This window comes from Prunus persica, chromosome G4 (assembly GCF_000346465.2).
Source record: "Prunus persica cultivar Lovell chromosome G4, Prunus_persica_NCBIv2, whole genome shotgun sequence".
In the NCBI taxonomy this organism is placed as follows: domain Eukaryota; kingdom Viridiplantae; phylum Streptophyta; class Magnoliopsida; order Rosales; family Rosaceae; genus Prunus; species Prunus persica.
In genome coordinates, this window is record NC_034012.1 from 4,147,894 (window position 1) to 4,250,905 (window position 103,012).

General features: G+C 36.8%; 13 protein-coding genes across 17 annotated transcripts; 8 read left to right on the forward strand and 5 right to left on the reverse strand.

Annotated features, from left to right (window-relative positions):
- LOC18779908 (DEAD-box ATP-dependent RNA helicase 1) lies at positions 12,237–16,757 on the reverse strand. Its single transcript, XM_007213868.2, has 9 exons — positions 16,498–16,757; positions 16,130–16,364; positions 15,774–16,028; positions 15,406–15,557; positions 15,029–15,206; positions 14,441–14,628; positions 13,638–13,842; positions 12,886–12,991; positions 12,237–12,623 (listed from the first exon to the last, which is right to left on the reverse strand). Exons 1-9 carry the CDS (start codon positions 16,614–16,616, stop codon positions 12,532–12,534), a joined length of 1,530 nt encoding a protein of 509 aa, XP_007213930.1. The 5' UTR covers positions 16,617–16,757; the 3' UTR covers positions 12,237–12,531.
- Positions 17,877–30,486, forward strand: LOC18780664. The gene is made up of 23 exons (XM_007213849.2): positions 17,877–18,851; positions 19,850–19,912; positions 20,296–20,367; positions 20,466–20,573; positions 20,694–20,774; positions 20,989–21,042; positions 21,112–21,237; positions 21,356–21,445; positions 21,560–21,679; positions 21,765–21,890; positions 22,049–22,165; positions 22,309–22,365; positions 22,449–22,523; positions 23,150–23,228; positions 23,342–23,353; positions 24,257–24,527; positions 24,933–25,200; positions 25,671–25,794; positions 26,430–26,776; positions 26,879–28,655; positions 28,981–29,234; positions 29,438–29,523; positions 30,139–30,486. Exons 1-22 carry the CDS (start codon positions 18,672–18,674, stop codon positions 29,507–29,509), a joined length of 4,473 nt encoding a protein of 1,490 aa, XP_007213911.2. The 5' UTR covers positions 17,877–18,671; the 3' UTR covers positions 29,510–29,523; positions 30,139–30,486.
- Positions 30,737–32,276, forward strand: LOC18780427 (transcription termination factor MTEF1, chloroplastic). Its single transcript, XM_007211598.2, has one exon. The coding sequence runs from the start codon at positions 31,011–31,013 to the stop codon at positions 31,944–31,946; it is 936 nt and encodes a 311-aa protein (XP_007211660.1). The 5' UTR covers positions 30,737–31,010; the 3' UTR covers positions 31,947–32,276.
- LOC18778449 (solanesyl diphosphate synthase 3, chloroplastic/mitochondrial) lies at positions 32,597–39,955 on the forward strand. The gene is made up of 12 exons (XM_007211674.2): positions 32,597–33,069; positions 33,151–33,246; positions 33,606–33,686; positions 33,828–33,899; positions 35,406–35,534; positions 35,941–36,027; positions 36,658–36,729; positions 37,283–37,368; positions 38,186–38,318; positions 38,616–38,705; positions 39,171–39,269; positions 39,449–39,955. The coding sequence occupies exons 1-12, from the start codon at positions 32,926–32,928 to the stop codon at positions 39,626–39,628; spliced, it is 1,269 nt and encodes a 422-aa protein (XP_007211736.1). The 5' UTR covers positions 32,597–32,925; the 3' UTR covers positions 39,629–39,955.
- LOC18778521 (J domain-containing protein required for chloroplast accumulation response 1) lies at positions 40,014–43,355 on the reverse strand. 2 transcript variants are annotated; one of them, XM_020562553.1, is made up of 7 exons: positions 42,492–43,355; positions 41,329–41,873; positions 41,168–41,244; positions 40,996–41,064; positions 40,713–40,802; positions 40,418–40,594; positions 40,014–40,304 (listed from the first exon to the last, which is right to left on the reverse strand). In XM_020562553.1, the coding sequence occupies exons 1-7, from the start codon at positions 42,968–42,970 to the stop codon at positions 40,260–40,262; spliced, it is 1,482 nt and encodes a 493-aa protein (XP_020418142.1). In that variant the 5' UTR covers positions 42,971–43,355; the 3' UTR covers positions 40,014–40,259. The 2 variants fall into 2 exon arrangements, with proteins under 2 accessions (XP_020418142.1, XP_020418141.1); XM_020562552.1 differs by having other exon boundaries at positions 41,329–41,894; positions 42,492–43,353.
- LOC18778857 (pentatricopeptide repeat-containing protein At1g09900) lies at positions 46,555–50,802 on the reverse strand. 3 transcript variants are annotated; one of them, XM_020562548.1, is made up of 3 exons: positions 47,976–50,802; positions 47,764–47,831; positions 46,555–47,127 (listed from the first exon to the last, which is right to left on the reverse strand). In XM_020562548.1, exon 1 carries the CDS (start codon positions 50,540–50,542, stop codon positions 48,071–48,073), a length of 2,472 nt encoding a protein of 823 aa, XP_020418137.1. In that variant the 5' UTR covers positions 50,543–50,802; the 3' UTR covers positions 46,555–47,127; positions 47,764–47,831; positions 47,976–48,070. The 3 variants fall into 3 exon arrangements, with proteins under 3 accessions (XP_020418137.1, XP_007214696.2, XP_020418138.1); XM_020562549.1 differs by lacking the exon at positions 46,555–47,127 and adding an exon at positions 47,136–47,318; XM_007214634.2 differs by lacking the exon at positions 47,764–47,831.
- LOC18781423 (putative hydrolase C777.06c) lies at positions 51,248–55,660 on the forward strand. Its single transcript, XM_007211590.2, has 10 exons — positions 51,248–51,547; positions 51,637–51,772; positions 52,001–52,128; positions 52,552–52,699; positions 52,789–52,894; positions 53,545–53,603; positions 54,235–54,270; positions 54,347–54,456; positions 54,647–54,708; positions 55,219–55,660. Exons 1-9 carry the CDS (start codon positions 51,384–51,386, stop codon positions 54,702–54,704), a joined length of 945 nt encoding a protein of 314 aa, XP_007211652.1. The 5' UTR covers positions 51,248–51,383; the 3' UTR covers positions 54,705–54,708; positions 55,219–55,660.
- LOC18778441 lies at positions 56,416–58,296 on the forward strand. The gene is made up of 3 exons (XM_020562554.1): positions 56,416–56,910; positions 56,995–57,060; positions 57,616–58,296. Exons 1-3 carry the CDS (start codon positions 56,737–56,739, stop codon positions 58,135–58,137), a joined length of 762 nt encoding a protein of 253 aa, XP_020418143.1. The 5' UTR covers positions 56,416–56,736; the 3' UTR covers positions 58,138–58,296.
- On the forward strand, positions 62,757–66,416 carry LOC18781515. Its single transcript, XM_020562551.1, has 6 exons — positions 62,757–63,012; positions 63,747–63,915; positions 64,060–64,746; positions 64,926–65,361; positions 65,520–65,601; positions 65,869–66,416. The coding sequence occupies exons 1-6, from the start codon at positions 62,983–62,985 to the stop codon at positions 66,073–66,075; spliced, it is 1,611 nt and encodes a 536-aa protein (XP_020418140.1). The 5' UTR covers positions 62,757–62,982; the 3' UTR covers positions 66,076–66,416.
- On the reverse strand, positions 69,367–76,229 carry LOC18780684 (auxin response factor 6). Its single transcript, XM_020562547.1, has 14 exons — positions 75,057–76,229; positions 74,379–74,491; positions 74,100–74,198; positions 73,959–74,015; positions 73,721–73,876; positions 73,473–73,557; positions 73,126–73,216; positions 72,682–72,846; positions 72,479–72,601; positions 72,251–72,323; positions 71,949–72,096; positions 70,690–71,819; positions 70,344–70,534; positions 69,367–69,865 (listed from the first exon to the last, which is right to left on the reverse strand). Exons 1-14 carry the CDS (start codon positions 75,097–75,099, stop codon positions 69,670–69,672), a joined length of 2,670 nt encoding a protein of 889 aa, XP_020418136.1. The 5' UTR covers positions 75,100–76,229; the 3' UTR covers positions 69,367–69,669.
- On the reverse strand, positions 86,161–91,971 carry LOC18779552 (protein PLASTID TRANSCRIPTIONALLY ACTIVE 12). Of its 2 annotated transcripts, none has more exons than XM_020562550.1 (11): positions 91,767–91,961; positions 91,477–91,544; positions 91,303–91,394; positions 89,936–90,613; positions 89,370–89,482; positions 88,631–88,890; positions 87,808–87,929; positions 87,492–87,560; positions 86,953–87,003; positions 86,704–86,805; positions 86,161–86,423 (listed from the first exon to the last, which is right to left on the reverse strand). In XM_020562550.1, exons 2-11 carry the CDS (start codon positions 91,508–91,510, stop codon positions 86,328–86,330), a joined length of 1,617 nt encoding a protein of 538 aa, XP_020418139.1. In that variant the 5' UTR covers positions 91,511–91,544; positions 91,767–91,961; the 3' UTR covers positions 86,161–86,327. The 2 variants fall into 2 exon arrangements, with proteins under 2 accessions (XP_020418139.1, XP_007211548.1); XM_007211486.2 differs by having other exon boundaries at positions 86,189–86,423; positions 91,303–91,373; positions 91,767–91,971.
- LOC18778347 (hydroxyproline O-galactosyltransferase GALT2) lies at positions 92,579–98,405 on the forward strand. The gene is made up of 7 exons (XM_007213546.2): positions 92,579–94,228; positions 94,814–95,052; positions 95,571–95,861; positions 96,623–96,751; positions 96,978–97,151; positions 97,591–97,698; positions 97,902–98,405. The coding sequence occupies exons 1-7, from the start codon at positions 93,325–93,327 to the stop codon at positions 98,109–98,111; spliced, it is 2,055 nt and encodes a 684-aa protein (XP_007213608.1). The 5' UTR covers positions 92,579–93,324; the 3' UTR covers positions 98,112–98,405.
- Positions 98,746–100,138, forward strand: LOC18780355 ((S)-scoulerine 9-O-methyltransferase). Its single transcript, XM_007212415.2, has 3 exons — positions 98,746–99,454; positions 99,630–99,694; positions 99,833–100,138. The coding sequence occupies exons 1-3, from the start codon at positions 98,746–98,748 to the stop codon at positions 100,136–100,138; spliced, it is 1,080 nt and encodes a 359-aa protein (XP_007212477.2).

The window sequence follows — 103,012 nt, forward strand, 5'->3', positions numbered from 1 at the left end:
ATCCAAATTGAAATATATTATTCCAGGGATCATATCAGCAATACTTCTACTGGTTTCTGTATCAATGTTCATACTGCGCAGGAAAAGGAAAGTGGAAGTTGCAACAGAGACTGCCTTATTACCTCGACTTCTTTGGAGAAGAGTTTCACACCTTGAACTTCTGAGGGCGACGAATGGATTTGATGAAAGCAACTTACTTGGCACTGGTGGTTTTGGCTCAGTATATAAAGTTACAATTTCAGGTGTACTGCCCAGGGAGCTAGGGAACTTGTCAAATTTAGAATCACTTCTATTGTTTCGGAATTCCTTTGTTGGGAACATTCTGTAGGAAATAATAGTGCTAAATTGCTATAAAATAAACAAATAAACAATACAAACAAAACAAATTTTTACAACAGTAGTATGTAATTAAAAGAACCTTAATTGAGTCGAGGCAAGTGTTGGACACTCTGACCTTAAGACGAATTACGCCCCACACTGGTGCTTATGGTTCACTAGCGTTCGCCTCCCAGGATACAACGACTCCCCTCCTTATGAAAGAAGCACTGCAATTCACAAGGAACTTTGAACCAAAATTATGCAGGAAACTCTCTTTATGCAAACTCTAATGCTCTCTATATATGAAAGTATGTATCTAGAGAATTGATTGAATTAATAAAACTGCAGGAGGATTGCTCTATTTATAGATGATGAAATACCCTTTCCAAAAAGGTATCCCAATCAGAAAAGGCAAACAGTGCATCTTTTGGTCTTGAAGAGTTGTCACCCCAAACAATGTATCCCTTAGTTTGAAGAGTTGTCACCCCCCAATTGAAGATGTCTTTACCCAAGGGTCATGTCTTTAACCCAATGGATTTTATTAATTTCCATTCAAATAGAAAATTAATATTAAATATAATATTAAATTTCTCACAATCCCCCACATGAATGGAAATTAGTTTCAACAATATGCAAATGATAATGCAGACTTAGAGAGAGTTCCTATTAGAAGAATATGGCATCTGGATAGGTAGCTTTTGGCTTTGAACCTTCCATAGTGAAGTACTATCGGATTTACTTGGCTAATCAGTGAACGTGATGTCTTGAACTGTTCAGCCGTTTGTGTAAACCCAGACAATAATACTCACACAATACCCTTCTAGACATATCTGGTTCGATCGGTTGTGCCGTTTTGGCCCTGAGCAACTCCTGGCATTCATAAGTGCTTTAGAGAATTTAGCCCTAAAAATTCTCATGGAAACGGCCCTATTTCACACTTATATAGGTGATTTCCTATTGGTAATATCTTCTCATATCTTACTCGGATAATCAAGGTATAGGAATCATTAAAAGCATAGCTTAACCTAAACACATTTCATACAACACTGTATCATCATAGGATATGGGTAGGAGATGTAATCTCAGCAGTGCTACTACTTAGTCATCCATAATTTGGTTGTCCCTTTTGAACCTAGATCTTGGGATCTCCAGTCAGCTAGGTTGGGTATCCACTATGGAGACTTTAAATATTTAGGCTTATACTCCCATTCCCCTCGATGATCAACTAACTCTCTAGTCTGACCTTTAAATATTGGATCCACTAGGTTGACTATGAACTGATGGTGTGCACATTCCATCTTATGAAATTATATTCATTCGAGAGTAGTTGTTTTCAAAAATTCCTCCATGTGTTTTGTTGGGAATTACTAAGTAATTTGCCAACTCTTCGGTGGACTTCCCCCACATTTAAGGTATTTGTAGGGTCTTCAACCTTTTTATACCTTAAAATAAACATTATTCTTCTCTTTTAAAGAGCAAAGTACTTTTCATTCTTACACAAATATGAGATTACAAAGATAGTTAAGCCACCCTCACAATTCTCTTACAATTGTGGTTGCTATTAAACTACCAATGAAATTTCATACCTTAACTTTGCATATTACGTCTAGTGCAATTTTGCAATAGACCCCCACATTTTCGGATTCTCAACATTTGTGTAATTTTGTTACACATATGAATATCCTTTAGGAAATTTCGAAGCCACTTTACTCATCATTTCCTTTTAATGGAAATTTTCCCTTTCATACAGACCATTGTAGTTTGAAGCCTCGTAATTAGAAACTTAATTCTACAAAATAGGGCTTTATCCCCACATTTCAGTTGTTGTCTTTGTAAGACGGAGAAATACATGTTTCTGGTCATTTCAACACTACTTCTCTTCTTGGAAGTATTCGTCAATTGTGTTTGTCAAATATGGATAATACACTGACATGTTTTCCCTCTTTAGAAAATTTGCAAAAACTAAATATTTGCAATCTTTCTATATGCAATCCAATATATCAATTGCGTATCTTGATGTCAACCCAATGGTTCATAAACATACGGTTATATAAGTAACTAGAAACAAGCACTATATGCTTCTAAATGTATTTGATCTGCATAATCCATGCATCATTTATGAATGCAAAATTTATATGAACAGTCAGAAGCCCAACAAATGGATTTAACAGCCTATAACCGTTAGAAACTGAAAATCAAATTTCTAGTTGGATCACGTCCAGACACAATGGCTTCATTTTATATAGACAGGAAATGGTCCAACATGCATACATAATTTTAGATTGTAAAAAAAAATTTACAACCCACTTGATTCAAGTTTATTCTTCACATGTTGACCATGAATTTACCAACTAGTGAAATAGATGCAACGGTTAACAAAACAAACAATTAAAATATAGCAACTACACCATAATAATTCGTCTTAAGATTGTAGGAAATAATAGTGCTAAATTGCTATAAAATAAACAAATAAACAATACAAACAAAACAAATTTTTACAACAGTAGTATGTAATTAAAAGAACCTTAATTGAGTCGAGGCAAGTGTTGGACACTCTGACCTTAAGACGAATTACGCCCCACACTGGTGCTTATGGTTCACTAGCGTTCGCCTCCCAGGATACAACGACTCCCCTCCTTATGAAAGAAGCACTGCAATTCACAAGGAACTTTGAACCAAAATTATGCAGGAAACTCTCTTTATGCAAACTCTAATGCTCTCTATATATGAAAGTATGTATCTAGAGAATTGATTGAATTAATAAAACTGCAGGAGGATTGCTCTATTTATAGATGATGAAATACCCTTTCCAAAAAGGTATCCCAATCAGAAAAGGCAAACAGTGCATCTTTTGGTCTTGAAGAGTTGTCACCCCAAACAATGTATCCCTTAGTTTGAAGAGTTGTCACCCCCCAATTGAAGATGTCTTTACCCAAGGGTCATGTCTTTAACCCAATGAATTTTATTAATTTCCATTCAAATAGAAAATTAATATTAAATATAATATTAAATTTCTCACACATTCCTCATGAACTAGGTCGTTGTAAGAAGCTTGTTAACCTTGAACTTTATGTCAATCCGTTCACCCGAGGCATTCCTTCGGAGTTTGGAAATTTGGTGCACTTAGAAAAATTGAGATTGTACAAGAACAGGCTAAATTCCACAATCCCACTTTCCATTTTTCAGCTGAAGTCGTTAACCCATTTTGGAGTTTCAGAAAATGAGTTAACCGGGACTATACCATCTGAGCTTGGATCCTTAAGATCATTACAAGTATTGACCATGCATTCCAATAAGTTTACTGGAGAGATCCCTTCATTCCTTACGAACTTGACAAATCAAACATATTTGTCAATGAGCATCAATTTCTTAACAGGGGAACTTCCATCGAATATAGGGATGCTTTATAATCTGAAAAACCTGACCATGAACCGTAACCTTCTTCAGGGATCCATTCCATCTAGTGTTGCAAATTGTAGCCATCTTCTAGTTAAAATAAAGAGAATAAGGCGGCGGTACTATTTATAATAGTATAGCTTGACACGTGTTGAACCTTGCACGAGGCACCAGGCAGGCAGTGGTCATTTTTTATTATAAATCATATAGCCGGGCGGCTATACTAGTTTTAACACATGGCGAGGCTGGTCGTCGGTTTGTTTTATAATAAAAATAGTATAGCCGAGCGGCTATACTATTTTTACACGTGCCACGCTAAGCGCCAGCGGGTCTTTTTTTAATATAGTACAGCCGCTTGGCCATACTACGGTTTTTATTATAAAAAATAATATATCTGACCGGCTATACACCTATTTAAAACGGGTATAGCCGCACGGCTATACTGTTTAACACGTGGCGACACGGGCTCTAGGCGTTAGCAAGCGGGTGGTCGTTATTTTATTATAAATCGTATAGCCGCCCGGCTATACTAAAAATGAAAAAGTATAGCCGAGCGGGTGGTCGTTATTTTATTATAAATCGTATAGCCGCCCGGCTATACTAAAAATGAAAAAGTATAGCCGTTCGGCTATACTAGTTTTGACACGTTCCGAAATGGCCCTAGGCGCCAGGCCCCAGGCCCCAGGCGGGTCCTCATTTTATATATATATAAATAGTATAGCCGCCCGGCTAGACTAGGTGTGTTTTGAATAAAAAAGAAAAAGAAAAAAAAGATTATAACTTCAAAAAAGAGCGCATATATATATAGCAGTTCAAAATTCGAAGTTCTCAATTTTACTTAATGAAAACAAACACAATTAGGTTCTCAACAAAAAGAAGAAAAAAAAAGAAAAAAAAAGGGCTTTCAGGACATTTTTTTCTTCGATTTTAGCATTTTCTCTTTATCGTTTGAAAAATAAGCCCAAACAGAATAGAAAGGAAACTCGGAAAAGCACTGAAATTATTATATAGGTGAGTCAATTAGCTAACTGGATGTACCAGGCAACCAAAAGGTTTTCACATTTTTAAGCTTACAATTTGGAAGAAAATAAATTATTAAAACAAGAGTCGTATAACTCAAGTGTTTAAAAGTATTTATATTCACAGACAGGAGGTCTTGATTTTAATCATGTATCTTGATCATAATAATCTTAGATCATTTTCTCTAATTCAATCCGAGCTATGCTTGGCCCTTTTGAAATTAAAACACATCAAATTCATGGAATAACTCTCAATCACAGCCGGCAAGAATTGAGCAAGAGAGATATGAAAATTTTCCGAAATAATGAAATAATGGTTTATAATGTGCAAAATGTACCATTGTATTTGTAGAGGAGAAAACATCTCAACTCTAGTCTACTAAATACAATCTACTCGACATACAATTTTGCCTCTTTTTCATGATCATCTACATGAGATCAACGTCCCATGAACAAATCCCATGAACAAATCAAACAATCTGCCTATACAACATGAAGTAATAAGTCAAAAAAGAAAGAAACACTGGAAAGAGAAACACCACTCCGTTTGGCATAATCTCAAAGCTCTCGGATCCTTCTTCGGCAATGGTCTCCAATTTCGAAATATTATTGGAGGGCTTCTCGTGAGGTATAACAAGTGCTGGGGCCACCTCGCCCCAGTTATGCATGTACCTCAATTCCTTTGCCATCAAACCCATAATGAATATCTCACTAAATCAAATCTCAATGTGGAAAAATAAAATCAGAGGTGGATGTGCTTGATCAACACGTAATATTGCTATATGAATGGTATTGGGTTGAAGAGAAGGGTTTGTGATGCATTGTATATATAGATGAAGTGAGTGAAGGTTTGAGATGGAACTAGAGGTGCAAAAATAGGGTAGTGGGCTGGCCTTGCTATAGCTAATCAGCGGTGGAGATGAGGCCACGTCATGGGATGAGCAACGTTTGGAGAGAATGTAGGGATGGATAGATTTGAATTTTTACAGTTTTACGCGGAGTGAAACCCAAAATGGCAAAAGCACGTTACAACGCACAACAACTAAGCGTGTAATTACCAAATTGGTAAAACAGCGTAACACAAAACCGCGTGTTTAGGTTTTGCGATCACAAGTGGCTGGTGCATGATATCCCTAGATTTTGGTTCAAGGAGTTTCTAGATTTAAAATATTCTTTAGGAAATATTACAAATTATAAATTGTCACCCGTTTGATAATCATTTCAATTTCAATTTTTAATTTTTACTTTTTATGCTATAGTATAGAAGAGTGAGGACGAGATTGAGAGAGAGGATTAGAGGGGGAGGATGCGAGGGAGGAGTAACAAAAGTGAAAACAATTTCAAATTGATTTCAATTTTTAGTTTTTGTTTTCACTTAAAATTACTCCTTCCTCCCATCCCCTCTCTCATTTTCCCTCTCAATCTCATCTTCACTCTCATTCTCACTTTCATGCTCCCTCTTTTTTCTCTATATTCAAAAAATGAAAAATGAAAAATGAAAACTAAAAACTAAAATTGAAATGGTTATCAAACGGGCTCTTAATTTTTAATTTATACACGATACAACTAGAATTACCAGTTTACAATGAAAAAAAGGCTTCCAGCGAGGTACCAAAATGATAAACATGGAAAGCATACACTTTGGCTTCCATGCATAAACATGGAAAGCATATATATGATTAACAAACCTAATTAAAGACTTCATAAAAAGGAAGCATTAATTAGCTAATTATGGGTCTATATTGATTTCTTCCCTAAGCACAGTACTGCCCATGGCATGCAATTGAACTAGTGTGATTGTACGACGACAGAGGTTTGTTCATCACTTGCAGGAAGCATGTCGACGGCGACGACAAGAGCGATGATGCCGGTGAAGAAGCCTGAGGGAGAGAATAGTTTATCTCAGGATTATTCTCAACAATAATATTAATATCGTCCGCTGGTTCTTCCTCATGGATTGTGTCCAGAGGCATATGAACTTGCACCCTAGAATGTTTAAGTAGTGGAAGAAAGTGAGAGGGTGCAACTGCAGACAATGGGGTCAGTCGGGAGGTTTCAGCCTTGGAAGCTTGGCTGATGATTGGAAGCCGTGGGAGGCCTTCCAAAGCTGTTTCTGTAGAGTTGGCCATTTTGGCTGATGAGAGGAAAGGCAGCTATATGTAAGGAATTTGGTATGCTGTGCTCGATTTATATAGAGGGTCTGGGACTTATGAAAAATATGAATGAATGTAGCAAAATATCAGGAAATATGAGTTGCGTAAGTGAACTTTTTAGATAAAGGTCGTGCTGGTAGGGACCTATATATCATTATCTTTCAGCCGCCCCATATGACTGAGGGCAGCTTCAACTACAACTTTCTTTGAAGAAATAATTTTCTAATTACAGAATAATTAAATTAATTAATTCTGTAGGCATATATGCATGCGTGCATGTTCCTGTATGTTTCTTTTATTTTCTTTCTCTGTCTTGTCAAGATATCATTTTGGGAATTTTCCATGTAAATGATGGAAAAACAGAGGCATTGCTGCCAAGTTGTAAGAACCTTGTTGTCAAGGAGATGAACATGTGAATACTACTTACTTTATGAATTAAATGCAAATCTTGGAGCTACTCAATTGGGGCTCTTTTTTATCCAAATATTTGCGGTCTCATTTGACAATCTGGGTAAGGTGGGCCATGACAGATTGTTGCCCTTTTCTTTCTGGCGTTTTGGAACTTGGGTCTCAAACAGACTTAACTATAGACCAACTTGTGCATTACAAAACTCATTGTCACTGGAAAATAAAATTTTCTTTAACTTACTATAGCTTTTTGCATTTATTGGTGCCCTACTTCATACGGCAGAAACGTACGTGAGGAGCAATTGCATTCTTGGTCTTGGATGATGGCTAGCCATGTGTGTGACGTAGCAATATAGTCATTTTGCGATGTGAAATTGGCATTGATACGACAAACTGGCATCGATACTACAAACTGGCATCGATCCCAAGTGCAAAGAAGCTCTTCTCTATTGCAGAATGATACAAAATAGTTAATTTAGATGCTTGGATCACATTTTTATAACATTATATGATAGATAAGATATCGATCTATCAACTTATTACAACCATTATTATGATAATCAGTTTGTAGTTAACACATAACGTATCAGATAATGTGGTTTGCTAAGCTACTCCATTTCATATAAACTGGATGCTAACAAGATCCGTTATCATAATTAACAAATCAATGATGGCTTCTCAAAGTTGATCCATATTAAGGCAGATTTGAACAATAATAATCCTCTTCTTCTTCTTTTTTCCTCTAATTCTTTCTGTATTTTACGATGTAATTCATGTATTCTTAGGTCATGAATTCTTTGTTTTATCATGATCTCTTTGGCAAGTGCCAAGTCTGGAGAAAATAGGTGGAAGGAACCAGAAAAGGCCTCTGAATATGGGAATGTCTGATGTAGACGAAAAAGAAAAGAGCGTGGAAATTAGGGTGAATTTGGACCATTAACACTTTTCTCCAAGCGTGACTGTTCATGGATCGGATAAGAAGCAATTAATTCACCCAGGAAGAAAGCGAAAGTAGACAAATGTAGGTATGTTGACTAAGACAAAACCAATCTATATATATATATATATATATATATATATAGGTTATATGAGACTTTTGTTCACTCTAATTTGGCACTTCAACTATTTTTCACCCTATAGTTTCAATTTCATGAATTTTGATCTTGTAGTTTTGTATTTGTAGCAATTTAAGAACAAGTTAGTATTCCTGTCAATTTCTTTGACAGTGCAAGGGGCAATTTCTTCAACCCAAAATTCTTGAGCATAAAAACTCGTCTGAAACTCTCCTAATTTCATATTAGGGCTTGAAATTAGTCATCTGGGTTTAGGGTTATTCAAGAATTGGGATTAGTGGTTGAATTTCGAGCCCTAATAGGAAATGGGGAGAATTTCAGACAATCTTTTACTCTCAGGAGTCGTTTGGTACACAAGTTTGGCTTGGACTGGGAGAATTTCATACATATATACACGTATATACATGTATATTATTATTATTATTATAACATACCCATATATATATATTATATATTATAATATACATACATATATATAAATATATGTATATGTATTATACCCATGTATATTATAATATACATATATACACCTATATACACTTATATATATATGTATGTACGTTTATATTATTTAAAATATATAATATTATTATAATATACTTATATACATGTATATACATATATATATATATATGTATATATATATGTATATATATTATATGTAGGTATATATACATATATATTATATGTAGGTATATATACATATATATTATATATATTATAAAATACATATATACATATATATAGATATTTTTAAAAAAATAAAAAAATTCTAGTCCTAGTCCAAGTATACACCAAATGCAGGATAAGTGTTATTCAACTTAGACCAAGCCAAGCCAGTCTCTAAGCATAGTCCATGCCAAGACAGTCATGTGTACTAAACGAGCCCTCAAGGGTTTTGGGTTCACTAAATTGTCCCTTGCATCATTAAAGAGATTGACGAGAATACTAACATGTCCTTGAATTGCTACAAATACAAAACTACAATGGCAAAATTGATGGAATTGAAACTATATGGTCAAAAATGGTTGAAGTGCCAAACCAGCTAAATGAAGATGATGATGATGGGGCCAAATGTTTTGGCATCCATATCCTTTGAAATTTCAATTTCTTCCTAATTACACTTTCTAGCATGTGATTTGTAGGACCATACATAAATTGATCTGTATGACTCTCTTTTATTTTGCAACTCACTTTAGGATAATTGGGATAGGTTAGCATTTAATTTTGGATCATGGGCTAGCTGGGAAGTCTAGCCAAGGTGATAATCAAGCTTCTATTCATTACATGCCCAATGATATATAGCCCATCCGAAATGTTCACTTGCAATAAAAGTAATCGGGAGTTTTGATATGGTGAATCGCTCACTCTTTGAACAAAAATTCGAGATGCAGACTCACATTGGCGATTTCTGATATAAGCCTCATACTTTACCAATAGTTTGAAATCACTCAAGTGCTAGCAAACAAATTAGGTCATTTTGTCGAGCAGTCTTGAATAAGACTACCGAATATTGTACCGTTATCTTGAACGTGAGACTCATATGTAAGAGCTCACATATGGGTCCCATATTTTGATAATAAGCAGTGTACAAGAATTTCTACATTCTTTTGCCAATGCTTCACTCGAAACAAACATAAGTTCAAAGCGGATTATTTAACCAATAATCCATCTAGATGTTGCCTCACCAACAAACAAAGCCGATTAATTACAAATGTACCTCTAATAGCCGGGTTCAAACTTTTAACACAACTATAGACTAATTAATCGTTAAGCTTAATTGCAATCACATAATTTGATGGGCTAACTAAACTGATTATCAAAGTCATTGTCAGCCTAAAAAACACGGTACGTACATGCGTACTAGTAAAACAATGATTAGGATATTTTCCTAACATTTCACCCTAATTTAATTTGAGCCAACCAAATGGAGGACCATATTTTCTCGGATCAAAGAAAGGTCCTCAAGAAAGTTTTTGTCAGCATCAATCTGCCGATAAGTAGCTTCATATGAACTAACACGTAGCAAGGCCAATGGCTACTCCCAGTTCAGCCGGGAAAAGTGCAATTTTGGAAGCCATCGTCCCCAACACAAAGCATATCTGCAGGAGATATCTGATCTCCATCCAAGCATTGACACCTACCATTGCGTGGGTCCCACGGCAGGCCATCCCAATTAATGTCAAAAGCAAGAGGCGGCACTAGATATTAAAACCTGATTTAACATTGTTGGACTGTGACTAGTGGCTGAGTGTAAGCCTAATAAATTTAGGTTATGAATTTTTATCTATAAATAAGTTGTGTTCATACGTTCAAATTTGACAAGCAACCCGTTTTCTACAAGCTCATTTCTCTCTTGGGTTTTCTTCTCTTAGCTACTTTTTCACTTCTAAAGTTCTAAATTTAATTAGTTTTTCCTTTGGAAAAATGGCAAATTCACGGCTAGCAAGGTTCATTACAGAGGTGGCACCACCACAATTTGTGAGTGTCATGAGGCACAGAACCTCAAAGGTGTTGGATACAATCAAGGAGGAGGAGAGAGAATATGCTAATACCTCAAATGATTCTCTCATCAGTTCATCATCATCCAAGGGCTGTGCTTGTTCCACACCATCACCACCTAGCTTTGCTTCTGCTGCTTCTGCTGCTGCAGCTGCTGGTACTGAGTCTAAGTACTTTCTCAAGGAGGTTCATCGGGCTTTTTCGATGTTCGGTCACTGAAACTGAGCCTTGAAGATGATCAACAAATAAAAGCTGAAAGCTTGCTCTAGCCTTGAAGGCGTTATTGTGTGACATATATATTTGAGCTGCAGCCGTCTTTTTGAGGCCCTGTTTATATTCTGTCATTTTCTTGTTTTGGTTCAACTAACATGGCCATGAAGAATTAGTGAGATGACCAAACCAGCTGAGCTGATGAGATATGGAATATGAGACATGCATTATGTAACTTTATGCTGTACAAAGTCACACAAAAAATTATATAGTTCATATTAGTATGCTCCTCTTACTTACTTCTGGAATTGAGGATCAATATATATATGCTTTGGCAAATCTTAATTATTATCCAACATCTATTTGGGTTAAGGGATGATTAATGATTAACACGGAATTATTATTATTATTATTATTATTATTATTTAATATTTTGATAAGAACCCGGGAAGTTTTCTGAGAAGAAAGTAAATCATCTTTGAGTGGCAAACTAACCTAAAATGAGACGAACGATATCCTGTCAATTACCTACGCCTATAAGTCCAATAATTAGTTGTGCAATATTATTCATATCACTTTTACATGATAAGTTGGTCATAATAAAAGTGATCGTCAATAAGTCTGTCATAATAAACTTATTTTTAAAATTTTATATTTTAGTGTATGAATAATTTAGATATATATTCAAGATATTATATTGGAGAATCGCGGATATGAAGTCGTCTGAAAAAAAAAAAAACACTATCTAGGTAAAGAAATATTGCGTTTATACAAAGTGATTCAATATTTATTAGATATGTTTTTAAGATATTGGAGAAAACTAAAAGAAAGATGCAATATTTAGATACTGGGATTTGTAATATATGTTTGCAGATGGTCAATGTTATTCTCTCCTTTTCCTCCATGTTTCATGTTTGGACAAATATTGAGGAACGTTTGTTTAACCAAGAAAGGTACTAACACGAGGCAACAACATCACTTCACCAAACGTGCAAGTCCAAGAACCAATAACTCCTTGATTGGAATTCAGAAAGTGAAGAGTCTTTCTTTAGGGAAGGTAGGATGGTAATTCTGTTAACTAGTCGCAATGAGAAGTGATTCCATGGAGGAAAAGTTTTCAATTTTGTCTTTAGGCAATTTTATGCAATCAGTCCCCAGAAAAAATACGAGGACAAATTTCCAAGAAATTATTATTATTTGGAAAAATAAGAAAGGGAAGAGAGGAGTACTGAATATACAAAAGGTGGATGTAAAATTCTGTGTATATTGGATATACTAAAGTTTACAAAGCATCCCTCATCTTATATTCCAGGACTTCCTTCAGTTTGCACCAACTCACGTCATTACTTTTAGCCACTAGAACTTGCTTTGCATTAACCACAAATTTGAACTCTCAGGCAGTGCCCACAAAACTTGCTTCACTAATCATTTTCTTTTGGAGGCTGCTGTGTTTCATTTCCTTTCGCCACTCAAAGAAGACTTGAAGCCAGTTTTTCTCTTCCTGGAGGTTTCCATTTCAACTGTCTCCTTCAATTTCTCCAGGGCTGTCACATTGAGGGAAAAAAAATATAAAAACGGGAAAGAAAGAAAAAAAACAGAGCCATGCTACTGAAGCATCTAAAGTCATTCCAATTGGTCTAGCTGACGGGGCTCAAACAATGGGTAAATTTAACGGGGGCAAACATTTACAAATCAAGGATCAAACTGTAAATTCACCAAAATCAGTGTTTTTTTTTTTAATTTATACCAAAAATCACAAAGTGTAATTAACCTATAATTAGACATATAAATAAGCCAAGCAATTACCAGATTCATAGACAGAGTGGAGCGGTTCAATGTAACTGGAAGGAAGGGAGTACTTAGAGCAAGAGTTATTCTCAGCTTTGCGTAACAGCTTGTTAAATCGCTTAACCTGGCATAAAACAGAAAATTACAAGGAATCCCAATAATTTATGAGTGAGAGTTCAAATTAATGGCATTTAAGCTTAATCTGAACAGAGCACATTCTTTTTTCTTCAATCTTTTCTTCCTTTTTTTTTTTTACTTTTTCCAATTCTTAACCATGATTAACACCTAATGACTTTGTTCTGGCAAGGAAAAAAAAACACCTAATGACTTTCACTTCAACATCTAAATGACTTTCATTCCAATTCTTAATGATGATTAACACCTAAATTTCATTTGTCCTTTGAGCTCAAACCGGCATCAAATTGATAGGTAAAATATATTTGTACATCCGAAAATTGACAATTATGTGGGACAAATCAAGTAAATACAATTCCAGTTTATGAATAGAACTCAGCTGAAGTAGGATGAGATAAAGTTGTCCCAAACTCAAACCAAACGTCTACTTTATATGACAAGCTCACAGCCAATTGACACTGACCATGTGACCCATCCAAGTTGCACCCTTGGACATAGAAAAATTGAAGGAAATACTAAATTAAGAGAAAAAAAAAAAAACAAAGATACACATGGGTATATGGTAACAACTATTTTTTATCACACATAACCTTCACCTAGAATGTGCGTTGGTCTGCTAACAAGACAACACATACCTCGTCTTCACGCAACAATGTGAAGCAACAACCAGTTTGGCCTGCTCTTGCTGTCCGACCTGCTCGATGTATATATGTCTTTATGTATGCAGGCATATCATAATTTACGACATTCCTCACTCCTTCAACATCCATTCCACGAGTCATTGCATCAGATGAAACAAGTACTTGAATATCTCCTTTCCGGAATGCCTTCAGTGTCTTGCTGCCGTGAGAAATATCATTGTCATAATCTTGTCAACAGTTTATAAATAACCTAATAACCATATGCTGTGACAAGTTACAGCCATCTATTGGGAATGAGAATATCGAAGCTAGGACATGTTTCTTAGATGCAGATAAGAAGTGTTTATATGGATAGCAATACTTGGAAATGAGAACTAATCTTAGGCTCTTGGCCTATGAGAGTCGGCATGAAAAAGAGTAGTCTCCTCCTTTGAGGCTCAAGTAAATTTCATCATGGAAGGTGATTTGACATTCAGGACAGTAGCTTGTGCCACACAAACCATGGATTGAACTGACCCTAAAGTTTGTTTCTATCACAGTCTAAATCAACACACTGTTAAAAATATAGTAATATCATGTTTGTATAAACAAACACAGACACTACACCCAAACAGATTCCAGAATGCCGTTTATCAGATTTATCCCAACTTTAGATGTGTGTCCACATCTTTGTGTTATTTGTAGAGAACACAACCTAACTACATCAGGACACTCCTAATTTGTAAAGAGACAGAGACTGTTGTTTATCGTATCCCTTAAATTTACATACATAAAAGAAGTGAAAGCCCAGAAATTACCTTCGTACAGATTGCCGTTGAAGGCCTGAATACTCCTTGATCTTGAAAGGCAAATTATCAAAAGAGTTCAATAAGGTGCATAGACGATGAGTCGACTCCACAGATGACGTGAAAACGATGCACTTCTCTTCTCCTAAGCTTTGTAAGAGCGCAACCAAATACAGTGGTTTGTATTTTGATTCGCAAAACTGTAGATAAGAAATGGAATATAAAATTAGGAGAGGGCACTGAGTTCTCTTTAGACACGTATTTTAGAATTTATAAAAATATAATGCCTAGATTTTCTATTTTAGTTATGCTACCGAAAGAGACTAAATCAATCTAGTGTAAAATCAGAACTCAACTACCATACAGAAAGATATTCTTACCCTTGCCATCATCCCACACTTGCAAGGAAAACACGACTAGGGTTTGCAAAAGGTATCATTTTAGATAGAGGCTTAGACATTTGTCATCCCATCAAATAGGTCACTAATCTATTTATCCTAAATACTAAATAGGTAAAAAGCATTATTACTTCCGTGCATAACTGAAACAGTGCCATTCTCCCAAGGACTCGTGTTTGCCAATAGAGTGATGATGAAATACCAGTTTATAGGATTGTAGTTTTTCTGGAAGCTGATAACGCTTTTGACCAGTTGTCAAGAATAAAGGATGATGCAGATCAAGCTGAGCAAGCTTGCTTGGATCCTGGGTTAGCGTGGCAGAAAGAACCATTTTCACAAGCCTGGGGTAAGGTTTACCCTTAAAACCCCTCTCAAGACCACTGCAACAAATTTGAGATAATATTAAAAAACATGGCAAATGTCATAACTATAGTTTCATTTATGAAAGAGCAGTACCATTGCTCAATTGTGTGTCAGTACTGTCAGTATGAAACCATGCTTGTCACAAGCCACATGACAAAGATGCAGATCTGTAACATAAAAATTTCCAAGGGAAGAGAAAATGCACATAGAACTCACGATCTCCTTATGGTTTTCAAGGAAAATGGGGACGGTAGAAAAGTTTGCGCACAAGGAAGGAAACTTTCATCATTAGCGCGAGTGATTTGAAGCACAGTGGGTAGCCAAGACTGGTATGCCTCCCTGAGCAATCGATCTGTTTCATCAACAACCTATAAACCATCATATGCTTTGCCTTATAAGAGATTATGAAAAAGTTGTTTCAACTCACGTCAAACATATACATATTCTGAAACCATTTTTAAAATATAACAGGCCCCATCAAAGGTTTCAGTTTGGAAAAAGATATACTGTAGCATAAGAAATATCTGTAATTCCAGTGTCACAACATATGAATGAAAATTGCAGTACCATAATCTCCTACTTACAAGATAACAGAGATGCTCAAGCGTAAATCCTTTAGTGTTATTGATATGGTCCATTAGCCTTCCCGGGGTAGCCACCAATATATCCACCGAGCTTTGTAACTCAGGCAAAAAATCTTCTGGGTCAAAAGAGACACCCAACTGAAGCTTAGGTCTATTGATAAGTTCTGAAATTTCATCAGCTATAGAAGATTGACCAACTGCAAGACCAACAGATAATCCTACAGCAGGTGCAATTGCAGAAAAAACCTCTTTAACCTAATCCAATAACACATGAAAATCATTGATTTAGTTTATATCACACCCAAAGGCCCATACAAAGCTTTCATAACATTAGTTTTTATGGGAAGTCATGAAACCTGCAGGGCTAAATCACGAGTAGGCAACACCACCAGAGCGCGTAGACATTTAACAGAGCGAGTTGACAACATTTGTACAATGGGCAAAGCATAAGCTAAAGTCTTCCCACTTCCAGTTGGAGAATTAATACATAAATCACGCTCAAAAGATCCAGGGCCAATAGTCTCTTGCCAAACTGCAAGCTGAACTGGGAAAAGTGAAGAGATTTCCATGTTCTCCAAAGCCACCTTCAGCCTAATCCACAGTAAAATGAAGTGAGTATTTCTATAACACAAAGTAGAATATGAAATGGAACATTTTGCCAATTGGGTAATTTTCACAAAGCTAATTAGAAGCTAATTTTGGCCAACTGGATTGGTATGGTTACCTGGGGTCAAGGCAAGGAAGGAGAGTAAGAGGGCATTCGTCAAAGGAACTGACATCAATTGGGCTTCGCATCCATGGCAGAACTGGTATGCTCTTTTGTTTATCTTCTTCTGCACCCATTTTTAACAATTATCTTTTGATGCTTGCTTCAAATTTTTAAGAACCAGCTTCAGGGTTTTTGTTTTCTTTGCCTGAACTAAAACCCTTTCAGCAATGGCTCACACTAGGGTTTTAGAAACAAGTTTCAGAGACAGGGACTAGCTGGCCAACAAAAATTGAGGTAGGGACTAGAATGGGAATTTTCACGAAGCCCAATGCATTAGAGGCCTGGACCAGAAACGCACTCTTAAAAGTTTGGGTTCGACCAAAAACAAAAGGTTTGCAGTTGTAGTGTTTCAGGCTTTCAGGCAGCCCAAAATTCATAACCCAATTGGTTTCTTGTCTTCATCAACGGGAAGGATTCGATCTCTTTCAATATTGGAAGTAAAATTATCATTACATTAAGAACTAGTTGATAACAAGAGAGAGAACAAAATAGAAGTAAGGGTCTAAAGGGAAACTCAATGCCGAAAAGGAAGTCCAAAAACAAACATTGTCGCGTAACGCATAATAGGTTGTTAGTAAAGGTCTAAAAGGAAACTCAATGCCGAAAAGAAAGCCCAAAAACGAACATTGTCGCGTAACGTATAATAGGTTGTTTCTAGTTCGGTATTATTTCGTGTTGTGTTGTGACTTGTTTGTTCCATGCTTGTGTCATGATGCATTAAATATAATGATCAATCCATAATTCACATAAAAATAACGCTTGTGTCATGATGAATAAAAAATAATGATCAATCGATAATTCACATAAAAGTAATATTAAAAATATTGATATAATTACTTATTCATTGAAACAACAATTAACAAATAACACAATAAAAAAAGAAGTGGATAAGAAGAAAGATGAGGGAAAAAAATAAAATTTAATTGCTACCTCAATTAATGTTTATATATAATTGAACAAATTGAATTAAAATAGTGAGATTGGCACACATGATTGAACAAACTAATTTAAAATTTTGAGACCACACATGATTGGTCCTTTATGGCTATGTGTGGAGCCGGTGGAATCCTTCCTATTTGGATTAACTTTTCATGATTACTGCATTATGTATTTGTAGTGGCTTTCGTTGTTTTGTGGTTGAATTATAAATTAATTTTTCTTGATTACTACGTTATGTATTTGTAATGACTTTTGTGGTTGACGGACTTTATGCTGGAATTATAAAATAACTTTTCGTGATTACTGCATTATGTATTTGTAATGGCTTTTGTGACTGACGGACTTTGTGCTTGAATTATAAATGCAATCTATTGTCTTTATTTATTATAAATTAAAAATAAAAAAAAGAGTGACACCACACAAGCTATATGGCACATCACAGCCGATACTTCATAAGACCAAAAAGAGATGAAGTAGAGAACATGTGGGCTGCAAAGCAGGGAATTCCAACTTCTCAGCCTCCCAAACCTCCAAAAAAGTAAATTATAAAATCTCCTCAGATAGAGCCTTCCTCGTATAGACACGAAGAAACCAATACAAAGTCCAAAGCCCATCACCTCTCCATCCCCCCAATCGTCGCCCAAAATATTTGATACATTCAATTTGAAGCCTGCCATTGTTCCCCATTTCTTACCAAAAACAGCAAACACAGAGATCAGAGATCAGATCGACGGCCCTGATTCAATCTCCCCATCGGGTCGCTGCCCAATCAACCTATTTCTGATTTTTGCTCCAAAACAAAGTTTTCAGTTTTGTGCATGCATCACCGCCATCATCATCAGCATCCGTTTGATTCATAATTAGGGAACCGAATTGATGGGGTTCTTCTCGGATCGAACGGCCAGCGATTCTTCAACCTCGTGCTTCGGTGTTGGCTTAAAGGCTTCTTCTTTCCCAGTTTGAACCTCGATTTGAGGATTGATTGGCTCAGAGAATTAGGGCTTTGTTTTTTGTTTTTGGATCAAAGCATAAAAAGGAAGAATGAGAGTGACGAAGTCTCAGGTTTGGCAGCCTTGCAAGAAGAAGAGGTAGAGGGAACGCTGTATTAAAATTTGGAAAGGAAAGTTTGAGAGGAACGATTTGGAAGATTCTAGAGATAGAGGGGGGAGAAAGAGTGAAAGAGATTGGAGATGTCGTCGAGGTCGGCGGCTGGCAGCAGGACCCGGGTCGGGAAGTACGAGTTGGGTCGGACCCTTGGGGAGGGCAATTTCGCCAAGGTCAAGTTCGCTCGCAACGTCGAGACTAGTGAGAACTTCGCCATTAAAATACTCGACAAGGAAAAGGTCCTCAAGCACAAGATGATCGGCCAGGTTAAATTTTTTTTAATTTATCATTTTTACTAATTTCCCTTTGTGTTTCCTGTTAATTTAATGATGTTCTGGAGATTGTAATGTTGGATAATCCGCTGTTTGGTTGGTGAAAAAATGGAGGAAGAATCAAGGGAAAATTAATTTTTTATTTTTAGTTTTATTTGCTAAGTTAATAACAAGGAGAGGAAGTGAGGGGGGGAAAAAAAGTCAACTTCGGAAAGATTGACACGCACGACTGATTGAGTTTGTCGTTTTCTGACCCGAATCATTTTACTGTTTGATTATAACTGTTTTATTGACTCTTTGACTTTGGAGAAATTTGTGTATTTATAAGAAATTTATTGACTTTCTTGACACTGAAGAATTTTGTATAGTTTTAAAAAAGTTCTCTATTTTTAATTTCCAAGTTAACTTATGAGAAACGAAGAGAGATTTAAAGATTCACAATCAAAGTTGAATTAGGGAGATTATGACTTTTCTTAAACATATTTAAGTTCCACAATTTACGTAATATATCCTCTGCTGCTGTTGTTTTATATTAGATATTTCGTAAAGCATATACTTGTGGAAAAATAAAGGAAGAAGAAATGGAATGTGAGCATTTCATTGCAACTATCATGTGAGTTGCCTTTGGAGGTTCTTTGTTTGTGGGATGTTGGAAAACCCAGCTAAACTTGACTAACATCTGAAATTGAATTGTCGTCAGTTTGCTATCAGCATACCCTGTTAGTAGATGTACCAACTCCAATGATTTTTGGAATAAAGGTTTAGTTGAGATTAATTCCAACCAATAAGAAACAAGCCAATCACATGGTCTGACTTGACAGATATGCTTTTGTTACCCTCACCTTGCCTTTTTGATATCTTTAACATCTATACTTATAAAGCTAATTTAAGAAACAAAAGTAATAATTTTGTTTTCGTGGTCATTTTTGTTCTCATATTGATTTATAAAATTGAATGAGTATTAATTGTTGTTATGTCCTCTCCTTTTGCAGATCAAGCGAGAAATATCAACGATGAAATTAATAAGACATCCGAATGTCATCCGTATGTATGAGGTTAGACAAAGCAATATCCGTATTTTGATTTATAAAATTGAATGAGTATTAATTGTTGTTATGTCATCTCCTTTTGGATTCCTAATGTTTTCTATGTGTATTCTTAGAAAATAGTTTATAAGTTTGTTGTTTTCTTAATCACTATCTGGGATAAAATACATGTTTGGCATATACTTGTACATGTTTTTAATCATTATCAAAACAAACACGTACGAGAAGGTGGTGCAGTTTTTCCATTGTGGAGTTTTAAAACTGTGATTTATTTTAAACCATTATATTTATATTCTAGTGTTTCTTTATTGTCCCATTTATCTCTCTCTCTCTCTCTCTCTTCTGTTTTCTTTGGTACTTGGAAGTGACTTCCTGCTCTGTTTATGGTATAGGTGATGGCTAGCAAGACAAAAATATACATCGTTTTGGAATTTGTGACCGGTGGAGAACTGTTTGACAAAATTGTAAGACAGTGCTTATTTCAATTCTTTCTGGACTTTCTATTTAGGTATGATTATATATTATATATAATCAGAATCTTTGCGCTATTTTCAATTGCCAGGCAAGTAAAGGAAGATTGAAAGAAGATGAAGCAAGAAATTATTTTCAGCAGCTTATAAATGCTGTGGATTACTGTCATAGCAGAGGTGTTTTTCATAGAGACCTAAAGGTGGGAATTATGATTTCCCCCTTTGATATATATATATGTGTGTGTGTGTGTGTGTGTGTGTGTGTGTGTGATGAGCTGTTCTACCATGTAAGACTAAACTGTTGTGGTTGTAAATTACAGCCAGAGAACTTGCTGCTGGATGTTAATGGGATTCTGAAAGTTTCAGATTTTGGACTGAGTGCACTACCTCAGCAAGTTCGAGTGAGTCTTATGACTTAATGCCTTAAGCAAAAGTAAACCCATTAAATCCATTCAAAATTTAATAGTGAGGACTGGATGGCTTCCTGAATCTTATTTTGTTTTGACAATACCTATCTCACACTTATAGTCATAATATACCATGGTGAATAATTAGGCAGTTTCACATTTATTTGTTACAGAATATGTGGGTGATTATCTTATCCCTTTTATTTAGGAAGATGGATTGCTTCACACAACATGTGGGACACCAAATTACGTTGCCCCTGAGGTATGTTAGCTTAATCAGTTATTTCTTTCTCTTATTACCATGTTCCACTTAATGACACTCTTTTTCTAGGTGATAAACAACAAAGGGTATGATGGAGCAAAAGCGGATTTATGGTCTTGTGGTGTGATTCTTTTCGTCTTAATGGCTGGCTATTTGCCTTTTGAAGATTCCAACCTCATGGCATTATACAAAAAGGTGAATCTCTCTCTTTCCCTCCCACCTATTAATTCTTCCTCTTTAAATTTACTTTGCTTTGTCATCCTATGGCACTGTTATCCTTGTTTTACATCTATGGTTTTTATGTGACCACCAGATATTCAAGGCCGACTTCACATGTCCTCCATGGTTCTCCTCAAGTGCAAAGAAGCTAATTAAGAGAATATTGGATCCTAACCCCTTTGCAGTATGTCTTTTTCCCTTATAATATAGAATTTTCCCTTTTCCAGGTGTTTCAATTTGTTTTTTGTACTATTATTTATATGTTGCATTTACTATACAAGCTAATTTCATGAAACAGAGAATTACAATTGCTGAGGTCATTGAGAATGAGTGGTTTAAGAAAGGATATAAGCCACCTAGTTTTGAACAAGTTGATGTCAGTCTTGATGACGTGGATTCTATATTCAATGAATCAGGGGTAAGAGTGAGACATTACGTATTATGATTTACTTTGGTTTATGATGCCAGGGCTTGACTATCTACTTTATTCTTCCCAAGCACAGGAATCTCAAAACCTTGTAGTGGAGAGGCGAGAAGTACGAAATGTGGCGCCTGTCACGATGAATGCCTTTGAGCTTATCTCTACATCCCAGGGCCTGAATCTCAATAGTCTTTTTGAGAAAAAAATGGTATGGTCAAATTTTTTTTATAAAAAAAGTAAAATTGTAATTGTTATATTTCACATTGTAGTTTCTCTGTTTGCATTATTAGCAAGTCTTATCTTTTCCTCTTTGGTTCTGCTTGCGTAAAGTTTAAGAAGACAGCTGACATTTCCTTAACTAACCAGGAACTTGTTAAAAGAGAAACAAGATTCACATCCAAAAGTCCTGCTAATGAGATAATTTCGAAAATTGAGGAAGCTGCAGGACCTTTGGGTTTTGGTGTAAAGAAAAATAACTTCAAGGTACAATGACTGCTCTCTCTCTCTCTCTCTCTCTGTGCATGATGTGATATGAGTTTCCGTTTCTCTTTCCCTGGTAACATAATTTAAAGCTGAGGAAATGCATCTATATGTAACACAACCTCATTTCATTTTATCCATCTCAGCTGAAGCTTCAAGGTGAAAAAACTGGACGTAAAGGTCATTTATCTGTTGCAACAGAGGTATGCCTCTTTCACTTTCTTTTTTTCCTGTTGAGTTGACGCCCCTTTTGACAAATGGGATACAAACTAACTTTCTTTTCCAGATTTTTGAGGTGGCCCCGTCACTCTACATGGTTGAGCTCCGCAAGTCTGGGGGAGACACTCTGGAATTTCACAATGTATGTTATTGCAATGTTGATGCAATCATGGCATCTAATAAGTATTGTATATTCATCTAATTAAGAGCAATTAGGGGCTCTTCACAAATAATAGCCTCTGGGCTTCACCTGTTGCTTGCAAAATTTAATTGCTAGCAGTTGGTGGGCTAAAGCTGGGTCGGCACCCCGCTTGCTTTATTACATAGCAAGCAGCAAATGGCAAGGGAATTTTATGCTGATTTAAATAAGAGGATTTATCCTCATATGGCCACATGATGTGGGCTGGATATAGAAGTGAGAATTATTTTCAGTCTGAGTTTGGTATACCCATCGGCCTAGAAAGTCAGCACCAGATTGAGTTTTACCAGGTTGAGCCAGACAGACCAGACTGATCACGTTTGGCCATGCATGTTTTTACTTTTCTTTGATTTTTCAAGTAAAAGTAAGAAGATGTAGAGCGCCGCTCAAGGATCGGACATGTATTATTAGTCCCCTACGACGTTAGGTTTATTGCCCATCTAGCTGCTGCTTGCACAACGTTTAAAACTCCCGTTACAACAGAGCATGCACAAATCCTTTTTATTCTTGTTTTGTGTTGTGAATTTTTTTCATTTGCATGTTTTCACTTGACTCTCTTAAATTTACAGTTCTACAAGAACCTGTCGACGGGGCTGAAAGATATTGTTTGGAAATCAGGAGATGAATCAAGGAAGGAAGCGGAAGATGGTAAGTCTCAATTCCTAATCTGTAGAAACTCAAAGGATTAATCAGAGTGTCCTGCTCTCCTTTCCTAATAATCACTTTGAAAGCAAGACCCTAAGACACCTTTTCTCCTGCAGGTGCCAGTGCCGGTGCTCTGCCATCTTGATGATTGGCTTCCTTGACAGAACATACTGACGGGTTTCTTTGCTATTTTCTGTTTCTTTATTCAAAAAATTTGAGTGAACCTCATCAGATGTCAGTTGTTGAATGAATACAGACAGTATGGCTTGCAGAATTATCTATAAAAAGTACTTGGGGTATTTGCTTTGAGTGAACCTGTCATTCAGAAGTCATTTGTTAGATACTTGGTGCAGTTTGGGTTGGGAATTAAATGTATTATACTTGTTAGTTGTTGTTGTATCCTTTGAGAGAGAACAAAATAAAACGTGAAATCTAATTTCTCTCTACAAATACAAACACATTCCACAGGGAAAATATGTAATCAAACAGTTGTTCATCCTCTCTCTGTCCCCCTCTTTCTATGTTTATTACATCTGTGTAATGATACATGCAAGTTGTATTTACTTTTGGATTCAACTTGGGGTGCAAAATAAAGAGTATTCAAGGTATGTTTTCGTAATATCTTGTGATCCATAAAGGAGTATGGAGCTGTTATTGGCACTTCAAAATAGTTATCTTACAAAGTGAAATATAAACACATCAACACCAAAATACAAAGAAAAAATTATATATTAAACACATCACTTGAGATTTAAAATTTTCAGAATAGTTTTGGTGATTTCAACGTTTTTTTGTCCAGTAATTTGGGAAGACAGTCGGATGATTTGCTTTGTTGGTAAATTCCAAATTCAACCGTTGAATGCAACGCAAACATATTTTTTTTTTTTGAAAAAATAACTCTTGTATAAAAAATATCAATAAAAATCATATTGTCAAGTTTTAGGTAAGATATTAATAAATAAATATAAAAGTTTTTATATAAAATAATTGTCCAAGACCAACCAGGCTCGTCTAGTCCCATTGTCCGGTAGTGAGGTCCAACCAACGAAATTTCAAACCGAACCCGCCCCGCCCAACATACATATCAGTCGGACCCGTAAAACCCAACCCAGATTTGGCCAGAGAAAAAAAAAATAGTGAGTATCATTTACGCGCCACGCATTCGCTACTCGCTATAAAACGAGCTGCCAGTACGCATTCTCCCATTCTCTGCTTTCGAAAAAATTTGTGGGGAAAATCAACGACCATGAGAGAGGAGGTCATCAGCTCCGGAGGGACCATTGATCCTACTCCTGCTGCCAGGTACCCTATCCCTCCCCTTGCTCTCTTCTCTCTCTATCTCCCTGTTCACATGGCTTTTCGGTCTTCGTTTTCCTTCAATTTCTCTTGCTGATCTAATTAGGGTTTTGCATTTGCTTGCTATTGGTTCGAGCTGTGAGTGTAGTATACCAATTTGCGTTGTCAGTATTAGGGTTTTGGTTATTTCTGTGGTGAATTGGTCAATTCACGCTTCTGTTTGGTTACTGTGAAAGTGGAGTGCACGAATTTCAGCTAAATTACCAAGTGTTGCATGTTTTTTCAGCTTAATTTAGATTAAGCTTTTGTTCTTTTCTAGGTGAAAGAATTACACTATACTCAGTTACAATTTATTACATGTATTATTGTTAATTCGATTTTCCTTATATATGTTTCATTTCTGCGTTTTAGTTCGGCGGGTGCATCTTCACCAACTGTTCCGGCAAATGTGGGGAGTGTAGATGGGTCTATTCATGGACAAGGCTCCAAAGGAGCATCTATATCTTGTGTTGGTTCACAACCCCCAATGACGTCTTTGAGCACGAGTGCTGCTGGTGGTGGTGGTGGGGGTAGTTCTGTTTTTGGATCATCAAGACTGTCATGTAGACCTTGGGAAAGAGGAGACTTACTGCGTCGCTTAGCTACCTTTAAGCCTTCAAATTGGTTTGCAAAGCCCAAGGTTTTCACTTTAGCTATTATTTCCATAAACAAAAATTTTAAATCTGAAGTCTTTCTGTACTTATTTGAGTTGTAACGGTAAACTTTGCAACACTGATACTTCCATTATAAAGTCATTTAGATGCATAAATGTGTGCATGTATACATACACATAAACTATACCTATTATATGAATATATATATATATATATATAATGACTGTACTTTTTTTTATATTTTAGTTTTATGTTATCGAAATGAAATACCTTTTCTTTTGTTGTTGTTGTTTTTTTTGTTTTTGGCTATAGAATTGTCATATCAAGGGATTTATATAGAAAGATGAAATCTATGGTGATATTTTTAAATATTCAACTGGTTATTGTGATTTGTAGCTCAAATTATGAGTTTCTTTTATAATGTTACTCAAATGAAGCTTTTTGACATTTTATATGTTTCAGAGCATCTAACTGTTGCTTTTGTCATTGCCTGCAGGTCATCAGTTCATTGGCATGTGCTCGGAGAGGTTGGGTGAATGTTGATGTTGATAAGATTGCATGTGAATCATGCAGTGCATCCCTGGGTTTTTCTTTATTGCCATCTTGGACCCCTGATGAAGGTTAGCTACTGCTGTCTTAGGGGCTTTCTCGTTATTTGATTTTAAAGCATTGTCGTTTAAAGTTTATGTTTATAGACCTACATGCTCTGCATTTATTGTAAGAAAAAATTGAAACATTCCGCTAAGAATGTGACTTCTTATATTGTTAATGCATTATGTAATTTTGGTTTCAAGTGGTTGTTTAGTCTACGATATCTATATTTGATGGTTGCAAAATTACCATCTAACTGGAAGTTGCTGAGTCCAAACTGTGGGACAGAGTTGAATTCCTTGCTTCAAGTTAGGCTTCCCTGTGACCTTGTCTAAGCGTTTAAAGGATGTCCCCTGTGGTTTGATCCAATGTATGCTGTTTGGGGCTAAGTGTTGTTTGGATTAGTGTGGTCTTGTCTATTTTTAGTTGGGTTTTCCTTTTGGACTTCTTGCCCACCATGCTATGTACTTCTCTTTTTACTTGTTAATAGAATTATTGTTTCTTATAAAATATAGTATAATAATGCAAATCTTCAGTTTTAGAATAAGTTATTTGCCTTCCTATTTTCCTTCTGATAAAAAAAATTAGTTAAGAATACAATAACTTTGTCTGTTCCTGTTTTTTAATCCTTTTTTTGTTCTTTCCTTTTCATTTCAATGTGAAGTTCAAAATGCAGCAGAAGTCTTTGTCAAGCAGCTGGATTCTGGTCACAAAGTTGCTTGTCCTTGGAGAGGAAACAGCTGCCCAGAAAGCCTGGTGCAATTCCCTCCTACCCCTCAGTCTGCCTTAATTGGGGGATATAAGGATAGATGTGATGGACTTTTGCAATTCCACTCTCTACCTAAAGTAGCTGCATCTGCAGTTGAGCAAATGTGGGTTTCTCGGGGTCCACAGGTTGACCGCTTTCTGTCCCAGTCGCAGAATCTTATGGGAGGGGAAGTAGATTTTAAATCAGAAAGTATACCAGAACTGGAAAGCTCCCGAGATGGAGCAATCTTTTTATATTCTCGTGTAAGATTTATTTATGAACTTCCTGCTTGTGATTTGTTGACTTGGTCAATTACGTACTACTCAATTACATGTTCTTCTAACCCAGTTCCTTTCCTTTATCAGGCTCAGAGGCTTATAAGTCTTTGTGGATGGGAACCGAGATGGCTTTTGAATATTCAGGACTGTGAAGAACATTCAGCCCAATCAGCTAGAAATGGATATTCTATTGGGCCTACGTATGCCCAGATCCATCTTTCACAGGAACCTGGATCAAGCAGGAAAGCAGTTTCTGCTTCTGCTAGAAAGGATGCTGGAAAGAATAAAGTGTTAGTTAAGGAATCTAGAGGTGATCTCAGGTCACCTTTACTAGATTGCAGCTTATGTGGTGCTACAGTTAGAATTTTGGATTTCTTAACCATTCCTCGCCCTGCACGATTTACTCCCAACAACATTGATATTCCTGACACAAGCAAGAAAATGGGATTGACACGTGGGGCAAGTGCAGCCAGCGGGATTAGTGGTTGGGTTGCTGCTGATGATGCAGAGAAAGAACAGACTGAAGACCGTGATGAGGTAGCAACAACAACTGGGGGGAGTTTGGTTCCAAAATCAGATGTTGATTTGAATCTCACAATGGGAGGTGGTTTCACTTTTAACCAATTCGGCAGAACAGAAATGTCCGGAAACATTCACGATGTAGATATGGGAAGGGATCTGATGATTGGGCAACCTGCAGGCAGTGAGGTTGGTGATCGTGCAGCTTCATATGAATCAAGGGGTCCCAGCTCTCGTAAACGGAGTTTGGAAAAAGGTGGCAGCTCTGTTGATAGGCCACATTTAAGGACGCAGCAGGCTGATAGTGTTGAAGGAACTGTCATTGATCGTGATGGTGATGAAGTTACTGATGGTGGACAATATTCAGCTGGGCCTTCAAAACGTGCTCGTGATTCAGATATTTTCGATACGCATTGTTCGTCTGGTGCTGGTCCGAGTCATTCAATGGGTCTTGAAATTTATGCTGATGGTAATAGAGTTGCTTCGTTTCAGCAAGGTAGTGATCAATTTGCAGGAATCCATTCGAATAGGGATTCGGCACGTGCGTCGTCAGTTATTGCAATGGATACAATCTGTCACGGTACGGATGATGACTCTATGGAAAGTGTTGAAAATTACCCGGGAGATGTTGATGATGTTCATTATGATACTCATTTCCCCACTTCTAGTACATATGGAAATCTGGACATGAATGATACATCAGAATTGAATAATAGTAATCAAGCTCAGCAGAGCATTGGTTTCCAACCTGTTGCTGATGTGATTCCTGGGGAAATGGGTGTTAGTAGTACAAATGATGGGGAAGAAATTTTCAACACAGAAACCGTGACTGCTCAGGCGCGGGATGGGTTTAGTTTCGGGATTAGTGGAGGAAGTGTTGGAATGTGTGCTAGTCATGAAGCTGAGATTCACGGGGCTGATGTATCTGTGCATAGAGCAGATAGTGTAGTTGGTGATGTGGAGCCCAGAACTGAAGATGCTGAAAATCAGGGCCAGACAGGCGAATCTGCCCCAGATCCTGGACTGATGGATGAAATTGTTCCTGATGAAATAAATAGGGAAGATCCACACGGTGATAGCCAGGAGATGCTATCTCGATCTGTAGGGAGGGCTGATAGTGGCTCAAAGGTTGATGGGTCTACTAAGGCTGAATCTGTGGAAAGTGGTGAAAAGATTAGTCGAAGCTGCAAGTTAGAGAACAATGCCCGCCCTTCTCTTTCATGCAATGCTAATGTTTACTCAAATTATAGAACAACCAAAAAGGAGGTCAAAAATGCTGGCAAATCTTCATTTACGAACAATTGTGTGTACCAAGAATCAGAATATGCAGTTGCGAATGGGATAGGTAAAAATCTATATTTTGGGCAGTTATGTTCCTGTATCATATCTCACCTCCCAATTCTTCTAAAGAAACTTTGTACGAATATGAAGACAGTTTCTTCTATTCTTTCTTATGTTTACTTTTAGGGATGGTGAATGATTAAGATTTTTAGAGCAATACCTTTTCTTCGTTGACTTTTGTTATTGAAGTTGAAAAGTGATGCTTACTGTTTAAGATATTTGTGACTGACAGTTTAACATCTTAAATATATGTTAAAAAGGATTTAGTCATTTATATATATTTTTATGCTTTTTGATTGGTGTTATGTTAACTCTATTTGGTTATTCAGGACCTCCAAAAGGTGAGAGCAATTATGAAGAACCTATGGAATTTGATCCAATTGGCCATCACAACCAGTTCTGCCCCTGGGTCAATGGGAATGTTGCTGCTGCTGGCAGTAGTGGCCGTGGCCCTGGTACCAGTGCTGATGTTGTTGCACTTTGTGGCTGGCAGCTGACCTTAGATGCGCTTGATGCTTTGCGTTCCCTGGGGCAGGCTGCAATTCAGACGGGACAGTCCGAGTCAGCAGCATCTTTATACAAGGTTTATTTCTTTTATATTTATACTTTGGTGTTGTAGATCCCACATTTATAATTTGGTTTGGTGTTATAGATCCAACATTTATACTCAAGTGTGTGCATCCTCTGATCCAACATTTATAGTTTAACCAGCTTCTCTTTTCCCCTTACCATTTGAACAATATCTTCTTGTTGCACCATATGCATTGATTGCATTTCTACTTACAGGATGAACACCAAAACCCTGGCCAGAAGCTCCTTCGACACCACTCTATGAGTCGAAGCCAGGGGCAACATTGAGATGAGCAGTGAAGGTACTTCCAATTACATGCAAGTGTTTCACTAGAATGAAACACCTGGTTTTATCTTCTGTCAAGAAGTTACAGTTCGATCAAATAATTAAGACTACCACCCACCCACGCACATACTATGCACATGCACCCACAAGAAGCTCTAGATTGTTTATGCTGCGTGTGAATACGATGGGTAGGAAACTCAACTTCTATTGTTGCTAATTGCTAAGTATGATCATTTTGCAATTTTCAGTCTAGGTAGTTGCATGATTGGATATACATTGGTAGTAGGACATTATTTTCTCTCTTTGAAATTAAATGTATTTCAGTTATCAATAACATGTCCATTGGGTACAGGAAGACTAACTAAACTTATTTGGGCCACGTTGTCTTTCTCTTGTTTGAAACCAAGCCATTTGATGTCATGATTTTAGCAGTTGGGTTTCAGCTTCTATAATATAAAGCAATTACAGTTAAATGAGCATCAGCCACGCCTTGTCTGACTTTTGCTGATGCATTACAGAGTCCCAGTTGAACTGTCTGTTGTGCACCTTGTATATATCTTCATGGGAAGCAAACAATCTTTTTCGACGGCGCTTTTTATTTTAATGATACTCATTTATGCATTCTTCGTAGGATCAGAAACCTCGCTCAAAGTCGTAAGGAACTTGAAGAGCAAGTTTCACTGGAGCCGCACCCCCTTTGCCCCTCCTTATGGTGGTGTAATTTATATAAAAGCAGGAATCGTAGATGCATTTTTTGGTATGTAACTTTAGACGCATTTTCATGCAGAGTTAACTTCCTTGTCTGTATTTTTGTTCAAGATAATTTTTTTTTTTTTTGGGTTTACTATTACTTAGAAAATTAGTGATGTGATGGACCAATTGGATCTGGACATGTTTGAACAATTGTAATCCCCCGCAACTTGCTTTAATGTTATATCATCTTAGACTGCAAATATGGGTTTCTGCTTGACAGACTAAATATTTGTTCCCCCTTTGTCCTAATGTGTTCATTTAAGTTCAAAAAATTATTATTATTTTGCAAATCTTGTACTTTTAATAGCCATTCTCTCTACGGGGAATTAGATTTATGTACGTATGTCATCACAAATTTAACATATATTTTTCTGTTTAAAACTAGCGGTAATTAAAAAATTTGTTGCTATACAAGCTTCATATTAGCTCCTTCCTACTAGAAAAGATGACTTCTAAAAAGAAGCAAGGGGAAGGAAGAACATTATCTGCAATGAATCCAAGGCTCTCAGTCCTGTTTCCAATGATATTGTGACTTGTGAGAGGGAAAGGCAAATTTGTAAGTTTACTGGATGCAGCATAAATTGCTTTGGTCTGGATTTAATCCCAAACAATCTATGAAATCCAAACTCAACCAATCATATTCAAGCAAACTGCCAGGTGTGCCTCACTGTCCCATACCATTAAAACCACTCAGACGATATTTCCAAAAGAAGGCCATCTCTTCCCTTCTCTCTCTCCCCTCGAAAAACCATGCCATTAACAGCAGCAGCAGCTTTGCAGTCATCTCTGTGCTTCTCTTCTCATAATCCTCCACCATCATCATCTACTGCCTCCAATTCCCAGGCATTAAACACAAGCACAAACACCCAATTGGCTGCAAAACCCAAAAGCCTCCTCCAAAAGCACCCTCTCTACACACCCACCCACACCAAACTCTCCCTCCAATTCAAAGAGAAAATCCTATGCCTTGAAATCATGGGAGTTGATGCAGGCAAGGCACTCTCCCAAAACCCTTCTCTCCACACAGCCTCTCTTCACTCCATCCACTCCATAATCTCCTTCCTCCAATCCAAAGGCATCCACCAAAAGGACCTGCCCAAGATCTTTGGCATGTGCCCCAACATTCTCACCTCCAGCATCAAAAGTGACCTCAACCCAGTTTTCATCTTCCTCTCAGAAGACCTCAAAGTCCCAGAACACAGCTTCAGAAAGGTCATCAACAAGTGCCCCAGATTGCTTGCTTGCAGTGTAATAGACCAGCTCAAGCCAGCTCTGTTTTATCTTCAGAGACTTGGGTTCAAGGACCTGGATGCCCTGGCTTACCATGACTCTGTGCTGCTGGTTTCAAGTGTGGAGAAAACCCTAATCCCCAAACTGGAGTTTTTGCAGAGCTTAGGATTCCCAAGAGATGAGGCTGTGGGGATGGTGCTGAGGTGTCCTGGACTGCTAACTTTCAGCATTGAGAATAACTTCACGCCAAAGTTTGAGTACTTTTCTGTGGACATGGGGAAGAAGTTGGAGGAGCTGAAGCAATTTCCTCAGTACTTTGCTTTCAGCCTGGAGAAGAGGATAAAGCCAAGGCACAAGGAGGTTGTGCAGAGGGGAGTGGAAGTGCCTCTGCCATTGATGCTAAAGAGCACTGATGATGAGTTCAGGGAGTTGCTGAGGGAATTTCGGGGTGGATGAGATGAGCCAGCTCTGCCAATTTGTCCTCTCTTTTTTCTCTCCTTGCAAATCTTCAAGACTGTCTACTTTGTTTATTTTGTTTTACAAGGTCATCTTAGATTGTGTATTTGCACAGTTTGGATCATTTTTAAAGCTGTTTGTGAATAATTTTGTGGGTTAATCATTTTATTAGTCGCTGAATTTTAAACCCGATTTGCATTTGAGTCCCTCAATTTTCAAGTGGCTACTTCACTTTGCTAGTTTAGCGGAGCTTTTTTGTGTCTTTTAAACCTTTGTTACTGAGAAGGGCGATAATATAGTAAACTCATACACACAACATGAGTTTGAATCCAGGACTTTGCTTGTGGAGTAATTACTTGAAATCACTACATTAGTGGGTCATCTGCGCTAATTATACATAAAATAATAGTCTATCAAAATATAAATAATTAAAAAACAAAAAAAGAATAAAAGTCAAATCCAACAATAAATTCTATATAAAAATATATATAAAAATATTGACAGGGCCAAAAAACTGTCTAAATTAAAGTTCCAAAGTTCAAAGGAAAATGTCTTAACTATTTGTTTCTTATATGGATATGAAACCTAAACAACCCTTTAAAAAGAATTTGCAAGTTTCCCTGAATTAGCAGCTAAACCTTCAGAAAACTCGATGATTGAAATAAATAAATAAATAAAAATGGGGAGAGTCGAATTAGCAAATCTAAACTAACCCTTAATAGAAATTAGAAAGTGAAAGTGCGCGTTTTATTACATGGCTCTGTTTGGCCGTTGTCCCATGGTTGTGGCGCTTACACATAAACTCAAAGTCGATTATGTTCTTCCACTTTGACCGACCTCTCCCCAAAACCCCTCACACACACACACACACACACACACACACACACACACACACACGCTGTAACTCTCTCTCTTGCTCTCTCGCTATCGGCAACTCGTCCTTTTGAATCGTTTATAATTTCATTGGGGAAGCAAAAAAATGTTATTTTCTCGGGGATTTTCTCGGATTGGAAGAAATAGCTTCAATGGATTGTGTCGGTGTTTGCGCTTTCGTCGTATGGACGCACATCAATTATTTGTCTCCAGCATTTATTCTCAGTCTCTAAGTGAATCGACCCAGAAGGTAATTTGGGTCCATAAAGCTTTAGATTTATTGTTTAAGTGCTATATATATTTCACTGCTTTAATTAGTGTATGTTAGTAGATTTTGGGTTGCAGAGATTTCTTTTCTTGGGGATTGCCGCCTGTTTTCCATGGCTATAGGCACCAAATTCACCATCAAAGCAGCTCCATAGTTGAGGTGAGGTGTTGGGTTTTAATATTTTTACTTTTCTTTTGGTTGCTACATACCCATTTTGTTCGTTGAATGCCAAGTGTGAAAGCTTTGAGTTCCCAAGTGTTCAAAAGACACATTTTTTTCCTTGATTCCTGGTTGATTATGCAAAAGTTTCAGTAGTTAGGGTATGTGATCAGCCTCTGGATGGAATGTATGAATGATGTATTGTCGTTTGTGGTACAATTACAAAGAAGATTAATTTTAACTTTTCGATGCTAAATTGGCTTATGCCCCTTTCTCTTAGAGTTTTGTTTTTTTGTTTTTTTGTTTGTAAAAGATACTTGTTTTGTATTTTATTAAGATGCTTAGATACTGCCTTACAGGAACCACTTGACCCATTCTCCCTTGTTTCCGATGAGCTGTCACTTATTGCTGACAGGTTGCGGGACATGGTAGTTGCTGAGGTATATGTAATTTCTTTCTCCTTTGGCTTGAATTAATATTACTCTATGGATGTATATGTTTGAAAGGGAAAGTTGATATTAATGGTTTCATAAGATTCAAATGTAATATCATAGATCATAACTGATCTTCTTTCTTTTCAGGTCCCTAAGCTTGCCTCTGCTGCTGAGTACTTCTTTAAAATAGGGGTGGAGGGAAAGAGGTTTCGTCCCACGGTAATAGCAATAGTACTAATCAATTGTTTGACTTTCTCTGTTTCACTGAATATCAAGATGTTCTATACCTGGATAGCAATTTATCTTCTGTCTCTAAGTTCATGTCACCTATTGTTAGGAAAATCTGGTTGAATAGATATATGGCTTGTTTTTATATTCAATGTCCTTGGTTTTATATGTAATACTATGACAAATCTTTTAAAACTCTTGAGTTCATTGCTCTATCTAGCCGTAAGTGACTTGAGGCTCACACCTCAAGTTGAAAGGTTATCTCTTACTTACCTTACACACCCCTTGTGGCTAGACCTATATACATGGTTACCCTCTAGTTTTTCTTTTGTTATGCTTGTATTCCCTGTAGTTTAATAAAGGGGGAAAAGTGAAGCCGATTTTCAGCCACTCCCTTGCTTTTCCCACCCCTCACAACAGTTTGAGGAATTTTTTTTATTCATCCTACTTCACCAATGTTACTAAAGTACCCTTAATCCTAATGCTCTGTCTCGTCGTTTGCTAGCTTTTGATGGCAGCAACCATGCAGCCATGGTTGCTGTTGTCCATGGCAGCACCCCTACATGCAGGCAGAGGATGTTGCACTGATGGCAGCTGCTATGGGGCACAATCATTATTGTTCTTATTTAGAATCTCAAACATGTCCTTTTAGGTAATTTGCAGGAGGATAAAATTGTAATTAAAATTTATCTTAAAAGGTGGGTAGGGTGAGTAGTTTGAGGGTGGCAATAGCGCCATTCAAGAGGAAAACAATGGAATCTGTTTGATGGTACAGGTACAGTTTCAATCATGACCTTGTATGAGATGTGTTTGCTCACATTAGTTCAAAATTTTGAAGAAGGATTAGGAGAGGGAAGTTGTCTTTTGCTCAAAATTAGGTAAAAATTTTGAAGAATGATTAGGATACATAAAGTATTTTGATCCAACGTTGTTTTTTATTTATTTATTTTTTTGGCTGAGTAAAATCTTATATTCTAAGGAGAAGGGGCAAATTTTCAGTGTGCAAGTAATGGTTTTCCTTAAAATTAACATGTTAAATATGAAGCAAACCACAAGGTGTGTGTAAGTATTAACAAAAGAAAAATAAAAAAACCACTTGGGGTTCAATATAATTAGGTCTGGCCACTGGGGTGTTTCTAAACTTTACCCTGAAACACGTCCAAACCATAAACCTTTAACCCAAAATCTTATTTACATTTATATATTATTGTTGTAACTTTGACTGCAAGTCAAGGAATCAACATGTGCGAACGGTCTATCTAATACTTAAACATTAGGCTAAAGCTTTATGCACTTAAATACTACTAATCTCTGTTCAGTTATTTTTTAAAATTTTAAAGTTACTTTACTTAACATGCAAACACTTCATACCCTATACACTTAGTTACTACTATCTCTGTGTCTAACATGCAAACACTTCATCCCTACCTTAGGTTTTCCAGAATAATGATTGCCATAAATTCTGAAAGTTACTCAACAATTTTATGCTACATGCAGGTCCTATTGCTAATGTCAACAGCTCTGAATGTCACAGTACCTGAACCTCCTACACAGTTGAGAGAGGCTTTGTCAACGGAACTGCGTGCAAGACAGCAATGTATTGCAGAAGTCACAGAGATGATTCATGTTAGTATTATCTTTGCTGATGATCCTATTACTGTTGCTTTTATTTCGATATATGCTACATAAAACTGGAATAATATCTCTGCAATGTACTAATAAGAGGCCAATTCATTTGTGTTCTTCCAAAACTGTTTTCTAATGGCTTGTTCTAAGCCCCGCAGAGGTGGACGTGCACGAATAACAAGACTTTTTCCCCCAAAGCTAGTGCTCTAAGTATAAATTTATCATCTTACCTTTTCGTCCCTCCAACTTATCTACAATACTATAACTTAACTCCTATATCTATGAAGTTTCTAGTTACCTTATTAGGAATGCAGTCTGTATTATAATGTGCACATCGAGGATATGATAGTGCTCTTAAGACTTCAAGCCTAAAAAAGCTTCTAATGTAATTAGTTTCATTTGTCAGGTGGCAAGTCTTCTACATGATGATGTATTGGATGATGCAGATACAAGACGAGGTGTTGGTTCATTAAATTGTGTAATGGGAAATAAGGTGTACTTTTGGTTCACTAAAATTGATCAAGTTTCCTGTTTTTCACTTATAAGAACATAATTTATTGTAATGCCTCTATTCTTCTCTCTTCAAAAGTTTGATTATAAGTATAGGGATGGAGGTGTTTACTGGAGTATTGGAGAGTTTATATTGTTATAATTATATATACATGTAAGAGCGTCCGCATGCATAACATTAAGTATTTACATAGGGAAAGTATCATGTTTCTTATTAATGGTTAGATTTTAGTCCAACGACTTAGACCATGATATGCACCTTCCTCAGTTTGATAAATACTTGACCTTGCCAGAAGTGTGTAATCCATGGGACTCTTACCATGCCCTTGTCTTTTACACTGCTAGTCAACTGATATCTCTGTTTCTATTAGAGTTTAGTTTGCGGCCTGTATATGGCTGCTGCTGATCCCCTTTCCTGCTAAATGACATCTGGTATTAATTCTTGCGAAGTATTGGACATTGTAATATTCCATATGCTGAGTGCTACAATATATCATGATATCTCTTTCTTTTTATTTCCCTTCTTATTAATGATTCTGTGCTGGGAATTACACAGTTATGGAAAGGTTTTGCCTGATATGATAGTTGCTCTTCTTTCCATCATTGAATGCAGTTAGCTGTTTTAGCAGGGGATTTCCTGCTTTCCCGAGCTTGTGTCGCACTTGCCTCTCTAAGGAACACAGAGGTAAGCATGTATTATTATGTACTAATGCACTGAAATGAGCAATAACACACGGGGCTATGTTAGATGGACTCTGGCTCATCTTGTTTCTTGTATAGGGGACTCTGCCACAAATGGTCAAAAAATTCGATACGCTGTGCTGGCACTCCATTCTTAGAGTAGTTGTATTTCATCCCCATGTCGTAAAGAATGTCAATTAACTTTAAGCCAGGATCTTGATGCTTATTAACCTACAGCTACAAAGTTTTTCCGGTGGGTGGGGTGGGGCCGTGGGGGGAAGTTTGTAAGTACCTATATGACAGAGATATGGAGCTCACAGTCAAATGGTAGATTGCCAGGGTCCATAATGTCCCTGGTCCACCTCAGAGCCTATCTTATTACTTTTCATAAAAATTAGTCTGGCAATTCAAAGATGAGGATGCCTATCCATTATTATATTGAGTTGTATTGAGATGGGTATGGACCAAAGTGCCTAGTCCAAGCAACACAGATACAGGGATGTGTGTTCACATTAGTTTTTTAAAAGATTATCTGCATATTTTTTGTGCATTTGCAGGTTGTATCATTACTTTCAACAGTTGTAGAGCATCTTGTGACAGGTGAAACCATGCAAATGACTACTACATCCGATCAACGTTGTAGGTACACTGCTCTGCTGCTTCTATCATATAAATACATTTTGTTTGCTTTTCGCTATTTGCTCGGTAGGTGATGTGAGTAGATGTTTAGACCAAGTAGTGATTATGATGCATTGACTTTTTGATCTTTGTTCCGTTTTTTCCATTGTCAGTTACAATCCTATTCCGCTCATAATTTGCTTTTGAGTTATTAAACTACTGGGTCATAAAAGTATATCTGTAGGCATTCATAAGGTTTGGAGTTGGCTTGCTATGTCTTGTAGACTGCTTCTTTAGACCTTTTTTTTAACGTAAAGAAATTTGTATGGGGCACTCTAATTTTGTGTGCCCCCTTTTTTCTTTTTCAATTAGTACTTAATTCTTAAGGAAAAAGAAAGGAGAGGGGGGTTGGTATGATAAGTTCATGTTGTTTGAATTTTCATGCAACAACTTTAATTTAGGGACTTTCAGCCTGTCCTGGAGGACCATTTGACGATGTAGGGGTGTTGGTAGTATGTGGGGTTTTATGATTTTCATTGGGTAAGAAAAGGGTAGACAATTGGGGTTATGAAGAGAAGAAAAGAAAGTTGGGGGGGTTATTACGACGAAGTGTGCTGTGTAGGGAGAGCAGAAGAGTGAGAAACAATTTTCCATTACCAAAGTACTCAATGTTCCATTATCTATGAGTGCAAGCAATTAAGCTTACATGTAGTTTCAATTTATCCTTGTTCATGTTATATATATAAATTTTTATTTTTATTTTTTCTGATGATGTTTCTTGATTTATGTTTCATTAAGATTTAGACGTTGCTAATAATGATAAAATTTGATATTGACTGCAGCATGGAATATTATATACAAAAGACGTATTTCAAGACTGCATCATTGATTTCAAACAGTTGCAAGGCAATCGCCATTCTTGCTGGGCATACAGCAGAAGTTGCAATGTTGGCTTTTGAGTACGGAAAAAATCTGGTTTGTGAACCCTTGAAACTCCTTTCCCGATTTATTTTCTTGAGGAGCAAGCTGAGTTCTAAGATCTTTTATGAGTTTGCGCGTATATGGAGAAATACTAAAAATAATCAAAACTAGATCAAAGTTTCCTTCTAGAGCTCAAATCATGGATATTTTCTGATGGTGCATGCATGGGCATAATAACCATCAGAAAATATGTATGTATGGATGGATGTGTCGATTTGTGTTTGTTTGCTTATGTATATCAAGCTGATATATATATATATATATATATATATATATATTTTTGCCCCTCAGGGATTGGCATTTCAATTGATTGATGATGTTCTTGATTTCACGGGTACATCAACTTCTCTTGGAAAGGGCTCTTTATCTGACATCCGCCATGTAAGTATTTGATTGGTTGTGTGAGATTTCCTTGTCTGAACAAATGAGATTTGTCTATCTATCTCGCTTTCTTACTCGTTACTGAGCTACTAGGTGCCTCTAATGGCTAAGTTTGCTAGCTTAGTTTGAAATTGTTGCTGTGTCTGTCAGCCTTATGAATGGTTTGAGTTGTGCTAATTAGTGAAAACAGTATTGGTTTTCATTCTTTTTCTTTTCAATTTTGGAATGCTCAACAAGCTTGCTTTTTTCTGTCAGAATGTATGGTATGCTTGACCTTAAGAAAATTTATATTTCAGGGCTAGCATTTTTTCGTTTAGCTTGTTGAAGCAAACTTTCACTTTTTGATTCATAGCAAAATGAGAGAAGTTGTCAACTATCATTTTCCATGCTGCTTTGTTTTGAGCTTTCATGTTTCAGATACCTGGTTTTGTCATAATTATGTGAAACTATATAATGATTTTGTAGGGCATCATAACCGCTCCAATATTGTTTGCCATGGAAGAGTTTCCTCAGCTGCGTGCAGTCGTCGAACAGGGCTTTGACAACCCTGCTAATGTTGAACTCGTAAGTTTGTATAATCTACTGGCAAGTCCTGAAAGTCTGGCTTTTCTTTTAAATAATCTTTCCTTCTGCCAATGTCCTACTACCTTATATTTGAAATTCCCAAGTTGTACACGTACGCCTTAATTTTATTAAATTCAATTCTTATTGTTGACTTCATGATATATTTCTGGGAAACACAGGCTCTTGACTACCTTGGTAGGAGCCATGGGATACATAGGACAAGGGAGCTAGCCACAAAACATGCAAACCTTGCCGCATCAGCAATCGAATCTCTGCCCGAGAGTGAAGACGAAGATGTCAGAAGATCAAGGAGGGCGCTCCTAGATCTCACCCACATAGTCATTACAAGAACCAAGTGATGGAGAAGATATGCACCATAATGACATAATAATGCGTTGAAGCTCAATTAATTGGTCATTGTCCCTATTAAGGATGAGGGACAATTTTCCGTTGTTTTCATCATATTCTTTCAATTCTTCCCCTATTTTTGTTTTTCAAAATTTTTTTAGAGGACTACATTTTGCTTTTCTTTTTTCTGTAAAATTTTCCTTTATCCCTCGTTATGTAAATTAAACTCTGTGGAGAGTAAGGATATCACATAATTCTCTCAGATTCTGATAAAATGATGCACCTGGGATCGCATTTACTCTGCTTTAAGAATGAAGCTAGCAGTAAATTTCATCTCTGAAAGGCTGTGTTGGGATGCTTTCTCGAGTCTTATTTGAGCTTTCTTGTATTAACAAATAAATACCAAAAATTTTGTTTAAACACTCCCAACAAAAATATACAGATAAAATACCAAGCGCAGTTAATCGAAAAATGTACATTCTTCATGAAGACAAGCACTAATTTACAGTTCACCTATATCCATGGTGCAGAGATTCTTCATGAATATTGCAAAGTTTGAACATTTTGCATACTTAAACTTGCTGGTTCTTCAATTGCAACCTTCAAGCCAAAACTGAGTTCCAAGGGAGTTCAGATGATCCGCTAAATAATGAACACATCTTGGGAGATGAACAGAGCCCATGCATCCTACAACCACATAGCATCGCTTCATTACTCATCATCATAATTTCTTGGGAGTTATTTTTGTTTTAATTCTTTAAGTTCTTTTAAAGGTTAAATATATATGTATATATATTTACCTGGAGGATGGAGAAGGCCTTTTCAGCAAGGTGCTTTTGAGAAAGTGTTGCTCCTCTTTGTTGCAGTTTGTCTGGGTGGAGACAGAGCCTTGCTTTCTGGTAGGCTTTCTTGACCTGTGAACTTTCTATTAGGCTTGTCAAAGGAATTGCATACCATCCACTATCAGCCCAAAGAATCTGATTAAGTCAACACCAAACAAACACACCACCATATAATTAACATTAATTTGACTTTGGGGATTTGAAAATAGTATTGAAAGAGGAAAAACTACTTAAATTCCAAGATCTTAATTACATGGTGTAGTGTTGAAAGCAGCAGACGAATGTTGGATTCTCTGCCAGCTGACCATAGCCTTATGTCTTCATCCAAAAGCTCCATTTGAATCTGGCATTTTAGACACAGCATATTGATCAAATTTTTGTTCCTCAATCCGCATCTTACGAAGAAGGGAAGAATTCATTTGCTCATATCGTAGCTCAATATTTCAGAGAAGTACAAAGTTTATGTTGATTAATTAAACTGATGTACTTGAACTAATATGACACGGTTATGCAGAATCAATCGTAAAAAGACTCACCTCTTTTTCTGAATGTTGGTTTTCATCTTCAGCAACCCATGTTCTTTCTTCTTCTTCTTCTTCTTCTTCCTGCAAAACATGTAGATTGGAAGTGAGATGTCATTGAACCCTTGGCCTTGTTAGTACTTAATGTTGCTACATGCCCCTTCAAAATAAACCACTAATACTTTACCTCTGGAGATTGAGTCATTTCATGAAGTTCATCTCTCTGCTGATGATCTGAGTATTCATCCGCATTATTAGGCCTACCTGAATCATATCAAACACACAAATTACATCTACTCTTATGTTTATCTTCATGAAGTTTCAGTTTAAAAAGCAACAAATGATCACCTTCTTGATCCATTCCAACAGACTGCTCATTCTCCTGTTGGGTCAAGCTCCCTTCTTTCTCAGAATTACTGTGTGTTTGAAACTTCTCTTTGGCCCAAGCAATTGCTTCTTCAATACCACCTGCTTCACATGTACCCTCCCTATGCTCAGAATTGATCTCAATCACATAAGAGCTCATCGCTTCATCGTCTTCTTCTCGTTCTACTGCTCGCATTACTTCTTTTTCATAATCAAAAACACGATCCCGAATCCCAAATTTGACCTCATGTTCTTGACAGAGTGAAGAGACTGCTGAGGATGGGGAATTGAGCTCTAGATCATCCACAGATAGCTTGACGCTTCGATATGAATTGGGTTCGAGACTAATGGTTTCTGGGGACAAGACCTTTCTTGTAAATCCAAAATAGGAGTTTCTAAAACTTTCATCATGTGCATTTCCCATAACTTGGTTTTCAGTGAAAGACATGCGATTGCAATGCAGAGATGCTGTGCCTTGTTTCTTCGAATTTTCTTGTTTGGTAGGCAGCATAGTCGATGAGTTCCATCTACATGGTACATTTAGTGGTCTGTAGCAATCAAGAATGTGTTGACTTGAGGAACTCATAATAGTTGGGTTTGCTAAATTTTTCAAACCAAGTGGATAAAGTTTTGGCCTTTTGGTTAGATCTAGGCTGTCAACTCCAAATAAATAAGAACCCGACTCATCTTCATTTCAACACATGTTAAGAACATAATTTAACTTATACGTTGGAAGAGATTTCGAGTTCAAATACTAACTAATTAATTTTAAAAAACAAGACTATATTCGCACGGATTTATCTGATCAAATTATTTTTGTGTCAACCCAATAAATCCAAAGCATAAAAGAACTCAATAAATCCGTTTTTCAAAAAATTAGAATGAAATCTATGGGGAAAAAAACAGAAAAATAGGAAAGAATCAAACGATTTTTTTAAAGTTCCCGCTATACCCCTATCACGGACAAGAACGAAAACAGACACCCGCCATCATTATTTAGTTTTCCCTCACTATACCCAGAACTTCAGCAAATCCAAGGCAGAATAGAAGCAAATATAAAGCAACAGAAAGGGTAAAATCGTCAAGAAAAATAACCGCTGTGAAAAAACGGTTGGGCATACCGCGAAATGATCAAGTCACACTACCTGAGCTTTGAAGCGAAGGAGGACAATGCCACGTCATCTCCGATGATCGGCCGGAGAGGGCTGAGCTCCTCCGAGCTCAGCACCGACGACGAGTTGGATTTCGCCTTCGAGTTCGGCCTCGATCGCTCTCTCGACCTCCGCTGGCCGCCGTCGTCGTCCGATCCAAAGATATCGCTATAGAACCCCTCGCTCCTCCCCGGAATCCTGAAAGCCGGCAAGCTCCGGCCGCTCTTATCCGCCGTTAAACCAAACTCCGGGGGCCGGAAAATCTCCTCGTAGAAGGAAGTTGTGCGGCCGGAGAATTCGCGCGGGAGGACGCTACGCGGCGGTCCCCCAAAAACGTCAGCAAAATCGTCCGGATCGAGCGTCTGGCAGTCATCCGCAGCGGCAAACACCGAACGCGTGGAGACGTGCTCGGCAGAGCGGCGCCGCGGGAGGGTCGGCATTAATCCCATGCGCATGCGCCACGACTCATCCATATTTGCAGCCAATCAACCGGAGAATTTTAATTACACAGTGTAAGAAACTAAGAGAGTGTAGTTTAATGTGTTGTTTAATTATATATAGAAGAAGAAGGGATCATATGAACAAAAGGAACTTTGACAGAAAGCTATCAACTTTTTTTCTCTCTTCCTTTTCTTTGTAATGGGGGTTGGCTTGGCCCCTCCGAACTTCTTTATTGCTTATTGGGGTTTTAGGATGATTGAAATGTTGATGATGGATGGAATGTAATGTGTGAAAGGTGAAGCCTTTGTTACCTGGAAAAGATGGGGTTTTGTTTCATTGCTTTGTCCCCACAAATATCATGCTAGATCATCTTTCACTGCTTGCACACCAACCTTTTGGATTTGGATGAGTTTGTGTTTGTTGGATCACTATTGTTGTTCTTTCTCTGCCCCTCTAATTGGTATAAAATTAATTATCTTTGCTCAAATCATGTAATAGAAATTTATTTACATAATAGAAAAAAGGGCTAGCTTCCCCAAGACGGGGAGATTCTCCGATAAGTATAATCTTGGCTGTTGAATTGCGTTCATTAAATATGTTGGTAGTCTCTTAGATACAATCCAACGCCCGAAATTAGAAGTATGTAACCAATCATTAACTTAAATACTTATCAGAGAATCACCTCCCGAATACAATATATATTTACTTTTGAGTCAAAAGCACAAACTTGAAAATAAACATGCCATATTGTAGATCATGCGCCAAAGTCCCAAAAGTACATTTTGAAAGTCTCAATTCGGTGTGAGAAGACTGAACAAATCCAATCATATCAGATTTTATCAGCCAAAAAAGAACCCTAAAGACTATTGTTTTCCTAGAAAAAAAAGTTGATGCTATTTACCACTCAGTAGAGGGAGGGAAGGAGAAATGTATTCAAACAGAAAATTAAAGCAGAAAGTGTGGGTGACTAATGTATTTGTTCAACATCTAGGATTTGTTGTCTTGGATAAAGCTGATTGAATTTATATTGTTAATGAAATTTGTTCAACATCAAAGATTTGGTGTCATGTATGATTAAAAAAAAATATCAGTCACAGTGGAAGGGAATAATTGAGGGAAAGCAAATCATGAAAAGCACTTTCATGTTTCTTTTACCTCTTTCTCCTTTTTGCATAGCACTTCAAATTAATATATCTTTGGTTCGTTTGATTGATGGTGTACATTTCCTGCGAAATTGATTTCATTAGCTTGAGAATCTTTCTGATATGAGACTTTTGGCCTCATACATGAATTTTGCTTGGTAAATTTGAAAAGAATTAAAACAGTTAATATATATCATTGAAAGTGAGGGGTTTTTTTATATGTTAAGCGTGTTCTACAGTAAGAAAAGTGCACACTTCCTCTTTAAAATTATTTAACAATATATTTCAATGATCAGAATCGCTTATAATTTAAGTTATTCTTCATAATTTCCGTGTAAAAAATCATTTAGATCTGAAGTTGTTTGGTGCCGTTTCATTTGCCCCTTTGTTCTCTCTTGGAATATTGTACTCCAAGATTTATCAGATACATCCCACATTCATTTTAGCAGTGCTCTCTGGTTTACCGTTTCAAATAATATTGTAAGTTTATCTGTTTTACATGTTGTGTTGGAGGAAGTAGAGGCATATTAGTTACCTGAAATACTATATAATTAAGAACAGATTAACTATATGTAGTAACCTATCTTTTAATTACTTTATTAAGATAATCATAACCAAGAAAACCAGACAGCCAAATATTGTATAATATCTGAGGAAAAGTCAGCTATCAAAAATAAATTGGGGAAAAGCTTTTGTCTCCAACCATTTCTGACAAGCTTATAAAATGTCTGTCTGAGCTTTTCATATTCAATTTTTTTCTCTTAAATTTCTTATTAAAGGTTTCCTAAGCAAAGGTAAGGGATGTTTTGAACCGTGCATTATATTTCAATGATTTAAATTATATAGTTTTTATTCCTTCAAAGATTATTTCTGCAAAAAATCATTTGAATTCAAAATTATTAACCACTCAATTCAATACTTGAATTCGAAACTATTTAACTACTCAATTAGATGATTAATATATATATATATATATCATGATTGCTTCTGTTCTGTATATGGTACTATTTAGACGGTATGGTGGAACAGTAATTGAACAATTTACTGACAAAGTGTTAGGAAGGTAGGTGAGGGAAAGGATGGCTGATACCTCAAAAGGGGACAATGCTTGGCACAAGTTGATTGATAAGAAAAAGCTTTATGCCTACACCTCTCTACTTTACAACACTTGTGCTGCTAATAATCATCATTCTTTCAAGCAAAGCTAAACCTCAGTGCAGAGAGAGAGAGAGAGAGAGAGAGGCATAATTGATGCCACAAGAAAGCATAACCTGGCGGTGCCAATAAAGAGAGCAAAGCCCATATTGCTAGTGGCAGCTTGAGACTTTTCAATAATAATAAACATAATCAAATATATTTCCTCACAGACTTTGTCTGCTGTTTTTGCGATGTGGTCCAAAAACATAACCCAGAGACGAGTGTAAATGGAGCTTCAATATGTATCAGCTTGATCACATATGCTGGTCTTGCTGTTCGGTGTCTCAAGTTCTGCATGCATCACTTCTTTGGGCTATATTTATTTTAGCATTAAAGCAGCTTTTTGGTTTGACCACATTGTCTGCCCAAGGCAGCTTCAATCTAAGTTCAGGCTGTGAATTAAGCCAACCCAGTTATATGATTAACGTTGCCTCAGCAAAGATTGAAAAGAATAAATGCTACACTGATACTAATACTATTTCAACCCTTTTTGTGCATGTAATATATGGCCTTTTCATGAATCAAATTCAAGTTCTTGCATTTGTGAAAGATCCAAAAGACGAGATCGAGGATATGCTTCCAACAAGAAAGGGCTCTGTCTCTCAGACATCTTACATGACAGGACACAACGTGGGCAGGAACTAAATGCAGAGCTGGTGTTTTAGTTCCACACAAGATTCATCAGGTGCTTCAAACGCTAATTTAACTTGGGTAAACAAAGATTAGTCACAAGTCATTATGAATGATGATATTAAGCTAAGATTAGTGACAGATTAATATGAACGACGATATTAAGCAGCAAATATGTATGCAACAATGGATTTTTTTTTTTTTTTTTGCAATGTGATATTCTAAACTACTCTAATGTAGAACATGGGGATTAAATTCGGGTGCAAAAGGGCGGACATACTACATTGGCCAATTGACCCAACCCCCACAACAGTAGAATATTTGGCAGTGGGATAGGTTGGCCATGAAGCAGACATGCTAGGAAGTTCCATGTGTGGTGTGGCTCTCAACATAAAGACGCCCTTTTTATCTCCTCAATGCAAAAGTAGAGCCCCCAACAGCATATATATTCCTACACGAAGATTGCTTCCACCTTTTCATCTTTCCAACTTGTGGTGAATGTGGATATTCAATTATGAGATGGCCTCGATGAGAAACACTAAACAACAAACCCTATTTTTGGTTCCATGATAAACTCTCTGATAAATATTTTAAAGTACTATACATTTGGTTTGCATATGAGATATGATCAATAATGGAGGAGACAATATTAAAAGTTGTCAAGTGGATCACGTGTAAAGGGGACCTTGAACAATTTCCAGAAAAACCATGCTTTCTGTCTTTCTTTTTGTACAATTGATGATAATTCCACTAAGCAACAAATGAGCAGAAACGAAATTGGGAAGGCCACTCAACATTTTGGCTGATAATTATTTGTTTCCTTTTACATATTGAAGAAAGAGTGGTGGGGGTTAGGATTATCATGTACACATTGGAAAGACTACGACCAAAACTGTCAACCTTCCAATTGCTATCTAACTAGGTGCTGGAATCTGTTACGAACGTACGAGTTAATGAAACAGTCTCCTGAAACCATGAACTGAAAGCTCAAAAAAGCGGATCTTTGAAAGCAAGCCTCTGAGATAACCAGAAAGTGATTCCTCTATATGATGGCACAGCTGCTGTTGTCAAACGTGCGCTCCCGAACATGTGCGTAATGATTTAATTGCAGTACCGAGTCTCTTATTCCACTGTCGGGTTCCATGTGCATAATGATGTAACTGCAGTACCAGGTCTCTTATTCCACTGTCGGGTTCCATTACAAAGTACATGGGCATTGCCTGCGAAAAAAAAAAAAAAAAGCAATTGCATACTTGATGTTAATAGAACTAAAGAGTTATGAAGCGAAGGAAAATATCGGATTGCTGTTCTCTGCATTTCATATGACTTAAGGAATTAACCACAGATTGGAAACTCTGGACTGTAACCCGACCCTCTGTGACTCCTTGCAGCTGAAAACACCCTCTCAACCCTGCATTCATGTCGGTCTTCTCAATTCTAAATGCAGAAAGGGAATCAATATGCTTTCAACGTACTTACAAGGGACAAATTTGAGGGTTCAGTTTCCTTACTGGAAACAAACACCTCTCCTGACTACCTCACCCTTGGCGTGGAAGTTAACACAGTAGGGGTCAAGTACATGATTCCCTATCTGAGCCCTTAGTCTCTATCACATGTTCTTTAACATCACTCTTTTTTCCGGTTTTTCTTTTCTGTTGTTTTCTGTAAAGAAATAATTTACATTTTCCTTTTGGGTCAAATGGCTGGACTACACACAACACAGGGTAGAGAAGAACTATCATGTCCTTAAACCCCTAATCCACCTTTGCCTGGATTTGAACCACTTTCTACCATATGCTTACAAAATGAAATTTCTTTATTTAAAGGAAACTTTATAGAAACTGAAGAAATCTTACTAGGTAAACATCCCGTCTAAACAAAATACTCAGATGAAGATCCAACGTTGTAAATGTTCCCTCCTCATCTGTAGCCAAATACCAACTCTATCAGATGCATTTTCTGAATCTACAACTAACAGATAAATACATTCTCCGAATAGAGCAGAGAGCTAGGAAAACACAAAGAAAAAATACAAATGGGAAATCAATAAAGAAGAATAAGGCCTTACCATATTAAAGCCCTCAAAGACAGAATCTCAACAGCAGAGAATGCTGAGTGGAGAAAAATTATCCTCTTTGCAGTCTGAGCTCAGAACAGTTCTTGTTAGCTTTGCAAATGTTCCTGATGTTGGTGTGATAGGCATCCACGCTCAACAAACCGTAACATAAGGTTGTCTGCCTCTTTGGAGTTTCCTTCTGACATCAGTCTCTTGGTCACCTTCTCACATAACTTCAAATCAGGAATCAGATTCCGATTGAACATTCGACAAGCCACTTTGTATGCTGATAGAGGAGTCCCTTTTCTCAAATAACTATCCATAAGAACATGGCATGTCTTAGCATCAACTCTTGCAGCTGTTCTCAACACCTTACCCAGTAGTTTATCAGCCTCCTCAAGCTTCCCAAAACTACAAAGCTTCTCAATCACTTGATTATATGCTGTTTTGCAATTTTGCCTTAAGAACATCTTCTCCAATAATTTTACTAAATCGTCCACACTACCCGTTTGACAATACCAGTGGATCACTGTCCTGTATGTGACTGGAGTAGGATCCAATCCCTTACCCAGCATCTCAATCATGAGTTTGGTTGCCTCTTGTATTCTACCTTTCTTTCCCAACGCATTGATCACTGTTGTATAAGTCATTGCGTCTGGATGTTTGTTGCTGAGATACATGTCATCAAGCAATGACAAAGCAGTTTCCAAGTCATCCTTTTGACAATATCCATGAATAACAGTTGTAAAATTGACAACATTAACAGCACACCCCTTGTTTAGACACTCCTCCATGAAACGTTTAGCCTCATTTATCTTCCCTTCTCGGCAGAGAGACTGAATTAGTAAATTAATTTCAACTGGGTTAGGGAGAAAACCCTTATTAACCATTTCTCTGACCATATCACAGGCCTCAACCAGTTTCCCTTCCCTACGGAGTCCATGCATCAGAACACTATAAGTGATGGCATTTGGTGTCCACCATTCTTCCTCGCTCATGTTCATCATCTCTCTTGCCTCTAATGAGTTCTGACTACGACAAAGCCCGTTTAATAAGGCCGTATATGATACGGTATTTGGCTTGCAACCATGCTTGTACATGTGCTGAAGCATCTTTTTAGCTTGATCCACCTTCCCAAGCCGGCAATACCCGTTGAGAACAGCAGTATATGTTACAACATCTGGTGTGCAACCTTTTGAGAACATTTCATTCACAATTTCTTTTGCCATGTCAATCCTACCATCCTTACAGAACGAATGTACTATTGCACTATACCCAACCTTATCGAACCGAAATCCCTTATCTTCTGCTTCCCTTAAAAACTCAACAGCCTCATCTCCATAACCATGCTTAGAAAGCATATGGACAAGATTATTATAAGTAACCTGGTCTGGTAATAATCCACCATCATTGGTCATCTTCTCAACCAATTCCCTCACTTCTTTGACCCTCTTCTCCTTACAAAGGAAACCCATCACAGTATAGTAACTAACTTTATCCGGAAGGCACCCTCTGCTTGGCATTTCATCAATCAGCTCCAATGCATCTTCAACACGATGCACCTCACAATACCCCTTTATCAAGCAATTATAAGTGACAACATTTGGTGCAATTCCAACAAGTTGCATCCTTTCCAAGACCCTCAACGCCTTCTCCAACTTATTCCCCATCACCAAAGCATGAATTGCAGTGTTACATATTGACACATTAAGCTCAACCCCAGCTTTCTGCATCAACGTCAACACACGCATGGCATGCCTCAACTTGCCAGCCCGGCTATACGAAACCATCACATAACCAAAAGCTTCAGGGCTACGCTCAATTCCCCTGCGGGCCATGAGCCGAAGAACCCTCTTAGCCCCTTGGCACAACTTAGTCTTGCTAAGCACATCAAGCATTGCATAGTACACAACTGGGTAATGTTTATACCTCCACTGCCTATCAGCCCAATAGAAAAATTCCAGAGCAACTCTCTCATCAGCCTGAGACCTCAGCACAGCACAAACTTGCCTTGCCTTCAGGCTTCTTAACAAGTTCCTTAATTGTCCTTCAAGCTTTGGGTTCCAGCCTGACCTAAGCTCAAGTAACCTGCAAACCTCTCTCACCAATGGGTGCCTAAACTCATCTTCATCTCCTTCAACTCTAACAAAGTTTTCCTTTTGTTCATGAACCCTATTCGACGAACCCAACACCATTAAATCGTCGTCGTCGTCGTCACTATCCTTTTCTTCTTCACCATCAGGCTCTTCAATGTCATCAAAGATATCAAATTTAGATCTTTGATCATCTTCGCAATCATTCTTCGTACTTCCCAAGAAACTCCAGTCCCCCAAATCTGGAGCACCCAATTTCCCAACTCCATCATACCCATTACGGGTAGCATCAAAATCATCACTTTCAACAGAACGAGCTTTGATTTTAGAGTCAAAATCAGAGCTGGGGTCAGAGCTTCTTGAAGAAAATGATGAGAAAAATGCAGCAAGCTCCACACAGGTTAATGGGTGCTCAAAAAGATGGCTGGTGGGTTCAAAGGCAATTGCTTTTCCGATTCTAAGGTAACAACTACGACCAAAGAACATTGCAGTTACTATTCCAAACAAAAGATGATTAAAAAAACCAATCTGATATGAACAATTTGACCAGCGAATGTGACTAGAAAATGTTTGTATGAACTAGGTAGGAACTGTGAAGAAGAAGGGGAAAAAATAAACGAAAATGCAAAACGGCGAGCAGGTACGAAACGACGACGTATTCATATGCTACGGGCTGAAAGTATAAAAAGGCGCGGGCTCTCGATGCATAACAGTCCCAACCCAAGCCCGTCCACAACAATGTCAGCCATGTTCTTTTGAGCCTTTTTTTTTCTCTCTCCTCTTGATTATGGTCCCTATTTTTTAATAGGCTTGATTACTGTTTTCCAATGGGCTCGAATATCGGTCTTAATTTATTATTTGAAACTTAAATTTTTGCACTTAACTCAAATTTCTTAATTTATTACGTCATTAACTTAACGGTTTTGTAAATAGAGCAGACGAAAAATGGTAAAATAGGACATGAAGTAAAGTTCAGTGCGAAATTTTGAGTTGTAACTAAGGAATAATTTGAGAGCATGAAGAAAAACAGTAATTAATCATTAGCAGAAAATTAAGAACAAAAATGGAAAAACGTAGAAATTAGAAAGCCTATTTATTTATTAAAGCCTAATAAGATTCTTCAGTCAAGTTCTTTTCCTACCAACCTGCCTGCCTACCTACCAGGTAAATTAACGTAGATACATAGAGCCAATAATTCTACGCCACGTAGACAGATGCCCCACCGATAAAACCGTTTATTTCCCGGGCCAATGTGCAGACCAAATATTCCCCTTCCTTTGCGCCACCTCTCTCCTCTCTCTGGAAAACTTCCGACTTAGACTCTCCAATGGCGGCCGAGGACCACAATGGCGGTCGATCGGCGCTGATCTTCCTCGGGACCGGGTGCTCGAGCGCCGTCCCCAACGCAATGTGCCTGATCCAGCCCTCCAATCCCTGCGACGTATGCCCTCAGGCGCTCTCCACCCCCCCGGACCAAAACCCTAATTACCGGTAATTGAAGTTCAGATCTGTCATTGTGTACTTGTTTGTTTGCCGAGAATGTTGAGGAAAATGAACATTTGAGTGATTTGTGTTTGCAGGTGCAATACATCGCTTTTGATTGATTATTGCCCAAGTGATGGCAAGCACAGTTATATATTGATTGATGTTGGAAAGACTTTCAGGGAGCAAGTGATTCGATGGTTCACTCGCTATAAGATTCCTAGAATTGATTCTGTGAGTTTTCTTTATGCACATTTTTGTCTCTCGCGTGTATGGCTAGTTATTATTTTCAGAACATTTGGCCTATTAAAATCAATGTTTTAGACGAATGCATGTATATTTTTTGGCTTGGATAGTTGTACAAGACTTCAACTTTATTTATAACACTATACGTTTCGTTTTGTATTTGAAAGCTTGTTAATGCTGGGAATATATAAGAACTAATTTTTGTATCAACTGCAGATTATTTTGACTCATGAACACGCTGATGCAGTTCTTGGTCTGGATGATATACGTGCTGTTCAACCATATAGTCCCACAAATGACATTGACCCTACTCCCATCTACCTAACTCAGTATGCAATGGAGAGGTACTTTGGGTGAACTTGGATACTGTTCTGTTCAAACGTTTTGACCAACATCAACTCCGTTTGCTTTTTTGTTTTATCTAGATATAATTGTGATACTGATGACCATATGATTCTTTGATGTGCTTTTGGTATCTAGTTGGTCCATCTGCTTTCATTGAAATAGTTCCTAGAGCAAATTTTTTTGGATGTATGAATGTAAAATTTTCCACCATGATAGATTGGTCATGGCAACACGAGCCTTAGTCTGCTTTCATGAATGCAGACTCAAAACTTAGGATTCACATCATAAAATGAAAATTATAGATGTTACTCATGAGAAGACTACTCTAGGCATTTTATCTTCTTTTTTTTTTTTTTTTTGTCATTCAGTTTTTATGTCTAAATCGCAGTTCACCTTATTATGCTTGTTGTACCTTTGAATAGCATTGCAGAGAAATTTTCTTACTTGGTGAAGAAAAAAGTTGAGGAAGGAAAAGAACTGAGACGAGTAGCACAGCTTGACTGGAGGATAATTGAGGAGAATTGTGAAACATCGTTTGTTGCATCTGGCCTACAATTTATTCCTTTGCCAGTTATTCTCGCTAAACCTTTTCTAGTCAGACATAAATATCCTATTCCTTGTTTATCTTCTAGTTTCATACTGCTATTCCTCAAATGTAGGTGATGCATGGGGAAGATTATGTCTGTTTGGGTTATCTATTTGGTGAAAGATGTAGAATAGCTTACATATCTGATGTGTCTCGCTTTCCTGCAAGCACAGAACATGGTGAGTGTTGATTAGTTCCTTGTACTTTAGGGATATTCCTTATACTATCAGTGCACATTGAATTTTATACCTTAATTAGTTATGTACCCTTAATCATTTCAATCATGATTAAGAGAAATCTGAACTTTGTTAGAGTATTTGAAGATAAGATGTTTAGGATCCCTTCTTAGAACATCGTCCTATTATCTGGGTTGGTTTTGCCCCTTCTACTCCCAACTTCACCAACAAAGCACCGGGAGAAACCCTTTACGAAGGAGAGTATGAATACTTTGGGTCAATTTATCCCTTCCATTTTAGTTTGTACTTTTGTGATGAATCCATTAATATATGCAGAGATAATGATGACAGGTATATCTATCACTTTTAATAAGAAAAATGTTTTATTAAGTAAATTAGTTCATTGGCTACGGGGATTGTTCCTTATGGAGAAGCATTTTTTAGAAACTTTCTCAGCCTGTAGTCGGGACAGTCAGTTTTTGACATAAAAGGCCTTCCCAAAACATCTCGTGGTGTGAACACCCCCACTATGTAGTTCACCATTGTTTTTGTCACGTGTAAATATGATGCGCTTTGTCATTTTCAAGGCATTCTCTGTGTTTCTTTGTAAAAAAAATGTACATTTGAATTTATATTCTGGCCTAATTTTGCAGTCATTTCAAAAGATGGAGCTGGGCAGTTGGATCTTCTTATCTTGGACACTCTATACAAGGTCAGTAGAAAGTCTGTTTTCACACACCGTCATTTGTACAGTTATACTGACTCACCCTTGTAGGCATTGAGATTGCATTTGGGATAATATGCATGCCATGCAAGTAAAATAATGTATCTCAACAGATGCAAATGTACAAGCACGAGCATAGACACATGTGCACAAATTCACGGTGCTTGGTTCTAGGCAGATTTTTTTTTTTGTCCGTCAGTTCTACATTCTCTTTTGGAAATTTTATAGGGAAAACTATATCTTTCATTTCATTCTGTTACTCCTCCATTGCAATTCTCTTGCTTTTCATCCTCTCACTCCTTCCACCACCAACCCCACCTTCTTGCTTTCTCTATTTGGGCACCCCCTAAGTCAAGGATGCTGCCATGGCATCCCCCAATTGATGTTTTTCCATTTATGTTGTCCTTTTAGGTAATTTCGTACAGTGTCATTCTAAAATATAATTGTATATTTTCATTCATACATCAATCTGCATTCATGTATATTAGCGGAAATTGCGATTTCAAACTCTGCTAACTCATGTTCGTCCTTTCATTTTTGGAGCTTCGCTCGTCTTGCATTTCCTATTATTCTCAAGGCATATTCTTCATAATCTGCTTTGCCTTTTGTTTCATTGCAGACTGGATCCCATAATGTTCACCTTTGCCTCCCACAGGTTTGTTTTTTGCACTAAAAAACGTCTGCATTTCTTATAGCCAAATGTTCATGTTTGTGAACTATAATGTTTGCAGACTCTTGAAGCTGTGAAGAGGATTTGTCCAAAACAAGCCTTGTTAATTGGAATGACTCATCAATTTGATCACCACAAGGACAATAAATTTCTTACGGAATGGTCTGAGAGGTAAGAATTATGATCACTTTCCTTTATTCAATTGGATCGCAGTCCCAGTGTTCTGTGGCATTGATCTTCTAGCTTTAGTTTAGAGCTAAATTGACAATGGTACTACTTTTGTAATGCACTTTCTGTATAGGTGCGAAGTATCGCGACTTAAGAAACTTATGCTTTCAGCATTTCTGTTGTTTGAATATAGGGAAGGGATACCAGTGCAGCTTGCGCATGATGGTTTGAGAATCCCCATAGACCTATGATAAGGTGTGTTTGCATTCTTAGAACTCTTTCAATTAGTCAGGCAATTTGTGAATTTTGGTATTAATGCAAGTACATATTTGAACTGCAAAGAATACTGAGAACTTAATTAAATGGACAATGAAACATCTGGTTCTCAGTATAACTTATTTAAAGAACATAATATGGCAATTTCGTTTCTTTTGCTTCCTTTATTTTGTTCTTTCTTTTCTGTTCTCCTTTCTGTATATCTGCTCCCTCTTAACCTAGCATAATTGTACATCCATCATCGATGGAGTGATGTTCCTCGTTGAATCCTTTCCTCAACCTCCCTCCAATTGAGACCACATGCATCTTTGAGTTTTTAAGTGATGTGAAATGAGAACACGTAACAGTGGGATTCGAATTGAACAGCATTAAAGTCGTTTGAACTAATGAATTAAAATAATATTTTTGTGTCTCGTGTTATCTTTGCAAATATCAATAGAGTTGTAAGATAAACAAAACTGCTCATGTTTTTCGATGTTATACATGCAGGTTAATGTAGGTGTGTTTTAAAATGATATATAGTATATACTATATACAGTTTCCATCCCATGTTTATGGGAGGAAGCAGTTGCAATATTCTTGAAGCTCACCTTATCGTTGCAGTGACTGAAGAGGTAAAATAATTTTACAAGGATTAGGAAATTTATGCTCAAAAAACTCGAATTATGATGGTGAGCCTTGTAATTTTCTTAGCCGGTGATTGATGAATCATAGTTATTGAAGAGAGTGGATATAAATTTGGAGGCACCTCAAAATTTAAAGCTATGTTAGAGGAGCAGGTGGAGCTCCTGGAAACACTTGCATTAAATAATTCTTTTCATTTTTTCCACTCGGATAAGTGTTCAATCTATGGAATTCTGTAGTTACCTTTTCTTTGTAACAACAATGGAGGGGGAGGAATTCAAATTTTTGACATCTTTCATCGATGAAATAAAACGTCGCACTAGATTAAGAGCTAATTAGTAATAATTCGAATGATGTGATAATTGTGGTGTACAAATTTGACAAACAGATTAGTAAGCCTCACGAGGAACAATAATTGAACACTATTAGTTTGAGGTTTCGAAGCTTGAGCCAAATTATAATTATGTTTTAGGCAAAAGCTTCTATTAACCATCATTATATGGCCATTCTATGCCTATGAGTAAAAGCTAAAACATGCCATTCGTTGGAACTGTGGAAGCATGGCGCTTTGATGAAGAAATTTCAGGAATCTCTGGGACGGTAGAGATATTAGACAGGGACTTGTCCTTTTCTAGAAGGCATCCTTCTGGTTGACCAGTCAAACCCGTTGTTTTTGTGACTGCCAAAATTCTCGAACTAGTCAAATTTCTTGGGATTTCATTGCTGACATTGCCACCATGACTCATTTTCATTGTCCAATCAGAACGTGCCACCTGTGTGTAATATGTTAAAGAACATTAATTTAAAAAAGTTCATCAAATATTGATTTTGTTAAGTTGACTAAGAAGGATGTTCTCCTCTTAAAATATAATATCGCTCGCTTGTATCAATAAAAAATATTGGTCAAAGAAAATAAGCAGCTTACTAGTTTTTCCAACTACAAGGTCCTGGAAAGTCTTGACCCGACAACACCCATTTCTAATTATATTTCTCAATAATACTTGATATAAAAAGAGAATTCGAAAACATATTCCATGCATTTATTTAATGTTTTTATAGTTAAATTTAGAACGTAAATTCAACAACTCCATCAATCTTGAAAGAGTCAAAGCATGCACAAGACTAAAATTCCAAGTCTTTTTTATTTTGTTTTATTTGAAGTCTCCCTTTCTCTGCTTCAACACAAGCCAAAAGAAGAAGACCAGGCAAACTGCAGTGACCCTTTGATCAAGTTTCATTTTCCAAGCTTTCCAACCACTCTATACTTAATAAGGCCACAACTTCCCCACATTTTCTCGTCGAAGTTTCCAGTTTTCTGCTTTTGATTATTTTCACACATACACACAGAGAAAGCTAGAAGAGAAAAAAAAGAGAGAGTAATTTATGGCATGCTTCGTGCCTTTCAACAACAGGAATTTGGACATAAGTATCTTCGTGTTCAGACCAACTGTTGTGCTGGTTGATGACCTTCTTAATGCCCTCAAACAATTCTCTTTGTGCACCGAGTCTCTTGGCTGTGTACAAAGCTCCATCTTGCAGAGCATCCATGGAAATATGGTATGTTTAAAATAATACTTTTGTTTAATTAATTTCATCTCAATAATTTGACATTAATCTGGTTTGTTTCCCCTTGATATTCAGATCATATGGTTTGGAGCATGGCTGAAGAGATCTTGTGAAAACAAGGACTCATTGACTGCAAGCCTTGTAAGTCCAGTTACTAGCTACTCATATCTTGCTCTTATAAATTCTTTTCTAGTTCTTTTTTTTTTTTTTTTTTAAAGACAAAAAAGGTAGCTTGCTTGCTCTGCTCCATGTATATGTATGATATGTCATGTATGCCTTTACGGTGTCGTTTCAATCTTGATATATGCATATTACTTGGAGATGGAGCAAACCAACTAAGCAATCAATGGATTTTACTCCAAAAACTTGTTTAATTGAACTTGAGGAATTAATCCAAAGTCAGTTTTCCATCAAGAACAAAGATTTAAAATATCCAATAGCCAGAAATTAGGGTTAGGATTTTAGTGCTTCTATCTTGCATTACTCTATAAAATTGTTCCCTCTCATTATGCATATAAAGTAATGTGTGTGCATTTGTGTGCACATTTCTTCATGCCTACTGGATTGCCAACAACGCACAACAGGCTACGAAACGCTTTTGATCATGTCACAATTTTGAAAGTCATCAAAACCATTCATTGCAAATAACTTTTTCCCCCATGTTTCTCATAGCCAGTGATTTTTCTTCCCATTCAGCTCTCAATGTTAACGAACATGTCGAGCATGGCTATCTTACTCGAACACTCCTTCTTTGATGCATACGCCGGAGAATCAAGAGACGGGTCTTGTGCTGCAAAATTTTGCAGAGGTGACACGGTGTCAATGAGCACAGCGGTTGTCAATGGCGGCGACATGAACAACGTCTCTTACGCATGCTTAGCAATGTTCAAGTCCGGTTTCCAGAAGATGGAAGGCGTGGCTGCCGGTGTTTGCTTGAAATGCCAAACCAAGCCAAGAATTGCTTCTCTTTTTGTGTGGAAGTCTCTGCAATGTTGTTACTCATGGATTCTAAATTCAGACCAGAGAAAAGCAATGCTGCCCTATCTCGAAAGCGTGTCAATTGAGATTAAGTACGACATCTTTCGAGTGGTGTATGTCAGTGGTGACAACGATCTCAAGTTTCAGTTCTTCTATCCTCCTCATCAAATGTTGGAACAAACAACTGGAGGAGAAGGCAAAGAAGAAGGGCATCTCATGCGAAGCACTTCCATAGTATGATCATAATTAATTAATTTGAGCACTAGCTGGCCACTGATCAGATCATAGTTTTTTTGTAAACCCACCTATATATATTTATAAATGATATATACCATTGTTACAAAATCTTTTATCTTTAACTTGCAAGGCAAGTAATAAAAATATGACAAAGTTTGTGAATGCATTGATGCATTAAGATTGGAATATAAACAATGGAAAATTTTGGTCCTCTGTTCAAATCCTACTCTCCAATATCCCCGGTATGAAAAACAAAAAAACAAAACAAAAAATTTGCCAGCAAATTCTGCATTTTTTTGCAGACAATTCGACATCAATATGGAAATCGTTTTAAGGACCCAATTAAGTAGTGGGTAGCTAGCCAGCCAATCTAAAGGCACCCACTAAAGCTTGGTTTGATGCCGGCATGCATATTGGTTGTGTCAAATTTGAACATTTGATGCTCTTTACAGTTTGGGATAGTCAAAAGTGCAGGCCAATATTGCATGACTTTTCAATGATTTTATGACCCTACTGTCTTAAAATCTCTCGAAGAAAATTATAACCAAACAAATTGTCAAACTTTCCAAGACAAATCACCTTTGTTAGGTATATATCCCTTTGCTTTCTCTATCTCTATCTCTCTTTAAGAAACTAATGGCCTGCAATGAAATGCATCCAACTTTAAGTTCCTAAATACAAGTTGTAAACCATAAACTAATGACTGAAAATCAAAGCTAAACCAACCTTATCCTTGTGTTGAGAAAAAAATATAAAAAAAAGGAATCGCATAAGAATTAGCTTTTAAAAGAAGTGCTTCACATCAAAACAAAAGCTATTAAAAACTTTCAAAGATTAGAGGAAAAGTGGCAAGCTTAAGGGACCCATAAATCAGAAAGGCAAAAGGTCATATTGTGCTCTTTTGATTCATTTCATATAGGGTCAAAACAAACTTAGTATCCTCTGCCCCAAAAGGCCTAACACACTCCCTCTCCCTCTGCCTAGTTTGTTCTTCTTCTTTTTTTGTATTTAAAATCTCTTTTGATACCGCAATATATGCAAGTATTGATGCTGATGTAGTTTTCCGTGGACAGCCATGTGGGTGCTTTTGCTAGGTCTTTACCCTGGTCTACAAGTTCTACAGCCAAAAGTCGGTAAAAGTTTGAATTATGTGACTAAAGGAAAGGAAACTAGGGCACAATTTAAAATTGACTACTACTACTTCAGTCTTTTTGCCTATACAATATGAAATATAATTTACTTTTGCTAGGTCCTCTACCTCTACCATTGATCCTAAGCTTTTACAGAACAAAACCTCACATCAATGCATTGAAAAAACAGGTGAGGTGATAGCGAGTTGTGTTTCCTAGGCCTAATTGTGGGTTTAATATGGACACTTGGTTTTGCCCATAATTGAATAAGAAATTGTTATTAATGCAATCGAGTATCAAGGCTCAGCCTTTTCATAACTCTTCTTATATATGCCCACATGCCATTTCACCCTATGATAGGCAATGAGCCTACAATCCGTCATCCGTTTTTGTGTAAATTGAGTGATAATTGTCCATACGTGTATGAGTAATTGTCAGCTGTTTATGCATTATGAGAATTATAAAACTCACGATGCATCAACAATCACAATTCATATAAATTTTAGAGAATCCCATCCAATATAAGCATCACATATCATAAGAAGTGAAATCATAAACAATCAACATAAGAAAATATATGTACATATTACTACAAATAAAAAAAAGAGTTGAAGATAAACACGTTTTAATGAAAGGAAAAGCATTGAATTGATTAGGTATGTGGTTTCTGAAATATTAAAAGCACAAATACTCCCATGATTTGCCACCCAGCGAATGAGGCCTAAACAAACATGATGAGCACAAGAAAAAAGAGCAGAACGGGGAGGTTAGCCGACTTCTCTTATCTCTGCCATGTGGAGAATGTGGTCAGAGAAGTAGGCTAATGAAGCAACATTTCAGTCAAATTTTCAAACATTTGGAAGAGCCAAGTGGGCACATTTCATCCATGGATTGATTATGCATTTGGACCATCTTGACAAGGAAAACACAGCATGTGATGAGTAGGGCTACAAGTCACAATCCAAAGGATCCATTGCAAATGTAAATTCACACATCCACATTTCAAGTTCTGCGTGAAGAATGTTTCTGGGGCTCAAATTCTTTTCTTAACAAATTGAAGAATCGTAAGTGTAGGACCCCAAGGATTATAGAAACAAAAACAAAATATGGGGGGACCCCCTTACTTTGCCTCCTATGGGATAATGTTAATATATTTTTGTTGATGGAGTAGTAGGGTTATATATTGTGAGGGGGAAAACCAAGAGTGTTGGGATTCGAAGTCCTATTTACATAGATATTAGTATAATTTAATTTTTTAGTTATATATTTTTGTATACAAGCAATTGTAGAAATTACTCTAATCGATGAGAGGAGTGTTTCAAACCACGGTATGTTTTAAGTGATTTGTTATGTATGTGTAGGTAAAATCAGGAATTAGGTAAACTAATGGCCCAAAGAATAGGATTTAGAGGTAGAAAAACTTTCTTGTTACGGAAATAGTACTGTTCTGTTATTTTCGATCACAAACGATATTATTACGCTATTAATTAAAATAACAAAAGTGATACTTCCATTACATGAAAGTCTCTCTCGCTGCTTTTAGAGGATGAAGGCAAAACAAAGGATAGTCATTATCACCATTAATTTATAAGACAAGCTTATAGAATTCTGAACCCCACAAGAAAACCCCAACGCAATGACCCATCTGACTCTGACTGGACACTATTCAATGCGCAATCACTCACATTCACATTCACATTCACATTAACAAATAAAAATGAGTCTGCATTGGACTGGAGCATGTGTTTACCAAAAGTATCTTTGACACTTTGACTGCTGACCTCACCTTCACACTCAGGAATAATGTTCATTCTTTTTCTTACACAAATTCATTTTTCATGTTCCTCCAATCACATCTCTTCAACTAATCGCCCTTTGGCATTTTGCCCTTTTTCTTCTGCTTTAATTTCTTTTTATATCAACTATGTCCACTGGTATTATGCCGCTGTTAGGGGGGAGCCATTTGTTTTTTTATTTCCCACCAATTAGGTATTTATTTAATAATGAAAGATACAAGTTTATTTATTTATTTATCTATAATATTATTGATATAGGATATAATTTTAAGAAAAGTGGCAGAGTCTCACATCATATGTGCAGAAAATCTTCTGCTAAATACACACATGATCTTGATGGAAGGAGGAAGAAGAAGAAGGAAACAACAAACAACCATCCAATTTCGATTGTACGGATGCAGAGAAGAAGCCATGCTATCATCATCAATGTCCAAAATATATTCCTGTGATTATTAATTGATAATTTCCTTTTTATTTGGTATATATCAAGAAGAAGAACATACACAATTATGAACTTAAGATCCTTTTTTGGCTAAAGAAAAAGACAACACACAGAGATTGCTCACATGCACATTCAACAAGAAAAAACGTTACCTTTCACCATATTAAAGTGTCCTATGGAGCTTTCTAAAGGGTTAAACAATATTGTTGAAAATTAGTGTAAGAAGTAACTGGTTGCTAACTTAATTATGTGATTTTGTTTAGGATAACATAAATCGTGATTGATTTTTAGCACATTATACAAAACCGATGATACCCATTGTTTTATAAACAATTGGTTTAGTGGTAGTCATCTTTATTTAATTGAAGGATATCTTTCATAGTGATCTATTACGATAACGTAAGTTTGTTCTTACAAAATTTCCACTCTTTTTTAAAAGAAAATCATACTTACTATTTTGACTTAGACTGAGTTTAGTTATACAATTTGCCTCTAGATTCAAATCACCAACTTGTTTAATTGGCTGCCTGCCTTTGGTTAGGTTCATCAACCAATTCAAATTTCACATGAAATGAAATGTAGAAATTGGGAGAATTGATTGGCAAATGCATTATTAATATAATTAGGTTTTGTTCAAACTTCATAGTGGAATAATTGGGTGGAGGTGGGGGACCATCGAAATTCGAAAGTTCAAGTAGACAATCAGTCCAAATATCAAGGTGATAATCCATTAAGGGAAAGCTTGATTTATGATAAACTAAAGCAAAATTAGGGGCCACTAATTAGGTGATTAGATTGGCCACTAAACATAATGGTAAATTTTTGTGATTGATTGAGTCTGACCCACTTGCTTTCCACAGTAACTATGCAGAGAAAATTGAAATTCTACTTTTCATCATTGCCACTGTTCAAAACCCTCTATGCCTTTAATCATTTCCATACTTACCTTTGTCCTCTTGGTAAAAAACACTCAAAGAAGAAAAAGAAATATAAATTATTTTAGAGAGAGAAAAAAAAAAAAAAAAAACATTGACTCTGTAAAAAGTCGGCAATTACTCGTTTGGTCCGGTGGAAAAGCCCGCCAACCACCGTTTAAAGAGGTCGCGAAGAATGGAAGTTACCCGCCGCAGATTTTGCCACGTCATATGAGGCCCACCATATGTGGGTCCCAGTGATGACGTGCCAAGATCAGAAATAAGTACAGCACGGCTTGTGTTGCAGAGGAGCTCAACTAAACAAAAGATCATCCAGGGAACTGTGTAACACGCCTGTCTTTGTCTGCCTACGAAAACAGTCAAAATACACACACAGCGAGAGAGAGAGGGAGAAGACTGAGACTCGGATTTTTTCACCCATTTTAAAGGTCTCGCTTTCCTTCTTGTTCCTCCTCTCAATATGATAATATTGTAGAGAAAAATAGAAACTTCTTAGAGAGAGAGAGAGAGAGAGAGAAACAGAGACAGAGGCAGAGAGAGATCTAATGGAGTACGAGAGGATACACAAAGTTCAGGTTAGTCGCTAACTTTTGTGCATGAAATAAAAACAAAGACCCATGTCCCCTTTTTTTTCTCAATTTCTTTTGCAGATGAATGGAGCTATTTTTCATGTTCAGTTTTCTCTTTGGTTATGGGTTTTTTTTTTTTTTTTTTTTTGGGGTGTGGTGGTTGTTTCTAAAAATGGGGTGGTGGGGAAATGAGAAAATGCACCCAAAAACCATGAATTTTGATGAAACTGGTTTCATCCTCCACTGGCTTTACAGTATTTATATCCTTACTTAAATTTGGTTTTCCCCTTTGCGTCTTCATTGTAATATTTAATTAGTAGGTAATTCTGTTTCTACATTTATTAATTAGATATTTCTGTTTTTGTTTTTCCTGAGTTTACTGTGTTCAGAGAGGTTTAACTTGACAGAATGAATCTAGCGGGAACAGAAAAGAACTTGACTTTAAGACTTGGGGTGATATGAAGAAGAGATTGTGATATGTTTGTCAGACTTGATTATGGCCTTTATACTGTTTTCAGAGATTGTTGATTTTAGAAAGAAAAAGAAAAACTCAAAATCATGCTACCATTTTGATGTTTGGTTCGAAATTGAGATGATTCGGAATGAATGAAGTGATATGATTACTTGAGTTTGCTTTATCAGTTGATTCTTTCACAAAGATTATAACTTTTACCATCTATTTTTAGTAGTGGGCTGAAGGGTAATAATGTTTTCTGTCTCCTTTTTCTTTTCTTTTCCAGACTGGTATTATTTCCCCTAGTAAGCTGAGGATGAAGCTCATGGGGCCTCACCATCATAGAAAGAAGGATGGATCAAACAGTAACTCCTCAAGAACTTCTCCTTCCAAGCTTGATGATTCCGAGTTTTTCAAAAACAGCTTGTTAGACCCCATGAATGGAGACGAGGAAGGTCGGTCTCTCTTCTTATTTGTTTTCATAGTATTTAACTCTGTTTGCCATCAGAACCCTAGAGCATCTGTTGAATAGGTTTTATGTGCATTTCTTAGGCTTATATTGTCTAAATTGTTTACTCATTAAGTGTTATGCTGTCCAGTTGCATCTTCCAGTTTAGAAGTTCTGTCTACAAATTTGTCTAGTGAACCGGCATTGGACCTGAGAGAAAGTGATCAAACTTCTTGCCAAATGAAGGAGTCATTGCCACGAGAAAATGGTGATGCCGTTCGTGTTAGATTGCAACAATGTACAAAGGGTGACAGTGGTAGTTCAAGTGCAATTCATCCCATGAGAGCAATGGAAGATGAAAATCTTGACTATGATAGTAATGCTAGTTCATCCAGTTTTGAATTTCATAAAGGGGAGAAGTCAGTACATAAGCACATTTCAAGAGCACTCTCAAGAACTATGCCGTCTAAGTGGAATGATGCTGAGAAATGGATAATGAATAAGCAAATTGTACAAGCTAATTTTCCTAGAAAGAGTGCTTTACAAAACCAAACAATTCGGCTGCCGGTGACAAATATGGTGAGGGTGGCTCCGGAGTCTGCTAATTATGATTATAAGCTAAATGGAAGAGTAGCAGACACAAAGCGGGTCGATTTCTGTCAGCCTGCATCACATATTGGATTCGATAAATTCTCTTTTGTTCCTTCTGTACCTCAATCGAGTTCAGGTCAAGCTTGTGGGAATGCTTTGATTGATGCGTCCTCACAAAGTAAAGATTTAATGGAAGTGGGCCACAGGAATTTTCCCTGTTCGAAGAGTACTGTCGAAAATAACACAGGTTCACTTTCATTCGCTTTAATAACTTCACATTGGTGCTTTGTTATGTTATATAAGATTTTTCTTTCTTTAGCAGAGTTACAGGGTGAAGGATTCATGGGAAATTTACAATAACGTGTTCAATGTGCAAGCAGAGACAGAGGAATTTAACCTTTTTTTTTTGTTTTTCTGTTTATGCAGGCACTGCTGCCATAAGATCAGTCTCAATGAGAGATATGGGAACAGAAATGACACCTATCCCAAGTCAAGAGCCTTCAAGGACTGCTACTCCTGAAGGGGCAACAACCCCACTCCGCAGCCCAACTTCTTCAATCCCGTCAACTCCTCGAAGTGGTGCACCAGCTCCCACACCTACCACTGATGGGGAAGCACAGCCACGAGTTGAAAACAACAAGAAACAATTGTCAGAAGAAGAATTAAAGCTCAAGACAAGGAGGGAGATTGTAGAACTAGGTGTTCAGCTTGGTAAGATGAACATTGCTGCTTGGGCAAGTAAAGATGAGCAGGAGAAAAAATCTGCTGCTGAAAAAATTGATATGGCGGAAGTTGAGCAGGTTGAATTTGAAAAACGTGCAGCTGCATGGGAGGAAGTTGAGAAATCTAGACATACTGCAAGGTTTCTTCTTTAACCCAATAACCCACGTACTTTGAGAAATTCAATTGGATCACTTTTTCCTTTTCTTCCTAATAGAGAACTGTTTTGATTTTGTACCATAAACCATGTACATATGTTCTACCATCCTAACATAACTAGAGAATGCCAATATTTCTCAGATATAAGCGTGATGAAATCAAAATCCAAGCATGGGAATGTCAGCAGAAGGCAAAACTAGAAGCAGAGATGCGGAGAATAGAGGTATTGCATCTTTACTCAGCACAATTGTTCTATCTTTAACTCTGAAAGCTTTACCATTGTTCCTGTTGAATTGTGTATTGTAACTGGTTCAGTGAGCTCCACTTATTAATTCTATATCCGGCGATTGGAACAGTCTTGTAAATTATGCTTGCTTGACCTCTCTGTTAATTGTGTCTCATACTTTCCAATGATATGTTTTTTATATGGAGGGTTGTGTAGATGGAAACTTTTATATGTCAGAACTAATTTAAGAGGACATCTTGTTAGGCTCAAATTGAACAAATGAGATCACAAGCTCAATCCAAGATGGTAAAGAAGATGGCGTTAGCTAGGCAAAGATCCGAAGAGAAACGAGCAGCAGCTGAAGCCAAGAAAAATCAAAACGCAGAAAAAACCGCTGCTCAAGCAGAATACATCCGCCAGACTGGACGAATGCCATCATCTCATTACATTTGTTGTGGTTGGTTGTCATAAACCAGAGAACATATAGAGCAGAAGACATTGCTTTTTCATGCAAAGCTTGGCAGAAGTGACCTCTTGTTTGTGTTCGGGACACACCATGCTTCAAGGAGTGCTGTTGTATATGCTAATCAAATTTGTATCTACAGAGCAACCACAGTGTGTTACTTGTTACATGAAGTGAATTTTTCAAAAGATGCATATGAATGTTAAGCATATATCTTCCATCATTGTTTGCACCCCTCTAAGCTGTCTTCCCTACTTTCTGAGAGAGAAGTGTGGGGGAAGAAGATAATAAATAGTATAAGTTGAGTGAATGACAATACTTGCAATGAAAATTTTAGCCTATAATTTGATATGTGGATTCGGTTAAATATGCCTTTTCTTTCTTTAATATAAAGAGAGAGGAGACAAAGGAGAAACAGGAGAGTGATCAAAGAGTTGAGAGAAAGAGAAACCAACAAAAGCTATTTCAAATGATTTTTGGTTCTGTTTCTACTCTCTCTTTTGTGGTGAAGCTAAGGCCCGTTTGATAATTATTTCAATTTTTATTTTTATTTTTTATTTTTTGCGTTAGAGTATAGAGGAAAATGAGAGTGAGAATGAGAGTAAGGATGAGATGAGAGAGGATGAGAACGGAAGAGGGGAGGGAGGAACAAAAGTGAAATAAAAACTTAAATGGATTTCAGTTTTTAGTTTTTATTTTCACTTTTGTCATTCCTTCATCCTTCTTCTCATCCTCCCCTTTCATCTTCTCTCTCAATCTCATCTTCACTCTTATTCTCACTTCCATTCTCTTTCTTTTTCCTCTATACTCTAACACAAAAAATGACAACTAAAAACTAAAATTGAAATGATTATCAATATCAACGGGGCCTAAATTTATCATCGCCATTTCGGGGAATGATTGTTTTTGTCACTAGATTGACTAGTGTGTTTGTAGCTATGAATTCTTCAAGGTTAGTTTAGCTCATGTTCAGCCCACCACCATCAAATTGGGTTAGTCTCTGGACATACAAAGCATTGAAAGGCAGCCCAAAAATATAAAAAGTATTCTTGATCTTGCAAGTCCTAAGCCCTTTGGTGCCCATTTCCACTTGAAATTCATTCATGCACATCTTTCTTTCTTTTTTCTCTCACTGTTCTTCTGATTCTTGTTAAGTTTTATCATTATTATTACCAATCCGACTTTGTATGAAATAATTATTCCCACTTCATATGACAAAGGGTTTACCTTTGTGTATTATTTAATCAAACTCCACATGCTTGTGCACACCCCTAGAGTTGGAGCTCCTTTTAAATTGGGTACCTTAACTTGAAAGACCTCTTTTTATATTTGTCACCCCAAATGCCCCAGGCCAGGCCACATAACCTAGACACCTCTAGGCATGCTGCAAACATGCTAAACATCCAGTAAACATTCACTTTTTGAAACATGTTTTCAACTAAATTTAAGAATACTTCCCTGCATAAACTGTGGGTCTACAAAACCCACCTACATTATTGATTTTGAATCGGAAAATTACAAATGTGGTATTAATGGCAGAAACATACTTTTTGTGAGTTCTGTTTATGTTTGCAGGAGCAAAAATTGGCTTTCAGTTCATACCATCCCATGTGGACCACGGGATGCCCAATTCCATGAGGGGTAATCCCTAGAGATTATAAAAGGGAAATTTTGTTTCACAGTAACACGTTGGGGCATATTTTACGCCATGTTATGAATAAAGATATGAACCCTAACCGAGTATATTGTTTTAATAGTTGTATATGTTCTGTCATTTGGGTGGACTTGTAACATCATATTAACATGCTATCATGTGGTGTTTCCGTCACACAATAATGTATCCTAATCATGAATTAGGCACCAATAACAAACAATCTACCTGTGATCATGAAACTATCAGGATCATGCCTCTATGAAAACTTGGCATTACCATAATATTAGAAGAGAGAAAAAAACTCCTATAAAAGATATTCAAATCATAGTGCATAGAAGTATTGGTATTAATTTCCTCCTCCATAGGTTGGACTGAGGTTCAATTCAGGTAGACACAAGAAAAGTGGCAAGAGAGAAGCTCATCTTGTCTGTGTTAAAGAAGATGGGGACTTTGATTTGGTCATACTGTGGTGGATGACAGAGCGTGGGGTCATGTAAAAAGAGTAGTCATACAAATTATTACAATGTCAGATCAAGAAAAAGTCCCTGCCCATAATATAAAGTGAGTTTGAATTGTGGGGGCTTGTTTGCATTGCCAGCCAACCTACCTTTTATTGGTCCTCTCCTATTATTGTTGATGGTGTGCCCTACCTTTGTCACCATTCCATCCCTCAAGAAATCCCATCTCTGCACACTACACACAGACAACCCCACAACATGCATCAAAAAGCCCAAACCTTTCATATCTATTTTACCTTTACACAGTGACCACTGACCATCTAGTCCAGTCCCGCACTGAAAAAAAGAGAGTGCTCAACTATAACTTTGCCTCTCTTTTTCGAGAAACACTTGCGTAGAACGGAAATAGTATTATTTTGTTATTTTCGATCAATCACAATATATTACGCATGATAACTTTGCGTAGAACGGAAATAGTACTATTTTGTCATTTTCGATCAATTACAATATATTACGCATGATAACTTTTCACCTGATATATCATAATTGACTGAGGATAACTTTTCACACAAGTTTTTCTGCTCTTCCTCACCCAACGTGATTAAAGAATTGGAAATGATACTCCATCCCAATTTGTAAGATTTGAGAAAGCAGAGAGTTTGCAAGGGACTTTCAACCAAGTAAGAACAATGTGGACAAAAGTAAAAATAAAAATTTTAAAAAGAAAAACAAGACTCAAGGACGACATGCAATACCGACACCACATGGGGCCTCAAATAATTGTGGAGGAAAAGTAGTCATGATATTCGATTTTTGCATGCACATGTGGATGGATCATGTTTAGATATGAACATGAGGAAGAACCCTGATATGCAATTACAGGGTTACAACAAAACTGAAGCAAACTTAAACATGCAGATGTGTGCTTTTTACGGCGCACATACAATCAGAGAGAGGGAGACATTCAAAGTTCCAGCATTTCGAAGGCAAAAAAAAAGGAAAAAAAGAGTAATTGAAAGCAAACGTGGGGCTTCATGCGTCTGTCTTCCACAGAACTTTCTAACCCAACAAGGCTGTCAAATTAATGGAAGCAAAGAGAGTTGCTTTCCACGCCTAGCTGGTAATATAGACCTATCACATGGCATTTAAGTCTTGGAAGTACTGTCAGAATCAAGACAGGGTCAAAGTAAACTATAACATTTTCCAGTACTTCATGTCTCAGCATTATGTAAACTTTATCAGAAATATACTGCGATATGCTTGTTAAGGCTATTTTCACAAACATTAATAACCTGATACAAATATGTATTGTAGTATTTCGACAGAAGGAAATAACAAAAAATATATATGTATCACTTAATTACAGTATTAGCTTATATATAAACTAAGGTCTTGAGCTAAGTATTAGGCATCCCTTCCCACTCTAAAAAGGGTTGGAGGAGATGCAAATATTACATAAGAGAGAACGGTATATTAACCGGTTAAGTCGTTCAATACTCGAGTGACCCCACGGATGTTATCCCACTCAAATTTCTTGAGTCCTGCCGGCTTCCATAGTCGTCGCAACTATTGTTTGAGAGCCTCTGAGTTGGGACTGACTTTAGAAGGTCTAGGCCTCGTTTTCCCATTTGCTGCACTTCATGTGGTGAGAGTATTTTGATACACCACACACTATTTACAAACTCCCTGGTATCAGCATAAAATCAATGAATCAAGATTCAGCTAATAACCGAATTAAATTGCAAATTCCAAAATAAAGACAAACAATTTGGGTTTTTTATGATGTGCCAGAAAGTTTCACTGTCAAGTGGTCAATGTTTCAATTGAGCCTAAATAGATGTAAATCATTGGCTACAAAATCCTAGATAACGTGAAAGCTAACTGTGGTCTTGCGGGGAGTGTCGTATTTGCAAATGCCTAGCAACACAGAAATAAGTCTTTCTTTCTTAGCAGAATAATAAAACAAAGACAAAAATACTAACAAGTTTTCTCTACAACCCCTAATCTTAAACTCTTCACAACTTATAGCAATACAAACTCTTGTATTAAGTCTTTCAAAGTTCAGACTAGCGCACCAATTTTAAGACAAGCATCCTACAATTCATAGCTAGGAGAATATGCCTAAGTTTTCAACCAAAAAATAGTAATAGAAGTGGGAACTCACGGCCAGGGGTCATCCCCGAGGAGAAGAACATCATTCTCCCGGTCAACAAATACAAGCTGCCAGCCTGATCTCACAGGGTCCTCCAACTCGCCTTCAAGGCCAAACATACGAGCAAGCTCACCGCGCAGCTCATGGTAGCTGCTGAACTTGGTGATATCCAGTGACCTCCCGAAGGACCCTGACTTGTAAACCTGCAAATAATTATGGAGTTTGTTTAAAGGACGAGAATGAAGACAGACTGCTTAAGGCCACTATCAGATCACTTATAATTGAAAAATTCCTCACAAAACTAAATAAACCAAAAGATATCAAAGAGACAAAACTTAAAAAGGCAACTGCAACTTACCTTAACAAAATTATTGTTTAGTGGGTTTCCATGGCCCACATTTTCTGGAGACTGCAGGAAACCTGATTCATCAATGCAACTGGAAGGTGTAACTGCTGGATTAAGTGAAAAATCAGTGCCTGTAGTACTCAAGTAATTTGGAGGAAAATGCATGGTTGTAGAGTCACTATCGCTGCCAACTCCTCTAAGGTTTGACATCCCATTCTGCATTAGAAGAGATGAGGACTCTATATTGACACCAAATAAAAGATGGCTTTGTGGATCAGTGCTCCCTTCTTGGTCTATTGAGCACTCTCTCCCAGGAAACGGTGGCAACGAAATAGAATTCTGAGATATGGTAGTCTGGGGAGGTCCTAACTGTTCCACATGGGGCAGAACACATTGAGAAACTCCAGAAGAAAGAAGAGGTTCAATTGCAGCCCGCTTAGATGGCCATGCGCCAGATGATATTAATTGATTGGTTCTAGGCAGGTTGAGAAGGTGGGATGGTTCATCCTGTGGAAATGAACCCATGAGACTGTGCAAGGGAGATAAAATGGTGCTGGTTGCAGGGTTCCCATTAGAATCAGAAAAACTCTGTTGCTGGCATAGTGAGGTGGCGACTTGCAAAGACGGTGACTGGGATTGAGAGGCAGAAGAAAAATGAGTCATGGCAGGGACAGCACTTGGAATCTGCTGATGATCAACTAGCTGCTGTTGGTTACTGAAAGAATTCTGATGCTGCAGTTGCTGCTGAAGAAGGTGTGACTGAGTTTGAGTCTGAGGCTGTGACTGACGATGGTTTTCCTGAACACTTTGGAGAAAGGCTTGTTGAGATTGAGATTCATGCACCATATGGGGATGCATCAAGGCAGTAGACCTGCTAGGTAGGCTTTGGGGTTGCTGGAACTGCAGAAGGGATGTAGGAAGCGGTCTGGAAGGATCTACTGCCCTCATCTCTTGAAGTGCAGCAGCAGCCATAGCTTGGTACATGTCTGTTTGCAAGCCAATCATGGAGGCGTCAAGCCTTGGCTGCATATATGGTGTGACCCCAATGCCAGGAAAGTTCAGAGATTGGATTCCGCGGTCTCCATTATCTCCTCGAAGCCACATAAGTTGAGAATTCATGCCAAGATCATCATCCCTGATACCTGAGAGAACAAAGGAGGCAAGTAGAGAGGAAAATAAATTATTAAAAGATTTTCGTAGTGCCTCAATGCAAGTAGATATAAACTAGAGGAGCTGACACTAGCCCTAGATGTAGCAGTAAATGAGCATACCATGGAAAGAGGGTAGTCCAGGTGGCCACGGTCGCTTAAGCCTAAGTGGGAACGGAGATGGATACATGGGGAATGTTGTTAATGGCTCAATCTCCCACAGCGAAACTCTTGGCTGCCTCTCCCCAGCTGTGGATTCATCCCAACCCACCTGAATTAAGTGAAAAAATCATAAATTTCCAGCAAAACTATAAAAGATATTAGGTAATATCCTGAAATAACTACATCTATCAAACTAAATAGTCACTTTACAGTTAATCGATCTAGCAAAGTTATACATAGATATGAAATTAATCTCAACAAACCTTGACTGAGCGCCAATGTGAATTAGGCCACCGAGGATCTAGGTCACTTATGCCAGTTATTGTTCCCATGTAGCTGATAACATATAATTGTCAGCTATCAATCAATAACATTTATAACTTCTACAATAAAATTCATATAAAGGACGACAGCAGTCTTTAATGTATTGAAATCCCATCTCGTTATTTTGAATTATTCTATTTATATAGATTATATAGATAATTCCCTACCGGCGGACACTTGATTCTTCTGTTTCGAACAACATTCGAAAACGCATCCCAACAGAAATGCAAGTATGATAGACTGCTTTGATGTACTTGGTCAGCGGAATAACGAACTCTGATGGGCTAGCCCTACATGAAAGGTGCTGTAAATATTAAGGGAAGCAATGAACCCAAAAGATTTGATATCATCAGTCTGCACAGACTCATACCTTGGATTATAAAATATGGTGAAACGACTATTTGTTGCAGCTGCGTGAGCTGCGGCAGCAAGAAGTCCCAAGTGCATGCTGTCACTTGATAAAACTGATGAAGGCATCACAGTTTGTGGTCGGTTAGCTCTCCGGATACCAAGGAGTAGTTGATTCTTTTCATTCCTGAAGCAGGCAAAAAACAAGTACGATGAGCATTGCAAAACATCACATAACTTAAGGTGAATCATATGCTCAGATAAATATGACAAGCCAAGATAAAAAGTTAAAAGATTTTTCATGTCATAGAAATACCATCCATTGCAGCAAGATAGTTTGAGGAGAGGGAGAAACACAGAGAAGAAAAAATCAAATAACTCAAAAATGCCTAGACAAAAGCACAACACTGGATCGTGCCAGCCAAGCCAAGAAAGACATACAGCAGAGAATAAGTGAACAGCCTACCAGATGAAAAGAACTGAATCTCCAGCAACAAGTCTTTTAGCACTCACAAAGACACTCCACCCTGTCGTAAGGAGGTGCCTTTTGGGCTGGCCTGCAATATAAAAAAGTCAACAACCGTTCCAATATGCATATTATAGAATGAAAGTCTTGTCAACATGGTAGTTCCATTATTCAAGTCAGAAAACCAGCAGAATAGCTGGAGAGCATCAACAAATGTATAATGAGGTGTAAACTCGTACTCATTTCAAATCAAACTTGATTCTCACTGTCTACTTCACTCATTCAAGATTTTGAAGGGAAATTGAAAACTTTCTTCGTTTTTCATGAAAAATACTTAGAATACTCACCACGAAAAATGTGTCTAAACTTCCATTCATTATCATGAAGATCCCTCGCAATTAACTCTTGTGCTGGCGGTTGTTGGGAGAAATCCTGCATGTCAAACTTCATGAACTCAGAAACAAAAAGGAGATAATAAAACCAGGGAAAATTCTATAATGTGTAGACAGGAACCAAGTGCCAGACCTATTGCACGAACTGCAGCAATTAGCTTAAAATTGATGGCCGTAATCCATGTAGTAATTAGAGAACTTACCAATGGAGGAAACACTTTTTCAGCTGCCCGACGAGGAACAGAGAAACCACCATGGGTACTTGTGTCACTGGCTGTCAAGGTTTTACAAAAATAATTTGTTGGCTGTTTGTTTGGGTTGCCCAACCCTGCTGGGAGGTACCCATCCTTTTGCTCTTGCTGCAGAGATGAAGGTTATTTACAATGAGAGCAATCAACAAGACCAATAACTCCAAAAGCCAGTTAAGGCAAAGTGGCATACCGGACTTAGCGGTTGCAAGGTCATCTGTGCATATACTTCATCCGTCTCAACATCGGCCTGAAGTTACAATATTTAACTTTTAGATACCTGCATATAGGAATTTTCAAAACCAAAACTAACCAAATTATAAGCAAGCCTTACATGCATTGTCACATTGTGGAGTTGACAGATAAGTTGTGGAGGTAAGCTTGGGTAGTTGGGGATATGGGCATCCACTTCCTTGTTGGTTGATGCAGCAACCTACATTATGAAGCACTTCAGTTTGCATGGGAGGAAAAAGAACAAAAATATATATTACATTTACAGAAGACTGATCACACAAACAAATTCATCCTTTCACTAAGGTAAATTGGCGATATGTAAATAAATCAGATTCAACCCGTTATTGCAAAGCAGAACAGACGAAATTATTACGCAAACCTGTTCACTGTGACCTTGAGGAAAATAAACTACACGGCTCCCAACAGCCGGTAAAGAAACAAGAGGACCCGCACAAGCATGCCACAGTTCAGAATTCAAAACTCTCTTCTCCCCTGCAAAATTCAATTCCGCAAAATAAATACCCATAAAAAACAAAGAATAGGTTTCAGAATATGATTATAAAGCCACCAATTAGAGAATCTAAAGAATGTTTAAATGGCATTCAAGGGCCTCATCAAGAGGGAAATAAAATTTCCATCAGTATGACCTTCTGGAACTCATGGTAAACGACCAAATTTCACACTAATTTTTGAAGTTTACGATGATTGTGACAAGATATAAATTAAACCCCAAGCATAAGAAAAAGACAGAGACTGATAAAGTAATCCAAATCAAGCCACTGCCAGCTGAGAAAATGGAGGAAGGAGAAGATACAGAACAGTATATGTTAAGCTTGATGAAATTTTGGTCTCCGGGAGCAAAAAGGAGAAGTAGAAGAGAGAGAGAGAGAGATGATAGCTTAATACAACTAACTGGAATTATCTGGCTAATTTGGGTTATCAACATCCCAAATCCTAATTCATACAACATATTAACCATATAACTCAGTTTAACATCCTGACAACAGAGAAGAAAAATACACACAGAAAAGAATTCTGCAAGCAACATTCAACATACCTTCCTGGGATTGAGGACTAAAACCAGCAGATGAGAGCCTCATCTATGCAGAGATTCAAAAACGTCGAAAGCCTCAAATTTGAGCGCACAAATAACTATTCAAGCCCACACTCAATCACAATAATTTAACACCAAAATTCACCCAAAGTGCTGGACAGTCCTTTTCTTCAGCTCCCTTCTTTTTACTGCATAAAATCATATCTTCACCAGCCAAAATCCCTTCAAACCCCCAAAAGAAACAAACTTCATGCACAACTTTGTCAGGAAACTACTAAAGCATGAAGCTTCATATTCATGCAAAGATAATCATAAGAACCCTCAATACCCCCACTTCTGTAACTTCAACCGAAACCGGTTTCACTAAAAAACACAATCAATTTCAGCCTCATTCGCACTTGGTCAACCTCAACCACACCCCCCAAAATGTCCAATCTTTAATTAAAGTCTTCATGCCACAATCTCTTAACAAACCAACCTCAACATTTGAGACTCACTTACTCCCACCTCCAGCACAAAGCTTCATAGTCACAGCTTTACACTCCCTAGATAGCTCAATCTCAAAAACCAAGCATTTACAGCAACAACCCAACAAAACCCACGAGCCTAAAGACCCAATAGTGCTAACAGAAGCACCAGATCTCAGCCTCAGAACACCAAAGCTTGTGCCACCAATGAAAACCAGAAAGGACCAGATCTCAGACCATAAGGAACCCAAAAGAAAGCAAGACACAAGCACACAGCCTATGCATTATTCTGAGAGCAAATTGAAAGCTTCGTGATGATCACCCTGCATAAACAGCCTAACAGATAACAGAAACAGATACTCTTCAAGAAAGAATATATGCATATAATAGAATCCGAGAGTTGGGTTTGGTTTCCAGTTTTCCAGTAATGGATGGAAACACAAGGTTGCTCGGTCTGGTATGCGGTGGTGGTGATTGTTCTAGTACACTACTAGTGCTTGCTGGCTTTGCCACTATTGCTTTACCTCTCTCTCTTTTCTCTCTCTGCTCTGCTCCAATCAATCAAAGCACAACCGCCATTATTTTTGGCTGTCTTTTTATACCATGGGAACAAGTAATTAAAGAAAGACTTTGGAGACAGTATGAGAGAGAAAGTGTCAGATTTTTTGAGAGAGAAGGTTTTGCAAATTTTTCTTTGTTCCTTTTGATTGATGGGTGGGTTACCCTTTCTTTTCTTTTTTTTCCCCGCTAGCGGTGATTTATGCAGTGAAATAAAAATGGGCACGATGGTGATGGTTTTTGCAGAAATACCCTTGAAAAGCAGGGAGAGTGGAAAATGTTCAGGCATGAAGAAAACAGTTTGAAATTGTTTTAACATGCATGGATTGATTAGATAGCACTATACAATTAAAGTATGGTGATAGGCTCATAGCTGATAGCTATGGCTTTTCAACTTGCAAGTTGGTCGAGATGGGCCAACACGGATTCCATCTTCACATTATATATATTTTTTAAGTGCTTAATTTAATTTGTGCCCATATTATGTCTACGACCAAACTTCAACTTTGGCTGCAAAGTGAATGCAATAACAAAAAATTGCAATAATAGGCCTAGCCCTAGTTTGTGAAAGTCCATGCATTTTTCATGACATCTTACCCATTGAATCCTGTTGGGAAAACAGTGAATACGGCATCCACTGTCATTATAGAGTGTGACGTTAAGCGATGACGACGTAAGTAGATAAATTTTATTATGTACTGTACTTGTACAGACGATCTGAGTCGTATTAAAGAATATAATTTATAATAATCGTGATATAATATGATTCTTTGCATTGAAGGATTTGCCTTAATGTAATTTCGAAAAATTCCTAAAGGCTTTTAAGAAATATATGAGAGATGTTTAGTAAGAAAATCATAATAATGGGAGATTACGTCTCGAACTATAGTTGAACCAGGTGAAGTGAGCAGGCATCTATGATCATTTGTGAATTTTCTTTAAAATAAGGTCTGCAAGGCTAGAGGAGATGTTGGGTTAGAACTCACACGAATGGAATGTTTGGGGCTTCCTCATTCATGGTCTTCGTCTTTGACTTTAATCTCTCTCCCATTCTAATTCTATGGGCTCGGCTATAAGACAAAAAATACACGAAAGCTCTGAAAAGAAAAATAAGAGAACATAAGGAAAAAAAAAATGTTATCTGGAGACTGGACTGGCATGTTAAAACTACACACCATTTTAAGACCTGTAATTCTGAGAGAAAATGTGCATACATGCATATGGTTGAATAATTTTTACTGTTATATAAATGATAGTTTAAATTATAAAGGGAAATAGAATTTCTCATAAATATTATTAAGGTGTCACGGGAGTTCAAATTTAAGAGTACTAGTCTACAAATCAAGATTGTTTTCTACTAGACTATAGACCTCGTTGGCAAATCCCTTCTTTTAACATAGTTGATAATAAATTTTAATATAATCATATTATACGTAAGTATTACGTCAAAAGTCAAACGAATGAGCGTTTATAGTTTTGACATACGGGAGCTAAACTCTATTTATTTATTTTGGTCGAATCAAAGACTAAACTCTTTAAGCCTTAAATCACGTGGGTGCAAAGTGTAGTTCATCCTTAAATTAATTTTTATTCTAATTTCTGAATAACAAAAAGGGTATTTAAAAAAATGAATAATAAAAAAAAGCTAATTATTAAAGAGCATGCATGACTCACGTGTATTGGTTCAGCTTCGTAATTCCGATCCAATTTGGGGGTGTATTAACGGAATCTGATGATCGTACGGATAACTGAGGGAATCGCGTACATAAACAGAAGGGAAAAGGACGAATCCTAACCTTTCACTGGGCAGAAAATGGGTCCAGTGGGATTATGATGAGACATGACGGAAAAACTATTGCGTTTCCTATTGGTCTCTGTCATCCGTACGGTGAACTCTACCACAGACAATACGTTACCCCACACGTTATTACATTATTACTACTACAGCTACCAGAGACGTTAGTGGCAAAATTGTAAAATCGATCTTCGCTATGAAATGGTTGTCACAGAATTGGATAAATCTATCATTGCCTTGTCTTCCTTTCCTTTTTATTTCTTTTATTTTTGGTCGACATTGTCTTCCTTTTCATCTCCAAATTTATAATTTCAGATTTCAAAGGATAAACCCATTAAATACTACTAAAGAAAGAAATAAAGTTTTTTTTCTTAATTAATTGAAATACTTAACTCGTTCTTTTTTAAATTCACGCACTCTTTATGCGAGTACATCTAAATTATAAAATATTCAATTTAAAATACATATGACTCAAAAAAGAGCGTCAAAATATTAGCCTTATGAAGGCCCTTATAAATTTATCATCATATATTGTATACATTTTATAAGATCTTTGGATCTTTCTAGTTAGAGCTTATGATTTGGCATTTAAACTCGAGACTCGATAAAAATTCAACTAACATCCGACTCGATCCAGTGTGTATGTAACATCATGGTAGATCTAATTTAGTGCGTGACCTACCTCTGTACTCTCTAGCGACGACTTATTCGATAGCAAGAGGATGAAACTCCTGCCTCTATAGAACACTATACACTTGCTTGCTTGTATGTGTTATATTTTGCCAAAAATATACATCGGATATTAACCTATATGAGTCCGGCACACCAGTTTGACCCGACCCGAAACTACTGACCCCACATCCCATGTATTAAGGATATATCAATATCATGGTATTTCACACGGCAATTAAAACCTGTAAAATGGGAATTTGTTTCCCTAGTGTTAATTTGATGACTCCATTTGTCAAAAGAAAGGTCAATACGTAAAAAGTATGATATCAATTTGAACAGAAAGTTTCACCAACAACAAAAATTGAACAGAAACTGGCCACATCATAAATCACCAAAAAACAAATGATATTAGAGAGTTAAAAATAAATACGGAACTTCGAGTACATAGATAACTGCTATTAACCATTTGAATTACAAAAGAAATGATGTTTTGCACTACATAGGATACGTTAAAACATCACCTTCAAAAAACTCCAAATTCTTTAGCATACATGTGAGCATTTGTAGCTTCATGGAAGGATAAGATGTGCCCTTTAAATCTTTCATTTTCACTTACAACTCAAGCCACCATTGTTCTAATTTTGGCAAAGAAGCCAAAGCCAAGGCCATCTATATATGCAGATTTTGGCAGCAGAGGTAGACCTTTGTGCTCAAGGAACATGGCATGTTTTCTTTCTCTTGTGAATTGAAAGGATGTTGGTTTTGTTCATGCATTCAAACTCATTGTTCCTTGTAAATTTCCAATTGCATGCATAAAACGAGATTTTATTTCTGGAAAAAAATCTGAATTATCTGAATTAAAAACCCTTCATCTCTTGAGAAATATATAATAAAAAACAATTTTAATATTTAATATTAGAAATAGGTTTTCATATACCGTCAGAAAAGTCGGCATCTCATATTTTCAATTCAATTCCCATCATTTTCAGTTTGGCATATAAACAGGTCCATTATATATCTAATCGGATTTCATCTGGGAAAAGTACAAAACTTGAGAGGGAGAGTGTACGAGCTTTGGATGCATGCACTGGGCCATGCATATCTATATATATATTCTTCCAGGAGATTAGGAGCCAGCCAAGAAGCAGCTAGCAAAAGTTTAACCCTTAACACACAACCGACACCTTAAAAAAAAAAAAAAAACAATATCAAACGTTGTTCATTTAATGCGTTACTGCAGCTTGAAATATTTGAGAGAATGTCAAAATCTATCTACATGTTCATCTTCCACCCAACATAACACAAATTTGACTATTCGCCACTACATTAGTCTCTCATGATAAGTATACATACCTAAACAACTCCACTTGCCCCCGTGTGAGAGTGAGAGCTAACTAAGAAACTATTTCAAATGAATGGTACGTACATTGGTTTTGTTTTTCAAGAGGCGAATTTGGTGCTCGTAGACTAGTTCGTTTTGCCTTGTCTTTACCTGATGTATCTTCGTGGTATTAGAGGATTCTCGCGATATCGTTCAAGACTAGTTCGTTTTGCCTTGTCTTTACCTGATGCATCTCCATGGTATTAGTGGATTCTCGCGATATCATTTAAGATACCCTGACTGAACATTCGTTTTGAAAAAAAAAAAATTAGTTTCATTATTATTTGTGATTAGAAACGGAAAAGAAGAAGAAAAAAAAAAATCACAAAAGGGTGGCATTTTGCTTAAAAGAGATGATACTGCCAAGTAGCTGTAAATGCAAAAGGTTTAGATCAAATCACACTAACATAACATATATACTCTTTCAAAATGATATGGATTTGAATTGTAGCTGAAGTGGAGAATAATACCGTCCCTGTCAAGTTGTAATCATATTCCTAATCAAATCATGTTTAGCTTTTGATATCCAATGAAGCACGCAATTTAATAAAGAAAACCAAGGTGCCCAAGTTTTTCTTTTTGTTTCATCCTCTCAAATTATGAGTGAAAAGAAAAATTAAGCAACTTTTTCCTTTGCGGAGAGAGTTTGTTCTTGAAAATTTTCTAATTTAATCCGAATATTCAAAAAGTATATGTTCCCTGTATATGTCCAATGAAGGCCAAGATGTGACAAATATAAAATATGATTTATTTATAAATAAATAAAAACTAATTCACCTTTATTTCAAAAGATTATTACATACATAAACTTTGGCAATCCTCGGATTATACTTGCATAGGTGCAAAATCATTTTTGTTATTTTGTAACACAAAGGGCTCATTTAGGAATGATCAGAATTACTTATTGGGAGAACTACCTGCCACGTGTTTCTCCATATAATTACTTATTTTGTGAGTGTTTTTTCAAGGGCTAAATGTGCTATCTGACAACTAAAAGCACTTTTGACAGTGTTTGACAGAAAAGTTTAGACGCACTTCTTGGAGAAGCACATGCTATATGCTTCTTCAAGAAGCACTTGGATTCTTTTTATTAAAATTCAAGATTTTTATAGTAAAAGTGCATTTGTTAGAAGTGCTTATGAACAGAAGTATTTCCTAGAGAAGCAGTCCAAAATGATCCCTAAGTGATTTTGGGAAAAAGCACACTCATGTGCTTCTTCATAAAATCACTTATTATACTCTTATATATATGGAGAAATGATTTTCTATAGAATTTATTATTGAGCTATTCAAAATCACTCTCAAACGAACCCAAAATCAACTATAAATGTAGAATTAATACCAACAACAACAAAAAAAAAGAAAAAAAGAAGAAGGTTTGTACAAGTATATGTCAATAATTTAGCATCAATTTATGGATTCTATTATTGCGTGGCATTTGAAAACAAGCATCTAGTTGCTATCAAGTTGAAAGCCTAAACCTACCCACCTCTAAACCATCACATCATGAGTACGAGAAATTAAAAATAAAATAAAATTTGGCCAAGAGAAGCACCACCGACTCAAGTGCCTTATATATAAACTTGAAGGTATATGTTGTATTGTAATTATAGACAAAAATACAAATTTTTATATATATATTTAAATATAAGCAATAATTTTATAAAGAAAATGAGATTTCTAACACACACTGCAAAAATATCATGAAAGTTCAAATTTATAACCACTAATATATAAGTGAACGTAATTTTCTATTGAGCTAAACTCCACATAAATACAGTATTTTTTATTGAGAGAATATTGGGGACGGTATGGGATTTCAGTGAGAGTGGGTCCCTTGCTTGAGTTAGCCGAATTATTAAGGACCTCTTGTATGGCCAGAATTCCAAAATTAATGAAGGTGTCTCGCAAGTAGATCAGACCCCGACAATTGGTAGGTCCTGAATTAATTGATGAGAAAATTTAACACATCAAAGGCATTTTCTACGATTTTATTCTGCTTGAGTTAACTGATGATAAAATTACCTTTATTTTTATTTTTTATATTTTAAAAACTTCACAAGTCAATTGATTTGAATCCATGTCTGTGTGCACGTGATCACATTAACAGTTTGATTGAAGAATTTCAAATACATTATACATGGATTCTTTTTCTAAATAATCTAATTACAGTGTATTAAATTGTCTTAATTTTGATGTTAGATTGCTTCATTATTGTAATGACTCTTTTTGGATCTAACTCATTCTGATTTGGAAGAAAAAAAATTAAAACCGTGATTAGAGTAGTGCTATATTAATCGAAATTTGTTACGGTACGAAACTATATTTAATGTAAAATTACATGGTTGTAAAAGTTGAATTGACGATTTCACTACAACTAATTGAATTGTGTTGTGATTAAATAAGAATGACATTGGTTGAATGAAAATTGAAAGGAAAATATCTATTTTTGGGGAGAAAAACTTACATGTAATACTATGACAGTCGGTATCCAAATCTATCATATATTGCCATATCAAAAAGTTGGTATCCTATTATATGTAAGTTATTCTCCTATTTGTGGTAGTTACCATAACTTAACTTGGTGAAATGTAGAACATCTAGAAAATCGGCTGAGATCTTTTTCTTTTCCTTCTCATTTCAAAGGAAAAACTCACATCATATAAAATAAGGATTATTTACTCAAATGGTCCTTAAACTTATACCCGAGTTGCATTTTGGTATCTCAACTAAATTATTTGTTCAAATAGTCTACCAACTCTTTATTGATTGACGAATTAGTCCTACTGTTACATTTTTTGTTAAATTTAGTCACGTGAGCAGCACATACTATATTTATGAGAGTAAATAAGACTTTTGACAACTAAAAAAAATACTATTAAAAATTAACACAAGATTTTCTTTATTTTTAAAATGAATTTAAAACTATAAAAAAATAAAACAACAACAAAAAGTAACCAACAAAAAGAAAAATAAAAAAAAACCCACCAAATCTCTATCTCCCAACCTCTTTCTCTTTATGTCCTTCTCTTCCTCGCTCTTCACTCTGCCTTTAGTTTCCTAAATAGAGAATTTCCAATCAACATCTCCATCAAAACCGTCGCCGGGAAAACCACCATAGCCAGTCGACCCGATGAAATCTTGAAATTGTGGGTCTACAACAGCCTCTTAGTCCTCTTTGCAGATCTTTGAGTGGGTGGGTAGTTTCGGGCGTATAACTCCATCACCATACCACCAAAAAGGCACATAATCAAGTTCACTCAATTTGTGGTTTTTTTCTTTTGATTTTTAGTTTTTAATTTATTTAGTATTTTATTTAACTGAATTACTTTATTCCTATATTTAATGGCAATATTGATATAATGTAACAGTATGATCAATTCGTCGATTAATATAGAGTTGGTGGACTTTTTGAACAAATAATTTAATTGAGGACCAAAATACAACTCGAGTATAAATTTGATGACCATTTGAGTAAATAACCCCATAAAATAAATAACACCTACTGTGGCAAAAACGTTATTTTTCATATCCACAGAGGCAAAGCATAAGTAGAAAATTAAAAATAAGACTCACAAAAAATAAATAAGAAGGGTGGTGGTGGGGTGGGTGAAAGATAGATAATGTCACATACGACTAAAATTAAATTAAATTATTTTTATTGAATTAAATTAAATTTTGAGTGAAAGAGCAGCATGCCAACAACAACAACAACAGCTTGGGGGGTTTTGAGTTGAATGATATTCTCACCTCTTCCTTTCATAATCCAAATCTATGGGCTTTCTCTCTCCTCTCACTCTCAGCAGGGGAGAGAGAGAGAGAGAGAGAGAGTGATGGTGGTGGGGAAGGGGAAGGGGAAGGGAAAGGGAAAGGGGGAAAAGCGATAGGTGTCAAGTAAAGCAACAGCTCACCTCTTAGATTTGTGGGTCCCACGCAATTTCTCTCTCTAGATTTCCTCGTTTTCCCCTTTTGACGCGACGTGATTGGAATGGGCTCCCCCTTCCCACGCGCCACTCCACTCGCGCGTGTCGACACTTGCTCATAATAATTCATCATGATTCATCATAATCTGTTATCTATCTATTTCCCTTCCCTTCCCTACCTTATTAAATTCTCCAAAATATGTAGAAATTAGGATTTTTCTTTTTCTTTTATAATATTAGTTATTAGGGGAGGAGAATCGAAGCTAAAATTTAATCTCACATTTCTTCTACACCATTCAAAATTATTAGTATCTTACACTTTTTGTGTGCATGCAATTTGGAAATGGGTCTTGGCCGAGGAGACCCATTGCTCTAAGAAAAGCTTTGAGATGAGGTAGCTCAACTTCAAGCCCAAACGTTTGTTGTGCTTCCACAAGCTACAAGAGGATTGGTGAGATAATTTTAACTTTCACGACCAAAAAAAAAAAACGATAGTTTAAACTATTATAATAAGAGAGAGAGAATTGAATTTGAGTGTAAGGAGCATGCGCATTGTCTTGCCAATTGTCATGACTAATATCAGGCTACGTATTTATTATTTGTGTCGAAATGTCATATCATTTATAAGTTCACATCAAGTGTTGGTCAATATTATTCCACTAAATCAAGTTCTATTGAGTTCGAGCCGTGATTTTTGAAATTTATAACGCTCTAATCAACATGTAGAGGCATGTACGCCTCTAATTGGGCGCGATGGAAACAAGACAAGACACAATTGAACTTGCATGCATAATCAACTAAACAGATGTAGAATGTGGAAAGTCCCTAATGACACCAAATGGACAGGCAAGACTAATGATAGATAATTAGCGTGGAGCCCATTTGTTAATCATGATTGTGGGTTGCTTAAAGACAACTAATTAACGAAAAAAAAAGGTCGAAAGGGCACTTAAATTAATGATGACGATTAACATAATTAAAAAGATTAGCCACTAATGTGACTAGTGACCCCCCTTCTCAAAATGAGCCACATCCAAAGAGCATACAATGCTAGAAAGACACAAACACAGAATCAAACATAGTTGACCAGATGTTTCTACCTCAGCTGTTATATGTGATTCTTCAAACCCAAAAAGAAAGAAAAATGGTGGTGAGAGAGAAAGGGGAGGAGGGGGGCAAGGCAAGAAAGCAAGCCAGCATTGCTTAGATTTTTTCTTGACCATGTTTTGGGTGACAGCACAACCAAAATCCCTCATTAGTAAAATTTTGTTGTGATTACTTGTGATGTTTTGCTGCCAACATCTCTAATCATTTCTGTATCATCTGCATTAGCCCGCCAATAATTAATTTGTTTAATTTCAAGTCAAACTCTCTATCATCCACAGTAATCAAAATTTGTCCCAATTAGAAAACCCCAAATGATAATGTGTCTTCTTTTAAGGGATAAATGTCTGCACAAAAGGGTGTTTGGTTTATACTCAATTGAATTATGGACCACATTGTTTTATTTTATAATGCAATTTTAAATGGGTCCACTTCATAAATCCATCAAATTTGGCCCCTAAAAAGCATGATTTGTACTAATTTATTTATTTTAAAGCTTTAATTTCGGCTTTTAATATTGGTGGCTGAACCTAAAACAGAATAATGGTCTCAAAATGATTATTATATTAAGGTATAATGACAGCTTAAGTGTGGTATGAATGCTAATGTGAAGCAGGAACAGGATAATATAAACAAAAGCACTTTTGATTTAAGATCTTGCAGGGGCATCAGATAGATAGTGTAGGCCAGGAGAGAGGGAAAAATAAATTAAGGTTTGCTATAAACACCTGGCCATCTTAATTAGCAAATACTTAATGTGCCCTGGAAGTCACTAAGCTCCAAAAAGAAAGTCTGCTGATTTTTCAAATTTTTCAAAAAGTGGGAAAATTTGCTTACATAAGAGAATCTTACTTGAGGCCAAAAAACCCAAAAAAGCTTTTGCTCTCATCATTTTGCTCTTTGTTTATTATTGCATGGGATTGTTGATGAATTTTTTTGGTTTTTCTTACCGCATTTCAAGGTATCAAAATTCTATACTGATTCTGGGATTGACCAAAAAGAGAAAAACTGATTTAAGGAAGGTCCACTTGAACGTGGGCCGTTGGATCTTCTAAAGCCCACATTTACATTTGGTCTAAGAAAGCAATTTTCGAATGTCAAACAAACATGGCCCCAATGCCAATGGTGTTTGAATCCTCGCACACCAATATCGCTTGTATTAAAATTCTTTTTTTTTTTTAAAAAAAGGGCCACAATGCCATGCACATTAATTTTGTTAAAAAATGACTAAGTCAGGTCAATAACTTTACCTTCTGTTTCATTCATGTAAATAAGTTACAGTTTTGCTGCTGGATTACATAATAATGCATACACCTACTTCATCGCCTATTTCTTTGTGAATCTCAACAAACCAAAATCTTCCAAAGAACATATTTACACTTCTTCCTCAAAGTCCATCAGAAAATCTGTCAAGTTCTCTGAATCGTCTACAGCCTCTTCCAAAGACAAGGCGTCCTTTTTGGGTTTACCCTGCAAGATTTGGAGAAAAATATATTAAAATGCATTGCTTAAAATGGATAAGAAATGGTAAGCATGTGGACGTTATAGGTGATGCAGTTTTAACTATGAACAAATACAACTTTTTTATAATGAAGATTTAGATAATCTGCGAAGTTTAGATATTAGTGTGCCATATACAGGTTTTTAATTGCAACGGATTTTTTTCTTTTCATGTCCATAAATGAGGATATATGAAACAATCGAATGTTACGAATGAAGAAATGCCGCAAAACTGAGAAATGAGAATCACCTTTGACTTGGTAAGCCCAGGAGTAGTTTTCAAAACACTCCAATTGCGTGTGATTTTCTCTCCTTGTTCATCAACCTCGGCCTCACTATCTTCTCCTTCATCCTATTATAAACAGTGCCAAGTAAGATTTCATACATAACAATTCTAAGTGGATTAGCAGTATGCTGGACAACTGCATCCAAGGCACATCATTGTCAGCGTAATAACATACAATTATGGAACTAATGTATGTGAAGCAATCCAACTTACATCTTCACCAATGTCAACAGCTTGTGCCATAGCTTCATCCATATCAGGTGCCTGCTTTCATAGAATTATAAAACAAGGAACAGCTAGATTAGATGCTTTGTTCCCAAACATTCTGTCACGATTCAAATGCACCCATCACACCACATACAGTTTTGTACATTTTATTTAGGGTTGTAACTTTGAAACCATAATATACAGCATCTCTGTAATGAATAATTTGACAGAGTTCCGTAGATAAGCTGTTCTTTTTCCTATAGGGGTTAGATACTATAGTGGTTGACACTAATCAGGACAAGCATGATTAGGACTCAGGATAGGTATATAATATGGATGCTAAACTTTTAATTCCATCCAAGAATGTGCCTAAGAGCCTCAGAATTTATTTTTTATGAATGTGTGCTTGAGCCTTTGTTTGTCTGGTACACTCCGCATTTGGAATTCTTGGACGGCCCTTTCCTGGGAGGTTGCTGTTTAGGCATTATATAGATAGACAAGATAATCCATCCAACTAATTAAATTTAACACTTTCAATTGATTACCTCAAGCTCTTCGGTCTTCTCTTTTGACAGAATTTTCTCAATCTCCTCCCTTGATATGATTTTTCCATGCTGATCAGAGAGCAGGGAAGTAAAAACTTGAGTAAAAAAATTGATACAGCAGGTGCTAGAAAAAAAAATCCAGCAAGTCAAATAATAAATAAAGAAAAAAAAAGGTGTTAAATTTAGCATGTGAGATGAAAAAATTCACGATAACTGTGAATGAGTAAACAATGAAGAACAATGACTTAACCTGACCACAAAACTCTTCATAATGTTCCAGAAAAAAAAAAGGTAGGGGGATTTGAAAAGTACTGACCTCCTTCAGAAAAGACAGCATATTTGGTGTTGGTTCATGAAAATCTGCGCCTCTGTAATCAATCACTTCATCTGGATCTTGAATATAGTTCACAGTTGGGTAAACAGGATCTCCGCCCCATACTGCAAAGGCCAAATAAATTAGTCAACAAACTAAAATGGACTTCCTGCCTTATGAGAACAACATCAACACATATTCAAGATCTGACAGTTATAGAAGGGAAAAAATGAGATTCAGATTGATGTTATTTAATCAAGATCATTAAACATGTTTAATGAAACTATTGGATGCCTGGTGAATAACAGATGACAATCTAAAGTACTGCCATGATTAACAGATGAAAGGCATAATGTTGGAATATGTTGGAATATGTTGATAAAATATTTCCCGATATTGTGAATACATAATTTGCAATAGAGCCCATAAGATGCCATGAAAGTGAATGTTCTTAATAATGACTTATGGCTTACTAGCAGCAACACAAAAGCTCAAAAGAAAGAAAGAAAGAAAGAAAGAAAGAAAGTGGCACACATGTACACATAAACATAAGTCCAGAAATATGGAAGTGTTAATCCATCTTCCCCCTCTTTTCTTGGAGGTTGGACAAGATTAATATATTGGGTCAATAAAGGGAATATGCAATCACTGTTTTGACCAACTACAACTGCACAAGAATGCATCACTTATCCAATCAAAATAAACTAAATTGAAAACCTTTTCTAAATGAACTGAACTGTTTCTGGGGTTGAAATGATTAAATAATGATGTGAAGAATGAAAGACATGAAAATAACGCACAAAATTATCAGCTTTGGAGTGAGTACTTTGCTTTATTTGATCCTCTCGCATACGCATCGCTATGGGGTCCCTGCGTATACGGATATCAGTTCCCATCATTATGCGATACTCTCGATCAGTTTGTTGAGAAAACATTTCAATTAGTTGGGTTGTTTCATTTTCACCAGTCTCTTCAAAATGTTTCTGAACAGCTTCTCGAGAAGTGTCTCTTTTCCACGCTTTTACCCATTCTGAATAGTATGCAAGTGGACCTATTCTATCAAGCTTCTCTTGTTCTGCTTGAAGCCTACAAAATCAGCAGTTAGTTGAAAATTCCACATAAAAACAAAACTCCATAGAAGTTCTTAATCAATATTTTGAGGTTGCAAGGTAATCATTACTTGCAAACAAAATAAGAAATAGAGAAGCAGGTGCAAGGAAAAAAGCCTAACCTAAATAAAACCTAAACTAAGACACAAATCATTCTAAGTTGACAATGCAAAGTCCCAAGAGAGACTTCCATAAGCAAACAAATCCAAAATCAAGAGGTTGAGCACTGGGACAATCCTTTCATCTCCTTTAATTTGTTTAAAGGGTGCTGCAGCAACGTTTCTTAATTGTTATCACTCTCCTTAGTACTTACAGAATGACAAAACCAACCATCAATTTTCACCACATCCTTGTATAAATTCTTAGTAATGTCATACATAATTCTAAACTACATATGTATGTCTTCCCATATATTATATATGTACTGAAGATTACAAAATTTATCATCAATTATACCTCTCTTCCTTGAAAAGATGTCGTCTTGCTCTGTAAAGTGAAGTTTCAGTCAATGTTGGATGTTCACCATAAAGCTTTACTTGCCCAGTCTCTGCCATTGCTTTGAGAAAAACCTGAAGAAGTTGAAAGACAATATCCAAGTCAAAGTAGGAGACCATTTTCCTTCTGACGTCCCTGTTAGTTTATGGATTGATTACATGGGCGCTCTACCAAGAAGTGGGCTTATATTGATTTAATTAATACATGTAATTTAAGTGGCATTGCTTATTTGTGAGAACCTCATGTAAACAAGACCCAAAATGTTGCAATTCCAAAAAAAGAGGAGTAGGGTGGACCGGCGAATAAATTCCGACACGGTCTTTCACTCCAAAACCAAATATGATTAGTAATTTTTGACAACAAAGCTTTTAATTTTGTAATATTTAAAAAGTCACATGGTTCAAATCACCTAGACATTAAAAAATTGGTTTATAGATCCCTTGGCTTATACATTCTGTGAGCCTTACATCACAATCCCAAAATTACATACAGCATTGTCATTTTGTCTCTATTAAATATGCACTAACCGTTTCAAGATCTGGTCGTCTCCTTTGCCATCTGGACCATTGTTCCTTGTCTGGTTTTTTCCAGTTCCACCATAGTTCATCACTCGTAAGTGGCTCCTCTAGTGGCTTCTTTGTTTCTGGATCAATAAAGGGATGAGGACGTCCAAGTTTCTTGTCTAGTTCAAATCCTGTTTCTTCTTCTTTTTCAGGTTCAGTCTGATAGACAACATATTCAGATGGGAAATCTTTAGGATCCTCTAGTGTGTCCTCTGAAGTCTCTGGTTCCAGTTCCACTGCCAGTGTACCACTTGATTCTACACTTGGTTCAGAAGATTCACCAGCAGCAACTGATGTTTTATTCTTCCTCCTCCTACTTCCAGGATTTCTACCATAAGATGGAGATCCAACTGATTTACCAGTGGGCTCAGGAGCCCTGGCAGCCCTAACTCGACTTGCAGTGCCTTCAGGCCAATAATCCTGGCCTGGAATGCTGGCACGAGCACCTGATGCAGGTTCAAGCTGCCCAGATGTTGAGTCCATATAGCTATCATAAGGTGGACGCTCAATAGAGAAATCTTTGGAGGAATCATCCTTCTTCTCACACTTTATAGAAGGAAGTAAAGGTGCCCTCTTTGGTGATATATTCGAGCCAACTCTAACTTGGAATAATCCAACTGGAAATGAACTTACAGTTGATGCCTGTGCTATTCACATAAAATTAGCACAACAGTAAACGGTTTAAAAAAAGAAAAAGAAAGGTGACGAAGAAAAATATATATTTTGGAACCTACCATTTGAAATATCTTACCAGAGCCAGACATTAGAAATTAGTTCAACACATAGAGTAATATAAAAAATACAAGCACTAAAATGACATAAATACATCGGTTCCCAGTAGCATGGCTCTGGGCGTGCAGGGAGGCAATTGATTCTGGAAGATTACAAGCCTACAAGGCAAGCTTTAATGCATAGGTTCAAACAAAATCAGCCCAAGCACAAACACTTTCCTCATGCAAAGAAAAAGTTATGCTCCCGAGTAGCATTTGCAAAACAAGTTTATAAATTCCCCAACTAAAAGTTCTGATCTCAACTTAGCCAGATGGCCAGTTTAGTCCCGGCATTGTTAGCACAATCAAACAAAACTTCAACCAAAGAAATCGCCCATGTTTAATTACTAAAGAAATCACTTCACAAGGAAATAGAGACTTGAATAAAGGACGCCTAAAACTAAAGCAACACAATTAGTAAAAAAACAGAAGAAATTCCACAGTGACCAATATGCAATGTTATGCAGAGAGAGAGAGAGAGAGAGAGAGAGAGAGAGTCATACAAACATGCATATGTGTGTGTGTGTGTGTAAGAGTGAATTTATTGGAGAGAATACAAACCTTGAAATGATTGAAACATGGGTTCCCAGTAGCATGGCTCTGTGCTAAGACTGCACCTTTCAATCCTCTATCTGCCAGAAGCACACCAAAAGCTTGGAAAAAGAAAAGAAAAGAAAACTTGTATATGAAATTATCTTCAGCATTAAATAAGATAATAAGACCAAATATACACACCTTGATACAGCCAAGTTCCTGATATAGATGCCATTTCACTTTAACCGCAGCATAAATATCACCAAAATCTGGAAAACCGAACCAAACTTTATTTAAAGAAAAAAGAAAACGATTTGGGTACCAAGTGAGCATATATTACTAACTATTTTAATTCTATTTGGGCACTCACAGAGAGTATCTAATAACAAAGAAACTGAAAGTTTTAAACTTGCACTGCAATTCAATTTGTAACCCAAAGAACTGTAATGCGGGAAAAGAATACAACTGGAGTTTGAAGGCAAAAAACGTACCGCTATATTGCAAGATTTGAAAAGGGAGTTATTGAGCTGGTTCAGCTGCTGAATTCTGCGTATAGATGAAGGTATGAATCGTTGCTGGGGATTTAAAGTTAGGAGCTTTTGGGCTCAACCCGCTGTGTAAGTAGTAGACTCGAGAGTGGAAGTGGGGTAGCTCAGGGTTTTGGAAAATTGGATAAGGGCTTTGCATTTTTTCCCCCTTAAGCGAATCTAAGGGAGTATTTACAATCGTACTTCTTATTTTTTAATTAAATTTTAATTAAAAAAACACAAAAATTATTTTAGGAGTTCTTTATAAAATTTGAACTCCAATCATACTCTCTAATTTAGGAAGTCATAAATACAATAATTTTTTTTTAATTCAATATAATTTGTTCATTTTTATTTAAAAAATTATAAAAAAATAGTTAACATTAATTAAAAATTAAAAATATATATAAAACAAAGCAACATTAAATTATAGAGAGTTATTAGGAGTTCTTTGTCTCTCCTAAGATTTAGGAGCTCCTAGAGATCTCCATATTTTAGAAGGTGGATAGAGCATATGGTTGGAGATGTATTTTTTCAATTCCTCTCTAAAATTTGTCTAAGGAGGTGATTTAGGGAGTCCATTATAAATGCTCTTAAAGGGTAATGAAATGCACACGTGTATCTTCACCGTAACATGAGACGCACAAGTGTACCTCTACACATAGTTATAAATGGCCAAAAAAATTCCAACATAAAAATTACAAGCTTGCAAACCTCAAATATAAACAGAACGCACCTCAACATACAAACTACAAACTTCAAACTCTCACAAGTAAACAAACCTTTTTTTTGTTTTGGTTGTTGTAAGATTGTAAACAAGTCTAACTGATTGAAAAAACCAAAACTTCCTTGTTAAGTCCAATTTGATCAAATTAAAAGAAGGAAAAAGAAAAAGAAAGAAAAGAAAAATATATTTTAGGTGCAGGCGCCTGATCCTTCTTTGCGGAATGGGGGGCAAAAGAAAATAAAAAAACCCAAAAGAATGGCAACGAAATCTACTTAGCATCAGTTATTCTCTCGTTGAGTAAAATATCTTCCTTTTATCTCAGAATAAATTTTCCTCCTTTTTGTACCAACATTCCCCTACTTCTCTCTCCTCAATCTAATCCCTTGTGCATTTTCACTGTACGGTCTCTTCTGGGTCGAGATCAAACTGTGTGCAGAATACCGGTGAGGCTTTGATGATATTAAGCTTTGCTGTGTTGAATTTTGTTGATGCGTTTTCTTGCATTGTGATGCTGAATTGTTGACATTGCTTGATTCTTGAACTCGATCCCTCTGAACCTATTACGGGGTTCTAGTTCTCTCAGTGTATGCTTGCGTTTCTTGCCACTATTGATTCGGTATTGAATATTGGACAGGGGTTTGTCTTGAGGATTTGGGAAAGCTTTACTTTGCGTGTTTTTCTTGGGTTTAGAGTTGGAGCTTGTATTGGGTTTCTCTTTGGTCATCGAAGAAATGGGCATCGGAACTTTTTGGTTGTTGTAGAGTATACTGTAGTTTGTGTTTTAGTTTAATAGAGATGAAGAGGCTGAAAATTGAACCTTCTGTTGCTAGGAGGTTCAAATTGCAGCATTTATTGTTTGCTTTAGCGGCATTGTACTTGATCTTCATATCCGTTAAGTTTCCCCAGTTTCTAGAGATAGCAAAGGCGATGAGTGGTGATGATGGCTATGTTGGATTGGACCTGGCCAAAGTACAGGACTCTCAAGATGGGGATTTGAGTAAACCATTATTTAGTTCCGTTTATAAGGATACATTTCACAGGAAATTGGAAGACCAGAGCCAAGATGCGCCTGTGAGGCCTAGCAAGGAACCTTTGGAAGAGAAGAAAAGTGAGTCTAAGCCTATAAGGCCACTACAGCATCGATATGGTCGGATAACTGGTGAGATTCTGAGGCAAAGGAATAGAACTAATGAACTTTCAGTGCTTGAGAGGATGGCAGATGAGGCTTGGACATTAGGATTAAATGCTTGGGAAGAAGTGGATAAACATGATGGGAAGGAGATAGGAGAGAGTTCTATAGTTGAGGGAAAACCTGAGTCATGTCCTTCATGGCTATCGATGAGTGGGGAAGAATTGGCAATGGGAGATAAGTTGATGTTCCTTCCTTGTGGACTTGCTGCAGGCTCTTCTGTTACGGTGGTGGGAACATCCCATTATGCTCATCAGGAGTATGTGCCCCAGCTGGCAAAGTTGAGGAGGGGTGATGGAATAGTTATGGTCTCGCAATTCATGGTTGAGTTGCAAGGATTGAAGTCAGTGGATGGGGAGGATCCACCGAAGATATTGCACTTGAATCCACGATTAAAGGGAGATTGGAGTCATCGGCCAGTCATTGAGCACAACACCTGCTATAGGATGCAATGGGGATCAGCTCAAAGGTGTGATGGTTTACCATCTAAGAACAATGAAGACATGCTAGGTAACAATGTTTCATTGATTTGGAAGATAAGTTCTTTCCTTGTATTTCTGCATCTCAAGCCATGGTATTTGTACATGGGCATAAAGATTCATGAGCAAACACAATTTTTTTTTTTTTAAAAACATGAGTATACCTGTGTATGAATGGAGTTAATGCTTTTTATGAGGGTATGTCCCTTAACCAGAAAAAGTTTGAATATAGCTTGAAATAGGAAAATTATATGAGGATAAAGGATGTCGAACATTTGTTTGCGTTTCAGATTGTAAAAACCATTCCCCCCTTCTTTCTATCGTGTACCTGTTCGTTATGTAGATTATATATATATATATATATATATATATATATATAAAGCATTCGACTGAGCTGTATACCATGTGGGTTGCGTATTCTTGCTGGTTCCTCCTTAACAATCCTGACCGTCCTACGGTCACGCTGTTATTTCAAAGGATGGGGAACTTCTTTTATGCTTCTCCGAATGTAGACTCCAATATCCACCTTCTTTCTATTGTCTAGCTGTTCATTATGTAGATTATATATATAGATTGTTATAAGCCATGTGGGTTGTAACATGACTTTATGTGGCAGTTGATGGATATGGGAGATGTGAAAAGTGGATGCGGAATGATATGGTAGACTCAAAGGAGTCCAAGACCAAGACTACCTCATGGTTTAAGCGATTCATAGGGCGTGAGCAGAAGCCAGAAGTTACCTGGCCATTTCCCTTTACAGAGGGTAGACTGTTTATCCTGACCATACGTGCTGGTGTGGATGGATTCCATATTAGTGTTGGGGGCAGGCATGTGACTTCATTTCCATATCGGACGGTATGTTGCATAACAGAGTAACTTACCTACATTGCTTATGTTTGCCTCTGAGATTTGCATGGTGCAAAATTGCAAATTTGGTGCACTTAGTGCTGCTAGTTCTGCCGTACAGCTCTTGTTGTTGGGAAAGAAAGCCTGTTCAATTGTTTGCATTTTAAAGTGATTTTACATATCCTCTCAGATTTTGTTGTTGGGAAAGAAAGCCTGTTCAATTGTTTGCATTTTAAAGTGATTTTACATATCCTCTCAGATTTTGTTGTTGGTTTCCTTTCCCCCTTGTCTCCACCCACTTTCTGAATTCCATTTAACATTATGTGTTTAGTTACTTTTTTTCATTGTGTGATTTAGAGAAATTGCGCGAATATGTCAAGGCCATAATTATGATTAATGATTATATGTGTTTTGAGCTGTCTGGCGTGGTTATATATTTTCAGTTTTATTCCTTGTCTGTTTGCCATGTTTTCCCTATCATTAATGCAATGTACTTTTTTCTAATTATTTTTATGCTTTAACTTTAGGGTTTTACACTTGAAGATGCAACCGGATTAGCAATTAAAGGAGATGTTGATGTACATTCTGTTTATGCTACTTCTCTTCCCGCTTCTCATCCAAGTTTCTCACCTCAAAGAGTACTGGAGATGTCAGAGAAGTGGAAAGCTCGTCCTTTACCTAAGAGTCCTGTTCGGCTATTTATTGGGGTTCTTTCTGCTACGAATCACTTTGCAGAGCGCATGGCAGTGAGAAAAACTTGGATGCAATCATCTGTAATCAAGTCCTCAGACGTAGTAGTCCGTTTCTTTGTTGCATTGGTAAGTTTCTTGTATTTAGCTTCTGAATAATTGATCTGATATAAAGAGTTGAGTAGTCAGATCCCATGATCAACTGGTGTTGGTAACCATTTATAAGGCTGGAGAACAAGTATTACAATGGTCTTTTTCTCTTTAAATGTATATTGTCCTTGAGTAGTTACATCTCATCATGCAGTGTAAATATAAGTGTGTCTCTAACTGGTTGAGCGTGCAGTTCAGTCTTTCAAGTTTTCTGTTTGTTATCTATTTTGAAGTTTTGGCTTTTGTTTGTGTTAGATGAATCTTTAACTGAAAGAGGAAAGCTGCATTACATCTGTTTTAACATGTCAGACAGGCCAGATTGATGTTTGAATTTCATTGCCTGGAAGCTGATGTAGATATGGTTTTTGAATTGTATGAGGTTCATTATGTAATATGGAATGCACTTGTTCAAATTGTTTTGATGAAATAAAAAAGTACTCTCCGTAAATGGATTCCAACTTGTAGGAATGACTGGGTTTAAGTTCAAATTCTATTCTTGGATCATTTCGCACTATCTATCATCAATAAACTGAATTGTGCCTTTAGGGTCATAACCTTTGAAATCTTTCTCGCAATAAAAACAGAAGAACTTGAATAATATAACACAAGGACTTGTAGATGATTGAGGTTGCTACGTAAAATGGGGTCTTTGGGATATGAGGTCAAAGCTTATATTGAATCAAACTGTTCCATATTCATGCTTTCCTTCAATAATTGGTACTAATTATTAAGTTCTGCAGAATCCGAGGAAGGAGGTAAATGCAGTGTTGAAGAAAGAGGCTGCTTACTTCGGTGATATTGTGATTTTGCCCTTTATGGATCGCTATGAGCTTGTCGTTCTGAAAACCATCTCTATTTGTGAGTTTGGGGTGAGTTCAGTTTATCCTCCTGTATTCCTTCATTGAGTGTACATATCTAGGTGTGTGAGTTTACATATATATTATATATATGTATTATTTATTTATTTATTTATTATACATATATATGTATATTGTTCGATCAGATGTTCATATTTGTGTCATTAGTTTGGAAAACCATTCAACTGGGCCTTTCTTCTGAGTTTGTGTTTTTTAAAGCTTCAACACCTTGATGCAGGTCCAGAATGTGACAGCTGCATACATCATGAAATGTGACGATGATACATTTGTTAGAGTGGACACTGTATTAAAGGAAATTGAAGGCATCTCTTCTAAAAAATCCCTTTATATGGGCAATCTTAACCTCTTGCATCGCCCTCTCAGAAGTGGAAAATGGGCTGTAACCTATGAGGTTTGCAAGCTGGCTTGAATCCCTACTTGTTTAAGTCATCCATTTATCTGCTTTTGTTCAATAGTTGTATTTGATGAGTTGTCTTGTGGGTTTTCGGAATGTCTTGACCTATCTGTTTAGTAGAAGCTACTTTTCTTAATCAGATATTCTGAAAATTGAATATAGTGGAATGGTGGATTGGGTTGCTAGCAAGTAAATGCACACAGGTTTTACTCCATGGTACCAGGAGAATAATATGAATGGACAAGAAAATAATTTCCCTGTATACGGCATCCTAAATTCTCTATTGTTATTGCTGTTATCTAAATTTAATTCGTCTAGTGGACTGAAAATTTTCAAAGAGGATGCATGTTAAGTTCCCTTTCTGTGTGTGGTTTTCTCATTTACTTTCTCTTTTTTCCCCTTCTATATATCTGAAGGATTATTGTCTATTGTGCAGGAGTGGCCAGAAGAAGTTTATCCTCCATATGCCAATGGCCCTGGATATATAATTTCCATTGATATTGCTAAGTTTGTCATTTCTCAGCATGGGAGTCGAAGCCTAAGGGTTAGTTACTAATTGTCGGACTTATTTCCTCTCTGAAGATGATTTCCTTCTTTTTCCATCTTTGTGTGTTGCAAACTTTGAAAGTAACATGTTGGCCAAAAGAAAAAGAAAGTAATACATACATGGTTACATTTGTAGCCACCTACCAGGTTCTGTCGAGTCTCATCGTATTGTTACTAAACATAATGAGTGTTTGGTTGCAGCTTTTCAAGATGGAGGATGTGAGCATGGGAATGTGGGTTGAGCAGTTCAACAGTTCCATGGCGACCGTCCAGTACTCCCATAACTGGAAGTTTTGTCAGTATGGATGCATGGAGAACTATTACACTGCACATTACCAATCCCCAAGGCAAATGATCTGTCTTTGGGACAAGTTGGCTCGTGGTCGAGTGCAATGCTGTAACTTCAGATGACACTGAGCATTGTGCTTCACATGAATAGATTGCAGAACTCCTCACCCTCTCTTTCTGGAAGCCACCGACTCATGCCGATTTAGTTTGGATTGAAAGTACAAACTCCTAACAATGAATTGTGAGAAATGGTTTTGTCAAAATGAATCATCCAAGACTTCCAAATGTAGATTGTGTTGTAAAATGGGGCTGCTCGACGGGTTCACCCCACTACATTGTATATTATGGTCATGATTTAACATCCAGCAATTGATAGCATCATCAATACTAACATACAGCGTTTGGCTTTGTTGTGAAGGGGTTTTTTTATTATCAAACCTTTCAGTAAAATTGCTTGATGGCTTTAAAGTTATTTATGTTAATTAAATCAACATGTGAATTTGGTTATTTATCTTCAAATTCAGGGATGTAAGAGAGCATTAATCAAAGGGATTAACTAGGTCCAGCTTCAGTTTTGGTCCGGAAATTAATGTCCACCGCGAGAGAAAGTCTTGCCCTCTCTATCAGTTACACAAAGGAATTGACCTTTCCTTCAATCTTGGCTGGAGTTATGCAAGAAGCTCAACAGTTTTTATAAATGGTGCCCAAGATCCAAGTTAAGCAAAGCTAGCTACAACAAGAACCCAAAAACACAAACATGGAAAACACGAGAAGTCTTGAAAATATTGTCTCAGCTAGAGGTTTGATAAATTTCATTCCCATCCAAATGACCCTAAAAGCTGCAATTGAGCTAAATGTCTTCAGCATCATAGCCAAGTCAGGGCCAGCATCTCATCTCACAGCAAAAGAAATTGCCTCACAAATTCCAACTTCAAATCCAAATGCAGCTGGGAATTTGGAGAGAATTCTGAGACTGCTGGCTGCCCATTCCCTCCTATCCACAACCCTAAACCCATGCCCAAATGATGAGACATTGCAAGAAAGGGCTTATGGCCTCACAAATGAGACACTCTGCTTGGTTCCAGATGAAAATGGAGTTTCATTGGCCCCATTTATAATTTTGAACTCTGAACTTGAGATTGTGAAGAGCTTGTACATGCTCAAGCACACAGTGCTTGAACCAGACTTCTTGCCCTTCTGCAAGGCCCATGGAATTACCATTTATGAGTACATGTCCAAGAAACCCGAGATGAGCCAATTGTTTAACAAGTCTATGGCTGAAACTTCTAACCTAAATTTTAGTGAGGTGTTAAAGGTTTACAAAGGGTTTGAGGAGGTGAAGGAGTTGATGGATGTAGGGGGTGGCATTGGAACTTCCATGTCAGAAGTAGTTTCCATGTATCCCCACATCCATGGAATTAACTTTGATTTGCCCAATGTTGTTGCCCAAGCTCCTACGTACCAAGGTTAGTAACTTAGTATCATCAAAATTAGAAGACAAATTAAAAGTCAAAATAAGCAGAGGATTCGAATCCAATTTTGGTCAAATCTCATATACACTTTTTTTCTTCTTTTCTTATGAATTTGACCCATTGTTTGGTTATATTAATCTTAACCAACATGTAAACTTATTACATGCAGGTGTGAATCATGTTGGTGGAAATATGTTTGAGACGATACCAAATGCACAATCTATTATGTTGAAGGTTAGTTTGTTTATTTCTTAATTCTTAAATGCTAGCATCAGTCGTGTGTGAGCGCGTGATTGAATATCGGTCATTAATCTATGCACGAGTCATGACCCCACAAACAAACGTAGCTAACTAAATCTACATGGCTTGCAGTGGGTGCTCCATAACTGGGGAGATGATCAATGCAAGAAAGTATTGAGAAATTGTTGGGAGGCATTGCCAAAAAGTGGGAAGGTGATAGTTGTGGAATTTGCAATACCTGAAGAACTGGAGAAGACAAAAGCGGTGTTGAACATAGTAACCTTGGACATCACAATGATGGCATGTCCTGGCGGTAAGGAACGAACAACAACTGAGTTTGCTAACTTAGCAAAACATGTAGGTTTTGTCGAAACTAAATTTTTTCCAATCTCATATGGGATTTATGTTTTGGAGTTTCTCAAGATAGAAGAAGCATGAGATTAGTAGCATAACATTATGATCCTACATATTTTTCTTATTTCCTTTAATTTGCAAAGAGACCCATAGATTTTTTTTTTCTCCCTTGTTCACAACGTAGAAATGTAAGAGTTCATACTAAGAGGAAAGTATTTTCTTTTCCAATGCTTAATATCAAGTGTTTTTTTTGTTTGTTAAAAGTCTATATCATTATCATATGCTAATGTTTTCCATTTTTCAATTGGTCGAATCAAAATTTTGCTAATTCAGAGATATAAAAAAAACGTTACTAGGGATTAATTTTCTAGAATAGATAGTAGGATTATTATTTACTATAATATCACCACACATGGCTCAAAATTTCACTCTCATCATCTTCACCATAATACTCTAGTCATCGTAATCGTCGTGATCATATTAATTCGATACGAATTGTAAGTACCATTTGAAGATTTCACTGGTTGGACCTAAATCCTTGTCTTGGTTGCGAGTGTACCACACACACTATTACATCTATGTATTTAGTTTAACTTTTTGTGATTTGGCCACTTTCCTGGTGTGTCATTTGAGCATTACTGAAAGAAAGATATGAAGCAATCATCCATACAACCACTGTTCATTGATTTTTGTCGGAATAATAATGGGAAAGCTATATTCTGATAGGAAGCACTACTCATTGTTCTTATTGAATCTTTACCATACAATAAATCAACCAAATAGTGAATATCAAAGGACTTCAGGTTTATCAAAAAGCTTACTCTATCAAGCATCTTTTCTGGACAGAAAAATGAATATTACTATTTTGTTATCCCTAATTACAATCAGAATAACGATAACATACTGTGATTGACCGAATATATCAAAATATTAATATCTCCATTTCACACAAGTATTTTTTCATCCAACTCTAAACAAGCCCTAAACATATCGTCCATTAAATGTCAAATTTTTGAAACGCGTTCTTTTTTTTATTTATTCAGAAACGATTTTTTTTTTTTTTTTTTTTTTTTGGGGCCACACAAGCGCAATCCTTTTTTCTCCTTTATCAGGATCTGGAAGAATTGGGTACCCATTTGTGAAATTTATCCACAGCTTCTTTTGGTATCGATAAGATTAAATGGGCACAGGTGGCAGTGCCATGTGGATCGCACCGATTCAGTCCAGTCCTTCTCACGCAACTGCCATTCCCAACCTCCAGGCTGCCTCCACGTGTACTGGCCCACGAGTCTTCCCCTGTACCACGTGCCACCCAATCACAAGCTCTCCAATAGGACAAGCCTATACGCGAAAACAACAGTGACTCGCGGCAGCGGCCCACGAGTCTTCCCGTGTACCACGTGCCACCCAATCACAAGCTCTCCAATTGGACAATCCTATACGCGAAAACAACACTGACTCGCAGCAGCGGCCCACGAGTCTTCCCGTGTACCACGTGCCACCCAATCACAAGCTCTCCAATTGGACAATCCTATACGCGAAAACAACACTGACTCGCAGCAGCGGCCCCTACTAAAAATAAAGAGCTAACTCTTATCCGAAAGTTCAGACCAAAAAAAAAAAAAAAAAAAAACTCTTATCCGAAAGTGGGTCCCGATTTGGACCAACGGTCGAAAAAGCACGTACACTGATATCTGTCGGCAGCACACGATGCTGCCACGTTTCCGATGCATCAGTGTTTTGGCCTTTTAAGCTGGCAAAGTGGCTAGGCATCTCCACTCGCCCGAGTTGGTGAAGTTAGTCTTACTCGATTTATAAGCTCCCGATGCGACGTCGTACGACAGACTTTGGGCGGACGTGTCGTTTCCGGGTGGAGAGCGTGTGAAAAATCTGATCAGCCCATTTGTGCAGGGAACGGACCCAACTACCCATAAGCCGTAACTTCCGCAACAAGACAGAATTAACCTTTCGGGGCCCAAATGTGAACCGCAGCTTTCAAGGACCCAAATAGTACAAATCTGTCAAATAGTATTTATATTTCTCTTTTCAGTAATGTTTTGAATCCACGGACAACAACTGAGTTAGTTTTGACTTGCAGATTAATAATTACATATTTGAATTTTTATGGCATATTAATAGTATATGTGGGAAAAATTTATTTTTTATTATAATTTAAACTATCGTTTATACTAAAAAAAAATTATAAATCTATTCGTGTTATAAATAAGATCAATCACATATCAATAATGTCGTCCTACATGACAATTTGACAATGCATTTTCATAAGAAAAAGGAGGGTAAGAGATGTTTAAGGTAGATTAGAGCACAAACAATTGTGTGTGTGTGTTTTTTTTTTTTTGAGACAGAGCATTATACTTGTCTTAAATAATTTTGTGCAAGTCTTTGGAAATTCCATGCTTTTCTTGCCTTGCTTCTCTTCTTACATATTATATTCTTTTATTCAGATAATTATGAGCTAAGAGTTCCATAGCAGAATGCTCTAAATTTGGTTTTAACCATAACTCCAAGCTGCTGACCAAATCCCTCTAAAAACCAAAACATGCATGGCTAAAAGCTGTTTTACTTAATTTAATCGCATAAATGTATGGTAGCAGTGATAAGGCCACAATATATTTTTATTTTCTTTAGTGTGAGTGTCTTAAAATAGCAAACTTTATCAAAAGAAATCACCAAGTATAATTCTTAATGGCCCCGAAAGGTTAAGGTTAATTATAATGCTGTACAGAATCACATAAGATTGTTTCTTAAGTCAAAAGCACTTGATAGAAGCCACTCACCAAACGCCATCGCATCTGTAATCTCTTTCACGTAAAGCTATGAAATCAAAAGTTGCCCTAAAGCTTAAAATGACGATTCAAGGTATGCCAAGTTGTAAGTTGACACACAGTTTTGTAACTCTAAAATTCTTGTTTATTTGCTTCCTTCAATGGACGCTTT

Coding starts and splice junctions, on each gene's coding strand:
- LOC18779908 (XM_007213868.2), bottom strand. CDS start 16,616: ATGGGTGCAGAAGAAGATAAACAAAAGAGCATACCAGTTCTGCCATGG. Junction 16,029..16,129: donor CTCGTGATTTAGCCCTGCAG/GTTTCATGACTT, acceptor TTATTGGATTAG/GTTAAAGAGGTTTTTTCTGC. Junction 13,843..14,440: donor CAACGGCAATCTGTACGAAG/GTAATTTCTGGG, acceptor TTCTCACGGCAG/CAAGACACTGAAGGCATTCC.
- LOC18780664 (XM_007213849.2), top strand. CDS start 18,672: ATGTCGTCGAGGTCGGCGGCTGGCAGCAGGACCCGGGTCGGGAAGTAC. Junction 18,852..19,849: donor AGCACAAGATGATCGGCCAG/GTTAAATTTTTT, acceptor CTCCTTTTGCAG/ATCAAGCGAGAAATATCAAC. Junction 21,680..21,764: donor CTATATTCAATGAATCAGGG/GTAAGAGTGAGA, acceptor TCCCAAGCACAG/GAATCTCAAAACCTTGTAGT.
- LOC18780427 (XM_007211598.2), top strand. CDS start 31,011: ATGCCATTAACAGCAGCAGCAGCTTTGCAGTCATCTCTGTGCTTCTCT.
- LOC18778449 (XM_007211674.2), top strand. CDS start 32,926: ATGTTATTTTCTCGGGGATTTTCTCGGATTGGAAGAAATAGCTTCAAT. Junction 33,687..33,827: donor GGGACATGGTAGTTGCTGAG/GTATATGTAATT, acceptor CTTTCTTTTCAG/GTCCCTAAGCTTGCCTCTGC. Junction 35,535..35,940: donor AAGTCACAGAGATGATTCAT/GTTAGTATTATC, acceptor TTCATTTGTCAG/GTGGCAAGTCTTCTACATGA.
- LOC18778521 (XM_020562552.1), bottom strand. CDS start 42,970: ATGGATGAGTCGTGGCGCATGCGCATGGGATTAATGCCGACCCTCCCG. Junction 41,895..42,491: donor TCCTTCGCTTCAAAGCTCAG/GTAGTGTGACTT, acceptor TGATTGCTACAG/ACCACTAAATGTACCATGTA. Junction 40,595..40,712: donor TGCTTTCAACACTACACCAT/GTAATTAAGATC, acceptor TGACTTAATCAG/ATTCTTTGGGCTGATAGTGG.
- LOC18778857 (XM_007214634.2), bottom strand. CDS start 50,542: ATGTTCTTTGGTCGTAGTTGTTACCTTAGAATCGGAAAAGCAATTGCC.
- LOC18781423 (XM_007211590.2), top strand. CDS start 51,384: ATGGCGGCCGAGGACCACAATGGCGGTCGATCGGCGCTGATCTTCCTC. Junction 52,129..52,551: donor ACTCAGTATGCAATGGAGAG/GTACTTTGGGTG, acceptor ACCTTTGAATAG/CATTGCAGAGAAATTTTCTT. Junction 54,271..54,346: donor TTCACCTTTGCCTCCCACAG/GTTTGTTTTTTG, acceptor TAATGTTTGCAG/ACTCTTGAAGCTGTGAAGAG.
- LOC18778441 (XM_020562554.1), top strand. CDS start 56,737: ATGGCATGCTTCGTGCCTTTCAACAACAGGAATTTGGACATAAGTATC. Junction 56,911..56,994: donor AGAGCATCCATGGAAATATG/GTATGTTTAAAA, acceptor CTTGATATTCAG/ATCATATGGTTTGGAGCATG. Junction 57,061..57,615: donor ACTCATTGACTGCAAGCCTT/GTAAGTCCAGTT, acceptor CTTCCCATTCAG/CTCTCAATGTTAACGAACAT.
- LOC18781515 (XM_020562551.1), top strand. CDS start 62,983: ATGGAGTACGAGAGGATACACAAAGTTCAG. Junction 63,013..63,746: donor AGAGGATACACAAAGTTCAG/GTTAGTCGCTAA, acceptor TTTCTTTTCCAG/ACTGGTATTATTTCCCCTAG. Junction 64,747..64,925: donor TACTGTCGAAAATAACACAG/GTTCACTTTCAT, acceptor CTGTTTATGCAG/GCACTGCTGCCATAAGATCA.
- LOC18780684 (XM_020562547.1), bottom strand. CDS start 75,099: ATGAGGCTCTCATCTGCTGGTTTTAGTCCTCAATCCCAGGAAG. Junction 73,558..73,720: donor AAAAAGTGTTTCCTCCATTG/GTAAGTTCTCTA, acceptor TTTGACATGCAG/GATTTCTCCCAACAACCGCC. Junction 72,602..72,681: donor ACCATATTTTATAATCCAAG/GTATGAGTCTGT, acceptor CCTTTCATGTAG/GGCTAGCCCATCAGAGTTCG.
- LOC18779552 (XM_020562550.1), bottom strand. CDS start 91,510: ATGGCATCTATATCAGGAACTTGGCTGTATCAAG. Junction 90,614..91,302: donor CATGTTTCAATCATTTCAAG/GTTTGTATTCTC, acceptor TGAATAGCACAG/GCATCAACTGTAAGTTCATT. Junction 89,483..89,935: donor GACGACCAGATCTTGAAACG/GTTAGTGCATAT, acceptor CAACTTCTTCAG/GTTTTTCTCAAAGCAATGGC.
- LOC18778347 (XM_007213546.2), top strand. CDS start 93,325: ATGAAGAGGCTGAAAATTGAACCTTCTGTTGCTAGGAGGTTCAAATTG. Junction 95,862..96,622: donor TCCGTTTCTTTGTTGCATTG/GTAAGTTTCTTG, acceptor TAAGTTCTGCAG/AATCCGAGGAAGGAGGTAAA. Junction 96,752..96,977: donor TCTCTATTTGTGAGTTTGGG/GTGAGTTCAGTT, acceptor ACCTTGATGCAG/GTCCAGAATGTGACAGCTGC.
- LOC18780355 (XM_007212415.2), top strand. CDS start 98,746: ATGGAAAACACGAGAAGTCTTGAAAATATTGTCTCAGCTAGAGGTTTG. Junction 99,455..99,629: donor CCAAGCTCCTACGTACCAAG/GTTAGTAACTTA, acceptor TATTACATGCAG/GTGTGAATCATGTTGGTGGA. Junction 99,695..99,832: donor CACAATCTATTATGTTGAAG/GTTAGTTTGTTT, acceptor CATGGCTTGCAG/TGGGTGCTCCATAACTGGGG.